This window comes from Drosophila mojavensis, unplaced genomic scaffold (genome assembly GCF_018153725.1).
Source record: "Drosophila mojavensis isolate 15081-1352.22 unplaced genomic scaffold, ASM1815372v1 contig_72, whole genome shotgun sequence".
NCBI lineage: Eukaryota > Metazoa > Arthropoda > Insecta > Diptera > Drosophilidae > Drosophila > Drosophila mojavensis.
The window spans coordinates 1,912,889-2,057,067 of NW_025318897.1; the positions used below are offsets into that span (position 1 = coordinate 1,912,889).

Consider the following 144,179-nt stretch of genomic DNA (forward strand, 5'->3'; position numbering starts at 1 on the left):
AGATGCAAAAGGAGAGCATCAGAACCTTTTAAAAGAGCTACAATATGGTGATGAAAAAAACTATTACAATTTTCGCATGTCAGTCAGTGATTTCAATTTTTTTTTAGAAAAAGTACATTTTTTTTTAGCATTTTCGCGATAACCCTTTTGCTTTTTATTACTTTTAAAGTCTGCTGACGAAATATCCCATAAAACTCAAAAATTCTCGTACAATTCAATTAATTCAATCGTTTTCTCGCGATCCCACATTTTGCTTTGCTTGCTGCAATATTGCGGCTGAAAGCAAACAGCACATGCAAACAAGCAAACAACTGACGCAACCAAGCTAACGGCAAAATTCTGTGTTCAGACGACAAGCAAAAAAAGTTGCCGCAAACAGTTATTGCAAATTTTTTGTTTGCAGCAAAATGTTTGCACTCGTGTTCAAACGTGCAAATTTTAGCAATCAACTTGCTGCAAATTGTTTGCATCATGTGTACCTAGCTTTACATTTGTTTGTTTTAGTTTCGTTAGTTTTGTAATATTCTTATATTTCTAACTTACAAAAACGATGATGTGGCGGTCTTCACTGTTGGTCCGAATTTTATCCTTTTTGGTTATTCCTACTGGGGATCCTGCGACCAGACTCCGTTGAAGTATCCTGTGGGCGGACCGTACAGGCAATCGATGCGCAATCGAACAATTACATTCAAGACTACCTTCAGCGAATTTCACCGACCGTCGAAATCACTTCTTAGAATTGCTGGAGCTCTGGTTGGCGTGTGCAGGAAGTCCGCTAGACGTGGTGTCGGCAAATTTGGCTTATTGGTCCGATCAGCTTGTTATGCCTTATTTGTGTTGCAACAATTCCCATTGGATTTTGTTAAAAATATTTTAAACTATAGCAATTTTTAAGTCTTTTTAAAGGTTTTTTTAATAAAACAAAAATTTTCCTAAATAGAATAGGGTATTTACTTCAACGTACATTTTTTCAAAATTCAATAACCAAAGGAAGAAAAAAAAAATAATAAGAACGTTGCAGTCGGGCAATACCAATTGCAGAATACTCAATCACAGCCCAAACGCTGTCAATCAGAGTATATAATGCAATTTTCAATCAGCGCATGATCCCATTAAAATTGGAAAAAATTTCGATAGCTATTGCTATCATCATTACATTCAAATTACATATATAATTTACACAATTTTGATTTTTATTATATATATATATATATATATATATATATATATATATATATATATATATATATATATATATATATATATATCCATATATTGGATACCGGCTTCAAGCTAACAGCAGCTCAGCGTGATTTTCCTATACATGTGCACACACTCATCGTCTATTCTATGCGTACAGACAGAAGCGCGGCATTTCTCACATTCTTAGAATTTCGATTGATTTCTCGATTTTCTCACCGTTACTGTAGTGTTGTCTGATGACGCTCTCTTATTAAGCTATTTTATTTTAGCAACTGACTGGTCAAGCAAAGCAGTGGTGCGGGTGCTAAGGGCGACACAAGTTATGTTAGAGTAGGGGAGGTTCGAACCTCTTCGATGTTTTTTTTTTTTCATAGTTATTTGGTTTTTTATAAAATAGATATTTTTTTGGGAAGGTGCGAGCTTGAATGAATGGCACTTAATACTTTTCTTTTTCTTAGTCGAATAATTTTATAAGTTTAAATTTGTTTCTTCTTAAATAGCCCTCAAATACATATACGCAAATACATACATATGTATGTATGTATATATATGTAAGTCTGCACGCATAGCATCAAGCATTCCAGCCTTATACACGCGCTCATTTGTATGTGTGTATGTATGTACACAAAAATGCGTACTCTAGCATATTCTAAGAATCTCAGTGGCGATTGATTTGTCTTTGCATTGTTTTTGAATTTCCAGCTGCTGGCTTTTATTTGCTATATGGTGTCATAACAATAATGTGATTTCGTTTTAACTACTGTTGCTCGAAACGACGCGGTGGTGCTGTAGGCAGAAGCGCCGGCGATCTTTATTTTAGTTATTTTGACAAACATGCTTTTTGGCTTGGGTGCGAGTTCAAATTTTTGTTATTTTAGCTTATTTTATATTTATTAAATTGCATAAAAATGTTTCTTTCTGTACTATGAATTAATTAATCTTATTTATATGTACAAATACATAATTAGATAGCTGACGCATATAAATGTCGCAATTCGGGCACTATAAATGCCGATTGTCACGCCCCTAGTGGCCATAGATTTCTCATTTGGGGCCAGTTCCTAGAACGAGCAACCGGTAACCTGAATGCAAAATTGGAATTCTTACGCTCAAAAAATGCGAAAATTACAGGCTATTTTTCGATATGCCCCGCCTCTAAAGAGGCGTAAAAACAATTTTTAGGGCATCGATAGAAGAGGCTACCAGTAACTCAACTATCCAATCCAATCCAATTTGAAGCTTCTAGCTCTTAAACTGTAGAAGATATAAACTTTTGCGGTTTGCTACGCCCCCTATGGGCGGACATATATCTACCATAGCCCGTTGGACTTGGGTGGTCAACCCGCGTATATATACCAAATTTCAGGTTTCTACCATCAATAAATATAAAATATAGCAGAATTAGAAAACTAACTATATTTTCAGGTCCGATTTGCCACGCACGCCCCTAGTAGGCGTAGATATTTAATTTTTTCACTTATCTTTATAGAATTAAAACATCAGCTCACGTGCCATTTCCTATGTTTACAGCTTTAGGAGATACAGTTTTATCTGATTTGCCACGCCCCCAATGGGCGGAGATATATCCGCCATAGCTCGTGATCTTGGGTGGTTGACGCGGAAATTTCAGCTTTCTAGCTCTTCAACTAACATGATTTCTGGTATATCGGAACATGCGTTTTCCGATTTGTCACGCCCCTAGTGGGCGGATCGGGAAAATTTTAACACTTTATAAATCGAAAATATACACGAGTATGACTTCCAAATTTCAAGTGTTTAGCTTCAATAGCGCCGAAATAGACTGCATTCATACGGACGGACGGACAGCAAGACGGACATTGCTTCACTTTCGTGAATGAGTATACAAAAAAAAAACAAGAAACCTCTAGTCGAGACTGCCCGCCTACGAGATCCCCTAAACCCTTCGAGCAACTGATATTTCAATAATTATTTGCACTTTATAACTGGAAAAATGTGTTGTTTACGCAAGCTAAAAGCCTGGACTTAACCCTCGTTTTGATTTTGTGGGCTTATCTGAAGAAGAGGATCGCCCAGAGGCATCCTAAGAATAAAACTGAGCTGAAAACCATTGTTTTGGAGGAATGGCAAAATATTCCAGTGGAATATGTCAGAAACGTGGTCCAATCGACGAATAGACGCTTGGGAGCAGTCATAGATGCCATCGGTGGTCAAAAAAGTATTAGTTTTAACCATAGCTCGCAAATAACTGTTAACACTTTTTCGTTGTCTGCAAAAAAGTGCCTTTCACTGACACAGTCAAAAAAACTCAGACAGAAACTGTTTTTGTCGCGTCTGGCTTAGCTCTCTCGCGCTCTGAGGGAGACAGTTATTTCTGTTTTCGTTTCCTCAAGTCAAACACTGATCGTTTGCTTGAGTTAAATGAAGTAACGGGAAGTTGCGTTTGTATGGGTAATCACGCGCGATTGCTGCGTTCTTTTTGTATGTATGTATGCGTGTATTTACATGCACACGAAGGCAAAAACATTTTCTGCTGAGTTTTTTAGTCAAAGTGTTTTTTGCTGAGAGGCTTTGTGTGAGGGAAAATCGTGTTAGTTTTACGCGACACTCATGTGAGAGCGTCACACGAATGAGTCATCGCATTGCGTCTGAGCGAAACAGATGCTAAAGAAAACAGAGAGAGACGTGTCTGCACAATTTTTTTTGGATATGATGCGAGGAAGAGAATAAACGCTCAACTCTCATTTGCAAGCTCTGGTTTTAACTACAAAGTAGTTAAAACACTATAATGAATTAATTGTTCTAGTTGTGTAAACACTTTCTTGTCAGCTGATTTTTGTTACTTCTTTTGTTTTTTGTTATTTTCTTTTGTTAATGGAAACATATATATTTTTTTTGCTTACTAATATAGTTTATAGTCTAATTTACCTATTTTACAAATAAAAAATTGAATATGCATATTCTTACAGTTTTCATTTCGCTTCAAAGTAAAAAATTAAAATATTTTTCCTGTGTGTAAACACTTTCTTGCCAAACTGCATTTCATAATGATAGTCCCACTACAAGAGAAAATATTCAACTAATAAATTCTCATAATATTGCCCACACTGCGCAGCCTTAGCACTGTGCTGTTAGCAGAGCGCGTGATTATACGTGCGTGTTGATGCGTTTTTATGCTTGTGTGCATAAAAGAATTGCAGAATGCGTAGAATATCAGCTTAGAGTGGTCAAAGTATCTCCTAGTCGAGCTTTGTCGATTAGAGCCTTCTTACTTGTTTATTTAGCGTGATATAAATTTTCGAGACTCAACTGTATAATGGTTTTGTTAAAAGTATAAAACACGCTGAAGGAGGCGTAGTAGACCCCACAAAGTATAGTTCGCGATGTCTGTCTGTCTATCCGCCTAAGTGTAAGAACGCGTCGAATTCGCATATAGAGTTTATTTCTAAAAATCGATAACCTCTCCCGTTATTTTGTTATCGATTAAAAACCTTATCGAAAATCAGAAATATAATCATATCTCCTAGACCCAAAACTTTATAAAATTTTGATTTTTGTTAAGTTCTACCCCCAGCATCCAAATTCACCCGTTTACACCTCATGGCGTTCCCCCCACAACGAAGGAATTGACACCCGATACAAATAAACAAAATTTTGTCCATTTAACTGGGGTGTTAACAACTAAGGAATACACCAATTTTCTTAATATTTCACCATAAATCTTGAGAATTTATTCCACCTATTATGGAAAATCGTCGCAGTGTACTGGTAGAAGGCGTGTTTCAAATTGTATAAACTTTGAGCTTTGACAAATATCCGTATTGTAATATTATTATCACGATCTAAAAGACTAGAGCTTTCTTACTTGTCTATTTTCAATGGGTTGTAGATTTATTCACTGCTCTTTACCATCCATAGTGTCACGGACCTCCTAGTCGGGTACACCGACTAGAGTTTTCTTACTTTTTTTTTTTATAACTGATACAATTATTGTTTGCTTATGTCTGAAACCCTAGTTGGTGGACCTGAAGGACATCTCCATAATGAATATACATAAAAATCTATACTTACCGATTGGCTTAAAACCGCGGCATACGTGGCGATGTTACGTGCTTGAAAAGCATCCCGGACTTTTGATTATACGTAATCCATTTACATCCAGAGGACAGCGTTATTGGATAGCTCGAAGTCTTCGTGATTATCCGCTACCACCCAATATAGTGAACTTGGATACAAAACATTTTCCGTCTAAGACAATAGCTGACTGGTGGGGAGAGTTACATAACTGTACTGACCCAAATGTCATTCACCGTCTTAAGACTGCGATGCGCTGGACCACTTTAGGGTACCATCATAACTGGGATACTAAGATTTACGATAAAACAATCCACACTTTGTTCCCAAGTGATTTAGATAGTTTGTCCCAATATTTTGCTTTTGCTCTAGGTTTTCCGAGTTTTATTCCACAAGCCGCAATTATTAATTACTATCCGATTGGAACTTCTTTATCTGGACACACCGATCACTCCGAGATGAATCACGAAGCACCGCTATTCTCATACAGGTATATATGATGTTTTTAATTGTTTTTTATACCCTGAACCCATTGAAAATGGGAAATCAGGGTATAATGGTTTTGTTGAAATGCATGTAACAGGCAGAAGGAGGCGTGGCAGACCCCACAAAGTATATATATTCTTGATCAGGGCGACGAGCTGCCGAGCTGTCCGTCTGTCTGTCTGTCCGTCTGTCCGTATGTTTGAACGCGTCGATTTCCGAAGATATAAGAGCTAGAGACTTCAATTATTTTTTAAATGACCGTATATACAGCGCAGATGTCGAGTTTGCTTTTAAAATTCGATAAATCATCCCGTTATGTTTTTATCGAATAAAAACATTCAAGTTCAAGTCAGATGCCAGCATTGTTGAATGGTTTTTTTTTTTTTTTTAAATTTGTCAAATATTCAATATAATATGTAGATCATATGCTGAAAGTTTCAATTAATTCCGTTAAATAATAAAAATAATAAAATGTTTGGCCAATTAACAAACGCACGTGCAGCAGCTACAGCAGTATCCTATATGTGTGCACACATGCATTCAAACTTCTTCTAGAACATTCTTTGAATCACATCAGCAGTTAGTTTGGTGTATTTTTGCTAGATGGCGCTGCAGCAGGGAATCTATTTCTGTTTTGCCAACGCTCGACCGAGAAGTCGCGGGCTCGAATCCTGAGCGGTGCAACTGATAGTTTTTTTAAATTTTTTTTAATTGTTTCAAAATATTTTTATATATTATTAAATGAGTTTTGTATTTCATTTATATTTTTAAACACATCGAAATTGATATTTTAGCCATACTAAATGGGCATTTTTATTAGTTTGGTTCAGGGTAGTATCTAGTCGAGCACTCTCGACTAGAGTTTTCTTATTTATTTATTTATTTGGAACTTGTCTTAACATATTTTATGTTAAGACAAGTTACAAATATAGAAACGTAAATTGACTAACTATAAATAAACGGATGGTTCAAGCTCCAGTTGATTTAATCTTTACTACTCTACTCTACTATCTATTTCAGTTTCGGCCAAACTGCTATATTTCTAATAGGTCACCGTTCACTAGAAGAAGAACCTAGTGCTCTGTATCTCAGGAGTGGAGATGTTCTAGTTATGTCAAAGGAATCGCGACTCTGCTATCATGCCGTTCCGCGCATTTTGAAAGCTTTTGAAGATCCTTGGAACAATTTTTTTTCAAATCCTCAAGAAAAGATTGGGGACACATTTACTACTTCAATGAATTTAGCATTATTCGAACAAGTCAATGACGAATTATTTTGGAAGCCGTTTGACCGCTATGTCAGTGATTGTCGCATAAATATTAATATTCGTCAGGTCTACCATTCAGATAATATGTGCTTGTAGCGATTGATTTTTTTTTTTTTTTTTTTGTGTTTTCTTTTATAAATAAAAATACTAATGTTACGAAATACCTCGCTTAAACATGCTATTATGGAATTAATGGATAACAGTTAATGAATTTTAAGTTGTATAATTCTTATTTTTATTTATTTTGTTAATGTCTGCACGTTCGTTTTCGAAAACGATTATTATTTCCATTGAAAAGTCGATTAAGAAACTGTTGACGAGTGGATGAGAAGAACCACAACGTTTGGTTGTATAGTGAGACTGAGTTTATTATTATTCTTAACAGCTAAGTACATAATAGCGTTGCCACTAATATTAGAATTGTCAGATAACCAGAAATGAATCCCGGTTCAAATGGGACATTGACGAGCAAAACTGTAACACGAAATCAATATTGTAACTTCAATATTGTAACTTCCATCTGACCCTAACCGGTTAATTTTTGTTTCATCAGACCATATTAGCCGTATAAACCAAAATTTGGTTGGACCCTAGGCTTTAACCGATGTAATAATGCTTCAGGAGCAATACATGAGCATTCTATAGCACAATTTGGTAAAAGCACTAACCAGAGAACACATAGACTAGATATGTAGAACAAATTTTTCTACAGCAGAAAATGTTAAGTTGACTATACTTCGTATTTGCTCGGCTCGGTCGCTGGAGGTTCGAGCACTGAAAATATTGCACCACAAAGTCAGTGCGCTGCAAACGCTCAAACGAGACGGTCCCATTTTTATATGAAGCGTAGCTATGCGCTATTTGTCCTACTCTCTCTCTCTCTGTCTGTCTTTCTCTCTCTCTATCTCTCTCTGTGGTCTCTCAAATCGCCGAACTCAGCAGCCCACAAAAATAGAAATTTGTTCGCGACGATCCCAGCTCTTTCCTTTTGAGTGAGGGGTATACCTATATCATAAAAGCGTTTGTCAAGCTCATGCAAACAAAATGTAGCGTTTCGATGGATATTCGTGGAAGGGTATGAAAGCGTTGATACGCATAAACAATATAATTTCGCGACGAGCAAGCACACACACACTTGCCGCCTTTGCAAATTGTAAAGCCGAAAATTGGTCATTGATCGGTCTTACGGACTGTCATATCCACTTCATATAGATGTACATATGTACATACATATATATATTATTATACAAATTCATGTTTATAAATGCATAGATCGATAAAATACTGTAATTATATATACATAATTAAAATTAGGTTACACACATTTTCAACCGAAGAGATGATCGTGGTATACTAATAAGTTTATTAAATGCTATGCAATATATCGGGTAGCGGACTATAAAAACATTAATTGGACATAGACATGTCATACTAACTCAAGATGTACTCATTATCAGCGTTTGAAAATGCTACGCTACTCCGTATTTTTTTCGTTTTGCTCTCGCTACCGCTCTTATTTTTGACGAGAGCCGTAGCAGAGCCGTAGCCTAACAATAAAAAGTTTGTGCCCTGTTCTGCTCTCGTAATTTGTTGTGTTAAAATCTGTAGCGATAGAAATAGCACAAAACGAAATGATGCGGTACGCTCTGCAGAAAGCGAAAGCGATAGCTGAAAACAGAGAGCGAGATGAAAACATAGCAAGATGAGAACAGAATTAGATGAGAACATAACGAGATGATAACAGAGCGAGATGAGAGTAAAACAAATTTGCTAGAGCGGTATGAGCAGCAGCAGATCTTTAAATAAGATCGTGTTTTTAATTTAAAAAGCATTTATTGTTACACGAAATTGAAATCGATGATAAAGCAAGTGAGATTTGTGATTCTGTTGCCACTTCTAAAAATTTAAAACATCAACTAGTAGAAGTGAAAATCAACAGAAAAACATTAATTCGGTCATATATTGGCCTTGTAACTGAAGAACAAAAATTGCAGTAAAAACAAAAAAGATCTGCTGCTGCTCATACCGCTCTAGATTGATTAGATAGATTAAGATTGTATGTCTACAAAAGAAATTATTCAACAAATAAATTCTCATAATATTGCCCACACTGCAGCGCAGCCCAAGCGCAGTCGCTGCTAACTGCGCAGTCAGCAGAGCTCGTGATTATACGTGCGTGTGTATGTATGTGTGCATAAAAGAAGTGCAGAATGAGTAGAATATCAGCTTGGAGGGCTCAGGGTATCTCCTAGTCGAGCAGTCTCGACTGGAGCCTTCTTACTTGTTTTTAGTACATTTTGTGCGTTCTTATGTCGATTTTGGCTTAGTGTTTTTGCTAGGGTAGCCTGGGGGTGTCAAAATTTGTATTGATATTAAAGAGGACATCTTCCTTAACACGTGTGCATAAGCCGATGCTCGGAGCTCGGTGGAACTCAAAAGATGTAGACTACTTTAGGTAAAACAAGTAAGAAGGCTCCAGTCGAGACTGCTCGACTAGGAGATACCCTGAACCCTACAATTGATATTCTAATCATTCTGGACTTCTTTTATGCATACATACATACACATGCACGTATAGGCACGCGCTCTGCAAACTGCGCAGCTAGCAGCGGCTGCGCTTGGGCTGCGCTGCAGTGTGGGCAATATTATGATTAATTTATTTGTTAAATAATTTCTTTTGTAGACATACGATCCTAATGAAACTTTTAGAGCGTAATCATATGGCTAAAATGTGTGTACATTCCAAAGCACAAGTCACTAGTACTTGAAATGCGTTTTTTTACAAATTGGGGGCGAAGGGGGCGTGGTATCCAAAATCTGTAAATTACAAAATCTTTGTATCTATTAATTTTATATACAACGCAAATTTGAAGTCTCCAGGTCTAAAAGTGTTCAAATTAAGCTGAAAAAACAATGTCGATTTTTCGATTATTCTCGATAAAAAAGTTATCGGACAAGTTATCGAAAAAATAAAGCAAACTTGTACTGCCTATGGTATACACGAGTATGCATGCCAAATTTCAGCTCTCTAGCTCTTATATCTTCTGAGATCCTTTTGCTCATACGGACGGACGGACGGACGGACAGACGGACAGGGCTATATCGACTCAGCTCGTCGTCCTGATCAAGAATATATATACTTTATGGGGTCTGCGATGATTCCTTCTGCCTGTTACATACTTTTCACAAAACCATTATACCCTGATTTCCCATTTTCAATGGGTTCAGGGTATAAAAAATATCAAACTTAGAGGTTTAGTAAATTTAAACCAGCTTTTTAATGAAACGTCGTATTACTATGATTTCCATAGCTCGCAAATAACTGTTAACACTTTTTCGTTGTCTGCAAATAAAAGTCTTTCACTGACACAGTCAAAAAAACTCAGACAGAAACTGTTTTTGTCGCGTCTGGCTTAGCTCTCTCGCGCTCTGAGGGAGACAGTTATTTCTGTTTTCGTTTCCTCAAATCAAACACTCATCGTTTGCTTGAGTTAAATGAAGCAAACGGTAAGTTGATTTTGTATGGGTAATCACGCGCGATTGCTGCGTTCTTTTTGTATGTATATATGCGTGTATTTACATGCACACGAAGGCAAAAACATTTTCTGCTGAGTTTTTTAGTCAAACTGTCTTTGTGTGAGGGAAAATCGTGTTAGTTTTACGCGACACTCGTGTGAGAGCGAAACAGATGCTAAAGAAAACAGAGAGTGACGCTCAGAGCGAGACGTGTCTGCACAATATTTTTGATTATGATGCGAGGAAGAGAATAAACGAAAAAACGATCAACTCTCATTTGCAAGCTCTGATGGTTTCTTTTATATTATCTTAGAAATATACAAACCGTTAAAACGCAACCAACACGGCAAAAATTGGTGCTTTATTTTTCGTACAATTCAATTGACAAGTGGAACATTTTTCACAAAAAATCGCTGCTTTTTGCAGCCACTTTCCCAAATTTTGAAGGGCTATAACTCCTCTTAAAATTGACCGATTTTCAAAAAATCTTTTAGCTACTATCCCGTAGATCAATTCATTTTCATATGGGATTAACTTTTTTAAAATCACTTCAAGTCACATTTCTGATTTTTGCCACACCGGCAGAGGCGCCACTGTGCAACGATACATTTTGGATTTACAATTTGCACAGGTAACGAACAATTTTCATTTTTTGTGCGCTGCTGCTAATTGAGAGACCATAGAGACCGAGCATAAAGAGGGGGAGAGAGAGTAAGAGGACATAACCGATCTTCATTTGGGAACGTATGCATTTCGTGGCAGCGGTCGCAGCGCACTGATTTTTCCTTACCTTATTTTCACTGATTGAGCCTCAAAAGAACGAGCCGAGCATATACGAAGTTGTCTGGTCTCTTCGGCGCATTTTTTCGTTGTTGAAAAAAATTGTACTACATGTCTAGTCTATGTGTTTTCTGGTTAGTGGCAAAAACGAGCTAGTGAGAGAAAAACAAGCGAGTGAACCAAAACGAACTAGCACTAACCAGAGACCATAGACCTGACCCGTAGTGTAAAGCGTTTTGCACACTTTTTTTTCGAGCTTTGCGTCCCACACAACTTCGTATTTGCTCGGCTCTTCACTTTTAGGTTCGGGCTACGAAAATATACGAAAGCACAATCATTTCGCTTCATGCGCTCGATCGAGATGATCGACTGTTAAGCAAAAGATCTCTCTATGCTCAATGTTTCCCTTACTGGCTCTCTCTCTCTCTCTCTTTCTCGATGCTCTCTGCTCTCTCAAATAAGTATATCTATGTATGCATGTGAGCACAAGCAGCAGCTCACAAAAATTGAAATTTCTTCGCAGGAAGAACCCATGTCATCCCTTCTGAGTGAAGAGTATTCTCTTCAAACTCTTCAAACCGTTTGCCATGCTCGTGCAAAAAGTTTGCGTTTTTGTCATTATTTGTGGGAAGGGTATGAAAGCGTTAGTGCACATAAACAAAATGTTTTCACTACATGTACTATGAGCATTTGTATGCCTGTGTGCGAAGCTCTTGCTGCCTGTAGTATATTTAAAGCCCAGCATTTGCATTTTGTAGATCTTGTGAAGTGCTGACATACATACATATATACACGTTTGATTGTGTGTACGCAGGGGACGCGATGCTCGCATTATATGGGGTATCAGTTGTAGAAGCATTTGTGTGCCTATGTGCCTGAATATGGGCTCGAGAATCGCGTTTATAGTTAAGTAGCTGCTTTTATTTAGATGATCGTGGGCTTCGCTATCAGAATTTATGATTTAGCCCAGTGTGCAAATTGAAATGCGATTTTCGATCCTGCACCTTTTGCACCTGCTTTATACCTGACTAACAAAAGTATCAAGTCAAGTGAATTTTATTAATTGTACATAGAGTTTTTTTTTTTTATATATGTATGTATTGCTTACATTAATAAAAGGCTTGAGCGCATAAATAATGTGCGGGCAGGTTTCAAGTACAATTCAGCCGACTCTAGGGGAAATCCAGCAAAAAAATTAAAATCCACAAAGGTTTTTCCAGTGGCTAAGAAACGCAAATTGCGGAAAATCTCTCATTTGGCGTTATGGCATACCTCATATGGGGTTACACTCATTTTATTTTGGGACCTACTAAGCTTAAGAGCTCTTCATACGTTGTCCCATCCATGCAGAGGAAATTTGTTGAGTGTTCAGGTAAGGATTCATTTAGCTTCCTCAATAATTTTGTGAGGGTGTACTTTTCTAGTTTGACATACAAATGTTTATTCCACATGGTCTCCACGAGATCTGAGAAGATATGAGAGCTAGGTACTTGAAATTTTGCATATGTACTCGTATAAACGAGTTTATCATATTTTTTTCGATAACTCATCCGATTCCCGTTTATCGAGAATAATGGATAAGCTGACTTCGTTTTTTCAACGTAATTTTAAAACTATTAGATCTGTAACATACAGATGTTGATATCACGCCCCCTTCGCCAACCCGTAAAAAAAAGTATTTTAAGTACTAGAGACATGTGTTTTGGAATACGCATAAATTTGAATTTTATTAAAGGTTTTATGGAGACAGGCCCACTCTTCAACAAATAAATTCTCATAATATTCCCCACACTGCAGCCCAAGTGCAGTCGCTGCTAACTGCGCAGTTAGCTAGACGAGCAGTTTCGACTAGATCACTCTTAATTTTTGTATAATCAGAGCTTCTGATTGCCTTGCCTTTAATTGAGCCGTTTTCGATATATATTAACTTTGATAGTATGAAAATTGAAGATTTACCATTTTTATTGTTGCTGAGCTTTAAAAATTTTATAATGGGAAAATGATAATAAATAAGAAGAACAGTTATTTTTATTAATTTTTTGTAAAGTCTATACAATGATTTTGAACTTTCTATCTATTTATCTTATGGATAATGTAATGCAAAGCCACGCCTTATATTTTACCTATTTAAGAGAATAAGTTATTTTCGTTGTGGCCATTTAAAAATATGTTTGAAAAAGTTAGATTACATTTAATAAATTAGATTATATGCATTTGCAAAGTTATTAAGCATAACATATATGTTAATAATCTGCTACTTCTTTATGTGGAAAATAAAATCTGTTTATCTCAGTTAATAGCAATGTTTCCATTATCATTTTCTTTTTTTTTATACATTACCGGCATGCATGAAATTTCACCTGGAAAGAGAAAACGCACGATTGGATGGGTATACTCTGATGCCACCAGTTGATATATTATAGTTTACAGCTAGTTAATTAATTAATTACTATCATAATTTATAGTACTAATAACTAGTGTGTTTGCATCTGTGTATATGTACATTTGAGTATATTGATGTCAAGTTAATGAGTAACTTTAATTTCACATAATACAAATATTACAAATATATCAAGCAACATATGCAAACTTTAAAATCAAATTTAAACTAATATAAGCCTAAAATAATTTTTTTATATGCGAGTATGTATGTGCCATTTGTCGTTATGGGTAGACGTTAATGGGAAGCAACTTGTTGCGATAACGAAGAGTGCTCGTAGTTAGAAAATAAAGAAAAGAAGAAATGTACCTTCATCTTATACCTCTTCTTGTGTAGTAGATAAAATTTGTAAACTGTTGTTTTATTGAACAAGTTGTATCCCGTAACAATAAAATTAAGTTAATAAATATTCAGTTTCACTATTCATATTACAAAAGCGTTGCGCTCATTATCTTTCTCAGGATAGGGGTGAAAGAGGTACGCAAATAAATACAAACTTTCATTAAAATTGGGTATTTGAAATAACTTTTATAATTTTCTAGGTTATCATCGACTTGGCATTACTGGTGACGCGGGTGGTATACCTATCAGGCTTCCTTGTACATTACTGTGGCTTACATTTGTACCAGACGAACTGACCGCTATACCCATACTATTCTCAGTATCTTTTTTGGATGTAGTGGATGAATGTATTAAAGGATCACTTATCATATGTTGTACTGATAAATTCATAGTAGATGGTTGTGTCCCTTTTCCAATTCCAATTGTAGTCAATTGTGTTTGAGGATTTTGCGAAGACGGTGGCACACTTGATGAAGCAATAACATTTACTCCCGATGGCTGCATTCGAAGATGTGTAGCAGAAGGACCTAAATGACCTACCGACGGTGGCGGTATGGGGCTCGGATCCTTACCTCGCAGATGAGCTGCCGATTGGGCTGCGTACATACTTAGGGCTTTCTGACGCTCTTCTGCTTCATGGCGGAAAGCTGCTTCCATTATGGGATTGTATCGCAGAATAGGTGCATAGGGATCCCGATATGGATCAATACCCCACGGAGTCGGTCCAGGTGGACCAAAATGTGTAAGTGGTCCACTGATACCCATTGAAGGTGGCATCATATTACGGGAAATATGTGATGTTGGTGGTGGTAATCCATGTCGACCCGCTACTAAGAAGTTGGCATGGTGATGTGCTGCAGCCACTGCTGCATTTGGTTGAACAGACACCAACGATGAAGGATGATATCGTGGATCTCCGACGTTCGCAGCTGCTGATGCACGCATAAGCAGGGCGTCTTGCTCCTCTTTCGATCGGGAATGTTCTTCTTTAATTCGTATTTCTGTATTCAGCTCACCAATAATACGGTGAGGTGACCGATCTCGAGGTGTGGATGAAGATGAAGCAACTATTGCTTGTTTGTTGCTCTCATTAATGCGTTGTTGCTGTAGCATACGTTCGCGTTCAACTTCTCGACGTTCTATTTCACGTCGCTCGCGCTCTTTGCGTTCACGTTCCCGTTCGCGTTCTCTTTCACGCTCCTGTTGTTCACGTTTTAGTTTGTCCTCTTTATCTTTACGCTCACGCTCTTCACGCTCCCTTCTTTGACGATCGCGCTCGCGCTGCTCTCGTTCACGTATCTCCCGCTCTCGATCTCGTTCTTCGGCTTCACGACGTGCATTCTCAATAAGATCTGATTTTATGGGCCAAACAGTAGGTCCAGCGGTAGCTGCAGGATGATATGGCATTGAGCGTGGTACTGAACCAGTTCTGAAATAATATTTTAATTGTGAAGTACATATAATCAATATTAATAGTTATTTAGTGAATAATATATATATATATATATATATATATATATATGAGCAGTGACGAGCAAAACTGTAACTGAATTCAATGTTGCAACTTTAAGGGTCTGTATTTTTACTTCGACTCTATGGATGTTTAAGATCTTAATTTTATTTTGTTAGTATATTTAGCTGTCTTACCTGAAAATTTTAAAACATTCGGTTGGCTGGAATAATTATGTTTCTTATATATATATAAAAATGTAATGAAAGTCAAATGTTACAGTCTTGCACTTCGGTTATTTTCCAGCAAATATATTTATTAATAATTATTTAATAATTAATGCATAGCTCATTTGACTTTTTAGGTCATTAATGCCATTTATCATAATTTTTGTGTACCGTCGCACCATTTCAGGAGGAATCGCGCCCCAAATGTTCACTTGGAGCCGCGCTTAATTCGCAGACTGTGATTTCACATGTCTCCATATATTTTCAATGATATTCATGTCTGAAGAATACTCTGGACACTTCAGGGACTTGAATCCTTGCGACATTGTCCTTTTTTTGACCAAATTAGACGTGTTTTTTGAGTCATTGTTCTGCATTTTTCAGTAGTAAGACCCATATAATCTTTGTTTGTGCTCCCCTAAGCCAATACCAGGATTGTGCATATGACTTGAAACTGTTAATATGGTAAGATGAAACAATAAACAACCATTTTGTGTCATATGGATAATCTCGGCACTAGCATAGAGGTCCAACAGTCCTGTTTGTTGATTGTAACAGTACAGTAAGGTTTTATGGTTTAGGGGAGCACAAACAAAGATTGTGATTGACCCATGGTTTTAATCGATGGAATAACGTTTCGGGATAATACCTGATCACATTACAAAAGAATTTGGGAGAATTAAATGAAAATATGGGGTTTACTATTGAAAAATGCAGAACAAAAAACAAAAAAACACGTCTAACTTGGTCAAAAAGTGGACAACATGGAAAGGATTCAAGTCCCTGAAGTGTCCAGAGTATTCTTCAGACATGAATATCATTAAAAAATTATGGAAATCGCAGCCTGCGAATTATGGGTGGCTCCAAGTGGAATGATAGAGCTATGTAAGAGGAACAAGTACATTTGGTGCGCGATTCCTCCTGAAATGGTGCGACGGTACACAAAAATTATGATAAATGGCCTTAATGACCTAAAAAGTCAAAAGAGCTATGCATTTAATATTAAATAATTATTAATAAATACATTTGCAGAAAAATGACCGGAGTGCAAAACTGTAACATTTGACTTTCATTACATTTTTTTTCTTATAATTATTCCAGCCAACCGAATGATTTCTAATTTTCAGGTAAGACAGCTAAATATCATACTAACAAAATAAAAAACATTGAATTCGTATTACAGTTTTGCTCGTCACTGCTCATATATACATATATATATATACTCATGATGAAAATAATTAGTACACCCCTTAAAATTAAACTTTTTAAAGTTTAGGTTAGCAAAACATTTTTTCTACTGCCCTAAACATGCAAATTTAAATGCACATTTCTGTATTTCTGTATTAGATATATATTAATAATAATAAGTCTAAAGTAAATAAGTAAATTTGGAAAACAAATTTATTTTTTCAAAAGTTACAAACAAACAAAAATTGAGTTTTTTGTGCTTGACTAAAGTAATAGGTACACTTTACCTTGGTAAACTGTGTTTCATTTTTATACTCATTCACGAAAGTGAATCAGTATATTGGTTTTGTGCTATGTCCGTCTTGCTGTCCGTCCGTCTGTCCGTCTGTCCGTCCGTCCGTCCGTCTATTTCGGCGCTATTGAAGCTAAACACTTGAAATTTGGAACCCATACTCGTGTATATTTTCGATTTATAAAGTGTTAAAATTTTCCCGATCCGCCCACTATGGGCGTGGCAAATCGGAAAAGTTTATATCTCCTAAAGTATAATAGCTAGAAGCTTAAAATTTATATAGTTCAGTTACTGGTAGCCTCCCCTATCGATTCCCCAAAAAATAATTTTTACGCCTCTTTAGGGGCGTGGCATATCGGAAAATACACTGTAATTTTCACTTTTTTTGAGGGTAAGCATTCAAACTTTGCAGTTAGGGTACCGTTATCTCGTTCTAAAAACTGACCAAAAATGAGGTGTCTACGCCCAGTTGGGGCGGGCAAATCGGAAAAACCTGTATATTCTACAGTATTAGAGCGAAACTTAACTACTAAATTGTTGATGGGATGTCATGATTAACAAACACAAGATCAAGAGTGCGATTAAGATGGTTTGAAATAGAGTTCATCTGAAACATAGACAGGTTAAACAATTCATCAAAAAGATAGTGATCAATTGTCGGAATAAAAAAATTTGCATTACAAGTTGAAGACCAAGAAGTGTTCGGAATATTAAAATCACCCAACACAAGAAGACAATCTCTATCATTTACATGTTCATTAACTTGTTTAATACAATTTATGTGGTGAGCATAAACTTGTACATCAGAAGAGGGAGGGATATAAGAACATGTGATGTATAATGAGCACGATGGCAGAGTTAATTTAACCGCTATAATCTCCACATCATAAAGGGACGAAAAGGTAAACAATTCAGAGTGGATAATGGACTTAACCGCAATTAACACCCCACCACCTCTGCGCGACGAACGGTCGAGTCTATAAATAGTGAAATTACTTGAAAGAATTTCACTATTATGAATATTACTGCCATGTTTCAGTGAAAGCGATAATATCATATTGTACACTGAAACTATGCAAGAAAAGACTTTTAAGTTTTGAGTTTAAGCCACGTACATTTTGATAAATCAGGGACAGCTGAGAAGAGGTTTGTAAGTAATTTAGTTTTTTGGTACAACGTTTGATGAAGATTGCACCGAAGGTAAATTTACTGAAATAGGCATCGATCTGTTACGATTTTTGGGTTTAAATTCATGAACAACTACATGAGGTGGCCAGAAATTAGGGTCACAAAGGGTTTTAAAGTGTTCTACAGGCACATTGATTTTGAACGAAGCAATTTCACGCGGTGTCGCAAAACTAAACTTCGATATAAAAACATTAGCCGGAATCTTATTTGAGATAAAAGCCGATACTGCCTCAATGGTAGTGTCAGATGAAAGCCTAGATAAGAAAACTTGCTTTCTAGGAGAGACAACAGATAAGGTAATGCTTTGAGAGGCTGACTTATTGTCACTCTTTGTTTGAGCAACAATAGAAGTAGCATCCAAATTTGGGACAGGGGCTTGAGTTTCAATAGAAGCCTCAATAGGAGAAATAGATATGGGACAAGGTGAAGGAGGATCTAGAGAATTGGGAGCCGACGACAAAACAGAAGCGCAAGGTGAGGGAGGAGCAAGCGAATTAGGTGACGGTACTATTACAGAAGGAGTTACCGACAACAAAGGAGTATCCAATTGAGAGAGGACTTTCAAAGCCGTACTGATTTAAGATTACCTCAGCAGCAGCCATGTCACTGGTCAACTGCATAGAAATCTTCTTCAGTTTTAAAAACTGAGACCTCACAGCACTATACATTTTAGAAAAGTTTATTTGTTTTTCCAAACAAATCGGACAAGACCAGCGTATGCCTCCACTACCAGCTTTAGTAGTAGACATAATCTTGTCATATTCACGCCCAGTAAGACCTGCACACTTAGTATGCATCATGTTATCACACAGCCAGCAACTTATAAATTGCGCTTGTGCAGAATCAACTGTTTGCCTGAAAGTGCAAGCTTTTTTGCAGCAACTCATATTGGCAATCGGGATAGATCACAAAATTACTGAATGTAAACAGAAATGTCACAACAAAGAGAGGTATAAATGTGTTGAGAGCGAGTCCAACAACAAACAGCCGTTACAGAGCGCAACGAAAATATATGTTGAGAGAGCGAGTCAACAACAAAAACAGCCGTTACGGAGCAGATCAAAAGTCCTCAGCGAGAGAGTATACTTGCACACCACAAAAATCAAAGATTCAAGAGAGGCAAATACAACAACCGTAGATAGTGAGAGCAACTTATGCACACACTCACACAAACTTAGAAAGAGTGAACTGGGGAGAGCGCCAACAAATAGAAACACTAAAGCAAAAATGCAAATAATGAAACTAATGAACCGACACTGCACACAAAGCTTCACAAATTAAAAAAGCAAATTATTAAAAACGCAGTGAACAACGGATCAAACCTTGCACAGGATAATATAGATATTTGCTGTATACAACCGAACCGCAATTATGTGAAATTTAATAAAAATAATTAACTAAGAAAACAAGAATAATTGAAGAGCACAATAGTAAACACGTCTGTTAACTCTCACTGAGAACTCTCTATATGTGAATGAGTATTCCGCAGTCGGTAACGCCCGACTGCTACGGTCATACTTGTTTGATTTTCAAATCATACCAAATCATTTGGTATTCTATTTTTGGATTAATATCCTGTATATCCTATTTTATTTTCAAAAAAAATGTTCTATCCAGTTCGACATACACCTAATTATAAGTTGGCAGGTCTCATTCGTAATCTTCCTCCATGTTTCTTGGACACAGTCCCCTATTGGGAGTTTGTTCTCACACTTTTTCTTTACAATCTGCTTTTTCAATTGACTACACACGTTTTCGATTGGATTCAGATTCAGGAGAATGACTGGGCCGAGCGAGAGTGTCCACTTTACTAACCTCAAACCAAGTTTTTACTAATTTAGACGAGGGTCTCGGGCCGCTATCCTGTTGACAAACCCAGCGCAGAGGCATATTTTCCTCAGCATATGGTAGCATTATATTTTCTCATAATGTCAGATATTAGGATAATCAGACGATACAGAAGCACACCATAATGTTTCCACCGCCATGCTTCACTATTTTTTTGTGTAGCGAGGACAAAATTCTTTACCTTTAGGGAGTTTTACATGCCTGGTATAATCATTTCTATAAAGTAGAGCTCGCAAATGAGAGTTCATCGTTTTTTCGTTTATGCTCTGCTTCGCATCATAACCAAAAAAATTGTGCAGACACGTCTCGCTCTGAGCGCCACTCTTTGTTTTCTTTAGAATCTGTTTCGCTCAGACGCAATGCAATGACTCATTCGCGTGACGCTCTCATATGAGTGTCGCGTAAAGACTAACACGATTTTCCCTCACACAAAGACTCTCAGCAAAAAACACTGACTAAAAAACTCAGCAGAAATAGTTTTTGCCTTCCAGTGCATGTAAATACACGCATACATACATACAAAAAGAACGCAGCAATCGCGCGTGATTACCCATACAAACGCAACTTACAGTTTGCTTCATTTAACTCAAGCAAACGATCAGTGTTTGACTTGAGGAAACGAAAACAGAAATAACTGTCTCCCTCAGAGCGCGAGCGAGCTAAGCCAGACGCGACAAAAACAGTTTATGTATGAGTTTTTTTGACTGTGTCAGTGAAGACACTTATTTGCAGACAACGAAAAAGTGTTAACAGTTAATTGCGAGCTATGCTATAAAGGCAAATTTTCGTTTCGTCGTTAAATAGGAAATTACGCCACTTTTTTTGACATTCAGATCCTTCCCAGGTGATGTGGTCTTTAGCAAAATTTTGCATCATCATAAAATTTTTGGTGCACATCAAAGGAACCATATTTTCGAAATGACCTGGTGGCTTAGCCATATGTTGTCATCTCCTAACGGATGCAATGATCTTTGAAGATTTGAAAGGGTCGGAAAGGTTGCAATCCTTATAATGCGTCGGTCCAGTTCTTATGTGGCTTTCGATGAACTTCCACGTGTTCCCTTTTTATTGTGCACCTTTAAAGCATTTTGCACAACGTTAAGAGATCTGTTCATCAGTTTCGCAATTTCACGCAAAGATTTGCCACTCCTAAGGTTTTTAGCAATTCTGCGTTCCTCACTCGAACAATTAATATTTCGACCCATCTACATATGATAGTGATAATTTTTTTTTACTATAAACATCTGTAGGAAGGTTACTTACTATTTTATAACAATAAAAGAAATCTTTCTTATCCTACACTTTTTTTCAGGCTGAAGAAATGGAGTGTACCCATTATTTTCAGTAGGCTCTTTTCAATAGATTGTGACTACTATGAATTTAGGGGGAAATAACATTTTTTTTGGCATGCATCATATTGTCAGATTGCTTTCTTAAAGTTACCATCCAGTTTTTTTTTAAATATCAAAAATTAATTAGTTATGGCAGAATCTTCAACATTATTTAGGTGTACTTATTATTTTCATCATGAGTGTATATATACTGAGTTTAATTGTGCGCGCGTCTATCGTTATTCTGTAGCATACACCGTCCAAAGAATAAAAAAATGGTGCAAAGATCGCGTCATTCAAGCAACCTGAACAACTAAAATACCTACATTCCCATGAAGAATTGTCAGTAAAGAACAAATAAGAAAGCTCTAGTCGAGACCGCTCGACTACGAGAGCCTGAGCCCTTCGATCAATAGCTATTTCAATCATTTTCGCGTCTTTCTGCTTACACAAGACACATACACACACACGCACGCACACACGCACACGCACACACGCATGCACACACACACACATGAACGCACACGAGCACCCACGGCTAAACACGCATGAGCTGTAGTGTGAGCTTGCTTTGAGAACTTAATTGTTTAAAAACTTTTCTTGTGGACATACGATCTTCATGAAATATAACATATGCATGTATTTGCCAAAGCACAAGTCTCTAGTATTTAAAATACGCCTTTTACAAACATAGTGGTGAGGGGGTGTATATAGGGGTGGGGGTAAATTTTGACAAAAAGCGAAATTGTATAAAATGCATTTAAGTATACATTTAAAATTTGAAGACTCTAGCGGCAAAGCTGTAGGAGATATCATTTTCTAACTGATTGTCGATACGGTTTTTTTTATCGATAACAAAAATAACGAAATGAGTTATCGATTTTTTGTGATAAACTCGAATTCCGCGCTGTATATACGGACATTTAAAAAAAGAAGTCTCTAGCACTTATATCTTCTGAAATCGACGCATTCACACATACGGCCAGACGGACAGTCAGACGGACAGACAGACAGACGGACAGAGCCAAATCGACTCAGCTCGTTGCTCTGATCAAGAATATATATACTTCGTGGGGTCTGCCACGCCTCCTTCTGCCTGTTACATACATTTCAACAAAACCATTATACCCCGATTTCCCATTGAAAATGGGTTCAGGGTATAAAGACAATCTCTGACTTAATGGTCCAGATTTGAGAGCTGGACTCATTGCCGAGCATGGAAAACCAGTGTCAATTCAAAAATTCAATCATAAAAGAAGCATGAGTACAATGGTCTAATAGATACGAAAAAGCCATTGTTAACTGACCGTAACCGGGGATAGAGGATATTATTCATCACAGAGTACACCAAATTGGACCAGACTTAGTTATATTACTTGACGAAAGGAAGTTCAACTTGTTAGGAAGAACTGGAAAGACCATGGTGTGGCGAAAACTTCATATAGAGCTGAAAAAAGAATGGTTGAGGCCAACACGATGGAGATTTTGTCAAGGTTTGGGGCTTTATTTCCACCAAGGCACTATAGAAAAAAACCGAAGTTTTGGCATTAATACAATTTTTTATCTTAAAACTTTTTTTTTTATTAATAAATATCTTAACTAAAGTAGAAAGTATTTTTTTTAAACAATTTTTGAGCTGTACTATATAACGTAAGGGTTGAAAGTCAGCTGACCTAAAGTTGCTCTGTCGGAAAAAAAAGCGCAAGTTAAATTGTACAAATTGCAAGTTTAATGCTGCTGTAAATAAAAAGAAAACCACTAACCAGAGAACACATAACCGGACAAGTAGTGTAAAGCGTTTTGCACACTTTTTTTCGGGAGTTATCTCCCAGACCACTTCGTATTTACTCGGCTCTTCACTTTTTGTGTTCGGGCTACGAACATATACGAAAGCACAATCATTTCGCTTCATGCGCTCGACCGAGATGCTCAAATATGTATATGTATGTATGCATGTGAGCACAAGCTTGGAAAGGGGTTCATTTGCTGATAAAGCAAAAAAAGTATATGATAACCTAAACTATAAATTTGAATCCGATGGTTACGAGAATATGGGCAATATGTAAAGAAAAAACTTGACTATATATTTTTAAAAAATTGGAGAAATGTGGAATAAGAGCAACAGAACTAAGTCTAAAGTGGTCGAACAAAAATTCGGATTGGTTTGCGCAGTATGAATGTGTACCACTAAATAAAAAATCTTCATCGTCTACATTAAATCTACATCGAGGACGTCCTAAATTAAGTTTTGTGGAGTGTTCAGAAAGAACCAAGCGTCGACGGATAGCAGAATTAGCAGACCTTGATGTGTCCGCTGCTGATGATTTGCGTTCGGCTTTTAGTCATCCGAATCCGTCGATTTGTCCAGCAAAGGCCTGTGAAGTTGTATTTTTTATAACAGAAGCCGGTTTGACGAAGCATCAATATTTATTACTTAGAAGCTTCGTGAACAGTAAAGTTGATGCTAATTTTCTACCATGCTACGATACTGTTGTGAAGGAAAAAAAACACAGTTATCCTGAAGCAATGACTATTAGCGAAATCCAGGCTTGAAGTTGAGCTCCAAAATTTGTTGGACCATACCGCTTCGAGGATTCTTCAGTTACAAAATGAGGTAATAAATGAAATAGATGAGGCATCAAATTGTTTTTACCTTAATTGGTAAATGGGGTTTCGATGGTAGCTCAGGGCAGAGCGAGTACAAGCAGAAAGTTGAAAATAATAATTTTGAAGAAAGTAACTGGTTTGTCACGTCCTATGTTCCGCTCCAACTTATTACAAAGTCACCAATTGATCCGGAAAACATAATAATTTGGGAAAACCCAACACCATCGTCAACCCGTTACTGTCGTCCTATTAGATTTCAATTTAAAAAAGAATCTGTTGAGTTGACTGTTAATGAAGAAAAATATTTTAAAACGAAAATTCAAAAGCTGATCCCAACTAAATTTGAAACATCATCTAATCAAACAATACATGTTAAACATATCTTGCAACTCACAATGGTTGATGGCAAAGTGTGCAATGCGTTAACGCAAACCTCCTCGGCAAAGTGCTATATTTGCGGCGCAAAACCCACGGATATGAACGATATTAAAAAATGTTTGCAAAAAAAAATTGAAAGAGAACACTTTGAATTTGGATTATCTCCTCTACACGCATATATTCGATTTTTTGAATACTTTCTTCACCTTTCATACAGATTAGAAATCAAACAATGGCAAATCAGATCTTCCGAAGATAAGAAACATTTTCAAAAACGAAAAAAAAAAGATTTAAGAGGAATTTAGAGAAAAATTGGGGCGGATTGTCGATAAACCCAAAACTGGCGGTAGTGGATCTACCAATGACGGAAATACGGCTAGAACGTTTTTTAATAATGCTTTTGTGTCTGCCGAAATAACAGGCATTGATAAATGTCTAATTGAAAACTGTGCTACATTATTGCAAGCCTTGTCCTCAGGATATTCTATAAATGTGGACAGATTTCGAAAATTTGCGTTGGATACAGCAAGAGAACTGATAGAAAAATATAGTTGGTATTACCTCCCCCCGTCAGTCCACAAAATATTAATTCTTGCACCTGATGTCATTGCACATGCATTAGTATCTAAGGACATAAAAATGTACCGACTCAACCACACTCGAAAGATCTCTCGTATAGCAACAAATACAGACTTATTTAATAGATTGTTATTGAGCTCGGATCCTTTCATAAGTGGACAAAGAAAGCTTAAAAACAAAAATAAATCTGTTCTGTTAAAATTCGTTTTTCAATTACTTAATTAATTTTTTTACTTCATATTATTCCATTTTTATAAAAAAAAAAATTATTTTACTATCCGCTTTTAGTCTTTATTCAAAATTCTTCATCATTTAACAGCCTGGGAGGGTCCCGACCTTGTCACAGTATGACAATTGGTTGGTTTATAATTTGTAAGTACTAAATAAATCTAGTTTCAAAATTTCATAATAAAATTCCAACGCAAAGAATTTTGGCCACCATTTCCATATAGCACCGTCCACTGTGCATTGACTGGAAATAGTTTTAAGAGACTCTGTTAGGTATATAAGAACTAGGATTTTAAGCAATAAACATTTCAGTTTCAATCTTGAATTCGGCAAATGTGGAGTTGTTTCATTTAACGCTCTAACAACCATCTCGGTCGAGCGCATGAAGCGAAATGATTGTGCTTTCGTATATTTTCGTAGCCCGAACCCAAAAAGTGAGGAGCCGAGCAAATACGAAGTGGTCTGGGAGATAACTCCCGTAAAAAAGTGTGCAAAACGCTGTACACTACTTGTCCGGTCTATGTGTTCTCTGGTTAGTGAGAAAACCTATGACTTTAAATATGGAAAACATTACTGTTAATATGTACTATAAATTGTCAATTCCAATTTTTAAGTACATTTGTTTCATTGTCTAATTATACCCTGCACCCATTGAAAATGGGAAATCAGGATATAATGGTTTTGTCAAAAGTAGGTAACAGGCGTAACAGAAGGAGGTGTTGCAGACCTCATAAAGTATATATATTCTTGATTGCGCAAAGAGCTGAGTCGATTTAGACCTGTCCGTCTGTCCGTCAGTCCGTCCGTGTGTATGAACGCGTCGATCTCAGAAGATATAAGAGCTATAGAAATGAAATTGTTGTTCCCCTAGGTCCGTGTATACCACGTGCATGTCGAGTTTTGCTTTAAAAATAAAAAGCTAGTCTCCAAATTTGAAATATAGATTTATATTTATACATATTTATTTATTTATACATATAAATGTACTCACATAGAATTTCGAGCTTTGTCCAAATTCAGTGTAACCAGTATACCAGTTAATGGGCATTCAACTTATCTGATCCACTTTTGATGTTTTTGTCTTCAAAACACATAAAACTCTTCAATTTTTCATTATGGAAGGTGGAAGATCTGATATTTCCAATTATAGAGGAATTGCGAAATTATCTGCTATTCCGAAGTTATTTGAAAAAATTATAACATCGGTCTTGCAACATTTTTGGAAATTGATTATTCAACCATCTCAATATGGTTTTGCTCAAAATCGACCAGCGTCCTCTAATTTACTAGAATTTTCTTCTCTTGTCAATGACCGTTTTTCCAAAAAAAAAAAAAAAAAAAAAAAAAAAAAAAAACAATCTGAGGTTATATATACTGACTTCAGTAATGCATTTAACACAGTACATCATCAGATACTTATTCTAAAGCTGGAACGCTTAGAATCTGCACCTAGACTTGTGTCCGGGATTTCATCCTATTTAAAGGGTCTTGCTGAGAACAGCTATTTCTAAACTTTGTTTCGTCTGGTGTACCTCAGGGTAGCCATTTGGGTCCATTACTCTTCCTTTCTTTCCCTTTTTATAAATGTCCGTCCTAGGTGTATCTTTTATCCTACTATATTTATGTATGCGGATGATGTAAAACTTTGCCTTCCATACTCCAGTGCAAATGGGCATCTTCACCTTCAAGATGACCTTAATGCATTTAAACTTTGGTTTGTGGCAAACCAGTTGGACCTAAATTTCTCAAAGTGAATGATAATGACCTTCAGTCGTACTGTTCCTCTAATTGTTGACTATAAAATTAGTAATATTTCCTTACGATGCATCTTTACAGTCAAAGATCTTGGTGATATCTTTGTCTGTAAACTACATTTTAATCTTCATATTACTACCATCATTAATGAAGCCAAAAGTGTGCTTGGCTTTATTGAACGTTGGTCTAAGGAATTTAAATATCCTTTTATTACCAAGCATTTATTTATTTCGCTTGTGCGTCCTATCTTAGAGCATTGCTCAGTTGTATGGTCTCCGCAGCATAAACTGTATCAGGATTGTATCGAATCGGTCCAAAAAGAGTTTCTTCTCTTTGCCTTAAGGGATTTTAGCTGGGACAGTAATTTACGATTACCGTGCTACAATAGTAGCCTTCAGCTAATTGATCTTCCATCGTTAATCAATCGCAGAACAATTTTAGGAATTGATTTTCTGTAAAAATTGATTAGCGGTGATATTGTCATGTCGATCAATTTTCTTGAAAAAAAAAAAAAAAAAAACGATTTACAGCAGGTTGCCAAAAAAAGAGGCCTATGTACCAACGTGGTGAAGAATCGGTAATGCTCTGTCAATAGCCTCTCCAATTTGATATTAATTAATGAAGAAGGATAATTATTTACGTGTCCTGAATGACCACTCATCGAATTCCGGTCAACGGATCATTGGAAAATCGTGTATACTGCAGCAGGACAATGCTCCATGCCACAAGGTCCATATTATAACTGAATTTTCAGGGAATATTGAAGTCAATACATATGATTGGCCACCTTAGAGCTCTGATATCAATATTATAGAGAATGTGTAGGCTTACGCAAAGCTTAGACTTATCAAGAACGCCCAAGGAGACGGATTGCTGAGGTCTGAGGACTTTAGCAGGATTTTTCGATAGAAACATGACAAAATCGATCCCTAGACGCTTGCACATATTAAAGGAGGGTTTAATTCTTAATAATATTTTAGTTACTAAACCCATTGTTAAGTTTTTATCTCACTTTATTTAATAAATATTAATGCCAAAATACTTTTGTCCACCCAAATAATGATAATCCGCCATGCAAATAATTATAGAAAAATAATGAGTTATGTTATCACTGCAATATTTTGGTCACTTATGGCTTTTTATGTTAGATCTCTCTGAAAAATATAACGGGTACCGTTACCTCTCTCAGCACGCAGAAATAAGCGATTAAGGTTTTTGCAATGCGTTGTCAAAATAATCCATTGTATATATATTGCCCTGTCCGTCTGTCCGTCCGCCCGTCCGTATAAGTAAACCGATCTCAGAAGATATGCATACTCGTGTATACCATACGCAGTACAAGTTTATCATATTTTTTTCATAACTCATCCAATAACTTTTTTTCTCGAGAATAATCGAAAAATCGACTTTGTTTTTTCAGCCTAATTTAAACACTTTTAGACCTAGAGACTTCAGATTTACTGTGTATATACAGTTGATCGATATGAAGATTTTGAATTTATAGATTTTGGATTTTTGTAAAGTTTTTATGACCATATTGTCTTCCCAGACCTAAAATAATGTCTAATTAATATTCTGATTTCGTTGCAAATAGACTTACCACTTACCGCTTTCACAAGGTAAGCTTACGCAGCGTTCGAATTAATAGTGGTAAATTTTTTCTTATCTCGTAAATCTACAGTTTGAATAAATTACTGATATTGTTGTTGTTATTGGCAACAGAGCAAAACTTTTGTTTTCATCTTTAAGAGAACAAAATTATCTTTAAGACAACAAAAAAAATTTGTAAGCGTTATCTTTAGTAGCGTTATCTTGACAATATACACTAGTCGACATATGTATTTTGACGAAAACATGTTGTGACTATTAATGCTGGCATTGCTTAGTACCGTTAAATAAATGAGCGAAAACTGTGAGTAAAGCAAAGAGTCTATTAATAGCTCTATGCCAAATTTAAACCTGTTTACCTTTTCCGTCCTCTTTCTGCTTATAATAATGCATGCAAGCATTGAATTTGTGCGTGGCATAAATATTTTGACGAAAGCTTTTTTCAATTGTCAATTCACTTTTGAGCAATTGACAACCAAGTAATTCTTGTATTTAACTTTAATCGATATTATTATTAATAGCTTTAAAAGCTATTAGAATCCAAGGATATTTGTTAACGTTGATATAAAGAAATGAAAGTTATGTTTTGGGTCAAATAGGAGCAAGGACATGTCGCTCATCGAGTCTAATGCAAGCTTAAAACACAGGTCTTTAGTAAGGAATAAGTCCACAAGTCATGAAAGTTCTGGAGAACTGATTTATGGACAGGTAACAGTTTCATGGACTATAACTCATATCAAAAACATTTTTTTTTGCCAAAATGCTCAATGCTCGTAGAGAAAAGGGGTACATGTCATAACGCCCAGTGTCATAAGGCCCATGGGCGCTAAGACACACGTTTTTGCGACATAAAGCCCACGGGCGCAATAACACTTTTAAATGTGAAGTAGCGCCCACTACAAAAGCGAAATAGCGCCCGAGGGCGCTACTGTAAATCTAACTATAGCTTTGAATGTACAGATTCAAGGCCAGATTTGCCATCGCATTGAATCATTGCAACCTATTGAAGATGCCCAGGACAAATTCTTGCAAATATACTTCATGGGCAATATGGAAGAACAACTCAAGACTGCTTTAGAGCGCATGCCAAGTGATGACTATAAAGTTGTAATCAGAGCATATAAATGAACAGTTGGAACACATGAACGCGCATTTAATGCTCCAACAATCGATGAAGTGGCAATCCTGATTGTTGGTGATATTGTGCTTACACGACGCCATACTGGGCAACTACAAAGAATATATGAATCGCACCGTTCATATGGCTCGTTACAATACACGCTGATGTTTTGGCAAGGAGACGATGGATATCACTTTAATATTAAAATGATTAATCCATTGAATGGTAAGATCAATATCATTGTTTTCATTTTAACTTGATATAAGTTAAGACTTTCGACAATCTAAGGAGGCTGGAGAGTCCGGTCAGACATTCAAGGGGAGAGCCTAGCCAGTTGAACAGATTTAGTTCAGTTTATATTCGGACTAGAGAGAGTTTAGACCTATTGTTCCAAATTATATAAAATATATTATTTCATTGAACACAAAGTTGTTATATATTCACAAGAACCCAACACAGCGTCCCCAATCACTAGTACTCTAGTCTGGGAGCGCTTAACTTATATACACTCCCCGAAATTCAATTGAAGGCACCATGTTTTTCTAGATTTTCTATTTCTTTTTGTTATATGTTACTCACAAAATTTTTTTAATATATTTTGTAAACTAGAAACTTATAAAAAACGAAAATTTTCAAAAATAAAGCGCGAAATTCAATTAAAGGCACTTTGATTTTTCATATCACAAAATCGAAAACAAACTTAATTAAAACCCGTAAATATTAATTAATAATGTGTCCAACCCCCAGATTTGTGAATAACTTCAAAAATCCGATCTGGCATCGAATCAATAGTTTTTTAAAACTCGGCTGCTGGTATTTGAGCCCATTTCTGAGAAACCGCTTTTCTAAGGTCTTCCACCGATTGAAATTTTCTTCCTCCAGTATAAACCCGTCTGACAAAGTTTCCCCACGTGTTTTCTATAGAATTTAAATTCGGAGATCGAGCAGGCCATGGCATTATGGTGATATGCATCTCCTGAAACCAGGCTCGACTAGACCTTAAAACATGTATGTCTGCATTATCCTGTTGGAAAATGTCATGCCAGTAATAATTAAAACCATCAGGGCCATCTAAATTAAATTTGTTCTCATCTGAGAAAACCACTTTTTTCCAGTTTTCCGACCAGGACATGTGTTGCTTCCCAAAATGTAGCCTGGCCGCTTTGTGGCCGTTAGATAAAGCCGGCTTTGACTTAATTTTCAACCATTTTAGCCGGTTGCTAGTTGCCAAAACTTGCTGAACACTGCGTTTTGTTATAGGAAGGTCTAATTCCTTAAGAATCTTGGCAGCAGTAGCATTTTTTTTTTTTGAGTCCTGCGCGTATAATAGCGGATGTTCCACGTGGTGACACCTTTTTATTATTGCAATTTTTCCAATTTTTGTTGTAATTTTCTTTCAAATTCACAACATTATTTACAGCAGTTGGCGAGCGATTCAATTTGGATGCAATCCTTCGGTTTGACCAACCCACATCCTTGTATGCAAGGATTTTATCGATTTCTTCACTTGTCAGAGTCACTCCTCCTCCCATTTCAATATAATTTGATAAACACCGACTAAAACTCAACTAAACGTTTACAAATAGTATGTTTAATCAATTTTATAATAAATAACAGAGCTTAAATTCCTCACTGACCTCTTTCCAAGACACAAGACGAAGTGACTTTAATTGAATTTCGTGAAAAACAGCACCAAAAATGAGGAATGTGCATGAAATTTACTCATTGTAACTGCAAATCTAACTGTAAATTTTTTGTGCATGCTAAAAATAGAATACGAAGATCTAGACAAAGTATAGTAGAAAAGAACAAGAACCGTTATACAATTTTACTTTTTCCAGTTTTATCTGCAGAAATGCAGTTGCCTTCAATTGAATTTCGGGGAGTGTATACATTTTATTCTATCAATATTAATATTGTTTTGTATTATTGTATTACGATCATCAAAACCTAAATAAGTTCAGCTAAAAGGTAACACGACATTCTTTGACTGTTAGGCGGTACGAAGTTCGCCGGGTCACCTAGTTAAATATAAAAGACTACTTCTGGAGTCTATTGGAACGCAAAATAACAATTTGGTTAAAGAAAACTAAAGAAGAGGCAATTTCTGAGGACACTTTCCATTGATAAGGGATATGTCCAGTTCAAAATTTTGTTCTTAGTATTACATTCTTGTCAAAGTACTTATGCCATGCCATAAATTTAAATTTAATAAATATCTTTTTAAGTTTCTATGCAAAAATATAAGTGGCATATTCTTATGTTTCTGTTATATATAAATAACAAATGAAAAATAAATAAAAAATTCTGAAGGAAGCCGTTAAATAGTTATGCACAAAGTACGCGAAAAATTTTTCGTCAAAATAATTATGCTAACGACTAGTGTAATGTGTGAAACATTGAGCACTGCACATAAAAAAAAAAAAAAAAAAAAAAACATGCTGTTCGAATTATTAATGGTTGGGACTCGTATATCTGACTAAGATGGTTGCAATGCTATGTTGCGTATATCTCGGCTGATGCTGTGCTAGGCAATGCTCTAATTCTTTTCAAAAACCGAGCTGAAGCATTTGTCTCATGTTGTGTACTTTTAAAATCAAGATCTTAACCGCTTCAAAAATCAACTTCAAATTTATAAAAACGAATCGCAGGCAGCAGTTAGATTGGCAATACCAGATTCTTCGAATTTCAGATTATTCTATGAGCATCACTGCAATTATTACTGAAGATCATTCTGTTATCTCAGTAGTACTGCACGTTGATATTCTTACTGGAGCTGGTCTGCTTTCTTCAAGTGTTTTTACGATGAATAAATTCAGTGTCGGCTGGGGTGGATAATAATCCTAAAAATTTTGTCATTTAGCACAACACAAAAGACTTCACGTGACGTTAATCCCAGCACTAGGCTTGATTTGTTAGTGCATTACTTTTGGAAAGTGACCCTTAGAAACATCCCAGCAAGCATTTGGAAGACTGTTTTAACAGAAATCGTCTTGATGAGTCTTTTTTGAGTTCCCTTGACGATTAAAAAACGATCTAATCTCCTGGGCGATCGAAAGAAGGCTCATAAATGACCCTTCCATATGCTCAAAGTATGATTGCTTTGAAATACAAAAACGAAATGCAAAGAAATCGCCAAATGAGCATGCAGGTGATTAAAATATGATCATTGCTTGGTTTTGCTTTGTTTCTATGCACTCATATTCTGCTTGCTTGGCTGATCCAAATGCGATTCTTATCTGAGCTTAGATCTAAGTTAAACTTCACTTTTTCTTAAGCACATGCCGAAATGTGCAAATTTTCTCATTCGATCGTGAAAGTGCAAGTGAAGTGCAAGTGCGAAGTGCAAACAAATCAATTATTATATCAATTATATCAAATAAAAAGGTGATTATGTCAGTCGAACAATTGCGTCGCGTGGCCAAAAGAGAGGCTTATAAACTATTATTTTTATTAATTAATATTTTCCCTTATAAATGCATATATAAATGCGCGTACAAAGATTTGAATACGGAGCTACAAAAGCATTTTGTCCATGCCAATGACAGGCTGGCAAAGCGTAGGCGTTTAAATTAATATAAAACATACATTGAATCTCTATTACTGTTTTTGTTGTTAGTTTTTGTTTTGAATTTCTATGTTTTGTTTTGTATCTATTTACTTTCTTTAGTTGTTATTTTTTAAGATATTATATATATATTAAATGAAAATTAGATTAATAAAAAAATTATTTTCGTTGCAAATTATTGAAAATTTCATTCAAATATGAGTCAGAAATGATTAAATTAAGACTCTTTTTTGATTAAAAGATGACTCGTGGAAGACACTTTTATTATTAAAAGATGACTCGTAGAAGACACTTTTATGATTTAAAAATTTGCACATTTCGGCATGTGCTTAAGAAAAAGTGAAGTTTAACTTAGATCTAAGCTCAGATAAGAATCGCTTTTGGATCAGCCAAGCAAGCAGAATATGAGTGCATAGAAACAAAGCAAAACCAAGCAATGATCATATTTTAATCACCTGCATGCTCATTTGGCGATTGCTTTGCATTTCGTTTTTGTATTTCAAAGCAATCATACTTTGAGCATATGGAAGGGTCATTTATGAGCCTTCTTTCGATCGCCCAGGAGATTAGATCGTTTTTTAATCGTCAAGGGGACTCAGAAAAAACTCATCAAGACGATTTCTGTTAAAACAGTCTTCCAAATGCTTGTTGGGTTTGTACGATCCAAAAAAAAATAAAAAATAAAATAAATAAATAAACAAGTAAGAAGCTCTAGTCGAGAGTGCTCGACTACGCGATCCCCTGAACCCTTCGAGCAACTGATATTTCAATAATTATTCGCATATACACACATAGACGCACACACACAGTCATACATACGCACGCATAAACAAGCATTGGCTGCAGTGGTGGCTTACTATGGGAACTTAATTGTTTAATAACAATTCATGTGGATGTACTTTTTTCATTAAATTCTCAGATTATGATTATAAGATATATGTATATGCATGCATTTGTCAAAGTATTTGAAATACGCTATTTACAAATTTGTTGGTGAGGGAGTCGATATAGCAGAAGGAATCGTGGCAGATCCCACATAGTATGTATCTTCTTGATCAGGGCGACGAGCTGAGACGATTTAGCCCGTCCGTCCGTTTGTCCGTCCGTATGTATGAACGCGTCGATCTCAGAAGATATAAGAGCTAGAGACATGAAATTTTTACCTATATATATATATATATTTTTCCTAAGTCCGTGTATATCACGCGCATATCGAATTATTCTCCCAAAATCGATAACGGATATTTTGTTATTGATTAAAAACCGTATCGAAAACTAGTTATTTAATTATATCTCGTATATACGTTTAGACATACATCCTCGAAACTTTAAATGTATACTTATATGTATGTATTTTATATAATTTCGAGTTTCGTTGTAATTTAACCCCCACCCCTATATCCACCCCCTCACCATCATACTTTTAAAAGGCGAATTTCACATACTAGAGACCTGTGCTTTGGCACATGTTCATGAGATCATGATCTACAAGTTTCATGGAGATAGTCCATCGACAAGAAAAGTTATTAAATATTTAAGTTCCCATAGTAAGCCCACACTGCAATCCATGCGTGTTTATGCAGAAATACGCGAATATTTATTGAAATATCAATACTTAGATGGGTTCAGAGGATCTCGTAGTCGAGCAGTCTCGACTAGAGCTCTCTTGTTGTTTAATAACTTTTCTTGTGGATGTACTTTTTTCATAAAACAAAATCAATCAAGAATATATATACCTTATGGGGTATGCCAAGCCCCTTCTGCCTGTTACATATTTCTAACAAAACCATCTTATTGCAAATGGGTTCAGGGTTTAAAAAGACTATAGGTCAAATGTACTTTTATCAGAGCCTGTCTTCATATTTTCACGAACTTAATAATTTTAAAGATATGCATGTAGATGTGTAGAAGTAGGATATATAGTATATATTAAAAATTGATAAATGTATGTTTTATATTTTGTCCATACTGCTTTCTTTTTTCAAAAAATAATTTTAATGTTATCAATATAAATATTTGTCACTCCGTCTTTGATCAGTGAGCAACCGACTATAGCGGCTCTTCTACCAATTCGCTAGCGCTCAGACGTTTTGATTTGGGTTATTCCATTCCGGTTAAACTCCATGTAGCAAAGACTTTTCGTGTATGTGTTGGCAGTATGAGAGGACTACGATCATTAAACATAACGTACCTGATCCATGTGTTTGTGGATGTAAAAATCTGTTACTTTTGTTCAAGTAGGAGGAAAACAGTTTTTGTTCATTGATATTTTTGCTCATAGTGTTTTTGTGGTCGCTACTTTCACATTATTATATTCTTCTTCTTCTATTGGTAGATATGTTTCCTGTCATGTAGAGGCATCCCCACCGGGTTAAGATCACACTTTTTGAATGCTATTGCATCCAAAGTAGAGGTGCCAAACTATCGATGGTGGGCCCCGTCGATTGGGGACGATAGTAGTTTCGAAACCATCGATAGCTGTCGATAGTACCATCGATTGTGGTCGATAGTCGCAATAAAAAACTGCGATTCTTAGCCTTCAAAATTTGAGCACTTCAATTTTGTGAAATTCCATTTTAAGATAAAAGCTGAATGGACTTAAAAGCTAAAACCTAAAAACTATTAAGTTATGGTTTTTATTGTAGGGATCGATTTTTGTTGTCTGCAAATAAGTGTCTTTCACACACACAATAAAAAAGACAGAAATTGTTTTTGTCGCGTATGGTTTACCTCGCTCGCGCTCTGAGCGAGACAGTTATTTCAGTTTTCGTTTCACTCAAGTCAAGCACTGATCGTTTGCTTGAGTTAAATGAATTGAAATAATAAATAAGAGGTTAAAGTTTTTGCAATGCGTTGTCATAATACTTTTGTCCTCTATTGTATGTATGTATTTAATACACACGAAGATCATTTCTGTTGAGTTTTTTGCTGAGAGTCTATGTGTAAGCGAAAATCGTATTACTCTTTACGCGACACTCATTTGAGATCGTCACACCAATGAGTCAATCCGAAGCACTTGACCAAAACCGATTCAAAACAAAACAAAGAGAGAGAGGGATTTTGTCTGCACAATCATACCGGTTATGATATGAAGCAGAGCATATTCGAAAAAACCGATCAACCATTATTTGCAAGCTATGATACAAAATTAAGAAAAATTATAATTATTAATCACGCACTTTTGACGATATTATCGTCCACTATCGAGACATTGAACCATCGATCGTTCAGTCGCTCGTTAGTGCCCGACCATCGATAGTGACGACAGTGCCATCGATAGTTTGGCACCTCTAATCGAAAGTAGCCTGATAACAGCCCGAAGATAGCACTTCGGAGGTGTCATCGGAGGTGCTCAAGAACTTTGTAGCGTTTGCATAATAGTTCCACACTGCATTGTAGTTAGCCTATTCAAGTGAGAAATGGCTAGAAATGAACAGTTGACCGTGTCCTTTGATGTATAATTTTCAATGGATCAGGCTAGTGTTGAAAATGTAATTGAATTTAGCATTAACATAAGCTGACATGTAATCCGGTAACCCCATACAAAAAGTGTAACTGACATTTCACACAGTTTATACTGTACTCTATATTAAACCTTTAACCGAACCACAGCGTCTTTACTCCCTCGCTAGCATTTCATTGCCAATATTAACCCAGCACATCCAACATTGGTTATGGGCTCAGGGTAACCGCTATTCAGTTTATTTGTTGCTGAGTGATCAACAGTTAATATCGTGCGCGAATTAACCAAGAGTTGCATGCAAAAAACATGTCGTACCAAATTGAAAAGCTTGAAACTAACTACGGCGTGTAGCATATGGCCATGGAAAGTATATTAGAGATGGCCGACTTATGGAAAGTTGCCTGTCAAAAATATGAAGAACACGATGATGCAGCAGCCGCAAAATTGTACAAGGATTGACAAGGCAAGAGCTTATATAACTTTAAACATGAAGCCCTTTCAGCTAATGCTTATTAAAAATTGCACAAAAGCCGAAGAAATTTGGAAACAACTCAAGAAGTTGCACTTGCCAGTTTACCGATTCAGAAAAAGCAAGCGTATCAGAAGTTGATTCATTAAGCATGCAACAATTCATTTGTTGGAATAATTGAATATAATTCTAAACGACGAGTTAAAGATAATTATGCTATTTTACCTAATGCATGGGAAAGCTTTATTATAAGCAATAGCTACGCGCGATGAGCTGCCGAAATATGATTCTGTAAAAATCAAATTAATAAAATAAGGCACCCGAAAGTCAGAGTAAGTCTATACCCACACACAAGAAAAACCGAAAGAACAGCATTGACAGTTTAACGGAAAGCGACTGTCAGTCAAAGAAAGCGAACGAAAAAAGGTACGACAGAAAGAGACAGAGCAAACAAACAGCAGGTTAATGTACTGCTTTGCTGGAGAGCAGAAAATAAACGTATGTTGCGTAAACAGCGAAGCAAAATCTCATGTGTTGCGATCGCAATATGTTTATAAACTACGCTGAAAAGAAACGCCGATAATGGTGGCTGCAATAGGAATTGGAAACATGAAAATAAAAGTAGCGGACTGCATAATAAATTTACAGAATGTTTTACATGTACCCGAACTCCATATGCATTTTTTCTCAGTGAACGCAGCAGTTAAGTTTGAAAACTCCACAACATTTAAAGGCAAAATCTTGGTTATTAAAAACGAACGAACGAATTGTTAATAAAAGCAAATAAAGAAATAATCTGTATGTGTTCACTCAAAGCACACAAAGCAGCTCAGTGCATTCAACAAGCTCAGTTTCGCCCCCAATGCAATGGCATAATAGACTTGGATATTAAATTTTAAAGATTTACAACAGCTGAACGATTAGCAGCTAGTGCATGGTATTAATGTTGATAACATGCAAGTGCAAATAAATTGTGTTACTTGTAACCAGTTTAAATTGAGTGCATTGCGGTTTAATCAAAAAATTATCGAAGTACAGAGCATATGCTAGAATTAGTGCACACACATGTATGTGGACCGATGAATATCAGATCAATCGGTGGCAATATTTTGTAACATTTATTGACGCTTACTCGCCCAAAATATTTGTCTTTAAATTGAACGCGAAAAACCAAGTTTTTGAAAAATGCAAGATGTTTAAAAGGATTGCGGAATGCCAAACAGGCTTTAGGCAGCGATAATGACAACAAGGAGTTTACAGATTTTTTTAAGGTGAATACACCTTAGCAAAACAGCGTTGCACAGCGTTCCAACCGGACCATAGTATAAATGGCAAACAGTCTACTTACACATGAAAAGCTTGGTGTGTTTTGTGGGCAGAGGCTGTTACAACTGCTGTGTATTTGCGTAACAGATGTCCCACAAAGGCGTTGAATGCAGGCACGCCCTTCGAAATGTGCAATAATCGGAAGTCTTCTGTAAAGTGTTCGGATGACGTGGGTTTGCCCTGGACTAAGACTAAGAGAATTCTGGGCAAAAATAAAGGAGTATAAATATGTACTCAAACACCGCAAAGTCTGTACGATACGGAGAAGCGGATAGTTATTGAAAGGAATAAAACACTTCCATTGGATTCGGCAAATACAAAACCGATGTATACAAACGCTAAACCGGTAGAAGAAACATTTAGCTATATTGCCGTCTACGTCCACGACTTAATCATCGCGTGTCCAAACAAAGAAGACAGCAATGATTAAGAAGCTTGCATCGAAGTTCACGATGCACGATGGAGGCCCCATAGGCAATTTCCTACGGAAATTGAGAAGGACGGTGAACTAAGTTCAATTTCGCAATGCAAGAAATCACCCATCCATAGATTGTTAGAAACATACGGCATTATCTAATGTCGGCAAGTCAGCACACCACTTAATCCTTTTCAAGTTGAATGCAGCAACGATAAATGCAAAAGGTAAATTAAACCCAATATCAGTGGCTACGCGTTCTTCCTAGCTGGCAGTGTATTCTCCTGAACGTCAAAAAAGTAGAGTGTCGTTTCGTTAGGCAGCACAGACGCAGCATACACTGCGTTAAAGATGGCTGCAAAGAAAACACTTGGAAAGATTTTTGAATGAGATCGGTTGGTCAACAGATGTAAAGCCAATAATGATTCGCGGTGACAATATCAGCTCGTACCACATTGCGCAAAATCCAGTGCATCACAAACACATTGCTTGTGAAAATATAGAATCTAAAGAAATAGAGCTTACATATGTAAATACAAACTGTAACGTAGCTAATATTCTGACCAAATGTATACACAAGTCCAAGCATAACTTTTTTGTTGATTGGAGTGTTCGTACGAAAATTTTGTTCGCCGTTTCTGTTTGCATAAAAATACAAATGTTTCTATCTTACGGGTGTTCGTGCGAACATGTTCGACAATGGATTCGAGTGTTCGCACGAACATCATTTCTAGAAATATTTCGTACAGTCAACATGAACCGAAAATTTCTTGATTGTTTTCAAAATGAGCCGGCTTTGTGGCAAAATAAAAGCGAAAACTATCAAAATAAAAAGTTGCGCAACAAATCATGGGACAAATTATAATTAAAATATAAAGTTGTCGAAGAAAACGCCACATTAAAAAATTGTCTGCACGCTGCATACAGGCGGGAACTGGAAAAAAAAGAGGCGCAAAGTCAGTCGGTCTTTTGTTTTAAATAAACATTCATTGCCATTAAGCACGATTTTGTTTTCTTCCGCTGGCATGTTCACAGTCCGAAATTTGTTTTAAAATGATGTTCGCAAACATGTTCGTGAAAATGATCGCATAGTTAGTAGGCAAACTCGGCGAACATGTTTGTGTAACAAATTCGTCTGTGGACTGACATTTCACACAGTTTATACTTTACTCTCTATTAAACCTTTAATCGAACCAAATTATTTATTCGAAATTCTTATGTCAAGAAACAGAATGATTATCACACATCTGGAGGACTTACTTCTTACAGTTACATTAGCTAAAGCAATTTTAATCAGCTCACTTATTTTGGATAGCATTGATATAAAAGAATTGGCAAAAGAGCACACCACAAATATAAATATAGCAGATATCTTGAGAGTATCTAATATTAAGGCTTTCCAAAATACCGAAATGTTGTATTTCCTCATCAAATACCTTAAACCTGTATTAGTTTGTAAGAAAATCATTATTTACCCTGTACAACATAATAATATAATACAAGACTTTGGGGATAACAGCATACTAGCCGGTTGCTCATCGCCGTTCATCGAAGCGACACTGCTGTGAGCACTACGTTCTGCAAGAGACTTCAAGGGACAACCTGTGCGCAGCAACTAATATCTGGTCGACTCGGTCATCTGTCACCAACAACATTAATCGAGAAGGACGTCATAGTCATCAACGACGCCACCATGGAAGTTGAGGACAAGGGTAATAGCCAAACTATCAACGGTACATATTTGGCGGTCTTTGACAACCGTGTACTTCTAAATGGTACAGTTTATGTGAACGGCCGTGGCATCGTAAGAAAGAAGCCTGCGGTATCCATTGCTGCACAATTTGTTGTGACCGGCCACCACCAACAGCTGAGCCTTCCCTTCCTCCACAACCAGAGTCTGAAAAACTGCAACACATGGGCGGCTTGCAATCAGCGCTGATAATAAGACCTTGGACTAGCAGCGTCTTTTTAAGCTTAAATGTTTTGTCATTTTTTCGCTGTAATTTTTATATTTATTTATTTATTTTTTTCAGTCGTAATAGCCGGTGAATGACTGGAAAATATGAACGACAACGGCGGGATAAGCGGATTGTCATATAAGTTTGTATGGGGACCAACCAAGACATCGAATTTTCGGCAACATAACCGGTTGAACGCTTTAAGCGGAGTCGTTATTACCGGATTTCACTGACCCGCCCATTGGCGTGACAAACCGGAGAATAGACTTGCGAGGTCCCGGAAATCATGTTAGTTGAAGAGCTAGGAAGCTGAAATTTGAATGGATTCTCGCGTTGACCACCATCAAAAAGATATATCGGATGTACCTACACCTAATTGGGGCGTGGATGGAAAACGTTGCGATTACGTCTAATTTTGCTATATTTTTAGCTCTATTAGTGCTAGGGACTCCAAATTTTGAATATGTACTGGGGTTGAGCTTAAAATTGTGGTTCATTGGGGCGTGGTAAATCGGGAAAACTGTATTTTCTACGGACTTACAGCTAGAAGCTCAAAATTTACCGACTGTTAGCACCCACTATTGATTTGCACAAATATACTAAATATATATACAAAATGGGGGGACGTGACAGATGGACCGTATCATGCAGTCGATAACGCCGGACTGCAACGTTAATACTTATATAGTTTTGAAGGCAACATACAAATTGATTAACTTTGTATATTTCATGTACACATGACTGGTAATTTATGCACATTTTCGAATATTTAAGGAAACAAGCCTAAACATGAAGAATAAGTCGGCAGTTTTAAGAACATATTGTATTTTAAGATTTAATCATTGACGAGAAATAATACCAGTACCTGCGAATATATTTATAAAATAAACCATAAAATCTCCATACAATGTTTTTCTCTTGCTCTAATTTATGTAGTTTCTGTAGATATCTAATAAACGACTCACAAATTTTGGGAGTATAGAACTTATTATAGTCTTATTCAACTGAAATATACATAACAAGTAAGAAGGCTCCAGTCGAGACGGCTCGACTAGGAGATACCCTGAACCCTCTAAGCTGATATTCTAATCATTCTGCACTTCTTTTATGCACACATGCACATGCATTCACACGCACGCATAAGCCTACGCTCTGCTAACTGCGCAGTAAGCAGCGACTGCGCTTGGGCTGCGCTGCAGTGTGGGCAATATTATGAGAATTAATTTGTTGAATAATTTCTTTTGTAGACATAGGATCTTAATGAAACTTTCAGAACGTATTCATATGGTGAATATGTGTGTACATTTCAAAGCACATTAAATGCTAGTACTTTTTTACAAATTGGGGGCAAAGGGGGCGTGGTATCCAAAATCTGTAAACTACAAAAACTTTGTATCCATTAACTTTATATACAACGCAAATTTGAAGACTCCAGGTCTAAAAGTGTTCAAATTAGGCCAAAAAAACAAAATCAATTTTTCGGATGATTTATCGAAAAAATAAAGCAAACTCGTACTGCGTATGGTACACACGAGTATGCATGCCAAATTTCAGCTCTCTAGCTCTTATAACTTCTGAGATCGACGCACTAATACGGACGGACGGACAGACGGATAGGGCTATATCGACTCAGCTCGTCGCGCTGATCAAGAATATATATACTTTGTGGGGTCTGCCACGCCTCCTTCTGTCCGTTACATACTTTTTCACAAAACCATTATACCCTAATTTCCCATTTTAAATGGGTTCAGGGTATAAAAATTAGTTCACTGTATTACCAAAAGTATAATAAGTATTGCCTATCCCTGCGTCATTAAACTTACAAGCTTAAAACTTATTTAGCCTTTTAAAAGCCTTTAGCTTATACTCAAAATAACGTACATATATGGACATACATGAATAACTATTCAATATGTTCATTATGTTCACGGTTTCAGAGCCCATTAAAAATGGGAATTAAGATACAATGGTTTTGTGAAATGTATATATCAGGCAGAAGGAAACATCTACAATGTATCAATAATGTTTTCGTACAGAAGCAACTATTTCTTTGGGAACGAATAACACATATATATAGCAAGAAACTAAGCAAAGATTAAATACACTTTTATTATCTTATTTATTATCCTTAATTTAAAACAAGTATGAACGTTGCAGTCGAGCGATACCGATTGCAGAAGACTCATTCACAGCCCAAACGCTGTCAACCAGAGTATATAGTGCAATTTTCAAGTCTAGTGCGCAACAAAAAACAGGGCATGATCCCATTAAAATTGGAAAATCATCGATAGCTATTGCTATAATCATTGCATCATTGCATTCAAATTACATACATATATATATATATACATATATATTTATATTCATATATTGGATACCGGCTTCAAGCTAACAGCAGATCAGCGTGATTTTCCTAGGCATGATTTTTCTATGCGTACAGACAGAAGCGCGCTTTTTCTCACATTCTTAGAATTTCGATTGATTTCTGGACTTTCTAGCCGTTACTGTAGTTTTGTCTGATGACGCTCTCTTATTAAGCTATTCTATTTTAGCAACTGCCTGGTCAAGCAAAGCAGTGGTGCGGGTGCTAAAGGCGACGCAAGTAATGTTAGAGTAGGAGGCTCGAACCTCTTCGGTGTTATTTTTTTTCCATACATATTTCGTTATTTATAAAATAGATATTTTATTGGGAAGGTGCGAGCTTGAATGAATGGCACTTAATACTCTTCTTTTTCTTAGTCGAATAATTTTATAAGTTTAAATTTGTTTCTTCTTAAATAACCCTCAAATACATATACGCAAATACATACATATGTATATATGTAAGTCTGCACGCATAGCATCAAGCATTCCAGCCTTATACACGTGCTCATTTGTATGTGTGTATGTATGCACACATAAATGCGTACTCTAGCTTATTCTAAGAATCTCGCTGCGATTGATTTGTCTTTGCACTGTTTTTGAATTTCCAGCCTCTACACTGGCTTTTCTTTGCTATGTGGCGTCATAACAATAATGTGATTTTGTTTTAACTACTGTTGATCGAAATGACGCGGTGGTGCTGTAGGCTGAAGCGCCGGCGATCTTTATTTTAGATATTTTGACATGAACATGCTTTTCGGCTTGGGTGCGAGTTCAAATCCCGCGGAAAACTCGTTTTTGTAAATTGCAAATTTTTTTTGTTATTTTAGCTTTTTTATATTTTATTAATTTTATAAAAATGTTTCCTTCCGTGCTATCAATGCCTATTCACTTCGTGAATGAGTCTAAAAAGGATTATATCTAGATGTTGCTTAGTTTAGTAGTTATAAATAAAAGTTCATAAAAGACAGGTTTTTAGCTCCAATAGTCTTCGTACAGTAAAACTTAATACTTAAAAAATAGTTTTAAAACTAAGAAAAATGTATTTTTTTTTATATTTAATATTTTGTAGGGTAGCCTTTATTCTTTATTACCTCTTTTAGTCGGTTTGGCATTGAAAGGACTAACTTTTCTGTGTAATCTTTATCTATTTTTTCCCCATTCCTCTTTTAAAACTTCAATACGCTTGGGTTTTGACGAATGATGATACTTCTTGATATTTATTCCAACATATGCCAACAATGTTCTATGTGTTTAGGGTCATTGTCTTGTTGGAAAAATAAAACCTAGATAATCCTAGCTTGGCAACACTTGGGACCAATTTTTTTTTTTTTACATTTTAATGTATTTAAGGTGGTCCATCACCCCATCAATTATCTCGAAATTCCCGACACCAGCAGCAGCCTCATACTATAAAGCCACCACCGCCATGCTTTACTGTCTTGAATGTGTGTTTTGGTTGGAGTGCATCTCCGGTTCTTCTCCACACGTGAAGTAAAATTAGTCTATAGGTAAATATTTGCAAGGCATATTTAAGTAATATCTGTCCACTTAACGATTCAACAACAAACAATCGTTATAATTTACGTTTTCTGTATGCACCTAAACTACTAGGAAAGTACGGTGTACGAAGACTTTATAGGAGACTTTATAGAAAACACGTCCTTTAAGATTAATAAATCAGATAAGGAAATTGTATCCAAACTTTGCTTAGTTTCCGACTATACATTTATATTATTCGAAAAAGTTGCGGCTGTACGAAGATAATATTGGTACACTGTATATATTCTTGATCAGGTCGACGAGCTGCGTCGATAGAGCCGAGATCTCAGGAGATATAAGAGCTAGGGAAATTTTGCATGCGTATACCATACACAGTACGAGTTTATATTTTTTCGACAAATTGCCCGATTTATGTTTGATCGAGAATTATCGATAGATCTATTTCGAAATTTTCAAATTTTTGATACCTACCACATGTTAGAGAATTTTCCTATCTTTAATAAAGATTTCTAGTAGAGGCTGATCAAAGATATATCCTGAAGCCTGCGATGGGCTGAAATCAAAATCATTCTATATCCGTATGAAAGCCGAGATCTTTAAAACCACAAAAACTAGAGTCTCAAAATTTAAAATGTATATTTGTTTATGTCATTTGAGATCGTATTGTAATTCCTGGTAATACGCTCCATTACCCCAAATTTAATAACAAAAAAATTTCAAATACTATAAATTTGTTCTTTGGCAAATTGGTTTTATGACGTTCTGGTAGGTAGATAGATGGTAGATTCTGAAAGCCCAACTTAACGATGATTTCTTTAACAAAGAATTGACAAAAAAATATATCGAAGAGCAGTCGCTGCGCAGTCAGTTTGTGTGAAAAAAAGTGAAGAAATACTGAATGTAGCCATGCCGATCTGTACGAACGTGTTGATCTCAGAGCCTATATGAGGTAGTGACTTGAAATTTGTTGTAGGTCGGCATATATACTGCATACTGCATAGCATACTCAGATCTACTTTTTTTTTTTTAATTAATTTTATAGTTTATAGTTTTTTGTTTTTATAGTTTCGAAACAATCAAAAAAACATTATTTCTGCTTTTTATCTCGTATTGTTTAATAGAGTCGATTGAATCGAATTTTCGATGTAAATGTAGTAAACTTTGTAAACTTAGCAAAATTGTATGATAGAGCACCTTGTAATTCAAAATTTTCACGTAAAAAATAGTAAAATTAACTTACCTCCATGTATCCAAATGTCCACTCAACGAAATATCTCGTCCAAAATGTGATAGGCCGGCAAATCCAAATGATCCTACGTACCGACTAAATTGAGAAACAGCTGTACCTGTCAAGTTTTTATAAATAAAAGCATCGCTAAATTAATTGTTTCAGTAAAATCTTACCGATATGACTAGGTGGTGCTCCAATAAAACTTGCAGCTAGTGGTGAGGCTTCAAATGGGGATCTGGCGTACGCCGCAACAGACGTAAGTTCAGACGACCGATGTAAGAGGTGTGGCGATGCTGAATTCAGGCTCAATGACGGCAATGGTTTTATATTGACTGAAGCTGCAGATCCACTTGCCACAACCACGGCTCCACTAGTTGGTAAAGCAGCGCTGTTGTTTCCAGATAAGCCGACGGCCGTGGTGCTGCTCATACTATTAGTGTTATTAGGTACACTAGAAGTTCCTGAGTTACCAATGCTACAATTGTTGCCAAGCGTAGAACCTCCGGCTAGCATGGGCTTTTCTGAATTCTGCTTATTTTGGTGATAGTAAATTTCCCACGCAATGCGGACGTGCATAGCGTTCCAACGTCCTGTTTTCTAATTACGGAAATAGATAAGCCTATTAGCTAAACGTTGATATTTTTATTTTATGAAAATTTTGAAAGGTTAGCTACTGATAAAGCGGATGGTTGGCGACAGGTAAAGTGGCAGCAAGCTTGAAAATATTATGCCAAATTGAACAGGGCGATGATCTGAGTCGATACAGCCCTGTCCGTCTGTCCGTATGAACGCCTAGATCTCAGGAGTTATAAGAGCTAGAGATTTGAATGCATACTTGTGTATACTATACGCAACACGAGGCTATCATATTTTTTCGATAACTCATCCAATTTTTATTTTAAAGAAGAATAATCGATAAATTGATTTTTTTCAGCTTTATTTGAACAGAGGACTTCAGATTTACTGTGTATACACATTTGATAAATTCAAAGATTTTGTAATTTATAAATTTTTGATATGACGCCCCCTTTGCCCCTTTTGTAAAAAACGCGTTTCAAGTGCTAGGGACTTCTGCTTTGGAATGTACACATATTTTAACCATATGATCACATTCTGAAAGCGTTATGAAGATAGTCCTCCTACAAAAATTATTCAACAAGTAAATTCTCATAATATTACCCACACTGCAGCGCAGTCCACGCGCAGTAGCTGCTCATTACGCAGTTAGCAGAGCGCGGGTTTATGCGTGGGTGGAGATGCACGTGTATGTATGTATGCATAAAAGAAATGCTTTCGGCATTTTGGAGCAAATTCTCCTTTAAAAAGGATAGGTACATATTATTGTTCATATTATCATCAATGAAAACTAAGTATACAACTCCCGAACCCGACTTGCAGGCCCAACCATGCAGCAGCCACTGCCATAGCTCATATTTGGTTTTAGGTGCTGAGCTTGGAGCTCAGTATTTGGTGGGCGCCAGGCATATTGCTTCCAATCTGACCCATATATATGCACATGAGTCGAAATTTAATATATTTGCGTCGGATGGGTTCCAATATGATTGCCGCTAAGCAAATACTGAACTCCGAGATCAGCACCTAAAACCAAATATGAGCTATGAAGTGCGTCAATACATAATGAATTTACTGGTTTAGCGGGCATACGATTTCAAAGTTTGAATATGCTGTTGCACGAAATAAGGTGTGAGCCACTGTATGTAGCACGCAGATAAAGGTGTGACACACACAATAAGGAATATAAAATCTTGATCAGGGCGACAAACTGAGTCGAATAAGCTCTGTCCGTTTGTCTGTACGAATGTTTGAACGCGTCGCTCTCAGAAGAAATTTGAGCTAGAGAAATGAAATTTTCCTTTGATAAGTACCAGAGAACTGCAACAAGCCACCGGTACTTAAGGTGCACCGGGTAAATGTTGGGTGATTTGGACACCCGGGTGTTTTCAACCACCGCACAAATGCGTACAATCGTACTTGCCTCACAAAAACATTTGAGTATTTGTGCACACAAGCTGCAAAAGTGAGTAGGTAGTTTTTGCATATGCGTGTGTGGCATATGCCGGCTATTGAGCGTCGAAAAGAGATACACAAAAATTGAGACATACAATGTGTGTGTGTGTCGCCGATGTTGAGGTTACTTTTGTGCACTCCTTCGGTTGAGTTGTTTTTTACGTACTTGTTTACGTACTTGCTGCTGGAAATGCGTGCACAATAGGAACAAATAGAAAACAAAAAACAATATTTAAATCAAAAATAACTTTTTTTACATTCATTTAATATATTAAATAAACATTATAATGCTTCAGTGCATTCATTTAATTATCAAACTAAATATATTAAAGTTTGACATAAGAGAAATATAAACACGATTTATTTTATTTTTAATTTAGGAAGCTAAAAAAGAAGCTAGTGCAAAATCAAAACAACCGTTACTTCAACACACGCACCATGGTGCCTGTAAAGCTAGGTACACACGATGCAAACAATTTGCAGCAAGTTAAAAATAATTTGCAGCAAAAGTTTGCACAAATGTTCACACCAATGCAATTCATCATATGTATATACCAGAGCTCGCAAATGAGAGTTGATCGTTTTTTCGTATATGCTCTGCTTCGCATCATAACCGAAAAAATTGTGCAGACACGATCTCGCTCTGAGCGGCACTCTTTATTTTCTTTAGAATCTGTTTCGGTTAGACACATTGCAATGACTCATTCGTGTGACGCTTTCAAAGTAATGTCGCGTAAAGACTAATACGATTTTCGCTCACACAAAGACTCTCAGCAAAAAACAGTTTGACTAAAAAAATCAACAGAAATGATCTTTGCCTTCGTGTGCATGTAAATACATGCATACATACATACAAAAAGAACGCAACAATCGCGCGTGATTACCCATACAAACGCAACTTACCGTTTGCTTCATTTAACTCAAGCAAACGATCAGTGTTTGACTTGAGGAAACGAAAACAGAAATAACTGTCTCCCTCAGAGCGCGAGCGAGCTAAGCCAGACGCGACAAAAACAGTTTCTGTCTGAGTTTTTTTGATTGTGTCAGTGAAAGACACTTATTTGCAGACAACGAAAAAGTGTTAACAGTTATTTGCGAGCTATGGTATATACACAGTAAGTCTGAAGTCTCCAGTTCTAATAGTATTCTAATGCGGCTGAAAAAACAAAATAAATTTTTCGATTATTATCGACAAAAAAGTTATCGGATGATTTATCGAAAAAATAAAGCAAACTCGTACTGCGTATGGTACACACGAGTATGCATGCCAAATTTCTCTCTAGCTCTTATAAATTCTGAGATCGACGCACTCATACGGACGAACGGACGGACAGACAGACAGGGCCATATCGACTCAGCTCTTTGCGCTGATCAAGAATATATATACTTTGTGGGGTCTGCCACGCCTCCTTCTGCCCGTTACATACATTTAAAAAAAACATTATACTTATTTTAACGGTAATATTCTGTATTCAGACGACAAGCAAAAAAAGTTGCCGCAAACAGTTATTGCAAATTAGTTGCATCGTGTGTACCTAGCTTAAAACCAGAGCTTGCAAATGAGAGTTGAGCGTTTTTTCGTTTATTCTCTTTCTCGCATCATACCCAAAAAAAAATTGTGTAGACACGTCTCTCTCTGAGCGTCACTCTCTTTTTTCTTTAGCATCTGTTTCGCTCAGACGCAATGCGATCACTCATTCGTGTGACGCTCTCACATGAGTGTCGCGTAAAACTAACACGATTTTCCCTCACACAAAGCTTCTCAGCAAAAAACACTTTGACTAACAAACTCAGCAGAAAATGTTTTTGCCTTCGTGTGCATGTAAATACACGCATACATACATACAAAAAGAACGCAGCAATCGCGCGTGATTACCCATACAAACGCAACTTACCTTTACTTCTTTAACTCAAGCAAACGATCAGTGTTTGACTTGAGGAAACGAAAACAGAAACAACTATCTCCCTCAGAGCGCGAGAGAGCTAAGCCAGACGCGACAAAAACACTTTCTGTCTGAGTATTTTTTGCCTGTGTCACTGAAAGACACTTTTTTGCAGACAACGAAAAAGTGTTAACAGTTTTTTGCGAGCTATGCTTAAAACACTTGGGTGACATACATGTGATTTTTCTACTTCTATTTATTGCCCATTGCTTTTTTCCCACTTTCGCTTTTTTCTATGTTCCCTGTAAGTGTAAGTGCGACCGGCAAGCGTTGACGAAAAATACTTGGGTGACAAGCAAAAAGAAAACGGTACATTGTTGTGAGGGACAGCAAGATGTTGCTTGCATGAGTAGCACTCACACAATTTTTTATAAGTGTGTGTATGATTTGTTGAGCCAGTGCTGAGTGACACCGGCACACAAATTTTTGTGGAGTGTGAGTAAGGTGGCAATAATTGCCACACTTGCAGTTCTATGATAAGTACGTATATACATCCCGCTTATCGAGTATGTTTTCAAAACTCGAAATCTTCTGCCTTTATTTTGATATCAATTAAAAACATGATAGAAAAGGAGATATACAATAATATCTCCAATCTCTTCAAAGCTAGTCTCTAAATTTTAAACATAGATTCTTGTATATTTGATAGTTTCCATCTTCGTTATGACCCAGCCCCCTTCACTCCCTCCTTAAACTTGCAAAAGATGTATTTCTTATACTCTATGCAGATAAATATGCAAGACTCACGGTTGATCGCTTTTACTTGACTAAATAAATATATAAAAGATGTATACATCATTTAAATATCTTTCGTTTTTGTGTGCTTACCTTTGGTGCAAATGAAGTTAAATGATTAGGTGGCACAAATGGCGTTGGGCCACCCAAGCCATTGTGCAAAACTCCTGTTGGATTATATCCCGTATAACCAGGGGGAATTCCAATGCTTGCACGATAGAACGGTTGATCGACTGCAGCAATTTTAGGTATATCTTTAAATAACGGTGGAGGAAAAATTTGTGTTGGATTCGGCGGCGTAGCCGGCAATACAGTAGAAGAGGAGGATATTGGAGCTGTAGATAAAAGTTGTGGATGTTGATGCAGGTGCGTATGCTGATGTTGATGATGCAAGTCTTGACGCAAATACGTTGAAGACGACGATGGAGATGGCTGGGATAAGCCAGAACGATCTAAAAATCGACTGTCAAGCTCACGGCGCAATAAGTCAGCCTGATCGTCTATTTAAAGGGAATATAAAATGATAGAATATCACGATTATTTTAATATGCAATAGATTACTATTTTAGACATTCATACTTTTACTTGGTTGGAAGAGAGATTCTGCAGAAAATGGATGTGGTGTAGACGCAACAGCTGTGGAGACAGTTGGTACAGTCGATTGTGTATTACCCACGGTGTTGATAGAAGGCGTCGTGGTTGTTACTGTAGCCATTGCCGCAATAACGGCTGTTGTATAAGACACCAAAGGTATATGAGAAACAGTGCTGTTGATACTACTTGCAACTGAAATGTTCGCAGAAGAAGATGAATTTAATGGTGCATGGGGGGCAGCAAAAAATGTGGTCTGAAAGTTTGCTATAGGAGCATGTCCACTGCTAACAGTTGAATGAACCGCATGAGGTGAAGTAGCATTTCCAGCAACTCGACCTAGTGCTCCTATGACACCTGAGCTTAAAGGAGAGGGAAGTGGTCGAACATTGCCACTAGTAACAGTTGGAATGGATGGCGTACAAGTCATTGCTGTTGGGTGCATAGCTGATTGGCTGAAATTATATTATATATTATGTATCACATAATTTATTACGAAATATCATACCTTAACCAGAGCCCTGCCTTTGTGGTATAGGTGGATATGCCATGACCCGCAACAGGAAAAGCTGAATGTGAAGTTGGTAACGTGGTCGCTGCTAGCGTGGTTGATGAAACAGACACGGCACTGTAGGGTGTCGACGGTACTAAGCCTGAAAATGGTGCACCTATTGCAGTACCTGGTGGTCCGCTTGAAACCGACACAGTATTGCTTGGACGCACAGCTGTACTGCTGAGAGTATACAAAAATTGAAGATATTATAACTAAATATTTTCTTATAAATTAATATATAATATACGCACTTATATATATGTATGGTAAGACAAAAACATGTAAGGCTCTAGTCGAGACTGCTAAACTAGGAGACCTGTTACATACTTTTCACAAAACCATTATACCCATTTCCCATTTTCAATGGGTTTAGGGTATACAAATTTATCTACAAGAAAATTTGCGTAACAACTAAGTGCCAATGAGTGCGTGTGATTATGCTGTGTATGGATCAGAGAAGTGTGAGATGATTGTCATCACCACACGTACTCAGGGTATCTCTTTCATTTATTTTGTATACCCTGAACCCATTGAAAATGGTAATTCAGGGTATAATGGTTTTCTAAAAAGTGTGTAACAGGCAGAAGGAATCATCGCAGACCCCATAGAGTAACGAGCTGAGTCGATATAGCCCTGTCCGTTTGTCCGTCCGTATGAACGCCTAGATCTCAGAAGTTATAAGAGCTAGAGAGAAATTTTGACCGTAGACTCTTGTATATCATACGCAGTACGAGTTTATCATATTTTTTGTTAACTCATTCGATATTTTTTTTATCGAGGATAATCGATAAATACATTTTTTTCAGCCTAATTAAAAAAATTTTACTGTGTATATACATTTCAAGAATACAAAGATTTTGGATACCATGTCCCCTTCGCCGCCGATTTGTAATTAAAGTATTTCAAGTACTAGAGACTTGATCTTTGAAATATACATACATTTGAGCATTATGATCACGTTCTAAGTTTCATGAAGATAGTCCTAGTACAAAAATTATTCAACAAGTAAAATCTCATAATATTGTCAAAGCGCAGTCGCTGCTCATTACGCAGTTAGCAGAGCACATGCTTATGCGTGCATGTGGATGCATGTGTATGTATGTGCACATAAAAGAAATGGAGACTGATTAGAGAGTTCTTTGTATCTCCTAACCGAGCAGTCTCGACTAGTCTTTTTACTTCTTTTTACATTGTTTGTCAGTCAATGTATATTTTACTTCGTTGGAGTTTTTACATGCAAAAACTGTGTTTCGCCCGGAACGCATCGCTGTGGAATTACCGTAGTCTAAAAACTTTAAATTCATATATGTATAAACAATTTTATTGGAAAAGTTTTTACTGTTCTTAGTGGGCGAAACTTTTTTACTTTTTGCGCCATGAAAATTATTATTAAATCACCAGCAGGCAGAAAAGAGTATTTTAGACCCCAACACACTATTGATTATGAAAATGATTTTATATATTTTTGTATAATTTTTTTGCTGAAGTATAAGTATCGGATGGGGCTCAGGGGATTCCTACTGGGTACCCCGAATGTAGTTTATTTTACTCTTTTATGTATGTATACATATTTGATATTATTTCGTTCTTTGCTTTTTATACTGTAGATACTGGGCAAAAATGTATGAAATGATTTTAAAATTAAGGATTGCGAAAACGGGACTAAGGTCATGCGTTCCTAATTTTATATATTATTAAAAATATATAAAGAAAACAATACAATTTAAATGTTGATTAGACATTCTATCGAATCAATAAGTCAATTTTACACCTTACTCATATGTATTTATATAAATATATATATTTATAACATAGAAAAAATATGAATACCTGTAACTTGTATCGCGATCTCTACTGTCAATTTTAGGCGAAAGTATTTTTTGAATCACAGATGATGGCGCAACAGAGGTGTTTATTGAAGGCGATGGCGTCGCTGTTATTAAACTCTGTACAGTAAGGACTGATGCATTACTTGTACTAATCGTTGAAGTGGTAGTACAACGCAAAAGTGACTGTTGGGTTGTCGATGTTGAATGCGCGAACTGTGGATATGAGTTTATTACTTGAGGAACATGGGATTGATATCCAGTTTGAGGAAGAATTGGTGCACAAGGTTGCGTCTGCGAAGTAACAACTGTAATTCCTGCGGAAGTCGATAATTGTGTTGTTGAAATTGGTGGTCCAGGGGTTGAAGTACTAAATGCAGCTGGTAAGAGATGTGACTGTGTCGAATGTAACGAAGGTACGGTCGTTGTTGTTGTTATAGGAATGGTCCCTAATACCTGCGTTGTACTATTGTTGCTAATCATATAGCCTAGTGGTGTTATAGGTCGCAATCCTGCAATGTTATTAGCACTTTGCTGATTCAGTGTTGATGCACTTGTTACTGGCATTTTTAAAGATGTCATTGGCTGCGTCTCCCGACAGTTGCGACTATCCGACCGTTGAGATAAAGATGAGGTATTAGAATTTCCCATTGATATCACTGATGGAAGGTATTGTCCATGAGTTATGTTATTATAGGGTGTATATAAAGTTGAATAATTAGGGAAAGGTGAGCGGTATGGCGTTGCTTGAATTAACATGGGCAACCCTGCACTCGAGTGAGACATCAGTGGGGCTGCCCCATGAAACACCAATGAAGAGCCGGCTGCCCCTACTGAACTAGTTCCTGTACTAACAGATGTTTTCGTTGTGGTAGAGGCCGCCACTACAACGGAACCAACTACCGTATTAGATGGGATGGGCAACACCTTATTTCCTGAATGAGGAGAAACATTCAGTAGACTTTTTCCAGCAGCTATTGACGTTGCAGAACTGACAGATGAGTGACTACAGACGAATCCATTGGCGACTGAAGAAGAAGATGTTGACAAAGAAACATTTACATTCTTCTGCGGCTCTACAGCACCAGCGGTTGTTCTCCCATCAATAATTAGCTGTTGATAATCATTTGAGTTATAGTTTGTTGATAGAACTACATTAGACGTTCGGTCCGCAAATGATCCATGTAATGATGCTATAGTAACGGGAGTTAAAGGGGGACCCAAAGAAATTGTGTCCATTCCATGTGATGTTACAATTTTTTTTGAGCTTAAAGTTGTTCCTTTTGTAGTTGTGCATTGAGTTAGTTCAAGCCCACAATGTGCAGACTCCGAAGCAAGGTACGATTCGCAATCAGAAATGCTTGCGCTTGTTACCTAAGTGATATCCAAAGAATTTTAAAACAGAACTCATATATTACAAAGGTAACTTTACTTACTGGTGTAGAGCATGTGACAGAAGGATGTTTTATGGTATGTGGTACATTATCTGTCCCCGTATTTAAATGTTGGTTATCTCCATTAGGTGTTGCAGGCTTCGACGTTAAGAGTGTTGTTGATATCAAACTTACAGTTTGAATGTTTGTAGATTCGGCTGTAATCTCAATCTCGTTGACCGTTGTACGACATCCATTTGGTGCTGTACCAGGTAAAGTGGTTAACGGAGGACTTGCATCTGGCATTGATAAACCCGTTAAAGTATCGATGTCGCACACATTTACAGTTAAACATCCTGTTCGACTAGTCTGTTGTGGTATACAATTCGTTAAATTAAGTAATTGTTCAGAAGAGTGCATTAAAAACCAAGTCAGTCAGTTTTGGAAATCTGTTCAATTAACATTTTTGACAATATCTGATAACATTAAAAAACAGTATTTAAAAAAACGAAAGCAATAAGTTTAACAAGTAAGAAAACTCTAGTCGAGAGTGCTCGACTAGATACTACCCTGAACCCAACTAATAAAAATGCCCATTTTCGATGTATTTAAAAATATAAATGAAATACAAAACTCACTTAATAAAATATAAAAATATTTTGAAATAATTAAAAAAATTAACATAAGTTGCACCGCTCGGGATTCGAACCCGCGACTTCTCGATCGAGCGTTATGCCGCTAACACACTACGCCACCTCACTCACGCAAAACTCAAATAGATTCACTGCTGCTGCGCCATCTACCAAAACTAAACCAAACTAACAGCTGATGTGATTCAAAGAATGTTCCAGAAGAAGTTTGAATGTATGTGTGCACACGTATACGATGCTGTTGTAGCTGCTGCACGTGCGTTTGTTAATTGGCCAAATATTTGATGATTTTTAATTAATTTTTGACTTAATGGAATTTAATGAAACATATTATATTGAATATTTGAGAAATTTAAAAAAATTATTCACAATTAGCTGTAGTGGCATCTGACTTGAACTTGAATGTTTTTATTCGATAAAAACATAACGGGATGATTTATCGAATTTTAAAAGCAAACTCGACATCCGCGCTGTATATAAAGTCATTTAAAAAAAATTCAAATCTCTAGCTCTTATATCTTCGGAAATCGACGCGTTCAAACATACGGACAGACGGACAGGGCCAAATCGACTCAGCTCGTCACCCTGATCAAGAATATATACACTTTGTGGGGTCTGCCACGCCTCCTTCTTCCTGTTACATACTTTTAACAAAACCATTATACCCTGATTTCCCATTTTCAATGGGTTCAGGGTATATAAATGAAAACTTACAGCTACCTTATTCTACATATTTATATACTATACATACTTATCTTTTTACGGCAACATGATATTTAGCTCCCCAGAATCAATAGTATTCAAAACTAAATCTATAGGCGACACAATTATTTGCCATGTCAATTACGCTACTTAGCGACTACATATCTTTATACCCTGAACCCCTTGACGGGATTACGCATGGGAAATTGAGGTATAATTGTATTGTTATAGGTATGTAACTGGCAGAAAGAGGCGTGGCAGACCGTATAAGATACATATATTCTTGATAAGAGCGACGAGCTGAGTCCTTCTGTCCGTATGTATGAACGCGTCGATCTCAGAAGATATAAAAGCTAGAGACCTAACTATTTTTTAAATGTCCGTATATAAAGCGCGCATATCGTGTATCTCCAAAAATCGATAAACCATCCCGTCATATTGTTATTAATTAAAAACCCTATCGAAAGTCAGCTATAAAATTATATCTCTTACATCTTTAAAACTGGTTTCCAAATTAAATATAGATTCTGATGAATTTTATACAATATCGATTTTTCTTATTTCTTGGATACCGGCTCCAAATTCACCAAACTCCCTAGTGAAGGTCAGATGCCAGTATATCTTATTATGAATGATTTGGAATTTTCTTTCAAATGTCAAATATTCTATAGAATATGTAGATCATATGCTGAAAGTTTCATTAAATTCCCTTAAGTCAATTGACGTTAATAAATTAACCAAATGTCTGGTCAATTAAAAACCGCACGTGCATCAACCACATTTTTCCTGTACGTGTGCACACATACATTCCAACATATTCTTAGAATCACATTGCGATTTAAGTGTTAAAATTCAGAGTCGTTAGTTTAGTTTAGATTTGCTAGATGGCGCTGTAGCAGTGAACGTATTTCAGTTTTGCTACGTCGTTTTGCAACAGTCCAGTGGAGTTCTTACTAAAGGCGAGGCGCACCGCATTAAGTCGTGAGGTCTTGGTTCGAGTTTTAGAGCAAAGTCGATAACGAACCTTGAACCCATTGAAAATATTATGTAGTATGTTGTATGACATATAAGCATATGCTCACAATATTGTAGTGTATACAATATATGATGTTGACATATGCCCGAAATATAAGTAAGAGTATCATGCTCACAACATAGCAAGACTTTGTTGCTTTATTTATATTATAACAGCTATACATAAGTGCCGTAATATGATCTGTCACTTATGTATAGACCGGCCTGCAGCGTGGGATCTGCAACGTAAGCATTGTTACGTTCTTGTCCACGCCGCAGCTTAAACGCTAAAATGTATATGCATATGCATACAAACAAATATATACACACACATACAGCATGCTATATACTCCCATTCTGCCGCTGCTTTTAGCGACAGAATTCTTTATGTAAACTTTATGTATTTTAGGCTAAGACTTTATTTGAATAAAATACGGGGAGCATTAGCTATCCAGTACTCGAATGAAAACGTTGTTTACAATTAAATAGTAAATAGTAAATCAGGGTATAATGGTTTTGTGAAAAGTATATAACAGGCAGAAGGAATCATTCAGCCTGAATTGAACACTTTTAGACCTAGAGACTTCAGATTTAATGTATACTAGCTGGCCCGGCAAACGTTGCATTGCCCCATCCATTATTTCTAGGTAAAAAATTGTTGAAAGCTATGTTGTTCAGGTTGGGATACACTCTGATTAATTTATTAATCGGATTTTCATTCAAGCACATTGTGGTAAACGACATTCTTTGTTTTTTGGTCAGGTGCAAGAACAAATAATGCGGATGGTTTGCCAACACGTGAGCATGCTACGTACAATTGACCATGAGAAAAACACGCATTTTCTAGATTGAGGCCACAAATAGTCAAAGATTGGCCCTGTGATTTGTTGATCGTCATGGCGAAGGCAAGACGAATCGGGAATTGAATTCGTTTAAACTCAAAGGGCATATCTGTTGGGATCATCGGAATCCTAGGAATAAGAACTTCCTCATCTTTAAATTTTCCTTTGAGTATCGACGCGTGAATCACATTGCTCATCAGTTTTCTTATCACCAAACGCGTTCCATTGCACAGTTTTGGTTGGTTTAAATTTCTAAGAATGATAACTACCGAGCCAACCTTCAGTTGTAAATTGTGCGGTGGTAAACCAGGCACATCCAACGAGTTCAAAAATTCAGTTGGATAATTAGTGGCTTCTTCTTCGTTTGTTACACAGTCGATAGATTTGAATGAATACAGAGTACCAACGATTTTATTTTGAATTATAAAATTAAGGTCATCCACCTCTTTATTTATAGCCGCCAAAATTGCTCGCTCACTTAACCATTTAGTATTTTTGTGGAAAGCAATGATATTCGGAAATACTTTGTTGATAAGCTCATCTTTTGATGAGACGAAATTGCAAAAATTTTGAGGATATGAAATCAAGCCACTCGATTCGTCAACAGGAATACAGCTATTACCGATTGTTGGAGCATTAAATGTGCGTTCATGTGTTCCAGCTGGTCTTTTATCTGCTCTGATTACTACTTTATAGTCATCTCTTGGCATGCGCTCTAAAGCAGTTTTGAACAGCTTGACCAATGCATGAAGTTCGTGAAGCATTTGCTGCAAATCTTGGAGAATTGCTCTTTTCATAGCTGTGTTGATTTCTTGACACCGGTCAAGTTGTTCTTCCATATTGCCCATGAAGTATATTTGCAAGAATTTGTGCTGTGCATCTTCAATAGGTTGCAATGATTCAATGGGATGGCAAATCTAGCCTTGAATCTTTAAATTCAAAGCCATAGTTATAGTTAGATTTACAATCACTTTTTACAGAAATCTAACAAACTACATTATTCCAAATTTATTTATTTTTTTTTTACAATCATAGAAAATACAATTTTTATACCCTGAACCCATTTTCAATGGGAAATCAGGGTATAATGGTTTTGTTGAAATGTATGTAACAGGCAGAAGGAGGCGTGGCAGACCCCACAAAGTATATATATTCTTGATCAGGGCGACGAGCTGAGTTGATTTGGCCCTGTCCGTCTGTCCGTATGTATGAACGCGTCGATTTCAGAAGATATAAGAGCTAGAGACTTCAAATTTTTTTAAAGTGTCCGTAATTACAGCGCGCATATCAAGTTTATCATTAAAAATCGATAACTCATCACGATCTTTTTTATCGATAAAAAAACCCTATCGAAAACCAGTTATAAAATTATATCTTCTACACCTTTATTGCTAGAGTCTCCAAATTTTTAATGTATGCTTATATGCAATTTATACAAATTATTATTTATGCAAATTTTTAATGTATGCTTATATGCAATTTATACAATTTCGGTTTTTGTTAAAATTTAACCCCCACCCTTAAATTTACCCCCTCACCATCACTTTTGTAAAAAGCGTATTTCAAATACTAGAGACTTGTGCTTTAGCAATTACATGCATATCCATGTTATAATCATAATCTTCATGAAGATCGTACGTCCACAAAAAAGTTATTAAGCAATTAAGTTCTCATAGTAAGCGCTCACTGCCGCCCATGCGTGTTTATGCGTTTTTTGATTGTGTGTGTATGTGTTTGTGTATGTGTGTGTGTATGTGTGTGTGTGTGTGTATGTGTGTGTGTGTGTGTGTGTGTGTGTGTGTGTGTGTGTGTGTGTGTGCATGTGTGTGTGTGTGTGTGTATGTATGTGTGTGTGTGTGTGTGCGTGTTTCTTGTGTAAGCTGAAAGACGCGAAAAATTATTGAAATAGCTATTACTCCAAGGGTTCAGGGGATCTCGTAGTCGAGTAGTCTCGACTAGAGCTTTCTTACTTGTTTAACGTAAATTACCTTAAATGTCGGATTATATCCGTCTCAAAAGTTTCCGCCCCAAATGAAGTCATTTGGAAACAGGCATTGCATTTTGGAGTGTTCCCTAGAAAATGTCGTGATTCTAGTGTTTCGCCATAAAGCAGGGAACGCAATGGCTCTGGTGGCGGGACCACTAATGGCAATGTCACTTTACAACTAAGGCAGCACAGAACGGGCGTTTCACCAGCAAACTTCAATGCGCCACAATGCTGGCAAAGAACGTCCATTGGACCAATGCAAACTAAACGATTCGAGCTGTAGTCAATGGTGCAATCATATCGAAACGCTGCTTGATTCAGATCAATCCTTGAACCATTTCTTATTGCCGTTTCACGGGCTGCCTCTCTTTGAGAAGCACGAATTAAGGCCTTTCTTTGCTGGGTACTAACGCGGCGCTTTTCTCGGGCGATTTATCGTTTTTCGTCAGATAATTGACTCGCGATATTCCGATTCCTAATTGCATTATGGGTCCGTCGGGAAAGATTAGATCTTCTAGGACGCGTCATTTTTATACCCTGAACCCATTTTCAATGGGAAATCAGGGTATAATGGTTTTGTTGAAATGTATGTAACAGGCAGAAGGAGGCGTGGCAGACCCCATAAAGTATATATATTCTTGATCAGGGCGACGAGCTGAGTTGATTTGGCCCTGTCCGTCTGTCTGTCCGTCTGTCCGTCTGTCCGTCTGTCCGTCCGTCCGTCTGTCCGTCTGTCCGTATGTATGAACGCGTCGATTTCAGAAGATATAAGAGCTAGAGACTTCAAATTTTTTTTTTAAATGTTCGTAATTACAGCGCGCATATCAAGTTTATCATTAAAAATCGATAACTCGTCCCGATATTTTTTTATCGATAAAAAACCTTATCGAAAACCAGTTATAAAATTATATCTTCTACACCTTTATTGCTAGAGTCTCCAAATTTTTAATGTATGCCTATATGCAATTTATACAATTTCGGTTTTTGTTAAAATTTACCCCCCACCTCTAAATTCACCCCCTCACCATCACTTTTGTAAAAAGCGTATTTCAAATACTAGAGACTTGTGCTTTGGCAATTACATGCATATCCATGTCATAATCATAATCTAAAAGTTTCATGATGATCGTACGTCCACAAAAAAGTTATTAAGCAATTAAGTTCTCATAGTAAGCGCTCACTGCCGCCCATGCGTGTTTATGCTTGTGTGTGTGTATATGTATGTAATTGTTTGTGTATGTGTGTGTGTGTGTGTGTGTGTGTGTGTATGTGTATGTATGCCTGTGTGTGCGTGCGCGTGTGTGTGTGTGTGTGCGTGTTTCTTGTGTAAGCTGTAAGACGCGAAAAATTATTGAAATAGCTATTGCTCCAAGGGTTCAGGGGATCTCGTAGTCGAGTAGTCTCGACTAGAGCTTTCTTACTTGTTATCAATAGTAACACTGAATATGCCCTCGCACAAAACCACATAAAACAATCAAGAAATATAAATATAAATAATTTACACAAATTTATGTTTGAGACAAACAAATACCTGAACTTTCAAGATATTTAGCTTCTGTACGCACGCGTATTATTTTTATCAAATGTGCTTTTTTTTATGAATAGTCAGGTTCGCCTGAGGCTGTGCCGTAGACTGACTGACTACATTTGTTTATTTACTTCTATACTATTGTATAATATGAGAGCAGGACCGAAAGCTGTCACTGTTATCAAGCCTACTGAGTATTAATAGAAATTTGAATCTTTAGGGAAAAAACCGCGTTTTTCAAGTATTCGTCAAATTTTTTCAGTATTTTTAAGATCTACTATCCCACTCGTAGCGGAGACAAATCCAACCAATTAAAAACCATGAAAATTGGTCCAGCAGATCTCGAGTTATAAGTGGAGGAGCACTTTTACACAACTGTCTTTTATATATTTAGAAGATAGAAGAAGAAGATAGATATTGGTTTTGTGAAAAGTATGTAACAGGCAGAAGGAATCATTCAGCCTGAATTGAACACTTTTAGACCTAGAGACTTCAGATTTATTTTATATATACATTTGATGAATACAAAGATTTCGGAAATTACAGATTTAGGATACCACGCCCCCTTTGTAAAAAAAAACCGTGTTTTAAGTACTAGAGACTTCTGCTTTGGAATGTACACATACTTTAACCATATTTATTTATTTATTTCTTAAAGCAAAAGAAAACCCTAAACAAAGTACAGGATATAATTTCAATAGTAACACCGACCCGATGGGGGTATTTTATTTGCCAGTCTGGCCAGCTATGCTCACGTCTCACAGCCAAATATGGTCAGTGATACTAATGAAGCTATAAAAAGAAAGTGTTAATAAGAAAACTTAAAAAAAACCGACGACTTGGAAACTATATACTATAAGCAAGTTAATAGTCAGTTTTCTTTAATTTTACAGGCCTTAAAGGCAAGCGAACAATGAGTCGTAGTATTGTCCGCATTAATAGAATCATATAGAGATAGAGCTTTAGATGTTTTCATAAGGGGACTAAACGGTGACCTACCGAGGATGTTAACAGTTAGCAAACCTAAAAATAAAAATATATGTCTCGTGGAATTAATGATTATCAACAAAACAAAAACTGGAAAAATTCTTCATAAATCAGATTTAAGAAAATAGGAAAAAAAAGGAAAATGCACATTTAATTATATTGTAATAATCCTCTTTTAACTTCCTTGACTTCCTAGCACCCTTAGCACATTTAATTATATTGCAATAATCTTTTAGCTTCCTTAACTTCCTTAGCACCCATAGCATCCACAGCATTTTACACGTGGTATATCCCTCCTAGTTTCGATCATTCATGGTACAATGTTGGATGTATTGTCATCCAACACAAATGAATACTAAATGTATGGAACTATGAATGCTTTGAATTAACTTGAAGGTGGATATCGATGGCCCTCTTTATGCTAATTTATGGACTCTGGATAATAAATTTATATTGGATAATTATCATTATATTGGACAATTTATATTGGATGGATATCGTATTGGATAAATATCATTATATTGGGCAATTTATATTGGATAATTATCATTATATTGGACAATTTATATTGGATGAATATCGTTAAAATGGATATATGCACCCTGATCTGCGGGACGCAGATATTTAGATGGGGAAGAGTTAAGACTTTCAACAATCTAAGGAGGCTGGAGAGTCCAGTCAGACATTCAAGGGGAGAACCAAACCAGTTGAACAGATTTAGTTCAGTTTATATTCGGACTAGAGAGAGTTTAGACCTATTGTTCCAAATTATATAAAATATATTATTTCATTGAACACGAAGTTGTTATATATTCACAAGAACCCAACACAGCGTCCCCCAATCACTAGTACTCTAGTACGGGAGCGCTTAACTACTACTATGATAAGACGGTAAATTACTGTCCCATCTAAGGTCTCTTAAAGCAAAGAGAAGAAAATTTTTTTGGGCCGATTCAATACAATCCTGATACAGTTTATGCTGCGGAGACCATACAACTGAGCAATACTCTAAGATAGGACGCACAAGCGAAGTGAACGTTTAATAAAGCCAATCACACAATCATTAATGATGGTAGAAATATGAAGATTAAAGTAAAGTTTACAGTCAAAGAACACACCAAGATCCTTGACTGTAAAGATGCGTCGTAAGGAAATATTGCTAATTTTATAATCAACAAATAGAGGAACGGTACGACTGAAGTTCATTGTCATACACTTTGAGCAATTTAAGTCCAGCTGGTTTACCACACACCAAAGTTTAAATGCATTAATGTCATCTTGAAGGTGATGATGTCCAATTGAACTGGAGTATGGAAGGCAAAGTTTTACATCATCAGCATACATAAATATAGTAGAATACGAGATACAACTAGGAAGGTCATTTATAACAAGTAAGAAAGCTCTAGTCGAGACTGCTCGACTACGAGATCCCCTGAACCCTTGTAGCAATAGATATTACAATAATTTTTCGCGACTTTCAGCTTACACAAGAAACACGCACACACACACACGCACGTACGCACACACAGGCATACATACACACACACACGCATACATACACAAACGCATACACACACACACATACACAAACATACACACACAAGCAACCACGCATAAACACGCATGGGCTGCAGTGTGCGCTTACTATGAGAACTTAATTGTTTAATAACTTTTTTTATGGACGTACGATCTTCATGAAACTTTCAGATTATGATTATAACATATGCATGTAATTGCCAAAGCACAAGTCTCTAGTATTTGAAATACGCTTTTTACAAATGTGAGGGTGAGGGGGTGGATATAGGGGTGGGGGGTAAATTTTAGTCGAGACTGCTCGACTACGAGATCCCCTGAACCCTTGTAGCAATAGATATTACAATAATTTTTCGCGACTTTCAGCTTACACAAGAAACACGCACACACACACACACACGCACGTACGCACACACAGGCATACATACACACACACACGCATACATACACAAACGCATACACACACACATATACACAAACATACACACACAAGCAACCACGCATAAACACGCATGGGCTGCAGTGTGCGCTTACTATGAGAACTTAATTGTTTAATAACTTTTTTTATAGACGTACGATCTTCATGAAACTTTCAGATTATGATTATAACATATGCATGTAATTGCCAAAGCACAAGTCTCTAGTATTTGAAATACGCTTTTTACAAATGTGAGGGTGAGGGGGTGGATATAGGGGTGGGGGGTAAATTTTAACAAAAACCGAAATTGCATAAATTGCATATAAGCATACATTAAAAATTTGCATAAATAATAATTTGTATAAATTGCATATAAGCATACATTAAAAATTTGGAGACTCTAGCAATAAAGGTGTAGAAGATATAATTTTATAACTGGGTTTCGATAAGGGTTTTTATCGATAAAAAAATATCGTGATGAGTTATCGATTTTTAATGATAAACTTGATATGCGCGCTGTAATTACGGACATTTAAAAAAAAATTTGAAGTCTCTAGCTCTTATACCTTCTGAAATCGACGCGTTCATACATACGGACAAACGGACGGACAGGGCCAAATCAACTCAGCTCGTCGCCCTGATCAAGAATATATATACTTTGTGGGGTCTGCCACGCCTCCTTCTGTCTGTTACATACATTTCAACAAAACCATTATACCCTGATTTCCCATTGAAAATGGGTTCAGGGTATAAAAAAGGAAAAAAGCAATGGACCCAAATGGCTACCCTGAGGTACACCAGACGAAACAAAAATAACTTTAGACATAGCTGTTCTCAGCGAGACTCTTTGGGTTCTACCCATTAAATAGGATGAAATCCAAGACACAAGTCTAGGTGAAAATCCTAAGCGTTCAAGCATAAGAATTAGTATGTGATGATGTACTGAGTCAAATGCTTTACTGAAGTCAGTATAAATAATATCAGTTTGCATTTTTTTAGAAAAACTGTCATTAACAAGCGAAGTAAACTCAAGTAAATTAGAGGACGTTGATCGATTTTGAACAAAACCATGTTGAGATGGTTGAATAATCGATTTGCAAAAATGCTGCAAGGCCGATGTTATGATTTTCTCAAATAACTTCGGAATAGCAGATAATTTCGCAATGCCTGTATAATTGGAAATCTCAGATCTTCCACCTTTTTTATATAAGGATAATAATAATGAAAGATTCTTTCCAAATTGAAGGGAACACAAGTATCCAAGGACAAGTTAAACAATTTTTGTAATTGTGACTGAAGAGAAACACTGCACTCTTTAATCACACAACTTGGAATATTATCGGCACCGGGAGAGAAAGATGATTTCAATGTCCTAATGGCTGCAGCCAGAGAGGCTGCATAAACTTTAGGAGTATTTATAGACCCATATTCAGGAAGTGAATATGGATATGAGTTGCTGTAGAGATCAGCAGAAGAATAAGTGGATTGAAAAAAATCAGCAAAAAGATCAGAGGAATCCTGGTCATTGCAAGTTTTTTCACCACCAAGGACAAATGAGGACGGCAAACCAGAAGATTTACGCTTCAAGTTTACAAAAGAGTAAAATTGTTTGGGATCTCGAGCAAACTGACGTTTGCAACGTATGAGATAATTCTCATAACAGCTAGAATTTAAAAGATTGAAGTTTGACTTGGCAATGGAAATTTGGACCAGTCAACACTTGAACCAGACTTTTTATAATTTTTAAAACATTTAGTTTTAATGTTTCTCAAGTTCGAAAGAGTCTTGGTAAACCATGGTGGCTTATTTGAAACTGGCGAATTACGGCAGAGAGGGACACAAACATCCAGAATAGAGTTTAAGGTAGAATAAAAAAACGTAATATCAACCGACTCATATAAAATAGACCAGTTACGATAACAGCGACTAATTTTAGAAGGCATTGGAGTATTAGAGGGAGGAATATCAACAGTTAATAAAACCTCTAAAGTGGGGTGATGCATATCCTCTGGTAAGCAGAAAGGAGTTGATCTCGCGACATTAATGAGCGAATCATGATTAACAAACACAAGATCTAAAGTGCGATTTAGATGGTTTAAAATGGAGTTCATCTGAAACATAGACAGGTTAAACAATTCATCAAAAAGATAGTTATCAATTGTCGAAATAAAGTAATTTGATCACGTTCTGAAAGTTTCATGAAGATAGTCCTACTACAAACATTATTCAGGAAGTAAACTCTCACACTGTAGCGCAGCCCAAGCGCAGTCGCTGCTTACTACGCAGTTAAGAGAACGCGGGCTTATGCGAGGATGGGGATGCATGTGTAAGTGTGTATATATGTGGGCATAAAAGAAATTCAGAATGATTATAATATCAGCTTGGAGGATTCTGGGTATTTCCTAGTCGAGCAGGCTCGACTAGAGCCTTCTTACTTGTTATACCCTGGACCCATTGAAAATGGGAAATCAGGGTATAATGGTTTTGTTGAAATGTATGTAACGGGCAGAAGGAGGTGTGGCAGACCCCACAAAGTATATATATTCTTAATCAGGGCGACGAGCTGAGTCGATTTAGCCCAGTCCGTCTGTCTGTCTGTATGTTTGAATGCGTCGATTTCAGAAAATATAAGAGCTAGAGACTTTTTTTTTCAAATATCCGTATATATACCGCGAATATCGAGTTTATCTTCAAAAATCGACAAACTTTTTCCGTCATTTTGTTATCGATTAAAAACATTATCGAAAATAAGCTATTTAATTATATCTCCAATATCTTTAGAGCTAGAGTCGCCAAATTTTATGTGTAGACCATATGTACTGTATAGAATTTCGATTTTTGTTATAATTCACCTCCCACCCTTATATCCACCCCTTCACCCACACCTTTGTAAAAGGCGTATTTCAAATACTAGTGCTTTGGCAGATATACACACATTAATGTTATCATCACGATCTGAAAGTTTCATGAAGAAAGTACATTCACAAGAAAAATTATCAAATAATGAAGTTCCCACAGTAAGTCAACACTGCAGCAGTAGATATGTCTGTGAGAGTGTGTAGGTTTTGTTTTGCGAAATGAACAAATTTATTAAATTTAAGTGCCAGTATATGAAATATTTTTATTTTTACTAAATTGACAGATATTAAATGACTCTTAAGTTATTTAATTAAGCGCTTTTAAAATGGGCATGTTGTATTCAAGAAATTGTAATGGTGATTGAATAGCGCCGTGAGCATGCTACCACCTTAACCATTAGATCACTGATAGACTTGGTAGCATAGTTGCACATACAATACTTAAGTAGAAGCTGAAATACTTAAGTATTATATGTGCAACTATGCTACCAAGTCTATCAGTGATCTAAAGGTTAAGGTAGTAGCATGGTTGCGGCGCTTATTGTCTGTTGAGTTGCAAGTTCGAGCCTGCGTCCAGGCAGTGCTTATCATTTTTGATATTAAGCGAACTTTTATATATGTACAAGCTGAATAATATTTTTGTTTATTAATTTTCTTTGTAGATATCCTAGCAACTCTACAGCATATGTTCATCAAATCAGAAATAGTTTTTAAAGTATATAATGTTCCCTACTTCAACTAGTAAAAGCGCGTCATGCCATTTGTTTTGGCAAAACACATGTATGTATGTATATATGTATATACTAGAGTGTTGCATGAGTTTTAGAAAAACGGTTTTCGAATTAACAATGCGCGTCATCAGGTTAGCGCCCCCTTACACTCATTTTCTTTTTCTCTTTACCTATTGCACGCATCTACTTAGTTTTGATAACATTATGATCATATGAGATGTCTCTCATACCCACAAAAAAAAAGCGCGAGTGAAAACCCGTTATGTTTTATTTTCTATTCTCATTTATTTTCGCAAAGAATGCGTCATCAGATTAGCGCCCCCAAATGCAAGTGTAATTATCTTGCTTATTTTGGCAATTACACTCACCAAATTTTTTGTGAAGTTCAAAGTATACGATATATTTATAGTATGGGTAAAGAAACAGTTTTATCTTTGGTTGAAAAATCAAAGATTGAGGCACACTTTGAATCTGGACTATGCTACCATAAAATTTCTAAAAAGACAGGAAAAAACAGAAAACTAATTGGCAATTTTTTTAAAAATAAGGAAAAATATGGTAACAAGTAAAAAGACTCTAGTCGAGACTGCTCGACTAGGAGATACCCTGAACCCTCTAATCTGATATTCTAATCAGTTTGCACTTCTTTTCGACACACATACATACACACTCACGTAGTAGAACGCGCTCTGCTAACTGCGCAGCGACTGCTCTTGGGCTGCGCTGTAGTGTGGGCAACATTATAAGAATTTATTTGTTGAATAATTTAATTTCTAGACGTACAATCTTAATTATATGGTGAAAATTATATGGTGTACACTCTAAGCACACGTCTCTAGTACTTGAAATACGCCTTTTACAAAGGTGAGGGTGAGGGGGTGGATATAGGGGTGGGGGGTAAATTACAACAAAAATCTAAATTATATAAATCACATATAAGTCTACATTTAAAATTTGGAAGCTCTAGCTCTAAAGGTGTAGGAGATATAATTAAATAACTAGCTTTCGATAAGGTTTTTAATCGATAATAAAATATCGGGAGTAGTTATCGATATTTAGAGAAAAACTTGATATGCGCGTGATATACACGGACCTAGGAAAAAAATTTCAAGTCTCTAGCTCTTATATCCTCTGAGATCGACGCGTTCATACATACAGACGGACGGACAGACAGACGGACAGGGCCAAATCGACTCAGCTCGTCGCCCTGATCAAGAATATATATACTTTGTGGGGTCTGCAACGCCTCCTTCTTCCTGTTACATACTTTTAACAAAACCATTATACCCTGATTTCCCATTTTCAATGGGTTCAGGGTATAAAAAGTATATAGGCGGCAAAATTCAAGTGATTTTGCAAGCAAATAGAAGAGCATTAGTTCGGGAAGCTTCGAATACCCATGAATCGACTACCAAGATTAGGGATAAGACCGGTGTTAAGACGAGCTTATCAACGGCCAAAGAGTAATAAAGAAATAACAACAAAAAAAGACACCAGTCGTAATGCTGAGAAAAGAAATATGCAATAATTTTAAGAATTATTTTAAGTATGCTAAATATTGTTTAATAACCTACATTTTAATATTTTATTTTTTTAAGTTTTCTTACTAACACTTTCTTTTCATAGCTTCAATAGTATCACTGACCATATTTGGCTGTGAGACGTGGGCATAGCCGGCCGGACTGGCAAATAAAATACCCCCATCGGGTTGGTGTTACTATTGAAATTATATCGTGTACTTTGTATAGGCTTTTTATACCCTGAACCCATTTTCAATGGGAAATCAGGGTATAATGGTTTTGTTGAAATGTATGTAACAGGGAGAAGGAGGCGTGGCAGACCCCACAAAGTATATATATTCTTGATCAGGGTGACGAGCTGAGTTGATTTGGCCCTGTCCGTCTGTCTGTCCGTCTGTCCGTATGTATGAACGCGTCGATTTCAGAAGATATAAGAGCTAGAGACTTCAATTTTTTTTTAAATGTCCGTAATTACACCGCGCATATCAAGTTTATCATTAAAAATCGATAACTCATCTCGATCTTTTTTTATCGATAAAAAACCTTATCGAAACCCAGTTATAAAATTATATCTTCTACACCTTTATTGCTAGAGTCTCCAAATTTTTAATGTATGCTTATATGCAATTTATACAATTTCGGTTTTTGTTAAAATTTACCCCCCATCTCTATATCCACCCCCTCACCCTCACCTTTGTAAAAAGCGTATTTCAAATACTAGAGACTTGTGCTTTGGAAATTACATGCATATTCATGTTATAATCATAATCTAAAAGTTTCATGAAGATCGTACGTCCATAAAAAAAGTTATTAAACAATTAAGTTCTCATAGTAAGCGCACACTGCAGCCCATGCGTGTTTATGCGTGGTTGCTTGTATGTGTATGTGTGTGTGTATGTGTGTGTGTGTATGCGTTTGTGTCTGTATGCGTGTGTGTGAGTATGTGTGTCTGTATGCGTGTGTGTGTATGTATACCTGTGTGTGAGTACGTGCGTGTGTGTGTGTGTGCGTGTTTCTTGTGTAAGCTGAAAGTCGCGAAAAAGTATTGAAATATCTATTGCTCCAAGGGTTCAGGGGATCTCGTAGTCGAGCAGTCTCGACTAGAGCTTTCTTACTTGTTTAAATTAAAATTGACTCTCGTTTTTGTCAATAGCTTTAAGAAAATAAATAAATAAATAAATAAATAACGTGGTCTACCCAATGGCAGCATGTTGTCTTTTCTGATGAGAAAAATTGAATTTGGAAGGAACTGATGGCTATAATTATTATTTCCATGACCTACTCATAGAAGAACTTTATTTGGAGCGGTTGCCAAGCCGCTGCGGCGGGGGGTGGTGTGGCATTGGTGTAGGGTGCAATATCTTATTACGGCACTTGCAAGCTTTAATTTTTGACATCGCGCATGAACGCATAAGACTATAACACGGGGTTTAAAACTGCTGTTCCGCATTTCTAAAACCTTCTGAAAACTGGCATTAGATTTTCCAGCATGATAATGCTCCAATTCAGACCGCTCGATCCCTGAAATCTTAGATTCAGGGCCAAAAAATTGATCTCATGGAGTGGCTAAAAAAGTATATGAGTCCGGAAAGTTAATCGAAGGTATTGAACACGCTTGGTCAACCATATCCTTTCATTATATTGAAATATTTTATAATTCCACTATTCCTAATCAAATTTTTGAAGTAATTTCAAGCAATGGCGGCACTACGCACTACTTATATTACTTAAAAATAATAATAGCTTAATATACAGGTGTTATTTTTGGTCATCAACTTAATTAAATTGAAATTATCACAGGGGGCGCTAATCTGATGACCAAATTTTTGTTACATTTTTTTTGTACATTTTACAAAAAAATTTATTTAAAAATATTCCCTATTATTATAGTAGCCATTTTTTTTTAAATTTTTATTTTAAAGATTAATATATGTAGTACAATATAAAAAAAAATATATAAAATATATAAAAAATTTAAAGATAGAGCTCTGATGGTTTAAGTTTTATTTAACATTGAGGTTGAGTGTAAAGGGGGGACGCTAACCTGATGACGCGCAGTGTATGTATGACTGACAGAGAATCTAAGCCGAAAACGGGTTAAGTGAAATAGTGCGCTCGTATATGACTCAAGGCAAAATATTCAGCGGAGCAAAACAGAATTGAAGGAGTGGGAGTGTGAGTGCGAGAACATGAGTTGATATTTTCGCAAACAGCCTCAAAAATTCTGTGTATACAGAACAGATTCCATTTTTCCTGCACAATTCCTTGTGCACATAGGGGGAGTAGCCATAGGGAGACAGAAAGAGTGAGGGAGAGAGTAACGCAAAATGAGCGCATATTAAAATATAATCATGTATGTTTGAGCACTCGCAGCTCACTGAGTTTGTCAAGCCAAGTAAATACAGAGTAGAAAATGCATGCAAAAACTCGAGTGATTCGCTTGTACGCTTTGGCATCCTTTTCATTCCGTTTTATGGCTTCATTTATTCTCGCTCATTTTATTGAAGGCCGTAAGCTATGACGCCTTGAGCTCACTCCAATATAAGCTCGTTGTGTTAATTAACATGTCTGATCAGTTCAGAGTGACAATAAAAGATATTGTTTAAATTTATCTGAGGAAGCAGGAAGGAAGGAATTAATATATGTGTATGTACCTTTAATGTAAATATTTTAGTATAAATATTTTAGACTGTATAAGTAAATGAAGTTTTAATTTCATTTCGACCTCTAAAAACATATATCGAAATATAAATTTTAGACATAATGAACCCATTGAAAATGGAATATCTGTATATGATGGCTTTGTAAAAAGTATGTAACAGGCAGAAGGAAGCGTTCTAGACCCCACAAAGAATATATATTCTTGATTAGGGCGGCGAGCTGAGTCAATATAGCCCTGTCCGCCCGTCCCTCTGTTCTGTGTGAACGCCGAGATCTCATGTATACTCGTATATGCCATACACAGTACGAGTTTATCATATTTTTTCAGTAACTTATCCGATTCCTGACTCATCGAGAATTATCAATAAAATGATTTTGTTTGTACAGCCTAATTTGAAAAATTTTAGTCTTGGAAATTTCAGATTTAATGTGCACATACATTTGATGAATACGAAGATATTGTAATTTACTGATTTTGGATACCACGCCCCCAATTTCTAAAAAACGTACTGCAAGTAATAGAGACTTGTGCTTCGGAGAATATATAAATTTGAGCATTATGATCATGTTCTGAAAGTTTCATGAAGATAGGAAGAAGAAATCATCGCAGACACCATAAAGTATATATATTCTTGATCAGGTCCGTATGAGCGTCAAGATCTCTTAAGATATACGAGCTAGAACTGAAATTTTGCATGCATAGTCATGTATACCATAACACTAACCAGAGAACACATAGACGGGACACGCAGTGTAAAGGTTTTTGCACTTTTTTTTCGAGCATTGCGACCCACACAGCTTCGCATTCTTCTGACTTAGAAAATATACGAAAGCACAATCCTTTCGCTTTATGTGCTCGACTGAGATGGTTAATCGAGATGGAGATGAACAAAAGATGCCTCTGTGCTCAATTTTTTGTTGTTGCTCTCTCTCTCTCTCTCTCTCTCTCTCTGCGCTTTGCTCTCTAAAATATGTATATGTATCATAGCTCGCAAATAACTGTTAACACTTTTTCGTTGTCTGAAAAAAAGTGTCTTTCACTGACACAGTCAAAAAAACTCAGACAGAAACTGTTTTTGTCGCGTCTGGCTTAGCTCGCTCGCGCTCTGAGGGAGACAGTTATTTCTGTTTTCGTTTCCTCAAGTCAAACACTGATCGTTTGCTTGAGTTAAATGAAGCAAACGGTAAGTTGCGTTTGTATGGGTAATCACGCGCGATTGCTGCGTTCTTTTTGTATGTATGTATGCGTGTATTTACATGCACACGAAGGCAAAAACATTTTCTGCTGAGTTTTTTAGTCAAAGTGTTTTTGCTGAGAAGCTTTGTGTGAGGGAAAATCGTGTTAGTTTTACGCGACACTCATGTGAGAGCGTCACACGAATGAGTCACTGCATTGCGTCTGAGCGAAACAGATGCTAAAGAAAACAGAGAGTGACGCTCAGAGCGAGACGTGTCTGCACAATTTTTTTTGGTTATGATGCAAGGAAGAGAATAAACGAAAAACGATCAACTCTCATTTGCAAGCTCTGATATGTATGTATGCATGTAAGCATGTTGATACTTTAATTATTGACGAGAAATAATACCCGAGCCTGTGAAAATATGTATACAATTAACCATCTCCATACTATGTTTGTTTCTCGCTCTAATTTATGTACTTTATCCTGACGTGCCAGAAATGATACAATTTCGCGAATATACATTTTGAATATAATTCAACTGAAATATCACAAAAAACACTAAACTGTATTATAAAAAGTGTAGTAGGTATTACCTATCCGTCCGTTTGTCATTAAACTCACGAGTTAGCGATTGCATATTAAAAGCCTTTAGATTACACACGGTCACTTGAGGTTTGACTGTTTATACCCTGAACCCATTGAAAATGGGAAATCAAGGTATAACGGTTTGGTTAAGAGTATGTAACAGGCAGAAGGAGGCGTGGCAGACCCCATACAGTATATATATTCTTGATCAGGGCGACGAGATGAGTCGATTTAGCTCTGCTCGCCTGTCCGTCTGTCCGTATGTATAAACGCGTCGATCACAGAAGATATAAGAGGTAGAAATTTTGGAAATTTTGTCTCCAATAATCGATAACTACTCTCAATATTTTGTTATCGATTAAAACCCTTATCAAAATTATATCTGCTAAACATAGGCTACAATTGTCTAAAAATTGAAAATAAATGCTGGAATAGCAAGCTAGATTATAACAACTAGCAGATATGTTTAGAAATTAACATTTTTTCCTTTTTGCTGAAATGCACAATTTTTTATATTCTACTCAGTATTACTGCATATTTTTATCTCTAAATAAAAATGTGTTTGTTTGTGTATTCAATAATAATATGCTAGATCTAGCCTGAAATAGTCTAAGCGGGTAGGACTAGCTGATAGCAAAAATGAAACAAAAGTTTGAACGGTGCTTTATCGTTTCTTTCGTTCGTTGCTTCTTATTATGCAAGCTTTTGTTTATTTTTTTCGATATGTGCTCTTAGCTAGCTAGTTTCGTTCGTACGCGAAGCTTGGGCTTACTCTATTTAAAAACAAGTAAAAAGGCTCTAGTCGAGACTGCTCGACTAGGAGATACCCTGATCCCTCCAATCTGATATTCTAGATGTTCAAGATAATTACAAAAAAACTAAGTGGTTCGCACGCTACAAAAAACCTAAGTCGCTTTTTAAATGAAAAGTTTAACCTCAGATTTTAGCGAAACCTTAAGTGACAATTTTTACAAATAATTTCAAATTATTAGGATTAGGCACATCTTAATAATGTTCTTTATTTGATTCAAAAATGTTTTTTATTTGATTCAAAATTATTTTTTATTTATAGCTAATTATGAATAAGTTCGAATTTCTTAAAAGGTGCCAAGTATTAAAAAAATATGTAGATCATATGTTGAAAGTTTCATTAAATCCCGTTCAGTAAATAGACGTTAATGAATTAACAAAATCTTTGGCTAATTCGCGAACACACGTGCAGTAGCCACAAAAGTTCTTCCATACGTGTCATTTTTGCTACTATGTCTTCGAACAGGGGACTGGCGGTATTATTAAAGGCGATATACCAGAAATCATATTAGTTGAAGAGCTAGAAAGCTGAAACTGGAATGTAGATCCGCATTGACCACTCAAGATCACGAGCTATGGCGAATATATCTCCGCCCATTGGGGGCGTGGCGAATCGGATAAAACTGTATCTCCTAGAGTTTTAAAGCTATAACTATGCCCCAAAAATAATTTTTACGCCTCTTTAGGGGCGTGGCATATCGAAAAGTACCCTGTATTTTCACATTTTTTGAGCGTAACCATTCAAATTTTGCTCGTTTCAAAAACTGACCAAAAATGAGGTGTCTAAATTGGGAAAACCCGCTTTTGCTACAGTATTAAAGCTAAACTTAGCTGCTATATTGCTGATGGGATGTGAATGAGTATTCCGCAGTCGGTAACGCCCGACTGCAAAGTTCTTGTTATTTTTACTAAATTGACAGATATGAAATGACTTTCAAGGTATTAAATAAAACGTTTAAAAAATGGGCAACGATAACGCAATTTTCTTATGCACTATTTACATGTTGTATTCAAAAATTGCAATTGCGGTTCAAAAGTGCTTTTTTATTTAGTTTTTCTACTTTAGCAATTTATATGCAACTGCACTCCTACATCTAACAGTAGTCTAATGGTTGGAGATAGTGACGTGCATGTGTCGTGTGTTATGCGTTGAGCTCCAATCCCGCGGCCGTTTTAATTTTTTTTAAATTTTTTTCTTATATCTCTAGTAACTCTTCATCATCATGGAATTTATTATCTTGAATTAGCAAACACATACATGTGTATATATGCACTAGAGAGCCAGAAAAACGGTGTGTGAATTGATAATACATAGAAGGTAAGTCGAAAACGGTTTGAACGAAACAGTGGGCTTGTGTGTGGGCGTGCTCGTCCTGAAAACATATTCTTAATGTGCATTAAAGATCTGCATTAATGTATTCATTTCCAAAACCATAGTACTGTACAGTAGTAAAATGCGCTTAAAAATACTGTACTCATTCCTTGCTGTACAGTATATTCAACTGTCAAAAAAATTCTGTACAACTTTTACACTAATCAGTGACTGACAGTAGTAGATGTACTCTTTTTAAATGAGTACAATTTTTGTCTCTTTCCCACACGTTGTACACCAAACTTCTATATGAGCATAGTAAATTTGATTGACAACAACTATAAAGATATTTTGAACTGTTCTGCTACTAATGAAAATGATGCAAACGCAATAAATGCGAATGAAAGTGTAAGTTTTTTAAAAATAATATTATATTTGACCTTGTATATTTATAAGAAATGTGTTATTTTATTAAATATTAGTGTTCGTTTCGTCTTCGTATTTTCATAAAGATAGTCCTACTACAAGAGAAATTATTCAACAATTAAATTCTCATGATATTGCCCACACTGCAGTGCAGCCCAAGCGTAGTCGCTGATAACTGCACAGTCAGCAGAGCGCGTGATATACATGCGTGTGGATGCGTGTGTATGCATGTGTGCATAAAGGAAGTGCAGAATGGGAAGAATATCAGCTTGGAGAGCATCTCGTAGTCGAGCAGTCTCGACTGGAGCCTTCTTACTTGTTTGAAATAAATTTGTAATAATTAAAATATCGGCCATCTTTTTCTTGCATATAACATTTTGATTTTTGTACGCCCCCCTTCATAAAAAATATAATAAAAATAATAACTCACTGTACAGTAAGTTTACTGCACATCAAAACAGTGTACAGTGATTTAGTACTGTTCAGAATGAAATTAAGTGAGAACATAAGCTCCCAGCAAGCATTTGGAAGACTGTTTTAACAGAAATCGTCTTGATGAGTCTTTTTTGAGTCCCCTTGACGATTAAAAAACGACAAATCTCCTGGGCGATCGAAAGAAGACTCATAAATGACCCTTCCATATGCTCAAAGTATGATTGCTTTGAAATACAAAAACGAAATGCAAAGCAATCGCCAAATGAGCATGCAGGTGATTAAAATATGATCATTGCTTGGTTTTGCTTTGTTTCTATGCACTCATATTCTGCTTGCTTGGCTGATCCAAAAGCGATTCTTATCTGAGCTTAGATCTAAGTTAAACGGCACTTTTTCTTAAGCACATGCCGAAATGTGCAAATTTTGTCATTCGATCGTGAAAGTGCAATTGAAGTGCAAGTGCGAAGTGCAAATAAATCAATTATTATATCAAATAAAAAGGTGATTATGTCAGTCGAACAATTGCGTCGCGTGGCCAAAATAGATGCTTTTAAACTATTATTTCCTGAAAAGGAAATAATAGAAAAAAACAACAATTCAAATGATCTTTTGGCAAACGAAAGTTTTGATTATAATCATAAGAGTGCTGAAAGTTCAAGCGACAGTGACGGTGAGTGCTACATTGTAACCGTAATAAAAAGTATGTATTATTTTGGAAAATACTTAAAATATTTTTTATTAATTAATATTTTTCCTTTTAGATATTACTAATGAAAAATATAAATGCACAGACAAAGATTTGAATACGGTGCTACAAAAGCATTTTTTCCATGCCAATGACAGGCTGGCGAAGCGTAGGCGTTTAGAGTAATATAAAACATACATGTAAATAATATTGTAAATATTTTTGTTATTATCTACATTAATTCAATTATTTATGTTAAATGTTATGAATTTCTATTACTGTTTTTGTTATTTTTTGCTTTGAATTTCTATGTTTTGTTTTGAATATCTATTTACTTTTTTTTTTTTTTTTGTTATTTTTTAAGATAATATACACTGCGCGTCTGATGGTTAGCGCCCCCCTTTACACTCTACCTAAAAGCTAAATAAAATCTAAACCATCAGAGCTCCATCTGTGAAATTTTTTTACATTATACTCCATTTATTTCTCTTCAAAATACAAAAAGAATGGCTACTGTAACAATAAGGATTATTTTTAAATAATTTTTTTTTGTAAAAGGTACAAAAAACATGTATCAAAAATTTGGTCATCAGATTAGCGCCCCCTGTGATAATTTCAATTTAGTCAAGTTGATGACCAAAAATAACATCTGTATTTTAAGCGATTATTATTTTTATGTAATGTTAGTAGTGCGTAGTGCCGTTTTTTGTTTGAAATTACTTCCAAAATTCGATTAGGAATGGAATTATAAAGTTGTTCAATATTATTCAAGGATATGGTTGACCAAGCGTGTTCAATACCTTCGATTAACTCTGTCTTTGTACTATAATGCTTTCCGGACTTATATACTTTCCTGACCAACCATCCCCAGACGTTTCCAATAATATCAAGGTCGAGTGAGTATGGTGACCACTCCATCAGATTAATTTTTTGGCCCTGAATGCAGGATTTCACGGATCGGGCGGTCTGAATTGGAGCATTATCATGCTGAAAAATCTAATGCCGGTTTTCAGACAGGTTATAGAAATGCGGAACAGCAGTTTTAAACACGATGTTATAGTCCTATGCGTTCATGCGCGAAGTCAAAAATTGAAGCTTGCAAGTGCTGTAGTAAGATATTGATACCTACACCAATGCCACAACACCCCCCCGCCGCAGCGGCTTGGCAACCGCTCCAAATAATGTTCTTCTATGAGTAGGTCATGGATATAATAATTATAGCCATCAGTTCCTTCCAAATTCAATTTTTCTCATCAGGAAAGACAACATGCTGCCATTGGATAGACCACGTCATGTTTGCCCGACCAAAATTAATGCGTATTTCTTTTCTCAGCATATCGACTGGTGTCTTTTTTTTTTACATTCTGTTTCTTTAAGTAATTAACTTTCTTAATTGCTCTTTGGACCGTTGCTAAGCTCGTCTTAACACTGATTTTAACCCTAATCTTGGTGGTTCGTGGGAATTCGAAGCTTCTCGAACTAATGCTCTTCTATTTCCTTCTGAAATCACTTGATTATTGCCGCTTATATAGTTTTTTCCATAGTTTTCCCTATTGGTAAGAAAATTGACACTTAGTTTTCTGTTTTTCCTGTTTTTTCAGCAATTTTATAGTTACATAGTCTAGATTCAAAGTATGCCTCAATCTTTGATTTTCAACCAAAGATAAAGCTGTTTCTTTACCCATACTATAAATATATTGAATACTTTGAGCTTCACAAAAAATTTGGTGAGTGTAATTGCCAAAATAAGCAAGATAATTACAATTGCATTTGGGGGCGCTAATCTGATGACGCGAAGTGTATATATAGTAATGAAAATTATATTAATAAAAAAATTATTTTCGTTGCAAATTATTGAAAATTTCATTCTAATATGAGTCAGAAATTATTAAATTATGACTCGTGGAAGACTCTTTTATGATTAAAAGATGACTCATGGAAGACTCTTTTATGACTCGTGGAAGACTCTTTTATGTTAAAAAAAAGTCATAAGTGACTTATCAAGAATAATCGCGGCTAGGGTACCATTATCTCCCGACAGAACAGTCTTTTATGATCAGAAAATGATCGCAAATATGACTATTTTCAATCGTCGCGCGAATCTTTTAAGTGTGCTCATTTTTATAATAAATGATTCAAAAGCCCTTTTGGGTGCATCCATGCAGATGTGTAATGTGCATCAACGCTTTCACAGCCTTCCCAAAAGTTTATGAAAACGCAAACATTTTCCATGAACATGGCAAACCCTTGAAATGTGTGGTATACTCTTCATTCAGAAGCGCGCGCATCGCATTGATTTTATCGTACCTTATTTTCGGTGCTCGGGCCACAGGCGACCGAGCCGAGCAAATACGAAGTAGAAAATGCAAGATACATATTTAAAACAAGTCGGCTCTAGTCTCGAGACTGCTCAATTAGGAGATTCTAATCATTCAGCATTTCTTTTATGCACACATACATACACATGCATCTGCAAGGACGCATAAGCACTCGCTCTGCTGACTGCGCAGTAAGCAGCGACTGCGCTTGGGCTACGCTGCAGTGTGGGCAATACTATGAGAAATTGCTTGTTGAATAATTTATCTTGTAGTATGACTATCTTCATAAAACTTTCAGCACATAATCAAATTGTTCAAATGTTCAATTAGGCTGAAAAAACAAAATCAATTTTTCGATTATTCTCTATAAAAAGTTATCGAAAAAATATGATAAGCTTGTACTGCGTATGGTATATATGAGTATGCATGCCAAATTTCAAGTAATTAGCTCTTATAACTTCTGAGATCTAGGCGTTCATACGAACGGACGGACGGAGCTCTATCGACTCAGCTCGTCGCCTTGATCAAGAATATATATACTTTATGGGGTCTGCGATGATTCCTTTTTCCCTTTTCACAAAACCATTATGCCCTGATTTCCCATTTTCAATGGGTTCAGGGTATACACAAATATTTAATATTCTCATAGTAAGTTCTTACTGCAGTTCATGCGTGCTTATACGTGCGGGTGTATAACTGTGAATTGATGTACGTATATGTGCATATGTTTTTTCTTGTGTATGCAGAAAAGAAGTGAAAAATTATTGAAATATCAGTTCGTCGAAGAGTTCAGGGGATCCCGTAGTCGAGCACGCTCGACTAGAGCTTTCGTACTTGATTGTATATAAATTTTAACATTTCGGATGTTTTGATGTTCACATTTAACAAAATATTGTAATGTTTCCTTACACTTTGTTAAATTTAAAGAAAGCGGTTCGAAACACATGCTATTTAGCTTCATTCATAGTTAGTTTATGGAAATTATATTTAAGAGATATATTTAACTGTTTCCTAACCTTATAATTTAACCTGAGAGACATTGTAAGCACTACAATTTTTTTGTTTAACTTCCGCTGTAACTATATATATAGTCTGCAAAAGTTAACAGTTTGTTGGTTATCACTTACCTTATTTCCGCCTATAGCTTTATCACACTGAAACAAACATGTACATATATGTATAAAATAATAATACATTTTCGCTTAGAGTAAATACATACGATATTAGTTTCTTGTTTGTTGATATTGCAGTGATTTGAAACCTGCCCAGAAAATACGGTAAAAGTAATTAAAACATATACGTATATTAAACTGTTTGATTACTTACATCAGTAAAACTTTCGTTTGGATCAGTATCCTTGTTAAGTAGAATACTAGCTGCTAAGACCTTTGCTGTTCCAATTGCATAGTCTTCAATTTCTAACTTTAAGCCTTCTGCTACAGTTTCTGCATTGGCATCAGTTTCGCTACTTTCTACATTTTTCAGCTTCTGTTCAAAAGGAACATATTAGAACATTTTTAATCTTTTGCTGGATTGATAACTTACGATAACTTTTGAGCATGTCGACGATGATAACATAGTGCTTAGACGATTGTTCATAGGGGAGGCATCAGTTGATTTTGTCTCTTTCATGTTAATGTATTCCTGTACCTCACTTTTTGGTTGGCTATCATTGTTTATGGTATCTTGTGAAGTACCCCCGGAACTATTTTCATTTCTATTGTCACTTAGCTCTATGTGCGGTACGACTGCGCCAGTAGATAACTTTTCAATGTGCTCCTCCAGAATGCAGCTAACAGTGACAGTATTAACGGTTCCTGCGACAGGCGTATTGCTTATGCTCATTACAGAGTTATTTGATTGGATTACATGGTTTAAGTGTTGACTACTACTAATTTGATTTTCCTTGCTGGTGATCGCAAGCTTTTCTTGTTGCTGTCCATATGGATCTCCTACCCACTTTTCAGCTTCGGTATCGGGTATACTTGACATTGGCATATTGTAAATCCTATTGCTATTGTTATTTGTTGAATTATTGTTAGTGCTGATGGTGTTAGCCGTAGCCACAATTGTACCTCCACTACCAACATTAACACTGCGATGTTGGTGGTGATTAGATTCTTTTAAATTATTGTTGCTTGCACTTGACAAATTGGAAGGATTTGTGGTACGCAATGGGTGAGGCTGGCCAGTATCAATAATCTTTGGCATTTTCATTTCCTCTATGCTATATGTGCACGTAAGTTCCTCTAAAGCCGAAAGTCGCTTTTCCTTACGCTTTTGTCCTAGCTTAATGGCAAACTATTTACAAATATTAATATTAGAAAAATGTTAAAAATGATAAAAGAATCAGCTAACAGTATATATGTCTTACCTCTAGATCTTCATACGTTTTGAACTCTAATATGGCAAATCCGTCAATAATCTCCTCCTCTAGGACAGGAGACCTAGGCAGTTTGCGACGAACTGGAGGTGGCGGTCTTGGTGGAGGCTTATCGCGCGGAAGAAGTAATGTTGATGACGACGATGTTGAAAGAAGATCTTCATCTAGTGATTCACCTTCGCTATCACTTGGAGTTGCCATCAGACCAGAATTGCATTCAGGAGAATGTGGTGGATTCAATAGCAATGATGCAATGCTGTCCGTAGGTGGTAGCAAATTGTTGCTACCGTTACTACTGCTAGTAAAGTTGCCATTGGAGTTATTGCTATCTTCTCCCATACTACCAGCACTATTGAGGTGATATAACATGCTATTGCCAGGACCCAATGAGCTGCTGCTACCTATCAATATGGTAGGCGCAGTTATAGAACCAATCATACCAGTATTGCTACTGCCAGTAGCAGCGTTTATCCCAAGGCCAACACCCACACCTACAGATCCTCCAATCAAAGTGCCACTTAACGCACTTAAACTGCATCGATTATCGCGCTCTGCCTGCAGGCGCTGGGCTCGTTCACGCCGACGTTTCTGTTGGCGTTGCTGTTTTGTGATTAGACTCAGTTGCTGGCAACTATTGGAGATGCTGCTATTGGCGTGGCCGTTTGCAGTTGCTACTAAAGCAGTTTGAACAGGAGTACATGTTACTGTTGAAGCTGATGATGTTGTCGAGTGGTCTATTGTAGAAGTAATTACTGTTGTGGTTGCCGCTGCTACAATTGATAATTCAGTGTCTGAGTCAAAATCACTTGCACATGGTGCAGGTGCTAGTTGTGCTGGTCCTGTCTGGCCTGAAGAACTATGGGGTGGTGGTGTTGAAGTTGCCCTTATCCCTGCGCTTGAAAAAGAAGCCGGAGCAGGTAGCAAACAGCTCAATAAAGCAGCATCTGAGGACGATTCAGTGACATTTAAATTAGATTTCGGTGGAGGTAGGCTTAAGCCCACAGATGATGTGTTTGATATTGCTAACGTTGCAAGTGCTGAAGTATTGGGAATGTCAACTGGCGCTGGAACACTACTTAGTGGGCTCGCTTCATTTTGCTTTTTATTTTTATTGACACTCACGTCAGCGGAGGGTACAGGAAGAATTTCTTCAACTGATCCTCGCTGTGTTAAAAGATCCACTGACTCCTGTAGCACGTTGCCTTCCGCAAGCGAATTTATTACCGGATTAGCAGTTTGGTTTGTAGTAGTTACATCCATGTCCAATACGTAGTTTTCGCTGTTTTTTTTTTCTTCTAATTTTTGGTAGGATTGTCACTTCTGCTGCACTAATAACTTTCGATTAAACTTTAACTGTTGCGGGTGCAATTAAATTGGTAATCATTCAAAATGAAATCCACGAGGGTGTCCAACGCTGTCATCATATCATGGAATAAATACGCGCTTTCTGTTGCATGGCGAATTTCTGTTGCATGGCGAATTTAAGAAATGATTTTGTTTTTTTTTTTTTTTTTTTTTTTTTTTTTTTTTTTTATATAAGGAAATTCACATTTAGTTTATCCCATTTTCAACACTTGAACCACAAGAGCTGACCGTTTTTTTCTTTAGACAAAAAAAATTAAATAATAATAATAATAATATATATATATATATATATATATATATATATATATATTATATATATATATATATATATATATATATATATATATATATAGTAATCAGTTATGTTGTTAGATGGATAATTCGATAAATATATGTTCTGATTACTATTCACCTACACATTCGACTTGTTACAAACCAAAATTGTGTATTTTGTTACCCTAAATGAAAATTTTGGGGTCCATACATATCCATAACATAAATTTCAATCATTTCCTTTAAACGTGTTTTCTCATTTTTGCACGAGTTGTCTGACTCACATATTTGGGACTACAGGATGTTTTATTCCTTTTTCGTTTTAATTGTAATTCCTTATTCTCTGCTGTCGGCTACAAAAGTGCTCGCGCGCAGCTTGTCCCGTATGTACATATGTATATGAAAGATGTTGTATACAATGAATCTGTAGCAATAGCTATCTCGCTTGCACTTGTCTTTAATGCACTTAAAATTGCGTGATTCCTACGCGTTGAGTACGCAGCAACAGCTACAGAGCCGCACACATCAATACATATAACATACTATTTGTTAAATGTTTGAATTATACAAAATCTTTTATTATGGCATTAGCCATATTCTTTCTTGCATTTATCACTTCACTACTTTAAAATGTATTCACTCTTATGTATTTTAAATAGTGTATTACAACCATTTGATAATTCTAAAACTTTCTGCCAAAAAATCGAACAAGAAAACAGTGAAATAATATTATCGATTTCGGTATTTATTGTTACTCGATTAATCGTTTTCTACTATATTGTAATCAAAAATAGTATGGCAACATAACAGCAATTTAGAACAAACGAATATGATATTTTAACTTGAGAACAATAAGTTACTTAATTAGGTACATACACTGCACTATTAGCGATTTTCCGTGATAGGCGGCATAAAATCCAAAAATTTATGGTGAAATATTAAGAAAATTTTTGTATTCCTGAGTTGTCAACACTCCAATTAGATGGAAATTTTTTTTGTGAATTTTGGGTGTCAATTCTTTCATTGTGGGAACGCCTCAAAGCACTAACCACAGAACACATAGACCGGACAAGTAGTGTAAAGCGTTTAGCGTTAGCATTAGTTCCCAGACCACTTCGTATTTGCTCGGCTCCTCACTTTTAGGGTCGGGCTACGAAAATATGGGAACACAAAATCATTTCGCTTCATGCGCTCGGCCGAGATGGTCGACTGTTGAACAAAAGATCCCTCTGCGCTGACTGTTTCCCTTGCTCTCTCTCTCTCTCTCTCTCTGCTCTCTGCTCTCTCAAATATGTATATGTATGTATGCATGTGAGCACAAGCAGCAGCTCGCGAAAACTGAAATTTCGACGCAGCAAGAACCCATGTCTTCCCTTCTGAGTGAAGAGTATTCCGAACTCTTCAAGCCGTTTGCCATGCGTTTTCGTTATTATTTGTGGGAAGGGTGCGAAAGCGTTGGTGCTCATAATGAAAATGTTTTCGTGTGTGTGCGTTCGCGCGTGTGTGTGTGTGTGTGTGTGTGTGTGTGTCTGTGTGTGCGTGTGTGCGTGTTTCTTGTGTAAGCAGAAAGACGCGAAAAATTATTGAAATAGCTATTGCTCGAAGGGTTCAGGGGAGCTTTCTTACTTGTTTTTATACCCTGAACCCATTTTCAATGGGAAATCAGGGTATAATGGGTTTGTTGAAATGTATGTAACAGGCAGAAGGAGGCGTGGCAGACCCCACAAAGTATATATATTCTTGATCAGGGCGACGAGCTGTGCTCGACTAGATACTACCCTGAACCCAACTAATAAAAATGCCCATTTAGTATGGCTAAAATTTCAATTTCGATATATTTAAAAATATAAATGAAATACAAAACTCACTTAATAAATTATAAAAATATTTTGAAGCAATTAAAAAAATTAACAATCAGTTGCTCGCTTGGGGTTTGGACCCAAATGAATGCGTCACGCCCCTACTTACTAGACCACCTCACTTTTGCAAGCTGCGCTGGCAAAATGGAATTAGGTTCACTGCTGCAGCGCCATCTAGCAAAACTAAACCAAACCAACAGCTGATGTGATTCAAACAATGTTCCAGAAGAAGTTTGAATGTATGGGTGCACACGTATACGATACTATTGTAGCTGCTGCAAGTGCGTTTGTAAATTGGCCAAATATTTGATTATTTTTAATTAATTTATGACTTAATGGAGTTGTTGAAACTTTCAGCATATGATCTACATATTATATTGAAATTTTGAGAAATTAAAAAAAATGAAAAATCATTCCAAATTAGCTACAGTGGTCAGAAAGTCGGATTTTTTGGCATAAAGTCCAATTTTAAAGTTAGAGCCTTGAAATTTGGTACATATTTTTTCTAAATTTTTATAGAATTTCGGATTTTTTTTTTTTTAATTGGCCCATGTCTTCACCCTCCTGCCCTAGTACATTAAAAAATTTTATTAAATATTTTTTTTTTTTAAATAAATTTTTTTATTCTTCCTCGTTGTCTAAAATAATGTTATATTGCTCTTCACAGTCAGATTCGGGATCTAAATTAGAATCCGAATCTGAATTTTCGGGTCGGCGGAGATACTGCCTTTAGAAGATATATGACATCTTGTGGAAGATTTTTCTTTTTAATTCGATTTTGTCTTTTATTCAGACATATGCTTGATATAAGCGGATCTGATGAATCCATTGCTCTATAAAACACATCAGCCATGGTGTTTAGTCGGCTATTTTTTCTTGCATGTGATTTTCTGTCACTTTTGTAATATTTGTTCCGAGCTTGTGAAGCATTTTCGCCTAAACATCCAACCGGAACTAAAGATGAGTTCATAATTTGCCAGCCGTGTACTAATATTTTTTGGACAGTCGGAGACATTGGGTACCAAGGATATATACTTAAGTACATTGAAAATGTGCTCTTACAAAATTCCTTAAGTTGTCAACATCTGTAGAAGGGTTTGATCAAAGTTTGTTACTGATGAAAACAAACGGGTATTAGAGAAGGCTCTTCTAGCTGTGTTTCCGTCATTACTATTGCCACTACCGTTTTGCTTGGGCATGTTTATATGGAGACCCATTTGTTTCCACATCATGTCTTGAATATTCTTTTTTCGAGACATAACTTCAATTTTGTCAGCCTGCTTAATATGCCACTTTCGAATTTCGAGCCTATATGACACATTTAGGACGAATTCAAAAAAACGAATCCAGGCATGCAATGGACTCGCGCCGTATTGAAGACTTTCAGGTCTTGGTGCAAAGTTTCCTGAATAAAAATCTGTAGTTTCCAGAAGCTCTGTTGCCTTAAATCTTTGCAACATTCGATTGCACTGCGGCAAATATTTTTTGACGTGATTCACAAAAATCCTGATTTTTTCAGTAAATATATCCACCTGAGCAGCACTGAGATCAGATTTGTTTACTTTTCCCATTACCCATATGATAAGTGCACTATCATCGCGCTTGTTGTTGTCCCAAACTTCCAGCAACGTTAAGCGCCGAAACTCATATTTGGCTGCAACATGTCAATTTATTCAAAAAGGAACAAAAAGGGGCAGAGGAAACTTATTAATTCCGAATATATAAACATTAATCTTGAACATGTGGTTTTTAGTTGCGCGCTCAAGCGCGCTCAGAACAAGTAATACACCACGAAACACGGCTCTATTTGTTAAATTTCACCTGTAAAAAGACACCAACAACAATTGCACATACACAGCTAAACATTCGATATCTTGACAAACTAACACTGAACATTAATATTAAATACCTGTGCTTTTACTTTCCATGATTAAAATATTCTTTTTCTTTAAACAATCACGCTCAAAACAATGACAAAGCTTAATAAATTTTAACGTTGCATACCGATAATTTAAGCTTGCATTGAAACAGCTGACTTTAGTTGCGCGTTAAATTTAAATGACTAATTTGAAAAAATTTTTAAAAACGTTTTTTTCTTATCTAATGTGTCTATAATCAAAAAATAAGTTAAATTTTCAGTTATGAATACATAAAAAAAATGACTTTATGCCAAAATATCAGACTTTTTGACCACAGTGCAGTGGCATCTGACTTGAACTTGAATGTTTTTATTCGATAAAAACATAACGGGATGATTTATCGAATATTAAAAGCAAACTCGACATCTGCGCTGTATATACGGTCATTTAAAAAAAATTGAAGTCTCTAGCTCTTATATCTTCGGAAATCGACGCGTTCAAACATACGGACAGACGGTCAGACGGACGGACGCACAGACGGACAAACAGACAGACGGACAGACAGACAGACGGACAGGGCCAAATCAACTCAGCTCGTCGCCCTCATCAAGAATATATATACTTTGTGGGGTCTGCCACGCCTCCTTCTGTCTGTTACATACATTTCAGCAAAACCATTATACCTTGATTTCCCATTGAAAATGGGTTCAGGGTATAAAAACAAGTAAGAAAGCTCCCCTGAACCCTTCGAGCAATAGCTATAGCTACACAAGAAACACGCACACACGCACTTACACACACACACACACACACAGAGAGTTGCGAGTTGCGTTTTCGTGGAGTACGGTCGACGTCATCGTGATCCATCGTGGACAATGGCTTGATCTGTGTTTTTCCCTGTGAAAGTGGAAAGAACTGTAGACAACGTGGTTGCTGTGGGCGCAACGCACCCAGCGACGGCAAAAATTATCAAAGACTTATTGCGCGGCGGTCTCGCGGAGGGGGGCAATAGCGTCACTGTTTTTGGCGTCAGGGCTTTCCTCTTTCCCTTTCTTTTTTTAAGCGCGAAAAGATTTGTCACATTAGGCGTCACATTTGTGCAAATAATAAAAAATCAATCAGTAGTGCTGGTAATTGCAGCGGACAATCAGCTGCTCACTAACTTTGGTGAGTTGCTAAGTCTCAGCAAAGACAGCAACCTAGCTGCTGGTGTGAGGTAGCAGGTATTAAAAGTAGTGCATACTTTCGGGCTCTCGCTGTAGTTAAGTTGAGTTTAAGTTACTGCGGTCTCTAAACTCAAATTATATTAGTAGGCAGTGCCCACTACAGGCTTCACGCCGTGGTAGTCGGAGCAATATGGAGGCCATGATGGAGGAGGAGCTGCAAGCTTTCGCGCGCCGTTCCTCGTTGCAGCGATCACCGCAGCAACAACAGAGGGCGTTGCCGCAGCCGTCGACTTGTAATCAGTCTCCAGTGGCTGAGTGCCAGGCACCCAAGTCTTTAAAAGAAGCGTTAGCCCAAATAGGAGTTACGCTAGAGGGCTTGACTGCCTTATTTGGGGGTCAGCGGCATATTAATGCCCTAATGAGAGAGGAGCTGGCTAGGCTGGTCAGTCTCCACAAGACGGCCGAAGCGTTCTGCAACCGACCGGTCAAAGACTGCGAGGTGCAGACCACGCTGGTCAAGAAAGTAGCTGAGAAGGCTAAAACAGCGAGCGTTAGTGCTACAACAGGTAGTAATACGCCCAAGCGGTCGAGGGAAGTTGCCACTGAGCAGAGGAAAACTCCCTCGAAAATGCCGAGGCACAATAAAAGCGCAGCAAATCCAATAGAGCCAATGGCTCTACGGGCTGCAGCCGATGAAACCAACCAGGCAGGTCGACAGACGAGTTCGAACAGCTAGACGGTTGTTAAGGGACGCAAGCCGCTGCAAAAACGTTCCAGAAGTGACGCCATCGCGGTTTCAGGTGCAGGTGGTTGCAGCTATGCGGACATGCTTCGCGTAGTCAAGAGCGACCCAAATTTAAAGCATCTGAGCGGCGACGTCCAAGGTATTAGGAAGACAGCTGAGGGGGTCCTTTTGTTGCAACTGAGTAGGAAGCCGTAGCATAGCGCTGAGGCTCTGCACGAAGCTGTAGGCAAAGCCTTGGGTGACCGAGCGGTAGTTAAAACACTTACTGAATCGGCTCAAATTGAGATTCGTGACCTAGATGAGTTAGCAAGCAAAGAGGGAAAGCTAAAACTCTGCTCGAGCTGTCCACGCCCCTGGATCCGAGTCTGCTGATCAGGGCTCAACGAGCACTGAAATTGTTTTAGTCACAGAGGAAGAAATCATAGTAACTCTCCGGGGTCTCCCAAATCGTGCGCTAAAGCTAGCCCTCGCCTTGCACCCAAGTACGTTCGCTGAATTATTCAACGAATGTCTAATTCAAGAGACGTTCCCGGCAAAATGGAAAGTCCAGAACCTGGTGTTGCTACCCAAGGCCGGCAAACCGCCAGATGAGCCATCTTCATACAGACCGATCTGTCTCTTAGACACCATGGGAAAGGTGTTTGAGAAACTGATCTGCTCTAGACTGGAGACTGCGATTACTAGCGCCGGAGGCCTGTCACCAAATTAATTTGGATTCCGGAAGGCCCGGTCAACAACGGATGCGCTAAACAAAGTTGTTGGTCTGGCCACTTCCGCCATCCATGGCACAAGATGGAAGCATGGGACGAAGCAATACTGCATTATTGCGACCCTGGACGTAAAGAATGCCTTCAATACAGCTAGTTGGGATATGATACTGAATGCGCTGTCACAATATAATATCCCTAAATATCTTAAAGAAACAATAAAGAACTACTTCAGAGAAAGAACACTGGTATACAATACGAGTGAGGGTCCCCAAACTCATACAGTGTCAGCTGGAGTACTCCAAGGCTCAGTGCTGGGGCCTCTCCTATGGAATATCATGTACGACGGCGTACTACGCTTGGAACTACCAGCAGGTGCGCACACCATCGGCTTTGCTGATGATGTAGCTGTCGTAGCCATAGGAAAGGAGCTCAAAGATACAGAGGATATGTGCAGCGAAAGTATCAATCGCATACGTAGCTGGTTGACTGGAGCTGGGCTCGAGCTAGCGGCACACAAAACTGAAGTTGTCCTAGTCAGCAGTCGCAAAAGAGTGGAAACTGCCAATATAAAGATCGAGCTACAGCCGGGGCATTTGCGCGATCTACAGACTGAGCGCAATCAGAGTCTGATGCGCTTTCAGGACTATCTCCGATGACGCGGCGCTCGTCATAGCTGGTATGGTACCACTGGAGTACTTGGTCGCCGAAGCCGTGGAGCGGAATTCGCACGCGCCTGCGCGTCTCAACGCTATCAGGGCGAACAGCATTGCACGATGGCAAAGAAAGTGGAATAGCTCATCTAAAGGGCGGTGGACGCACAAGCTCATCCCGGAGCTCGAACCATGGGTTAACCGCAAACACGGCGAGGTTAACTTCTATCTTTCGCAGATCCTCTCGGGCCATGGATGCTTTCGGAGCTACTTGAAGCGCTTTGGTCACGAGGAAACTGACGAGTGCCCCTGGTGCGAGCGAAGGCATGTGGAAGACGTCAACCACATTCTTTTCGAATGTGGACGGTTCCTGGAGGAGAGGCGTCGTCTGGAAGAGGCAGTGGGCCGCTCCATCAGAGCGGACAACATTGTCAACGCCATGCTGGAATGAATGCTGGAGTGCTGATGATGGAGCTCCGCAGAGTCGAGCGAATGAGAAGACGAGCTGTCCCAGGCTAAGGTAGCGCACAGTGCTTGCGAAGCAATGCTTTACGGCCGTCCCGCAAGCATCGCGCACTATCCTAGCCAACACACAACTTGCAACTTGTATTAAGATTGTCAATAAACGAATATAAAAAAAAACACATACACACACACACGCGCGCACGCACACACACGCATACACACAGACACACACATATGAGACGCGAGTTGCGTTTTCGGGGAGTGCGGTCGATGTTACTGTGATCCATCGTTGAATATAGCTTGTTCCGAGTTTTTCCCTGCGAAAGTGGAAATATTTTAAGAAAACGTGTATGCTGTGGGCGCAACGTACCCAGTGACCTCGAAAACTACCAGATACTTACTGCGCGGCGGTTCGCGGAGTACCCCGGTGGTAGAATTCAGTGGTGCAAGAGAGGGGAGCAATAGCGTCATTGTTTTGGCGTCAGGGCTTTTCTCTTTCCTTTTCTTTTTCAAGCGCGAAAAGTTTTATCACTAGGCGTCACACTTGAGCAAATAATAGAAATCAGGTGCATTCACTCTAACAGCTGTTAGTATTGCTGGAAATTGCAGCGAACAATCAGCTGCTCACTAACTTTGGTGAGTTGCTAAGTCTTAGCAAAGACAGCAATCTAACGTCTGGAGTGAAGACGCAGTTATTAAAAGTAGTGCATACTCTCGGGCCCTTGCTGTAGTTAAGGAGAGCTTAAGTTACTGCGGTCTGTAAACTCAAATTATATTAGTAGCCATTGCCCACTACAGGCTTCATGTCGTGGTAGTCGGAGCAAAAAATGGATGCCAGGATGGAGGACGAGCTGCAAGCTTTCGCGCATCGTTCTTCGTTGCAGCTATCACCGCAGCAACAACAGAGGGCGCTGCCGCAGCCGTCGACCTTTAATCAGTCCCCAGTGGCTGAGTGCCAAGCACCCAACTCACTAAAAGAAACGTTAGCCCAAATAGGAGTTACTCTAGAGGGCTTGACTGCCTTATTTGGGGGTCAGCGGCATATTAATGCTCTAATGAGAGAGGAGCTGGCTAAGCTGGTCAATCTCCATAAGACGGCCGAAAAGCTCTGCAATCGATCGGTTAAAAACTGCGAGGTACAGACCATGCCGATCCAGAAAGTAGTGGAGAAAGCGAGAGTTAGTGCTATTGCGATCTCAGATAGCAATACGCCCAAGCGGTCGAGGGAAGTTGCCACCGATCAGAGGAAAACTCCCTCAAAAAAGCAGAGGCCCAATAAATGCGCGAAACCAGAACAAATGGCTCTACGGGCTACAGCTGAAAATTCAAATCAGACAGGTCAACAGACAAACTCGAACAGCTGGACAGTCGTTAAAGGACGAAAGCCTATGCAAAAACGACCCAGAAGTGACGCAAGAAGACAGCTAAGGGGGACCTTTTGTTGTAATTGAGTAGGAAGCCGGAGCATAGCGCTGAGGCTCTACACGAAGCTGTAGGCAAGGTCTTAGGCGACCGAGCGGTAGTTACAACACTTACTGAATCGGCTCAAATTGAGATTCGTGACCTAGATGAGTTAGCGAGCAAAGAAGAGATCTTGGAGGCCATTAGGGTGGAGTTGAAGGATAGCTCACTCCCCATTGAGGTTATCAAATCGCTTCGACCAGCCTTTGGTGAACAGCAAATAGCTACGATTCCTCTCCCAATTGGGAAAGCCAAAACTATGCTCGAGCTGTCCAAAATAAGAATAGGATGGGTAGTATGCCGTATCCGAGACGTGGACCAGCCTAAACGCTATTTCAAGTGCCTCGACTATGAACATATTGCAGCCAACTGCGGCAGCGACTGTGACCTAAAGGGTGCCTGTTTCAGGTGTGGAGAGATGGGTCACAGTACAAAAGCATGCACCAAGCCACCTAAATGTAGCCTCTGCGTCCGGAAAGGCGAAAAGAGAACGGACCACTCAGCAGGCAGCTTTAAGTGCCCATCCTACCGTGAAGCTGCGCGTAAAATGAAATGTTAAGGTTCCTCCAGCTTAACTTAAATCACTGTGTTGCTGCCCAAGATCTTCTAGAGCAGACCATAAGGACCTCCTGCCATAGGACATGGTCAACAGACGCCAATGGTAATACTGTGTTGTGGGTATGTGGCAACTCAACGAATGTACTTTCGGATGTTATTCATTCAATGGGTTCGTACGTGGCCGATATGGTAACTTAAGGCTCTACAGCTGCTACCTGGCCCCCAGTATGCAGCTCAGTGAATTCACAACGATGCTTGACGAGCTTGCCGAGGATGCTAGGGATCGGAAGGCCATTATAGCAGGAGATTTTAACTTATGGGCGTTAGAATGGGGTAGCCATACAACAAATGCCATAGGCTGTATCCTACTGGAGATCTTCGCAGCACTTGATGTTGCACTGCTCAACACTGGCCACGAGTTCACCTTCAGTCGGGCTGGATACGGATCTGTTATTGACATTACTTTTGTCACTTCATCCCTCTTCCGGGAAGCAACATGGAGCCATTGCGATAGCTATATAGGCAGCGATCACACGGCACTCCTGTTCACAATAGGTGAGCCACCTGCCAGGGCGCCAGCCTTGTGGAGGGAATCGTATCGGCTGAATACTTTTGATCCCGCGGCCTTTTCAGAGGCCATACAGTCTCTGGGCACAATTGGTAATGCTGAGGCCAGAGCATGCCAAATGGTGGCCCAAATTAAGAGTGCCTGCAATAGGAGCATGTTACGTCGCAAGCAGTTCACGCGACAACATGAGCCTACGTATTGGTGGAATACGCAAATAGGTGACATTCGACGCAAATGCATCCAGGCGAGATGAAACTATCAACGGGTTCGCGGTAGGTCTACGTTTTTTGAGAAACAAAGCTTACCAGGCAGTTGGAAGACAGTTGAAGAAGGCCATTCGGGCAAGCAAACGAGAATGCTTCTTAGAGTTGTGTGACTCAGCCGAATATGACCCCTGGGGCAGAGCATACAAGACAGTAGTTAAAAGACTATACGCAGGTAAACAACCTACGGATCGCTTGGAGCTTAAATCGATTGTGGAAACGCTCTTCCCAGAAAGATGAAGCTCCATTCATGCCCCTGGGTCGGTGTCTACTGATCAGGGCTCAACGAGCACTCAAATTGTTTTAGTTACAGACGAAGAAATCTTAGTAGCTCTCAGAGGTCTTAGATCTAACACAGCTCCAGGGCCGGACGGGATCCCAAATCGTGCGCTAAAGCTAGCCCTCGCCTTGCACCTTAGTACGTTTGCCGAATTATTCAACGAATGCTTACTACAAGAGACGTTCCCTACAAAATGGAATACCCAGAGCTTGGTATTGCTACCCAAGGCTGGCAAACCACCAGATGAGCCATCTTCGTATAGACCAATCTATCTCTTAGACACCATGGGAAAGGTGTTTGAGAAACTGATTGGCTCTAGACTGGTTTCCGGAAGGCTCGGTCAACAACAGATGCGCTAGAAAAAGTTGCTGGCCTGGCAACTTCCGCCATCTAAGGCACCAGATGGAGGCACGGGACGAAGCAATACTGCATCATCGCGACTCTGGACGTTAAGAATGCCTTTAACACAGCTAGTTGGGATATGATACAGGATGCGCACAATATAATATCCCTAAATATCTAAAAGAGATAATAAAGAGCTACTTCAGAGGAAGAACACTGGTATACAATACGAGTGAGGGTCCCCAAACTCATAAAGTGTCAGCTGGAGTACCCCAAGGCTCAGTGCTGGGGCCTTTCCAATGGAATATTATGTACGACGGCGTATTGCGCTTGGAACTTCCAGCAGGTGCGCTCACCATTGGCTTTGCTGATGATGTAGCTGTCGTCGCCATAGGCAAGGAGCTTAAAGATACAGAGGATATGTGCAGTGAAAGTATCAATCGGATACGAAACTGTTTGACAGGAGCTAGGCTCGAGCTAGCGGCACACAAAACCGAAGTCGTCTTAGTAAGCAGTCGCAAAAGAGTGGAAGCTGCCAATGTAAAGATCGGCAGCGTCATCATTGCGTCAAAGAGGGCGATAAAGTATCTTGGCGTCACGATAGACACAAGATTAACTTTCCTCGAGCACCTAGAATATGTGCATAAAAAGGCAGTTGATTCTTGTAGAGCTCTCTCAAGAATTATGCTTAACACGTGGGGACCAAAACAGCAAGAGCGATGGCAACGACTTAGTCGCCGAAGTCGTGGAACGGAATGCACACGAGCCTCTACGACGCAACGATATCAGAGCAAACAGCATTGCACGATGGCAAAGAAGGTGGAGCAGCTCAACTAAAGGGCGGTGGACACATACTCTCATCCCAGAGCTTGAGCCATGGGTAAACCGCAAACACGTCGAGGCTAATTTTTATCTTTCACAGATTCTTTCGGGACATGGGTGCTTTCGGAGCTACTTAAAGCGCTTTGGCCACAAAGAAACCGACGAATGCTCTTGGTGCGGACGAGGTCAGGTGGAGGACGCCAGCCACGTCTTATTCGAATGTGGACGCTTCTTAGAGGAGAGGCGTTGTCTGAAAGAAGCAGTGGGTCGCTCCCTTAGAGCGGACAACATGGTCAACGTTATGCTGGAATCGGAGGCAGCTTGGAAACTTATAACCACTTTCGCGGCCACAATTATGATGGAGCTTCGCAGAATCGAGCGTAGACGAGCTGTCCCAGGCTAAGGGAGTGTAAAGTGCTTGCGAAGCAATGGCTTACGGCCGTCCCGCAAGCATGGTGCGCTATCCTTAGCCACCTAAACACATAATGTATTATTGTATCTTTATTATATAAGTAAAGTTGTAAATAAACGAATATAAAAAAACACACGCATACACACACACACACATACGGACATTTAATTTAAATTTATAAATTATATATAAATTAAAATTTAAAATTTGAGGTCTCTAGCTCTTATATCTTCTGATATCGGCCAAATCGACTCAGCTCGCCCTGATCAATATGTATATGTATATGTATATACTTTGTGGGGTCTGCCACGCCTCCTTCTGCCTGTTACACACATTTCAACAAAACCATTATACCCTGATTTCCCATTGAAAATGGGTTCAGGGTGTAAAAATGTGTGTTAAAATTTTCTATTTGTTATTGTTGAAAAGAAGCAAAAGTCACAAACACAAATGCAAAGCTGAGAACATGCATTAGTCAGCTAGACGATTCTACAATATGTTCTATGTTTCTAGATGTCTCTGTCTTTTGGGTTGTTGGTGCTTATGCTTTGCTCTTCAGGTTAGTTGCGTTGCAACGACGAGTGCGTACGGGCACTAACCACAGAACACATAGACCGGACAAGTAGTGTAAAGCGTTTTACACACTTTTTTCAGAAGTTATCTCCCAGACTACTTCGTATTTGCTCGGCTCTTCACTTTTAGGTTTGGGCTACGAAAATATACGAAAGCACAATCATTTCGCTTCGCTCGCTCGACCGAGATAGTTAAATATTGAGCAAAAGAATCCACTATGCTAAATTTTTTCTTGCTCTCTCTCTGCTCTCTGCTCTCTCAAATATGTATATGTATGTATGCATGTGAGCACAAGCAGCAGCTCACGAAAATTGAAATTTCGTCGCGTTAGACTCCCGTTTCTTCCCTTCTGTGTGAAGAGTATACCTAACTTTGAATCGCATCGTTTGCCATGCTCATGCGAAATATTTGCGTTTTCGTTATTATTTGTGGGAAGGGTATGAAAGCGTTGGTGCGCATAATGAAAATTCGCGACGAGCATGCACACACACACTGTCTCTTGCTACATGTACTATGAGCATTTGTATGCCTGTGTGTGAAGCTCTGGCTGCCTGTAGCAATTTTGAAGACCAGCATTTGCATTTGGTCGATCTTCTGAAGTGCTCACATACATACATATGTATGTATATACATTTGATTGTGTGTACGCATGGGAGGCGCTGCTCACAATTATGGTATATAACTTGTATAAGCACTTGTATGCCTGTGTGCCTTTACATGTGCGTGTGTGTATGCCTGGGAGATGAACATTGGCGTGTGCCTCCCTCAACTTAGAATGGTGTGAACGATTTTGGGTTTTAATTGAAGAGGCTCGCTTAAATTTATGTAGCTGACTAACTAAAGTAACTAGTGCACTTCCCATTACTTTTATAGGTATTTTTTATACCCTGAACCCATTTTCAATGGGAAATCAGGGTATAATGGTTTTGTTGAAATATATGTAACAGGCAGAAGGAGGCGTGGCAGACCCCACAAAGTATATATATTCTTGATCAGGGCGACGAGCTGAGTCGATTAAGCCCTGTCCGTCTGTCTGTCTGTCCGTCTGTCCGTATGTTTGAATGCGTCGATTTCCGAAGATATAAGAACTAGAGACTTCAATTTTTTTTTAAATGACCGTATATACAGCGCGGACGTTGAGTTTGCTTTTAAAATTTTATCGAGTAAAAACATTCAAGTTCAAGTCAGATGCCACTATAGCTGGTTGTGAATGATTTTTCATTTTTTTAAATTTCTCAAATATTCAATATAATATGTAGATCATATGCTGAAAGTTTCATTAAATTCCGTTCAGTCAAAAATTAATTAAAAATCATCAAATATTTGGCCAATTAACAAACGCACGTGCAGCAGCTACAACAGCATCGTATGCGTGTGCACACATACATTCAAACTTCTTCTAGAACATTCTTTGAATCGCATCAGCTGTTAGTTTCGTTTAGTTTTGGTAGATGGCGCTGCAGCAGTGAATCAATTCGAGTTTTGCCAGCGAAGCTTTTCGAAGAGAGGTGGCGTAGTGTGTTAGCGGCATGACGCTCGATCGAGAAGTCGCGGTTTGAAGCCCGATCGGTGCAACTGATGTTAATTTTTTTAATTGTTTCAAAATATTTTTATATTTTCATAAATGAGTTTTCTATTTAATTTATATTTTTAAATACACCGAAATTGAAATTTTAGCCATACTAAATGTGCGTATTTAAAAGTTTGGATATACTAGCATATTCTTAGAATCACATCAGCAGTTAGTTTGGTTTAGTTTTGGTAGATGGCGCTGCAGCAGTGAATCTATTCGAGTTTTGCCAGCGAAGCTTTTAGAAGTGAGGTGGCGTAGTGTGTTAGCGGCATGACGCTCGATCGAGAAGTCGCGGTTGCTTCAAAATATTTTTATATTTTCATAAATGAGTTTTCAATTTAATTTATATTTTTAAATACATCGAACTTGAAATTTTAGCCATAGTAAATGGGCATTTCTATTAATTGGGTTCAGGGTAATATCTAGTCGAGCACTCTCGACTAGAGTTTTCTTACTTGTTTTAATGGTTTTCATACCATGAACCCATTTTCAATGGGAAATCAGGGTATAATGGTTTTGTTGAAATGTATGTAACAGGCAGAAGGAGGCGTGGCAGACCCCACAAAGTATATATATTCTTGATCAGGGCGACGAGCTGAGTCGATTTGGCCGTGTCCGTCTGTCTGTCCGTCCGTCCGTCTGTCCGTCCGTCCGTCTGTCCGTCTGTCCGTATGTATGAACGCGTCGATTTCCGAAGATATAAGAGCTAGAGACTTCAAATTTTTTTAAAATGTCCGTAATTACAGCGCGCATATCAAGTTTATCATTAAAAATCGATAACTCATCCCGATCTTTTTTTATCGATAAAAAACCTTATCGAAAACCAGTTATAAAATGATATCTTCTACACCTTTATTGCTAGAGTCTCCAAATTTTGAATGTATGCTTATATGCAATTTATACAATTTCGGTTTTTGTTAAAATGTACCCCCACCTCTAAATTCCCCCCCTCACCCTCACTTTTGTAAAAAGCGTATTTCCAATACTAGAGACTTGTGCTTTGGCAATTACATGCATATTCATGTTATAATCATAATCTGAAAGTTTCATGAAGATCGTACGTCCATAGTCCAAAGTTATTTAACAATTAAGTTCTCATAGTAAGCGCACACTGCAGCCCATGCGTGTTTATGCGTGGGTGCTTGTGTGTGTATGTGTTTGTGTATGTGTGTGTATGTGAGTGTGTGTATGCGTTTGTGTCTTTTTTTAATTATTTTTTTTTTATATTCATTTATTGACAAAATTAAACAAATTGCAAGTTGCGTGGTGGCTAGGATAGCGCGCGGTGCTTGCGGGACGGCCGTAAAGTATTGCTTCGCAAGCACTATGCGCTACCTTAGCCTGGGACAGCTCGTCTTCTCAGTCGCTCGACTCTGCGGAGCTCCATCATCACTGTGGCCGCGATGGTGCTTGTTAGTTCCCAAGCTTCCTCCGATTCCAGCATGGCGTTGACTAAGTTGTCCGCTCTGATGGAGCGGCCCACTGCCTCTTCCAGACGACGCCTCTCCTCCAGGAACCGTCCACATTCGAAAAGAATGTGGTTGGCGTCTTCCACATGCCCTCGCTCGCACCAGGGGCACTCGTCAGATTCCTCGTGGCCAAAGCGCTTCAAATAGCTCCGAAAGCATCCATGACCCGAGAGGATCTGCGTAAGGTAGAAGTTAACCTCGCCATGTTTGCGGTTAACCCATGGTTCAAGCTCCGGGATGAGCTTGTGCGTCCACCGCCCTTTAGCTGAGCTATTCCACCTTCTTTGCCATCGTGCGATGCTGTTCGCCCTGACAGCATTGAGTCGCGTAGGCCCGTGCGAATCCCGCTCCACGGCTTCGGCGACCAAATACTCCAGTGGCACCATACCGGCTATGACGAGCGCCGCGTCATCGGAGATAGTCCTGAAAGCGCAGCTGACTCTGATTGCGCTCAGCCAGTAGATCACGCAAATGCCTCGGCTGTAGCTCGGCGTTGCCATCGCTCTTGCCCATATTGGCGCAGCATAGAGGATGACAGACCTAATGACGCTCATTAAGAGGAGACGTCGTTGCTGTTTAGGTCCCCGCGTGTTAAGCATGATTCTCGAGAGAGCTCTACAAGAATCAGCTGCCTTTTTATGCACATATTCTAAGTGCTCGCGGAAAGTTAATCTTGTGTCTATCATGACACCAAGATATCTTATCGCCCTCTTTGACGCAATGGTGACGCTGCCGATCTTTATATTGGCAGTTTCCACTCTTTTGCGACTGCTGACCAGTACAACTTCGGTCTTGTGTGCCGCTAGCTCGAGCCCAGCTCCTGTCAACCAGCTTCGTATGCGATTGATACTTTCGCTGCACATATCCTCTGTATCTTTGAGCTCCTTTCCTATGGCTACGACAGCTACATCATCAGCAAAGCCAATGGTGTGCGCGCCTGCTGGTAGTTCCAAGCGCAGTACGCCGTCGTACATGATGTTCCAAATTGGTTTGGTGACAGGCCTCCGGCGCTTGCAATCGCAGTCTCCAGCCTAGAGCAGATCAGTTTCTCAAACACCTTTCCCATGGTGTCTAAGAGACAGATCGGTCTGTACGAAGATGGCTCATCTGGTGGTTTGCCAGCCTTGGGTAGCAATACCAGATTCTGGGCTTTCCATTTTGCCGGGAACGTCTCTTGGATCAGGCATTCGTTAAATAATTCGGCAAACGTACTTGGGTGCAAGGCGAGGGCTAGCTTTAGCGCACGATTTGGGATCCCGTCCGGCCCTGGAGCTGTGTTGGTTCTAAGACCTCGGAGAACTACTGATATTTCTTCCTCTGTAACTAAAACAATTTCAGCAATTTCAGTGCTCGTTGAGCCCTGATCAGCAGACTCGGACTCAGGGGCGTGAATGGAGCTTAAACTTCCTGGAAAGAGTGTTTCCACAATCGATTTAAGCTCCAGACGATCCGTAGGTTGCACCTGTCTACCTGCGTATAGTCTTTTAACTACTATCTTATATGCCCTGCCCCAAGGGTCATATTCGGCTGAGTCGCACAACTGTAAAAAACATTCTCTTTTGCTTGCCCGAATGGCCTTCTTCAGCTGTCTTCTAGCGGCCTGGTAAGCGAACTGTTTCTCAAAAAACGTTGACCTACCGCGAGCCCGTTGGTAGCTTCTTCTCGCCTGGATGCATTTGCGACGAATGTCACCTATTTGCGTATTCCACCAATACGTAGGCTCATGTTGTCGCGTGAACTGCTTGCGGCGTAACATGCTGCTATTGCAGGCACTCTGTATTTGGGCTACCATTTGGCATGCTCTGGCCTCAGCATTACCAATTGTACCCAGAGACTGAATGGCCTCTGAAAAGACCGCGGGATCAAAAGTATCTAGCCGATACGACTCCCTCCACAATGTTGACGCCCTGGCAGGTGGCTCACCTATTGTGAACAGAAGTGCCGTATGATCGCTGCCTGTATAGCTATCGCAATGGCTCCATGTTGCTCCCCGAAAGAGGGATGAAGTGACAAAAGTAATGTCGATAACAGACCCGTATCCCGCCCGACTGAAGGTGTACTCATGGCCAGTGTTGAGCAGTGCAACATCTAGTGTCGCGAAGATCTCCAGTAGGATACGACCTCTGGCATTTGTTGTGGGGCTACCCCATTCTAGCGCCCAGGAGTTAAAATCTCCAGCTATAATGGCCTTCCGACCCCTAGCATCCTCGGCAAGCTCGTCGAGCACCGTCGTGAATTCACTGAGCTGCATGCTGGGGGCCAGATAGCAACTGTAGAGCCATAAGCTACCATATCGGCCACGTACGAACCCATTGAATGACTTAACATTCGAAAGTACGTTCGTTGAGTTGCCGCATACCCACAACGCAGCTTTGCCATTAACGTCTGTTGACCATGTCCTAGGGCAGCTGGTTCTACAGTGGTGAGGCTCACTGAGAAAAGCTACATATATACATTTTTCCCTAATAGTCTGCTCTAGAAGATCTTGGGCAGCAACACAATGATTTAAGTTAAGCTGCAAAAACCTTAACATTTCATTTTACGAGCAGCTTCACGGTAAGATGGGCACTTGAAGCTGCCTGCTGAATGGTCCGTCTGCTTTTCACCTTTCCGGATGCAGAGGCTACATTTTGGTGGCTTGGTGCATGCTTTGGCACTGTGACCCATCTCTCCACACCTGAAACAGGCGCCCTTTAAGTCACAGTCGCCCTTTAAGTCACAGTCGCTGCCGCAGTTTGCTGCCATATGACCGTAATCGAGGCACTTGAAACAGCGTTTAGGCTGCTCCACGGCTCGGATACGGCAAACTACCCATCCTATTCTAATTTTGGACAGCTCGAGCAGAGTTTTAGCTTTCCCAATTGGAAGAGCAACCGTAGCTCTTTGCTGTCCACCAAAAGCTGGCCGAAGCGATTTGATAGCCTCAATGGGGAGTGAGCTATCCTTCAACTCCACCCTAATTGCCTCCAAGATCTCCTCTTTGGTCGCTAACTCATCTAGATCGCGAATCTCAACTTGGGCCGATTCGGTAAGTGTTTTAACTACCGCTCGGTCTCCCAAGGCCTTGCCTACAGCTTCGTGCAGAGCCTCAGCGCTATGCTCCGGCTTCCTACTCAGTTGCAATAAGAGGTCCCTCTTAGCTGTCTTCCTAATGCCTTGAACGTCGCTGCTCAGATGCTTCAAATTTGGGTCGCTTTTAACTACACGGAGCATGTCCGCATAGCTGCAACCCCCTACGCCTGAAATCGCAATCGCGTCAGTCCTGGGACGTTTTTGCATAGGCTTTCGCCCTTTAACGACTGTCCAGCTGCTCTGGTTTGTCTGTCGAGCGGCCTGGTTTGAAGTTTCAGCTGCAGCCCGTAGAGCCATTGGTTCTTTTGGGTTCGCTGCCCTTCTATTGGGCCTCGGCTTTTTTGAGGGAGTTTTCCTCTGTTCGGAGGCAACTTCCCTCGGCCGCTTGGGAGTATTGCTACCTTGAGTGACGTGGTCTGCACCTCACAGTTTTTAACCGAACGGTTGCAGAACGCTTCGGCCGTCTTGTGAAGGCTGACCAGCCTAGCCAGCTCCTCTCTCATTAAGGCATTTATATGCCGCTGACCCCCAAATAAGGCAGACAAACCCTCTAGTGTAGCTCCTATTTGAGCTAACGCTTCTTTTAGTGACTTGGGTGCCTGGCACTCAGCCACTGGAGCCTGATTAGAAGTCGACGGCTGCGCCAACGCCCTCTGTTGTTGCTGCGGCGATCGCTGCAACGAGGAACGACGCGCAAAAGCTTGCAGCTCGTCCTCCATCATGGCATCCATTTCTGCTCCGACTACCACGGCGTGAAGCCTGTAGTGGGCAAGGCTACTAATATAATCTGAGTTTACAACCCGCAGTAACTTAAACTCAACTTGACTACAGCGAGAGCCCGAAAGTATGCACTACTTTTAATAACTGCTACTTCACTCCAGCAGCTAGGTTGCTGTCTTTGCTAAGGCTTAGCAACTCACCAACGTTAGTGAGCAGCTGATTGCCCGATGCAATTTCCAGCACTACTAACAGCTGTTAGAGTGAATGCACCTGATTTTTATTATTGCGCAAGTGTGACGCCTAAAGTAACAAAATTTACGCGCCCACAAAAGACAAGGAAAGGAAGAAGCCCTGACGCCAAAACAATGACGCTATCGCCCCCCCTCTCTTGCACCGCCGAATTATACCGCTTGGGAATTCCACGAACCGCCGCGCAGTAAGTCTCTGGTAGTTTTTTGAGGTCGCTGGGTACGCCGCGCCCACAGCAAACACGTTGACTTCAGTTCTTTCCACTTTCACAGGGGAAAACACAGTTCAAGCTATTGTCTACGATGGATCACGATGACATCGACCGCACTCCGTGAAAACGCAACGCGTTTGTGTCTGTATGCGTGTGTGTGCATGTATGCCTGTGTGTGCGTACGTGCGTGTGTGTGTGTGTGTGTGTGTGTGCGTGTTTCTTGTGTAAGCTGAAAGACGCGAAAAATTATTGAAATATCTCTTGCTCCAAGGGTTCAGGGGATCTCGTAGTCGAGCAGTCTCGACTAGAGCTTTCTTACTTGTTATACCCTGAACCCATTTTCAATGGGAAATCAGGGTATAATGGTTTTGTTGAAATGTATGTAACAGGCAGAAGGAGGCGTGGCAGACCCCACAAAGTATATATATTCTTGATCAGGGCGACGAGCTGAGTTGATTTGGCCCTGTCCGTCTGTCTGTCCGTCTGTCCGTCTGTCCGTCCGTCCGTCTGTCCGTCTGTCCGTATGTATGAACGCGTCGATTTCAGAAAATATAAGAGCTAGAGACTTCAAATTTTTTTTTTAAATGTTCGTAATTACAGCGCGCATATCAAGTTTATCATTAAAAATCGATAACTCATCCCGATCTTTTTTTATCGATAAAAAACCTTATCGAAAACCAGTTATAAAATTATATCTTCTACACCTTTATTGCTAGAGTCTCCAAATTTTGAATATATTGTAGTATGCATACATATTGAATGTCAATTGAAACTAGAGTACTTAAAGAGTACGCACTGTAACACTTTGTTGCTGTGTTGATGTAAACATAAACCCGGTCTTTAACCCGTGGCCGAAATATGGGTCGGTCGTCGCTCTCCCAGAATATGCAATTGTCAGCATTCTGCTGAGACGCGCCGACCACTTGACAGAACTCAAGTGTATGCATATGCACAATCGCCCCAGCTCAAGAGAGAGCATAAATATACTTATAACATATACACATATGACATACATAAATAAAACATACATAACAGTCTCTCTGCTGCCCAAAACCTTATGTTCCGCGGCGACGAGACTTAGGCTTATTTAGAACCTAAGTAGAATGTTTAAGGTCAGATACAACTGAGCGTTGGAAGCGGCAACACTGCTGCCTCCCCTATGCTTTAAATAAAATAAATAACAAAATAAAGGAAGTGCATTTTAAACTTTACATGGCGACCGTGACTATGGAATCCTGCTAACCCGATGATCACCACTGCAACTCGTTTTCAACAAGGATCCAGCAACAACAACAAACATCATCATATCTTCGAAGAGCTACTGGGATCCAGCAACAACAACAAACATCATCATATCTTCGAAGAGCTACTGGGACGTTCGATGAACTGATGAACTGGATTTTAAACTGAGTGAGTAGAGTGGACATGGCCAATAAGAGAGGCGGTGTAAAAAACAAAATAAAGAAACGAGTAGCTAGCCTAAATTGGCAGCTATACACTCAGCAACCACCACCAGCCTGGTCAACGGCTCAAAAGCTACAAGCTGAGCTTGACTATTTAAAAGAATACTTAAAAAACTCAAAATCAGAGCCATGTTCCACTCTCTCACACATTCAGAATACACTAAATACTAAAAAAGAAAAAACTCAACCCCCAGCAGAAAAGCCAATACAATACAGCCTGTGCGATGACCAGCACCGGCGACGCCTGAGCTCATAGGCCCCGGACAACAGCAGCAGCAACAACGAAAACAGCAGCAGCAACAACGAAAAAAGCAGCAGCAACAACGAAAACAGCAGCAGAAACAACGAAAACAGCAGCAGCAACAACGACAACAGCAGCAGCAACGAAAGACAGCAGCAGCAGCAACAAACTGGGGACCGACAGCGTTACAAAGAACGCCCACCAACAATTTTTTTAATAAGTTTAAAAATGCACTGCGCTGCATAAACATTACTTATAATATATAATTGTCAAAATTGAGCGGAAACATTTCTGCCCGATTAGAAGTATAGCCTGTAACGCTATACGACCCAATAGGTAGAGAACTGTAAAAATTTTTATTAATGAACGACAACAGAATAAGTAAATCTGTTGAAAATATATGTAACGTAAAACACTTTAGTAATATACATACAAAATCTACAAAAATGGGGTTAGTAGATTTAAAATCTGTAGATTCTACAGCAAATGTTATAAATAAAGTAGAATCAAATAATATAGACTTACAATTAATTAAGATACTATTGATAATAATTGTAGTAATAATGAGCGCAAATTGTATTTACAAATTATACGAACTACACAACAAATGTTTAAAGAAAAAATATATGAGCCAAGCAAACGACTTGGACAAAATATAAATATATAAATAACAAAAAAGCGCAATATATTTAAGATTGTAGCAAAGACAATGAACAAAGATAAATAAAATAAAAATAAATTGCAAATATCAATATATGAAATTGCTAATATACAAATTTTTACACAAAGTATGGCTAGACTGAGGACAATTAAAGAAATAAATAAAGTAGAGAATCATTTCATGTACGCAAATAATGGAATGGAATGATTTATACAAAGAGCTAAATAACATAAAAGTTGACTTTGACAAATCATATAAGTCACTCACGCAAAACAGGCCGATTCAAAAAACTACAGTTACAAAACATGTAGAAATATTAATAAACTGCTTTAATGAAGCACGTATACTAATACATGGCCAGAGAGAGAAATTAAATCAGATTCATTGGTCTCAAGTATCAAAATTCTTGATCAGACTACGATCTAATTTAATATCTATTAAAGTAAAATACAATTTAGATATTTCGATACCAACCATACTTAACACTTCTTTATCGATTGAAAAACCACAATCAACAGAAGAAAGTAACACTGACCAGATAGAGTCAGAAGAACTAAACACAGATCTTAAGATAGAAGAACAGGATCTAAATAACCTTACTATTCCCGCTATTTTGATGCCAGATCAAAATAATTTTTCAGATTCTGATACTTCTTCAAATAACAATAACAAAATGGCACAAACAAATATCGAATTCATAAGTACGGCAACTAAGCTTATACCAGCTTTTGATGGTAAAGCTGAAAATTTGCAAAGTTTTGTAGATGCACTACAAATATTGAATTTGATAAAAGGCGAACACGAAGAATTAGCAATTTCGATAATAAAATCAAGGCTAAAAGGTGTCGCTAGAAATTTACTGGAAAATGAAACGTCTATACCTGAAATCATTTCCAAATTAAAAACCAACGTAAAAGGCGAAACTGTACAGGTGTTATCAGCAAAACTGATGAACTTACAGCAACGCAACAAAACTGCTAACCAATACACACAAGAGGTTGAGCAGATGACCAAAATGTTAGAAGGTGCATACATAAAAGATGGCTTATCTCTAGAGTTAGCCAGAAGCTACTCTACTCAGCATGCTGTCAAAGCCATGACTGCAAACTGCACAATAGATAAGGTAAAACTTATCATGCAGGCGGGCACCTTCAACAATATGAATGAGGCCGTCTCAAAATTTGTTAATTGTTGCACAGAGGCAACCGGGCAGCAAAACTCTGTCCTATATTACAATAATAATTCACAGCGCGGCGGAAACCGCGGACGCGGAAATTATAGAGGTAGTTTTCGCGGTCGCAACAATAACAATTACAATAACAATAATTATAATAATAACAATTATAATAATAATGGACGAGGCCAATATAGAGGAAACTCAAGAGGCCGTGGCAACTCGAATAGAGGCCACAACAATAATAACCAAAGCAATATAAGAGTTACCAATAACACCTCGGGAAACTCGAATCCCCCTTTAAATGCTCAACAGTAGAAACAGCAAGGGTTCATACAATTAATCTCAGTCAGAATATATTTGTATCATTCAACCATGTGCCTACAGGAAAAGAAATTGTCTTTTTAGTAGACACAGGTGCAGACATTTCAGTAGTTAAAGAAAATTTTGATGTCTTTCATGACATACAAAGCAATTATATTATAGACATAAAAGGAATAAGTAATGAAGTGACCAAATCCAAGGGGTTAACTTCTATTGAGATACAGACCACTAAATACATAATCAAACACGATTTTCATATCGTAGATCTACAATTCGCTATTCCTTGTGATGGCATATTAGGAATCGATTTTATAAAAAAATACAACTGTAAATTAGACTTCAAGCCTTCTGCAGATTGGCTTATACTTAGACCCAATAACCTAAAATTTCCAATTTATGTTCCAATAACATACAGTTCTGGCAACAACTCAATACTTCTGCCAGCGAGATCCCAAGTTATTAGAAAAATCAATCTAAATTCAATAGAAGACAGTGTATTGATTCCAAATCAAGAAATTCAGCATGGTATTTACATAGCCAATACCATAGCAACATCTAAGAACGCTTTTGTTAGACTACTAAATACAACAAATAAAGATCAAGTAATCAATACAAGTAATTTATCGTTTGACTCACTTTCAAACTACGAAATAGTAAAAACTAATAGTGAAAATAGAGAGCAATCTGTATTATCTCAACTAAAGAAAAACTTTCCTCCACTATTCAAATCGCAGCTTTCAAACTTATGCGCCCAATATAGTGATATATTTGGATTGGAATCCGAACCAATCAGCACAAATAATTTTTATAAACAAAAACTGAGATTAAAAGATGATGAACCAGTCTACACAAAAAACTACAGAAGCCCACACAGTCATGTTGAAGAAATACAAAAACAAGTCGGAAAATTGATAAAAGACGGAATTGTTGAACAATCAGTATCTGAATATAATAGCCCATTATTACTTGTACCTAAAAAATCAACCCCAGGCTCAGATCAAAAGAAATGGCGATTGGTAATTGACTATCGTCAAATTAATAAAAAATTACTGTCCGATAAATTTCCACTCCCAAGAATTGATGATATTTTGGACCAACTTGGTCGAGCAAAATACTTTTCATGCCTTGACTTAATGTCAGGATTTCATCAAATTGAACTCGAAGAAAGTTCAAGAGATATAACGTCATTTTCAACGAGCAATGGCTCGTATCGCTTCACGAGATTACCGTTTGGTCTAAAAATAGCGCCTAATTCATTTCAAAGAATGATGACTATAGCATTCTCTGGATTAGAACCTTCACAAGCATTTCTTTATATGGATGACTTAATAGTTATAGGTTGTTCCGAAAAACATATGCTTAAAAACTTAACAGACGTTTTTGAGAAATGTAGGAAATACAATCTAAAGTTACATCCAGAAAAATGTTCATTTTTTATGCATGAGGTGACTTTTCTTGGTCATAGATGCACAGATAAAGGAATACTTCCAGATGACAAGAAATATGACGTCATCATGAATTACCCAGTCCCGCACAATGCGGATAGCGCAAGACGTTTTGTAGCCTTTTGCAATTATTATAGACGATTCATTAAAAATTTCGCCGAATATTCCCGGCACATAACAAGATTATGTAAAAAGAATGTTCCTTTTGAATGGACAGAGGAGTGCCAAAATGCATTCCAATATTTAAAAACAAAACTCATGGAACCTACTTTACTACAATATCCAGATTTCAGCAAGGAATTCTGTATAATAACTGATGCAAGTAAGCAAGCGTGTGGAGCGGTTTTAACTCAAAACCATAACGGAATCCAACTTCCCATTGCATACGCGTCAAGAGCTTTTAGTAAAGGAGAGAGTAATAAATGTACAACTGAGCAGGAATTAGCTGCAATACACTGGGCAATATTACATTTTCGACCATATATTTATGGAAAACACTTTACGATCAAAACAGATCACAGACCTTTAATATATCTGTTCTCAATGATCAATCCGAGTTCTAAACTGACACGTATGAGGCTAGAGTTAGAAGAGTACGATTTTACAGTCGAATATTTAAAGGGAAAAGATAATCATGTAGCTGATGCGTTATCAAGAATAACCATTAAAGATCTACAAAATATTACAGGAAATATAATGAAAGTCACTACGAGATATCAAAATAGACAGAAAATCCGCGCGGATAAGAAAGAAATAGAATTGCCTAGGCAATCTATAGAAAAAGCTTCAAAGCCCAACGTATATGAAGTCATAAACAATGACGAAGTACGTAAAGTAGTGACCTTGCATGTAAGGAATACTCTATGTTTATTTAAACATGGTAGGAAGATTACTGCAAGATATGATGTTAGCGATTTATATACCAATGGAATCCTAGACCTAGGTCAATTTTTCCAAAGGCTTGAAATGCAAGCCGGTATAAACAAAATCAGCCAACTCAAAATGGCACCGTGGGAAAATATCTTTGAACATGTTTCAATAGATAATTTTAAACAAATGGGCAATAAAATATTGAATACGTTAAGAGTAGCGCTACTCAACCCGGTGACCCTTATAGAAAAACAAAAAGAGAAAGAAGCTATACTGTCTAAATTCCATGACGATCCAATACAAGGAGGTCATACCGGCATTGCAAAAACCTTGGCCAAGGTCAAAAGACATTATTTTTGGAAAGGTATGACTCGAAATATTACTGAATACATACGAAAATGTCAAAAATGCCAATTAGCTAAAATAACAAAGCACAATAAGACTCCATTGATAGTAATTGATACGCCAATAAACTTACTACCAAAATCAGAAAATGGCAACGAATATGCAATCACTCTAATATGTGACCTAACTAAATATTTAGTTGTCATACCAGTTCGAAATAAGAACGCGAACACTGTCGCTAAAGCAATTTTTGAATCATTTATTCTAAAGTACGGTCCAATGAAGACGTTCATTACGGATATGGGAACAGAATATAAGAATTCAATTATAAATGATCTATGCAAATATTTAAAAATTGAAAATATAACTTCTACCGCACACCACCACCAGACAGTCGGAACAATAGAACGCAGTCATAGAACTTTCAATGAATACATACGCTCTTACATATCGGTTGATAAAACTGATTGGGACGTATGGCTTCAATACTTCGTTTTCTGTTTCAACACTACACCCTCAATGGCACATAATTACTGTCCATATGAGTTAGTGTTTGGTAAAACAAGTAATTTACCAAAACAATTTAATAGTATAGCTAATATAGAAACCATATACAATATAGATGACTATGCTAAAGAAAGTAAATATAGATTAGAAGTAGCATATAAAAGAGCAAGAATAATGTTAGAAAAAAATAAGGAAAATAATAAGATATTATATGATCAGAAAGCAAACAACATAGATATATCAGTAGGAGATAAAGTCTTGTTAAGGAATGAAACAGGTCATAAGTTAGATTATAAATATACTGGTCCGTATAAAGTATCGGAAATAGAAGATAAAAATAACGTTATAATAACAAGTAATAAAAACAAAAAACAAAAAGTACATAAGGATAGGTTAAAAATGTTTATTTCATAATTGTGTTTAGTATGGCCATGCTAAAACAAAAGCACTATTTTAAATTTGAATATTATTTGTAATTTCATATAAAAAAAAAAAAAAAAAAAAAAAAAAAAAAAAAAAAAAAAAAAAAAAAAAAAAAATAAAAAAAAAAAAAAAAAAAAAAAAAAAAAAAAAAAAAAAAACTATTCATTTGTTACTTAAAAACTAATTTCTTAAGCACATCGTATAAAATAACTCCATAATATTACGTTATTTTTCAAAAGGAGGGAGATGTAGTATGCATACATATTGAATGTCAATTGAAACTAGAGTACTTAAAGAGTACGCACTGTAACACTTTGTTGCTGTGTTGATGTAAACATAAACCCGGTCTTTAACCCGTGGCCGAAATATGGGTCGGTCGTCGCTCTCCCAGAATATGCAATTGTCAGCTGTAAGGTGGCCTTTTTGCCCACCTTACATTTTTGGCATTATAGCGGTCGAGGTTACTGAAATTTGTAGTGAGTAAGTTAGCATTAAGATATATTTGTAGTGAGTAAGTTAGTAGTAAGATATATTTGTAGTGAGTAGGTTGGTAGTAGGCCATATTTTGTAGCAAGTAAGTTGGTTAGTAGGTTATATTTCGTAGTATGTAAGATAGTGAATGGAAAAAGAAATGAATTGGATTATAGTCGTTAAGTTTATATTTGAATTATCGATTGTTTTGTTAGATAAGTAAGTAGATAAAGGTATCATAGTCGTTAGCTTTAGATAGTAAGCAAAATTCAAATGAGTGGGCGGGCACGCGATCAGCAATGCAACCATGCAGCTCGAAAGCTCGCGGTGGTGAATTGCATTGCTGGTCGCGTGGTGAAATCTGCAGAGCGCAAGGAAAGGCTTGAAAGCTGCGCGCAGATTTTAATTAGTTTTGAGCGCTCAACGCGAACGGTCGATGTCGAAGAAAATAATAAGCGGATAGGCGAGGGGTAGGAAACGCGAGGTAATATGGAATAAAAATGTTAACGTATTTAGAAATGATTGTGTTCTCATTCGTAGTTGATTTGGTAATAATAACCCACTAATAATCTTAACATTACTAACCGGTGGTTAGCACGAGGGCAATCCTGTGCGCCAGACGGCCAAAACTCTGGCACACAAAACCGCGTGGTCTGGAGTGAACGCCGGCGTCAACGCTGGGCGTTCCTCGATCTGCGGTCCACCAGTTGTAGTAGAATAGCCCCACTAACACCCCGCAATATGCCTTTGTAGCCCCGACCCCAGCAATCTAGAGTGCGCTTGATCGCGCCACTCGATCGCTGCAGCCATCCCACGTGCAAGCGTGTGCGGGCGTGGTCGGCGAGTTCGGGCTGCGCGGCCATTTAATACGTAATAACTCCCCCATCCTCTCCCATTTCTCTAACTCGTAGTCCCGTAGTAATTTACAAATGTCTTGTAAGTTGTGGCCCTGGGCAGACTGAAGCTCTGACCCCGGCTGGAAAATTCGAACTTTACACAGCATTCTGCTGAGACGCGCCGACCACTTGACAGAACTCAAGTGTATGCATATGCACAATCCGATGCTTTGGCGCCTCTTCTCTTGTCTGCTCTCTCTTTTCCCTTTTGTTTGTTTAAGCAATCTAAGTCTCTTTCCGAGGATTCACCAACATCACCTACCAAGTCCTGAATGTCTTGTCTCTAATGATTCTGTTAAACATCAATTCCGACGGGGCTGCTCCTGTGGTCCCATGCGATGTGACGTTGTACATCATGACGAAGTTTTGAATCTCTTGTTTATAGTCTTTCCCTTTCGACCACGCGATTTTTAGGCGTTTTACTAAAGACCTGTTCATATTTTCTACTTCGCCATTCGCCTGTGGCCAATATGGTGGAGTCGTTATTTGGGTAATACCGTTGTTCCGGCAAAAATCTTGAAATTCGAGACTTGCGAATTGCCGACCGTTGTTGGTTCTCAGCGTTCGTGGTATTCCCAAACGAGGAAATATCTCCTGCATTTGTTCGATTAATACTTTCGAAGAGATAGTTTTAATAAATTTAAATTCCATGTATCTGGAAAAGTAGTCGATTAACACCAGTACATGGTCGTTGCTTGGCAAAGGGCCCAGTAAGTCGGATGCGACACATTGCCAAGGGCCAGCTGGGAACGCATGTCGATCCATTGGTGCTGGTTTATTCGCCAACGATACGGAGATGCAATCTCTACAGGCCTTGACAAAACTTTCTGCTTCTCGGTCGTAGTCTCCGTTTCATAGCAGATTCGCCCGGATGACCCTCGTGGGCTAGCTCGAGCACTTGAGATCGTAGCATTGTTGGTATGACTATTTTGGTTCCGTGTAAAAGTACATTGCCAACTGCCGATAGCTCCCATCGGAATGGATAATATGGACTGGATGCGTTTGCCTCCCATGAGTTGGTGCTAAGGCAGGTCATTGTATCAATTATTTCCTCGTCCTGCATACTTTTGTCCATGATTTCCGATATGGTTAGTGACTTTGGTACCCCTTTTTCTACAATTTGAAGGATATTCTGCTCATCTTGCCAATCAAAAGCTTCCGCTTTAGTTATTTGGCAAAGACGCGACACGGAATCTGCGATATTTTCTTTTCCGGCTTTATAAATGACTCGAAATCGGTAAGACTGCAGACATAGCAACCAGCGTTCGATCCGTGCCGGTGGTTTCGAAGTTGGTTTGAAGATGGATTCTAAAGGCTTGTGGTCTGTTACCAGATCAAATTCCAGTCTCGCTAAGTAGCGTAGTAAGCCAAACTTTCTTTCTCCGTTTGTGAATATCTTTTCTCCACGTCAGTTAGGCTTTTACTGGGGAACGATACGATATGATGCACGTTGCTGTCATCAATCTGCACTAGAACGGCTCCCAATGCCACCGGGCTTGCATCGGCTATGAGACACGTACGAAAATTTTTATTAAAATATGACAGATTTGTTACTTCGACGACTTGCTTCTTCAAGATATCGAAAGCTCGTTGTTCCTTGACGCTCCATTCGAATGTGGTGTTTGCCTTTATTAATCTTCTCAATGGCTCAGTCGTGTTGGCTAGATCTGGTATAAATTTCCCAACGTATGTTACGAGACCTAGAAAACTTCTTGTCTCCTCCTTAGTTTTCGGGGCCCGGAAGCCTGCGATCACTTTTACCTTCTCTGGATCCGCTTCAATACCATGGTCCGACAGAATGTGACCTAGGAATTTGAGTTTATTAGTTTTATACACACATTTCTGTTCGTTCAGCACCACGTTGTGGGCATCAAAGATTTTCAGAACTGCTTTCAGTGCCTTGTCGTGCTCCTCCTCGTTTTTGCCAAAAACGATGACATCGTCAATATAGTTAAGAGCATTTGAACAGCCTACTAGCAATTCTTCCAGCCGCCTCTGGAATATTTCTGGGGCCGAGTTAACCCCAAAGAATAATCTTTTGTAACGAAATAGTCCCTTGTGTGTAATAAATGTAGTGATCTGCCGACTCGATTCGTCGAGCTCCAATTGGTGATAGGCATTTCTCAGATCCAGCCTAGAAAAGTATTTTGCCTCTCGAAGCTTGGTCATAAACATGTCGAATGTTGGCAGTGGGTGATTCTCTCTTGAGATGGCTAGATTCGCTCTTCGCATATCCAGACATAGCCTTATTTCTCCGTTCCCTTTAAATGCAGCTACCACTGGCGAAATCCATGGGCTCGGTCCACGAACTGGTTCTATGATATCTTGCTGCACCGCCTGGTTTATCCTTTCTGCGATTTGGTCCTCTAACGCAGTCGGGAATCTGCGCATTGGCTGCTGCACTGGTCTCACATTGTGGTCAATGGCCAGTCTCACAGGTGATGCTTTCCATTTGGGAAAACATGTGTGAGCTTCCACTCTATTTACGTTTAAGCCAAGTTTTAGGACGTTGAGTTGCACGGCTGTGTCTCGACCCGGTAACGATTGTCTCCCATTTTCGATTACATAAAATGTGGCAATAATTTCTGGTCTTTCTTGAACTCTAATCGGGGCTTCAAAGACGTTAACCACTCTCAGCGTCTCGTCCGACGCATAAGCTTTGAACTGGGTAGCCGAAGTGGTGCGAATATTAAACACCGTCGCCTGTTTACGATTCAATCGCAGCCAATCGCCGTGGCTTATCAGATTGTACCGCGATCCTGAGTCAATGATCATCTGCAGGTGGGATCCCCCAACTAGGCATGACACGGTTTCTTCTCCTCCTGGCTCGCTAATCACTTTAAAACAGTTTGACCAACCCTGGCCGCCCTGACTTTTAGTCTCTTCCTCATCGATGGCGTGCACGTGGGACTGCGAGGTTCGCGGTCGCTTGCGTTGATACTCATATGGTGTGCTACGCTGCCTCTTTAATGTGGTTTTGCACATACGAGCATAATGTCCGAACCGGGAACACTTATTACATTTCGATTTCCTTGCCGGGCATGCCATATTCCGTTCATCATGGTCTTCTGCTCCACACCGGCCACACACGACACTTACTTTGTCTTGTCTCCTTGACTGAACCGCGATTTTCTTTACAATCTTGGTATCCGGCTGGATCAGCATTGCCTCTGACTGCTGGTTCACTTGTTCTTCAATGGTGCACATATTTATTATCTCCTCCAGCTTCAGCTCCGATTCCAGTAGCTTCTTTTTAAACGTGGCCTTAGCCCAGGCATCAATTATTTTATCCGCAATGCAGATCTCCTGGATTTCAATCTTGGTTGTTCCGAACGAGCACTTGCTGGCTTGTTGTCTTAGACGCAACAAGAACTCGGTGAAGCACTCACCTTGGCGAGGCGTCATGTTGCGAAACATGTGTCTCTCGAAAACTGCGTTACGTTGCGGTGAAAAGTATTCATTCAGTTTGTCCACCAGTGGAGTAAATACGTCATTTCCGATGTTCGCATCGTATGGCACCAACGCGCCTAGCAGACTGTACACTACCTCTTGCAGCTGTGGTCCCCTAGATGGAGTAATTTGTTTCGCTTTTTGACTACTGACGAAATTTCTTCTGTGCCTACGTAGATATTAAATGACCGTAGCCACTTCTCCCACTCATTGCGCCACAACGATTTTTCTATGCTCGCGCACAGAAATGGTATAATTTCTGTCATTCTACCGATCTGTTTTAGCTTGCACTTTTTATACCCTGAACCCATTGAAAATGGGAAATCAGGGTATAATGGTTTTGTGAAAAGTATGTAACAGGCAGAAGGAATCATCTCAGACCCCATAAAGTATATATATTCTTGATCAGGACGACGAGCTGAGTCGATATTGCCCTGTCCGTCTGTCCGTCCGTCCGTCCGTCCGTCCGTCCATCCGTCCGTATGAGCAAAAGGATCTCAGAAGATATAAGAGCTAAAGAGCTGAAATTTGGCATGCATACTCGTGTATACCATAGGCAGTACGAATTTGCTTTTTTTTTCGATAACTTGTCCGATAACTTTTTTTATCGAGAAGAATCGAAAAATCGACATTGTTTTTTGAGCTTAATTTGAACACTTTTAGACCTGGAGACTTCAAATTTGCGTTGTATATAAAGTTAATGGATACAAAGATTTTGTAATTTACAGATTTTGGACACCACGCCCTCTTCGCCACCAATTTGTAAAAAACGCATTTCAAGTACTAGAGACTTGTGCTTTGGAATGTACACACATTTTAGCCATATGATTACGCTCATTAGGATCGTATGTCTACAAAAGAAATTATTCAACAAATAAATTCTCATAATATTGCCCACACTGCAGTGCAGCCCAAGCGCAGCCGCTGCTAGCTGCGCAGTTTGCCGAGCGCGTGCTTATACGTGCATGTGTATGTATGTGTGCATAAAAGAGGTCCAGAATGATTAGAATATCAGTTTGGAGGGTTCAGGGTATCTCCTAGTCGAGCAGTCTCGACTGGAGCCTTCTTACTTTTTTTTTTTTTTTTGTTTATTGGCGGTGCTCTGTGGAGTGCTGGATGGGTAGATTCGTGTTTAACCTCACTTTTTTTTCAATTGGTAGGCCGCGTTTTCTTTATGTTCTCTTTCTTCTTTTTATACCCTGAACCCATTTTCAATGGGAAATCAGGGTATAATGGTTTTGTTGAAATGTATGTAACAGGCAGAAGGAGGCGTGGCAGACCCCACAAAGTATATATATTCTTGATCAGGGCGACGAGCTGAGTTGATTTGGCCCTGTCCGTCTGTCTGTCCGTCTGTCCGTCCGTCCGTCTGTCCGTATGTATGAACGCGTCGATTTCAGAAGATATAAGAGCTAGAGACTTCAAATTTTTTTTTAAATGTTCGTAATTACAGCGCGCATATCAAGTTTATCATTAAAAATCGATAACTCATCCCGATCTTTTTTATCGATAAAAAACCTTATCGAAAACCAGTTATAAAATTATATCTTCTACACCTTTATTGCTAGAGTCTCCAAATTTTTAATATATGCCTATATGCAATTTATACAATTTCGGTTTTTGTTAAAATTTACCCCCACCCTTAAATTCACCCCCTCACCATCACTTTTGTAAAAAGCGTATTTCAAATACTAGAGACTTGTGCTTTGGCAATTACATGCATATCCATGTCATAATCATAATCTGAAAGTTTCATGATGATCGTACGTCCACAAAAAAGTTATTAAGCAATTAAGTTCTCATAGTAAGCGCTCACTGCCGCCCATGCGTGTTTATGCTTGTATGTGTATATGTATGTAATTGTTTGTGTATATGTGTGTGTGTGTATGTATGTGTGTGTATGTATGCCTGTGTGTGCGTGCGTGCGTGCGCGTGTGTGTGTGTGTGTGTGTGCGTGTTTCTTGTGTAAGCTGTAAGACGCGAAAAATTATTGAAATAGCTATTACTCCAAGGGTTCAGGGGATCTCGTAGTCGAGTAGTCTCGACTAGAGCTTTCTTACTTGTTATACCCTGAACCCATTGAAAATGGGAAATCAGGGGTATAATGGTTTTGTTAAAAGTATGTAACAGGCAGAAGGAGGCGTGGCAGACCCCACAAAGTGTATATATTCTTGATCAGGGCGACGAGCTAAGTCGATTTGGCCCTGTCCGTCTGTCTGTCCGTCCGTCCGTCCGTCCGTCCGTCCGTATGTATAAACGCGTCGATTTCAGAAGATATAAGAGCTAGAGACTTGAAATTTTTTTCCTAGGTCCGTGTATATCACGCGCATATCAAGTTTTTCTTTATATATCGATAACTACTCCCGATATTTTATTATCGATCAAAAACCTTATCGATAGCTAGTTATTTAACTATATCTCCTACACCTTAAGAGCTAGAGCTTGCAAATTTTAAATGTAGACTTATATGTATTTTATATAATTTCGATTTTTGTTGTAATTTACCCCCCACCCCTATATCCACCCCCTCACCCTCACCTTTGTAAAAGGCGTATTTCAAGTACTAGAGACATGTGCTTTGGAATGTACATACACTTTCACCATATAATTACGCCCTGAAACTTTCATTAAGATTGTACGTATAGAAATTAAATTATTCAACAAATAAATTCTTATAATGTTACTACACTACAGCGCAGCCCAAGCGCAGTTAGCAGAGCGCATTCCAATACGTGTGTGTGTATGTATGTGTGTCGAAAAGAAGTGCAGACTGATTAGAATATCAGATTAGAGGGTTCAGGGTATCTCCTAGTCGAGCAGTTTCGACTAGAGTCTTCTTACTTGTTTTTATACCCTGAACCCATTGAAAATGGGAAATCAGGGTATAATGGTTTTGTTAAAAGTATGTAACAGGCAGAAGGAGGCGTGGCAGACCCCACAAAGTATATATATTCTTGATCAGGGCGACGAGCTGAGTCGATTTGGCCCTGTCCGTCTGTCTGTCCGTCCGTCCGTCCGTCCGTCCGTCCGTCTGTCCGTCTGTCCGTCTGTCCGTATGTATGAACGCGTCGATTTCAGAAAATATAAGAGCTAGAGACTTCAAATTTTTTTTTTAAATGTTCGTAATTATAGCGCGCATATCAAGTTTATCATTAAAAATCGATAACTCATCCCGATCTTTTTTTATCGATAAAAAACCTTATCGAAAACCAGTTATAAAATTATATCTTCTACACCTTTATTGCTAGAGTCTCCAAATTTTTAATGTATGCCTATATGCAATTTATACAATTTCGGTTTTTTGTTAAAATTTACCCCCACCTCTAAATTCACCCCCTCACCCTCACTTTTGTAAAAAGCGTATTTCAAATACTAGAGACTTGTGCTTTAGCAATTACATGCATATCCATGTCATAATCATAATCTGAAAGTTTCATGATGATCGTACGTCCACAAAAAAAGTTATTAAGCAATTAAGTTCTCATAGTAAGCGCTCACTGCCACCCATGCGTGTTTTTGATCTGATAAAAGATTACGAAGCTAAGGACATTTATAATGCATGTATAAACCCGTGTTTGCCCGGGTTTAAATAAACACAGTTATTGGTTAGTTAATTTGCAAAGTAATATTTATTTATTCACGCGTCGTTTACAATGATCAGCCACGCTCGCTGGAAGGAAGAAATAGAAGTAGCAAAAGGAACAAAAGTAACAACAATAGTAAAGCTCGCATACGAAAGCTCATTCCGTGGCTTGTGCCGCGGAGCTTTCTGTGAGTGGATCGTCTTCCACAGAAAGCTCTCTTGGTACGGGTCTCCACAATGCATATGAAACAGGGTTATTTTACAAATGTTTGCCAGATCGTACATATTGCTTTAGAAACGAGAAATGTCAAATGCACTTTTCCAATGGATTATCGACACAATAAGAAGGCCTGGATGACGATGGATATATTTAACAAATGGCTTCAGATGTTAAATAACAGCATGGCAGCTAAAAACCGAAACATATTGTTATTTATGGATAATTGTACGGCCCATAAAAGATCGCCTCCTCTTAGTCATTTAAAAATGGAGTTTTTGCCAGCCAACCCCACTTCCAAGCTACAGCACCTGGACATGGGCATTATAAAAGATTTTAAATCATTATACCGTAAGGAAATGGTTATTAATTTGCTAAACAGCATTGAAGAAACAAGTAAGAAGACTAGTCGAGACTGCTCGACTAGGAGATACCCTGAACCCTCTAATTTCGACACACATACATACACACGCACGTATTAGAACGCGCTCTGCTCACTGCGCAGTAAGCAGCAACTGCGCTTGGGCTGCGCTGTAGTGTGGGCAACATTATAACAATTTATTTGTTGAATAATTTAATTTCTAATGAAACTTTCAGAGCATAATCATATGGTGAAAATGTATGTACATTCCAAAGCACACGTCTCTAGTACTTGAAATACGGCTTTTACGAAGGTGAGGGTGAGGGGGTGGATATAGGGATGGGGGGTAAATTTTGATAAAAACCGAAATGATATAAAATACATATAAGTCCACATTTAAATTTGGAAGCTCTAGCTCTAAAGGTGTAGGAGATATAATTAAATAACTAGCTTTCGATAAGGTTTTTGATCGATACTAAAATATCGGGAGTAGTTATCGATATATAAAGAAAAACTTGATATGCGCTAGGCGCGTTGGTGCCATACGATGCGAACATCGGAAATGACGTATTTACTCCACTGGTGGACAAACTGAATGAATACTTTTCACCGCAACGTAACGCAGTTTTCGAGAGACACATGTTTCGCAGCATGACGCCTCGTCAAGGTGAGTGCTTTGCCGAGTTCTTGTTGCGTCTAAGACAACAAGCCAGCAAGTGCTCGTTCGGAACAACCAAGATTGAAATCCAGGAGATCTGCATTGCGGATAAAATAATTGATGCCTGGGCTAAGGCCACGTTTAAAAAGAAGCTACTGGAATCGGAGCTGAAGCTGGAGGAGATAATAAATATGTGCACCATTGAAGAACAAGTGAACCAGCAGTCAGAGGCAATGCTGATCCAGCCGGATACCAAGATTGTAAAGAAAATCGCGGTTCAGTCAAGGAGACAAGACAAAGTAAGTGTCGTGTGTGGCCGGTGTGGAGCAGAAGACCATGATGAACGGAATATGGCATGCCCGGCAAGGAAATCGAAATGTAATAAGTGTTCCCGGTTCGGACATTATGCTCGTATGTGCAAAACCACATTAAAGAGGCAGCGTAGCACACCATATGAGTATCAACGCAAGCGACCGCGAACCTCGCAGTCCCACGTGCACGCCATCGATGAGGAAGAGACTAAAAGTCAGGGCGGCCAGGGTTGGTCAAACTGTTTTAAAGTGATTAGCGAGCCAGGAGGAGAAGAAACCGTGTCATGCCTAGTTGGGGGATCCCACCTGCAGATGATCATTGACTCAGGATCGCGGTACAATCTGATAAGCCACGGCGATTGGCTGCGATTGAATCGTAAACAGGCGACGGTGTTTAATATTCGCACCACTTCGGCTACCCAGTTCAAAGCTTATGCGTCGGACGAGACGCTGAGAGTGGTTAACGTCTTTGAAGCCCCGATTAGAGTTCAAGAAAGACCAGAAATTATTGCCACATGGATGGAGTAATTTGTTTCGCTTTTTGACTACTGACGAAATTTCTTCTGTGCCTACGTAGATATTAAATGACCGTAGCCACTTCTCCCACTCATTGCGCCACAACGATTTTTCTATGCTCGCGCACAGAAATGGTATAATTTCTGTCATTCTACCGATCTGTTTTAGCTTGCACTTTTTATACCCTGAACCCATTGAAAATGGGAAATCAGGGTATAATGGTTTTGTGAAAAGTATGTAACAGGCAGAAGGAATCATCTCAGACCCCATAAAGTATATATATTCTTGATCAGGACGACGAGCTGAGTCGATATTGCCCTGTCCGTCTGTCCGTCCGTCCGTCCGTCCGTCCGTCCATCCGTCCGTATGAGCAAAAGGATCTCAGAAGATATAAGAGCTAAAGAGCTGAAATTTGGCATGCATACTCGTGTATACCATAGGCAGTACGAATTTGCTTTTTTTTCGATAACTTGTCCGATAACTTTTTTTATCGAGAAGAATCGAAAAATCGACATTGTTTTTTGAGCTTAATTTGAACACTTTTAGACCTGGAGACTTCAAATTTGCGTTGTATATAAAGTTAATAGATACAATGATTTTGTAATTTACAGATTTTGGATACCACGCCCCCTTCGCCCCCAATTTGTAAAAAACGCATTTCAAGTACTAGAGACTTGTGCTTTGGAATGTACACACATTTTAGCCATATGATTACGCTCATTAGGATCGTATGTCTACAAATGAAATTATTCAACAAATAAATTCTCATAATATTGCCCACACTGCAGTGCAGCCCAAGCGCAGCCGCTGCTAGCTGCGCAGTTTGCCGAGCGCGTGTGCATAAAAGAGGTCCAGAATGATTAGAATATCAGTTTGGAGGGTTCAGGGTATCTCCTAGTCGAGCAGTCTCGACTGGAGCCTTCTTACTTGTTTTTTTTTTTTGTTTATTGGCGGTGCTCTGTGGAGTGCTGGATGGGTAGATTCGTGTTTAACCTCACTTTTTTTTCAATTGGTAGGCCGCGTTTTCTTTATGTTCTCTTTCTTCTTTTTATACCCTGAACCCATTTTCAATGGGAAATCAGGGTATAATGGTTTTGTTGAAATGTATGTAACAGGCAGAAGGAGGCGTGGCAGACCCCACAAAGTATATATATTCTTGATCAGGGCGACGAGCTGAGTTGATTTGGCCCTGTCCGTCTGTCTGTCCGTCTGTCCGTCCGTCCGTCTGTCCGTATGTATGAACGCGTCGATTTCAGAAGATATAAGAGCTAGAGACTTCAAATTTTTTTTTAAATGTTCGTAATTACAGCGCGCATATCAAGTTTATCATTAAAAATCGATAACTCATCCCGATCTTTTTTTATCGATAAAAAACCTTATCGAAAACCAGTTATAAAATTATATCTTCTACACCTTTATTGCTAGAGTCTCCAAATTTTTAATATATGCCTATATGCAATTTATACAATTTCGGTTTTTGTTAAAATTTACCCCCCACCCTTAAATTCACCCCCTCACCATCACTTTTGTAAAAAGCGTATTTCAAATACTAGAGACTTGTGCTTTGGCAATTACATGCATATCCATGTCATAATCATAATCTGAAAGTTTCATGATGATCGTACGTCCACAAAAAAGTTATTAAGCAATTAAGTTCTCATAGTAAGCGCTCACTGCCGCCCATGCGTGTTTATGCTTGTATGTGTATATGTATGTAATTGTTTGTGTATATGTGTGTGTGTGTATGTATGTGTGTGTATGTATGCCTGTGTGTGCGTGCGTGCGTGCGCGTGTGTGTGTGTGTGTGTGTGCGTGTTTCTTGTGTAAGCTGTAAGACGCGAAAAATTATTGAAATAGCTATTACTCCAAGGGTTCAGGGGATCTCGTAGTCGAGTAGTCTCGACTAGAGCTTTCTTACTTGTTATACCCTGAACCCATTGAAAATGGGAAATCAGGGTATAATGGTTTTGTTAAAAGTATGTAACAGGCAGAAGGAGGCGTGGCAGACCCCACAAAGTGTATATATTCTTGATCAGGGCGACGAGCTAAGTCGATTTGGCCCTGTCCGTCTGTCTGTCCGTCCGTCCGTCCGTCCGTCCGTCCGTATGTATGAACGCGTCGATTTCAGAAGATATAAGAGCTAGAGACTTGAAATTTTTTTCCTAGGTCCGTGTATATCACGCGCATATCAAGTTTTTCTTTATATATCGATAACTACTCCCGATATTTTATTATCGATCAAAAACCTTATCGATAGCTAGTTATTTAACTATATCTCCTACACCTTAAGAGCTAGAGCTTGCAAATTTTAAATGTAGACTTATATGTATTTTATATAATTTCGATTTTTGTTGTAATTTACCCCCCACCCCTATATCCACCCCCTCACCCTCACCTTTGTAAAAGGCGTATTTCAAGTACTAGAGACATGTGCTTTGGAATGTACATACACTTTCACCATATAATTACGCCCTGAAACTTTCATTAAGATTGTACGTATAGAAATTAAATTATTCAACAAATAAATTCTTATAATGTTACTACACTACAGCGCAGCCCAAGCGCAGTTAGCAGAGCGCATTCCAATACGTGTGTGTGTATGTATGTGTGTCGAAAAGAAGTGCAGACTGATTAGAATATCAGATTAGAGGGTTCAGGGTATCTCCTAGTCGAGCAGTTTCGACTAGAGTCTTCTTACTTGTTTTTATACCCTGAACCCATTGAAAATGGGAAATCAGGGTATAATGGTTTTGTTAAAAGTATGTAACAGGCAGAAGGAGGCGTGGCAGACCCCACATTATGCTCGTATGTGCAAAACCACATTAAAGAGGCAGCGTAGCACACCATATGAGTATCAACGCAAGCGACCGCGAACCTCGCAGTCCCACGTGCACGCCATCGATGAGGAAGAGACTAAAAGTCAGGGCGGCCAGGGTTGGTCAAACTGTTTTAAAGTGATTAGCGAGCCAGGAGGAGAAGAAACCGTGTCATGCCTAGTTGGGGGATCCCACCTGCAGATGATCATTGACTCAGGATCGCGGTACAATCTGATAAGCCACGGCGATTGGCTGCGATTGAATCGTAAACAGGCGACGGTGTTTAATATTCGCACCACTTCGGCTACCCAGTTCAAAGCTTATGCGTCGGACGAGACGCTGAGAGTGGTTAACGTCTTTGAAGCCCCGATTAGAGTTCAAGAAAGACCAGAAATTATTGCCACATTTTATGTAATCGAAAATGGGAGACAATCGTTACCGGGTCGAGACACAGCCGTGCAACTCAACGTCCTAAAACTTGGCTTAAACGTAAATAGAGTGGAAGCTCACACATGTTTTCCCAAATGGAAAGCATCACCTGTGAGACTGGCCATTGACCACAATGTGAGACCAGTGCAGCAGCCAATGCGCAGATTCCCGACTGCGTTAGAGGATCAAACCGCAGAAAGGATAAACCAGGCGGTGCAGCAAGATATCATAGAACCAGTTCGTGGACCGAGCCCATGGATTTCGCCAGTGGTAGTTGCATTTAAAGGGAACGGAGAAATAAGGCTATGTCTGGATATGCGAAGAGCGAATCTAGCCATCTCAAGAGAGAATCACCCACTGCCAACATTCGACATGTTTATGACCAAGCTTCGAGAGGCAAAATACTTTTCTAGGCTGGATCTGAGAAATGCCTATCACCAATTGGAGCTCGACGAATCGAGTCGGCAGATCACTACATTTATTACACACAAGGGACTATTTCGTTACAAAAGATTATTCTTTGGGGTTAACTCGGCCCCAGAAATATTCCAGAGGCGGCTGGAAGAATTGCTAGCAGGCTGTTCAAATGCTCTTAACTATATTGACGATGTCATCGTATTTGGCAAAAACGAGGAGGAGCACGACAAGGCACTAAAAGCAGTTCTGAAAATCTTTGATGCCCACAACGTGGTGCTGAATGAACAGAAATGTGTGTATAAAACTAATAAACTCAAATTCCTAGGTCACATTCTGTCGGACCATGGTATTGAAGCGGATCCAGAGAAGGTAAAAGTGATCGCAGGCTTCCGGGCCCCGAAAACTAAGGAGGAGACAAGAAGTTTTCTAGGTCTCGTAACATACGTTGGGAAATTTATACCAGATCTAGCCAACACGACTGAGCCATTGAGAAGATTAATAAAGGCAAACACCACATTCGAATGGAGCGTCAAGGAACAACGAGCTTTCGATATCTTGAAGAAGCAAGTCGTCGAGGTAACAAATCTGTCATATTTTAATAAAAATTTTCGTACGTGTCTCATAGCCGATGCAAGCCCGGTGGCATTGGGAGCCGTTCTAGTGCAGATTGATGACAGCAACGTGCATCATATCGTATCGTTCCCCAGTAAAAGCCTAACTGACGTGGAGAAAAGATATTCACAAACGGAGAAAGAAAGTTTGGCTTACTACGCTACTTAGCGAGACTGGAATTTGATCTGGTAACAGACCACAAGCCTTTAGAATCCATCTTCAAACCAACTTCGAAACCACCGGCACGGATCGAACGCTGGTTGCTACGTCTGCAGTCTTACCGATTTCGAGTCATTTATAAAGCCGGAAAAGAAAATATCGCAGATTCCGTGTCGCGTCTTTGCCAAATAACTAAAGCGGAAGCTTTTGATTGGCAAGATGAGCAGAATATCCTTCAAATTGTAGAAAAAGGGGTACCAAAGTCACTAACCATATCGGAAATCATGGACAAAAGTATGCAGGACGAGGAAATAATTGATACAATGACCTGCTTTAGCACCAACTCATGGGAGGCAAACGCATCCAGTCCATATTATCCATTCCGATGGGAGCTATCGGCAGTTGGCAATGTACTTTTACGCGGAACCAAAATAGTCATACCAACAATGCTACGATCTCAAGTGCTCGAGCTAGCCCACGAGGGTCATCCGGGCGAATCTGCTATGAAACGGAGATTACGATCAAAGGTGTGGTGGCCAAGGATCGACCGAGAAGCAGAAAGTTTTGTCAAGGCCTGTAGAGATTGCATCTCCGTATCGTTGGCGAATAAACCAGCACCAATGGATCGACATGCGTTCCCAGCTGGCCCTTGGCAATGTATCGCATCCGACTTACTGGGCCCTTTGCCAAGCAACGACCATGTACTGGTGTTAATCGACTACTTTTCCAGATACATGGAATTTAAATCTATTAAAACTATCTCTTCGAAAGTATTAATCGAACAAATGCAGGAGATATTTCCTCGTTTGGGAATATCACGAACGCTGAGAACCAACAACGGTCGGCAATTCGCAAGTCTCGAATTTCAAGATTTTTGCCGGAACAACGGTATTACCCAAATAACGACTCCACCATATTGGCCACAGGCGAATGGCGAAGTAGAAAATATGAACAGGTCTTTAGTAAAACGCCTAAAAATCGCGTGGTCGAAAGGGAAAGACTATAAACAAGAGATTCAAAACTTCGTCATGATGTACAACGTCACATCGCATGGGACCACAGGAGCAGCCCCGTCGGAATTGATGTTTAACAGAATCATTAGAGACAAGACATTCAGGACTTGGTAGGTGATGTTGGTGAATCCTCGGAAAGAGACTTAGATTGCTTAAACAAACGAAAGGGAAAAGAGAGAGCAGACAAGAGAAGAGGCGCCAAAGCATCGGATATCCAGCCCGGCGACAAAATCGTGCTGAAGAATGTCCTGTGCCCACATAAACTGACACCCACGTTCGATACAACCGAGTACGTGGTGATCAACAGAAAGGGGAATATAGTTCAAGTGCAAGGAGGAGGAAAAACACTAACAAGGGATGTGAGTCATTTAAAAAAGATTACAGTTACAGGTACTCATGGAGCTGCAGCGACAACCGATAGTGTCCAGAACACAGTCACACATAGGCAAACGCCTCAAGTACCGGAAACTGGAGCCGGCGCGCAGGACAATGGGTTGAAGATGAAGCTGAAAAATATTGGAGGGATGTGGAGACCCGTACCAAGAGAGCTTTCTGTGGAAGACGATCCACTCACAGAAAGCTCCGCGGCACAAGCCACGGAATGAGCTTTCGTATGCGAGCTTTACTATTGTTGTTACTTTTGTTCCTTTTGCTACTTCTATTTCTTCCTTCCAGCGAGCGTGGCTGATCATTGTAAACGACGCGTGAATAAATAAATATTACTTTGCAAATTAACTAACCAATAACTGTGTTTATTTAAACCCGGGCAAACACGGGTTTATACATGCATTATAAATGTCCTTAGCTTCGTAATCTTTTATCAGATCAAAAACACGCATGGGTGGCAGTGAGCGCTTACTATGAGAACTTAATTGCTTAATAACTTTTTTTGTGGACGTACGATCATCATGAAACTTTCAGATTATGATTATGACATGGATATGCATGTAATTGCTAAAGCACAAGTCTCTAGTATTTGAAATACGCTTTTTACAAAAGTGAGGGTGAGGGGGTGAATTTAGAGGTGGGGGTAAATTTTAACAAAAAACCGAAATTGTATAAATTGCATATAGGCATACATTAAAAATTTGGAGACTCTAGCAATAAAGGTGTAGAAGATATAATTTTATAACTGGTTTTCGATAAGGTTTTTTATCGATAAAAAAAGATCGGGATGAGTTATCGATTTTTAATGATAAACTTGATATGCGCGCTATAATTACGAACATTTAAAAAAAAATTTGAAGTCTCTAGCTCTTATATTTTCTGAAATCGACGCGTTCATACATACGGACAGACGGACAGACGGACGGACGGACGGACGGACGGACGGACAGACAGACGGACAGGGCCAAATCGACTCAGCTCGTCGCCCTGATCAAGAATATATATACTTTGTGGGGTCTGCCACGCCTCCTTCTGCCTGTTACATACTTTTAACAAAACCATTATACCCTGATTTCCCATTTTCAATGGGTTCAGGGTATAAAAACAAGTAAGAAGACTCTAGTCGAAACTGCTCGACTAGGAGATACCCTGAACCCTCTAATCTGATATTCTAATCAGTCTGCACTTCTTTTCGACACACATACATTGTAAGGTAGTAAATTTTAGCCGGGGACAGACTCAGTCTGCCCAGGGTGTACTCACAAGAAATTTATTTGAATCGTGTGACACCAGGGGGAGATGTTTAGTAATATGACCGGGAACAGGGAAAGAGGGGGGGAAAATTCACTATGAGAACCGCCACTCACGTGCACCGCTTGCTTTGTAATCCAGCCTTACACTCGCCGTCGCCTCGCCGCCATCCGATCCTCTGCTAGCTCCGCCGTCGCCTCTCTTAATGAAAACTCTTCTTCGTTTTATTTGTTTTCCACTAAGTCGCTTTATTTTTCACTTTTTGCGTAACTTAACCGCACTTAAAGATAACGTAACTTTCACAATTTAGTCTTAGCTTTTTCCTTCATCCGACGGCTTCCACTGCTCGATCCCGACTCGTCATCCGACTAACTCTCGCTTTTTTTCTCTCGTTCGCCCAAAGCGCTCGGCGTCGGCGACGCAACTCCTCGCTCAAACTCTCCACGCAGGGTTGTGTCACCGATCGCCGATAAATCATCAGCGCTTTGGGCGGCCTTTTCAAATGCAAATTTAAATGCAAACTAATACTACTTAATTCACTAACTTAATCTCTAATTAGAGATCTAGATCTTATCAAACTAAACTTAAAAGAAAATCTATGACTCTAATTTAACATAAGCAACTTATTCTATAACCAAAATTCCAGTTTAATACTTCATTCTTTTCTCGCTGATTACTTCGACCAAACTAAAAAACTACAACTTCAACTTGACAATCATCGTGAGGCGGTGATCGGCGAGCCGCCTCACACCCCCCCCTCTCACTTAATAAGGAGACGACCACGTCTCCTGTGGCCGCCACGCAATTACTCCCTCGCAGCCAGAATCCCGAATCTAGTGCGGCTGTGTCGGCGATCCCTGATGAAGCTCCTTTTCCTCCAATTGACTCGCAGATTGGCCTTCATCAGTCGGTGGAAGACCTCCTTTCGATTCGCCGCATGTTGCTGCACCTTTGCGACGCCGATCATAACGATGTCGTTCCGATATGTGAAAGCTCGCTGCTCCATATCCGGTGTTATGAACATGTCCAGCGCTCTCCATAGGCTCCATGGCACCGCGAATGCTGTACATTCCCCGTTGTCCGCCGCCAGGGGGATCTGGTAGCATCCGCTTTTCAAGTCCAGGATAGATGTATACGGCGCACGTCGTAACCTCTCGAGGATGTGGTTGATCCTTGGAACGGGGTAGTCGTCCGGGATCGAGTTGGCATTTAGCTGTCGGTAGTCCGCACATACGCGCCGATTTCCACTCTTCTTCTTGACTAATACGATGGGCGCGCTTTGCGAACTCCGCGATGGCTCGATAGCCCCAGCCCGGATCCAGTCGTCTACCTGTTCATCAATCACGCCTTTCATGGCCGGATTCTTGGGATAATGCCTTCGTTTATCATCCCGCATCCCTATGCCATGCTCGGTTACACTCGACATTCTTTCCAGTCCCCCAAGAAACGCCAACTTCGGCCCCGGAAACTCCTTCCGCTTGTCCTCTAGATCCTCCGGCCACCCTGTGTCGCCGGGGGAAGATTCCGCATTCTCTTCGTCCTCTTCGCGACCTCCTGGCCCTTGCGGTGGCGGACCACCTTGACTTTCACCATCGTCATCCGCTCTCAGTGCTTCTCGCGCCTCCCGCGCCGCTGGGCTACTCTGAAGCTTGCCCACCATCTCCAATTCCTTCGCTCTTGCTGTTAGCGGGGAGCCCTTTTGCTCGCCCCGCACCTCCGCTGAACGTCCCACGTCGTCTAGGAAAATATCCGATTTCCTCCGCTTTCCGTTGTCTACTAGGCTCTGCGGCGACGGGCTACCTCGAACTTCGCCAACGTCGTCCGCCTTTAATAATTTTCGCGCTTCCCGCGTTGCCGGGCTACTCCGAAATTCGCCCACCATCTCCAATTCCTCCAACTTAGTTTCTGGGAGACGCTCCTCGGGCCCTTCCTCCAGATCCTTCGTTCTCGCTAGCTGAGGGCACTCTTTGAGTTCTTCCATCAGCGTATTGCGATATCTCTTGATCGACCGGGCGGCCGACTCGCCATCATTCGACCGGCAATCCTCCGCCCGCTGTAGCCGCGCCCTCCTTTCGCGTCGGGGACCAACACGACGCCTCGGGGCCTCTCTTCCATTCCTGTCCACGAGTTTTTGGTCGAGCAAGCGATTCCGGATCTCCAGACCAATCGCTCTCTATCGACACCCATTGCCCGCGTATCAGGGACGTCTTTCCGTTCACCTCCTCTTGCATCCTCATCGTCCTCCCCTCCTCCGCCGTAAGGGGACTCCTCGTCTTGTCCTCGCTGTCTAGGTGGCGCCACCCCGCTCTTGTGCAGGGTGCCTCAGTCTGCTTCCCGCGTTGCTCTGATTGCAACGTCCCTCTGTGCTCCTGTCTCGTCGTCCGCAGCGTTGACAGCCGATCACTCGCGCGTCGCGTTGCCTCTGGCGACGTCGCTACATGATCCGCGGCCTGCCCTTCAAGCCAGGAGTCCCGTGCCTCTGTGCCGGACGGGTTGCCTTGCCTGCCCTCCACCGGCCTCGACCCGGCAGTCTTCGCCGCAATCCTCTCTTCCCGCTCTTTCCGCTGCCCTTGCACCTCTCCGGTTCCGCTCCGTTCCCTTATCCACCAAATCAAATTTATCATACCCTTTTCCTTCATTTTCCTGATCTCTCTATTTTCCTTTTGTCTTTATCTTGTTCTATTTCTCTTTATTTTACTTTTCTTTATTTCATCTTAATCTATTTGTCTTTATATACTTTCTCGCATTTAATCTTATTCAACATCATCTTGTTTTACCTTCTCGCATTTGATCTTCTATTTTTTTTTATACCCTGAACCCATTGAAAATGGGAAATCAGGGTATAATGGTTTTGTGAAAAGTATGTAACAGGCAGAAGGAGGCGTGGCAGACCCCACAAAGTATATATATTCTTGATCAGGGCGACGAGCTGAGTCGATTTGGCCCTGTCCGTCTGTCTGTCCGTCCGTCCGTCCGTCCGTCCGTCCGTCTGTCCGTCTGTCCGTATGTATGAACGCGTCGATTTCAGAAAATATAAGAGCTAGAGACTTCAAATTTTTTTTTAAATGTTCGTAATTATAGCACGCATATCAAGTTTATCATTAAAAATCGATAACTCATCCCGATCTTTTTTTATCGATAAAAACCTTATCGAAAACCAGTTATAAAATTATATCTTCTACACCTTTATTGCTAGAGTCTCCAAATTTTTAATGTATGCCTATATGCAATTTATACAATTTCGGTTTTTTGTTAAAATTTACCCCCCACCTCTAAATTCACCCCCTCACCCTCACTTTTGTAAAAAGCGTATTTCAAATACTAGAGACTTGTGCTTTAGCAATTACATGCATATCCATGTCATAATCATAATCTGAAAGTTTCATGATGATCGTACGTCCACAAAAAAAGTTATTAAGCAATTAAGTTCTCATAGTAAGCGCTCACTGCCACCCATGCGTGTTTTTGATCTGATAAAAGATTACGAAGCTAAGGACATTTATAATGCATGTATAAACCCGTGTTTGCCCGGGTTTAAATAAACACAGTTATTGGTTAGTTAATTTGCAAAGTAATATTTATTTATTCACGCGTCGTTTACAATGATCAGCCACGCTCGCTGGAAGGAAGAAATAGATGTAGCAAAAGGAACAAAAGTAACAACAATAGTAAACCTCGCATACGAAAGCTCATTCCGTGGCTTGTGCCGCGGAGCTTTCTGTGAGTGGATCGTCTTCCACAGAAAGCTCTCTTGGTACGGGTCTCCACATCCCTCCAATATTTTTCAGCTTCATCTTCAACCCATTGTCCTGCGCGCCGGCTCCAGTTTCCGGTACTTGAGGCGTTTGCCTATGTGTGACTGTGTTCTGGACACTATCGGTTGTCGCTGCAGCTCCATGAGTACCTGTAACTGTAATCTTTTTTAAATGACTCACATCCCTTGTTAGTGTTTTTCCTCCTCCTTGCACTTGAACTATATTCCCCTTTCTGTTGATCACCACGTACTCGGTTGTATCGAACGTGGGTGTCAGTTTATGTGGGCACAGGACATTCTTCAGCCGGATTTTGTCGCCGGGCTGGATATCCGATGCTTTGACGCCTCTTCTCTTGTCTGCTCTCTCTTTTCCCTTTTGTTTGTTTAAGCAATCTAAGTCTCTTTCCGAGGATTCACCAACATCACCTACCAAGTCCTGAATGTCTTGTCTCTAATGATTCTGTTAAACATCAATTCCGACGGGGCTGCTCCTGTGGTCCCATGCGATGTGACGTTGTACATCATGACGAAGTTTTGAATCTCTTGTTTATAGTCTTTCCCTTTCGACCACGCGATTTTTAGGCGTTTTACTAAAGACCTGTTCATATTTTCTACTTCGCCATTCGCCTGTGGCCAATATGGTGGAGTCGTTATTTGGGTAATACCGTTGTTCCGGCAAAAATCTTGAAATTCGAGACTTGCGAATTGCCGACCGTTGTTGGTTCTCAGCGTTCGTGGTATTCCCAAACGAGGAAATATCTCCTGCATTTGTTCGATTAATACTTTCGAAGAGATAGTTTTAATAGATTTAAATTCCATGTATCTGGAAAAGTAGTCGATTAACACCAGTACATGGTCGTTGCTTGGCAAAGGGCCCAGTAAGTCGGATGCGATACATTTCCAAGGGCCAGCTGGGAACGCATGTCGATCCATTGGTGCTGGTTTATTCGCCAACGATACGGAGATGCAATCTTTACAGGCCTTGACAAAACTTTCTGCTTCTCGGTCGATCCTTGGCCACCACACCTTTGATCGTAATCTCCGTTTCATAGCAGATTCGCCCGGATGACCCTCGTGGGCTAGCTCGAGCACTTGAGATCGTAGCATTGTTGGTATGACTATTTTGGTTCCGCGTAAAAGTACATTGCCAACTGCCGATAGCTCCCATCGGAATGGATAATATGGACTGGATGCGTTTGCCTCCCATGAGTTGGTGCTAAGGCAGGTCATTGTATCAATTATTTCCTCGTCCTGCATACTTTTGTCCATGATTTCCGATATGGTTAGTGACTTTGGTACCCCTTTTTCTACAATTTGAAGGATATTCTGCTCATCTTGCCAATCAAAAGCTTCCGCTTTAGTTATTTGGCAAAGACGCGACACGGAATCTGCGATATTTTCTTTTCCGGCTTTATAAATGACTCGAAATCGGTAAGACTGCAGACGTAGCAACCAGCGTTCGATCCGTGCCGGTGGTTTCGAAGTTGGTTTGAAGATGGATTCTAAAGGCTTGTGGTCTGTTACCAGATCAAATTCCAGTCTCGCTAAGTAGCGTAGTAAGCCAAACTTTCTTTCTCCGTTTGTGAATATCTTTTCTCCACGTCAGTTAGGCTTTTACTGGGGAACGATACGATATGATGCACGGCTATGAGACACGTACGAAAATTTTTATTAAAATATGACAGATTTGTTACCTCGACGACTTGCTTCTTCAAGATATCGAAAGCTCGTTGTTCCTTGACGCTCCATTCGAATGTGGTGTTTGCCTTTATTAATCTTCTCAATGGCTCAGTCGTGTTGGCTAGATCTGGTATAAATTTCCCAACGTATGTTACGAGACCTAGAAAACTTCTTGTCTCCTCCTTAGTTTTCGGGGCCCGGAAGCCTGCGATCACTTTTACCTTCTCTGGATCCGCTTCAATACCATGGTCCGACAGAATGTGACCTAGGAATTTGAGTTTATTAGTTTTATACACACATTTCTGTTCATTCAGCACCACGTTGTGGGCATCAAAGATTTTCAGAACTGCTTTTAGTGCCTTGTCGTGCTCCTCCTCGTTTTTGCCAAATACGATGACATCGTCAATATAGTTAAGAGCATTTGAACAGCCTGCTAGCAATTCTTCCAGCCGCCTCTGGAATATTTCTGGGGCCGAGTTAACCCCAAAGAATAATCTTTTGTAACGAAATAGTCCCTTGTGTGTAATAAATGTAGTGATCTGCCGACTCGATTCGTCGAGCTCCAATTGGTGATAGGCATTTCTCAGATCCAGCCTAGAAAAGTATTTTGCCTCTCGAAGCTTGGTCATAAACATGTCGAATGTTGGCAGTGGGTGATTCTCTCTTGAGATGGCTAGATTCGCTCTTCGCATATCCAGACATAGCCTTATTTCTCCGTTCCCTTTAAATGCAACTACCACTGGCGAAATCCATGGGCTCGGTCCACGAACTGGTTCTATGATATCTTGCTGCACCGCCTGGTTTATCCTTTCTGCGATTTGGTCCTCTAACGCAGTCGGGAATCTGCGCATTGGCTGCTGCACTGGTCTCACATTGTGGTCAATGGCCAGTCTCACAGGTGATGCTTTCCATTTGGGAAAACATGTGTGAGCTTCCACTCTATTTACGTTTAAGCCAAGTTTTAGGACGTTGAGTTGCACGGCTGTGTCTCGACCCGGTAACGATTGTCTCCCATTTTCGATTACATAAATGTGGCAATAATTTCTGGTCTTTCTTGAACTCTAATCGGGGCTTCAAAGACGTTAACCACTCTCAGCGTCTCGTCCGACGCATAAGCTTTGAACTGGGTAGCCGAAGTGGTGCGAATATTAAACACCGTCGCCTGTTTACGATTCAATCGCAGCCAATCGCCGTGGCTTATCAGATTGTACCGCGATCCTGAGTCAATGATCATCTGCAGGTGGGATCCCCCAACTAGGCATGACACGGTTTCTTCTCCTCCTGGCTCGCTAATCACTTTAAAACAGTTTGACCAACCCTGGCCGCCCTGACTTTTAGTCTCTTCCTCATCGATGGCGTGCACGTGGGACTGCGAGGTTCGCGGTCGCTTGCGTTGATACTCATATGGTGTGCTACGCTGCCTCTTTAATGTGGTTTTGCACATACGAGCATAATGTCCGAACCGGGAACACTTATTACATTTCGATTTCCTTGCCGGGCATGCCATATTCCGTTCATCATGGTCTTCTGCTCCACACCGGCCACACACGACACTTACTTTGTCTTGTCTCCTTGACTGAACCGCGATTTTCTTTACAATCTTGGTATCCGGCTGGATCAGCATTGCCTCTGACTGCTGGTTCACTTATTCTTCAATGGTGCACATATTTATTATCTCCTCCAGCTTCAGCTCCGATTCCAGTAGCTTCTTTTTATGCTTGAACCCATTTTCAATGGGAAATCAGGGTATAATGGTTTTGTTGAAATGTATGTAACAGGCAGAAGGAGGCGTGGCAGACCCCACAAAGTATATATATTCTTGATCAGGGCGACGAGCTGAGTTGATTTGGCCCTGTCCGTCTGTCTGTCCGTCTGTCCGTCTGTCCGTCCGTCCGTCTGTCCGTCTGTCCGTATGTATGAACGCGTCGATTTCAGAAGATATAAGAGCTAGAGACTTCAAATTTTTTTTTAAATGTTCGTAATTACAGCGCGCATATCAAGTTTATCATTAAAAATCGATAACTCATCCCGATCTTTTTTTATCGATAAAAAACCTTATCGAAAACCAGTTATAAAATTATATCTTCTACACCTTTATTGCTAGAGTCTCCAAAATTTTAATGTATGCCTATATGCAATTTATACCATTTCGGTTTTTGTTAAAATTTACCCCCACCCTTAAATTCACCCCCTCACCCACACTTTTGTAAAAAGCGTATTTCAAATACTAGAGACTTGTGCTTTGGCAATTACATGCATATCCATGTCATAATCATAATCTGAAAGTTTCATGAAGATCGTACGTCCACAAAAAAGTTATTAAGCAATTAAGTTCTCATAGTAAGCGCTCACTGCCGCCCATGCGTGTTTATGCTTGTGTGTGTGTATATGTATGTAATTGTTTGTGTATGTGTGTGTGTGTATGTGTGTATGTATGTGTGTGTATGTATGCCTGTGTGTGCGTGCGTGTGTGTGTGTGTGTGTGCGTGTTTCTTGTGTAAGCTGAAAGACGCGAAAAATTATTGAAATAGCTATTACTCCAAGGGTTCTTACTTGTTAAACGTGGCCTTAGCCCAGGCATCAATTATTTTATCCGCAATGCAGATCTCCTGGATTTCAATCTTGGTTGTTCCGAACGAGCACTTGCTGGCTTGTTGTCTTAGACGCAACAAGAACTCGGCAAAGCACTCACCTTGACGAGGCGTCATGCTGCGAAACATGTGTCTCTCGAAAACTGCGTTACGTTGCGGTGAAAAGTATTCATTCAGTTTGTCCACCAGTGGAGTAAATACGTCATTTCCGATGTTCGCATCGTATGGCACCAACGCGCCTAGCAGACTGTACACTACCTCTTGCAGCTGTGGTCCCCTAGATGGAGTAATTTGTTTCGCTTTTTGACTACTGACGAAATTTCTTCTGTGCCTACGTAGATATTAAATGACCGTAGCCACTTCTCCCACTCATTGCGCCACAACGATTTTTCTATGCTCGCGCACAGAAATGGTATAATTTCTGTCATTCTACCGATTTGTTTTAGCTTGCACTTTTTATACCCTGAACCCATTGAAAATGGGAAATCAGGGTATAATGGTTTTGTGAAAAGTATGTAACAGGCAGAAGGAATCATCTCAGACCCCATAAAGTATATATATTCTTGATCAGGACGACGAGCTGAGTCGATATTGCCCTGTCCATCTGTCCGTCCGTCCGTCCGTCCGTCCGTCCGTATGAGCAAAAGGATCTCAGAAGACATAAGAGGTAAAGAGCGGAAATTTGGCATGCATACTCGTGTATACCATAGGCAGTACGAATTTGCTTTTTTTTTCGATAACTTGTCCGATAACTTTTTTATCGAGAAGAATCGAAAAATCGACATGTTTTTTTGAGCTTAATTTGAACACTTTTAGACCTGGAGACTTCAAATTTGCGTTGTATATAAAGTTAATAGATACAAAGATTTTGTAATTTACAGATTTTGGATACCACGCCCTCTTCGCCACCAATTTGTAAAAAACGCATTTCAAGTACTAGAGACTTGTGCTTTGGAATGTACACACATTTTAGCCATATGATTACGCTCATTAGGATCGTATGTCTACAAAAGAAATTATTCAACAAATAAATTCTCATAATATTGCCCACACTGCAGTGCAGCCCAAGCGCAGCCGCTGCTAGCTGCGCAGTTTGCCGAGCGCGTGCTTATACGTGCATGTGTATGTATGTCTGCATAAAAGAGGTCCAGAATGATGATCGAGCAGTCTCGACTGGAGCCTTCTTACTTGTTTTATTTTTTTTTATTGTTAATTTTTTTTTTTTTTTAGTTTCTTTTCTTCTCTTTGTGACTTATCTTATACAATTTTGCTTACATTTACCATCTTATCTCATTTCATTTCATTTCCTCTTAACTTCTTAATCTAATCTTTGTTCACTTATTCTAGCTTTATTTTGTTTTCTTTATTTCCTCTTAAACTGTTTCGCTATTCTCTTTTGTTTCTCTTTACTTTGTCTTAATCTATTTAATTTTCTTTCACTTTCTTTGTTCCATCTTAACTTTATTTTCCGTTAGTTTAACATACTTTATTTCATACTCATTACCTTACTTTTACTTATCTTGATTAATTTCTTTCGCTACCTTTACTTAACTTTCTTCGTTACTTCACGCCATCTTCATTATCGAATCTTGCCCTTCTTCACTTCCTACTTGTTTCACCTCTCTTCACTTTACACTTGCTAGATTTTGCCTCGTTCTCTTTGCTTTGCCTACCCACTTCTTGAATTCATACTACTTCACCCTGCTTTACTCCGATCTGCTCCGCCTTGTTTATTCGTTATATATCATTTTTTTTTATACCCTGAACCCATTGAAAATGGGAAATCAGGGTATAATGGTTTTGTTAAGAGTATGTAACAGGCAGAAGGAGGCGTGGCAGACCCCACAAAGCATATATATTCTTGATCAGGGCGACGAGCTGAGTCGATTTGGCCCTGTCCGTCTGTCTGTCCGTCCGTCTGTCTGTCCGTCCGTCCGTCCGTCCGTCCGTATGTATGAACGCGTCGATCTCAGAAGATATAAGAGCTAGAGACTTGAAATTTTTTTTCCTAGGTCCGTGTATATCACGCGCATATCAAGTTTTTCTCTATATATCGATAACTACTCATGATATTTTATTATCGATTAAAAACCTTATTGAAAGCTAGTTATTTAATTATATCTCCTACACCTTTAAAGCTAGAGCTTCCAAATTTTAAATGTAGACTTATATGTATTTTATATAATTTCGATTTTTGTTGTAATTTACCCCCCACCCCTATATTCACCCCCTCACCATCACCTTTGTAAAAGGCGTATTAAAAGTACTAGAGACGTGTGCTTTAGAATGTGCACACATTTTTACCATATGATTACGTTTTAAAAGTTTCATTAAGATTGTACATCTAGAAATTAAATTATTCAACAAATAAATTCTTATAATGTTCCATACACTGCAGCGCAGCCCAAGCGCAGTCGCTGCTTACTGCGCAGTTAGCAGAGCGCGTTCTAATACGTGCGTGTGTATGTATGTGTGCCGAAAAAAAGCGCAGAGTGATTAGAATATCAGATTAGAGGGTTCAGGGTATTTCCTAGTCGAGCAGTCTCGACTAGAGTCTTCTTACTTGTTTTTATTTTTTTTTTATTATATTCTATTTTATTTTATTTTATTTTATTTTATTTTATTTTATTTTATTTTATTTTATTTTATTTTATTTTATTTTATTTTATTTTATTTTATTTTATTTTATTTTATTTTATTTTATTTTATTTTATTTTATTTTATTTTATTTTATTTTATTTTATTTTATTTTATTTTATTTTATTTTATTTTATTTTATTTTATTTTATTTTATTTTATTTTATTTTATTTTATTTTATTTTATTTTATTTTATTTTATTTTATTTTATTTTATTTTATTTTATTTTATTTTATTTTATTTTATTTTATTTTATTTTATTTTATTTTATTTTATTTTATTTTATTTTATTTTTTATTTTATTTTATTTTATTTTATTTTATTTTATTTTTTATTTTATTTTATTTTATTTTATTTTATTTTATTTTTATTTTATTTTATTTTATTTTATTTTATTTTATTTTATTTTATTTTAGTTTATTTTATTTTATTTGGTTTTATTTGATTTTATTTTATTTTATTTTATTTTATTTTATTTTATTTTATTTTATTTTATTTTATTTTATTTTATTTTATTTTATTTTATTTTATTTTATTTTATTTTATTTTATTTTATTTTATTTTATTTTATTTTATTTTATTTTATTTTATTTTATTTTATTTTATTTGATATGCCCTAGGTAGGGTATCACGAAATGATGCAACGGGCGAACAAACTATAGCAGTCGAACTGCATAGTGGGCCCCAGCCCACCAAAACCGGACGAATCTCAGTGCAACGCGTTTTCATACCCACATGTCGAATATGCCCTACGTAGGGTGCAGCGAGCCCACGCAACGGACAAACGGCCAAAAGTTGACCCTCACCTCTCTCTCTCATTCGCCTATACGCTCATGCACGCTCACATGACCATGTTTTCGCCTTGGTATCCGCCGCACTCGTCCCACTGTGCGCTCAGATTTTATGGCCCTCGCGCCGTTAAGCCGCTCTCTGGCCGAACGGTTAATCCAACGCACACCAATCTGCGTAAATATATGTCCACTTTTGTTCGTGCATATGCATGCGCCTACGCCCGCATACTCATATACACCAATGCTCATGTGTTTATACTCACTTCTTCTCGCATATTGTTTATGCACATATGTGCACACCAATCTTCAAATATATATATACATATATATATATATATATATATATACCCCAATAATCGAGTTTATGTATTTGCGCTATTACTTACACTTCTTTATATACTTCTGCTCGCCTATATGCGTGCCCTTATCCCCGCATATATATGCGTATTCCCATACTTGCATGTAACCATGCGCTCGCTCTCATATATATACGTACACCTATACTCATTTATATATGTACACGCATTTATTCTCTTTGCATATATGCGCAATAATTCACTCCCGTCTTCATGCATCTCTACATACGCGTTCACTTGTTCACTTTCCTATTCACTTTCCTTCTCACTCGCATACTTACATACTTGCATACATACGTACATGTGCAGCCATCTATTCACATATGCGCGCTCATTTGATCGTTTTCTATTCCGGCTAACCCACGCTACAATTTCGGCGCGCTTTTGGTACAGCACGCGCCACAAATTTAGAATTCGCGAACTCTGGAATGTTCGCGACTTCTCGACCAGGCTACGGGAGGGTTTTATATGTTAAAATTTCGCAACTTTCGACCTCTAACTGTCGGCCATTAGACGCACCGCTCTGTGTCCCTGCTCGGGCGCCACTTGTAAGGAAGTAAATTTTAGCCGGGGACAGACTCAGTCTGCCCAGGGTGTACTCACAAGAAATTTATTTGAATCGTGAGTCACCAGGGGGGGGATGTTTAGTAATATGACCGGGAACAGGGAAAGAGGGGGGAAAATTCACTATGAGAACCGCCACTCACGTGCACCGCTTGCTTTGTAATCCAGCCTTACACTCGCCGTCGCCTCGCCGCCATCCGATCCTCTGCTAGCTCCGCCGTCGCCTCTCTTAATGAAAACTCTTCTTCGTTTTATTTGTTTTCCACTAAGTCGCTTTATTTTTCACTTTTTGCCTAACTTAACCGCACTTAAAGATAACGTAACTTTCACAATTTAGTCTTAGCTTTTTCCTTCATCCGACGGCTTCCACTGCTCGATCCCGACTCGTCATCCGACGACCCTTGCGCGTAACCCCGACTAACTCTCGCTTTTCTTCTCTCGTTCGCCCAAAGCGCTCGGCGTCGTCGACGCAACTCCTCGCTCAAACTCTCCACGCAGGGTTGTGTCACCGATCGCTTTGGGCGGCCTTTTCAAATGCAAATTTAAATGCAAACTAATACTACTTAATTCACTAACTTAATCTCTAATTACTACGTCTAGATCTTATCAAACTAAACTTAAAAGAAAATCTATGACTCTAATTTAACATAAGCAACTTATTCTATAACCAAAATTCCAGTTTAATACTTCATCCTTTTCTCGCTGATTACTTCGACCAAACTAAACAAGTAAGAAGACTCTAGTCGAGACTGCTCGACTAGGAGATACCCTGAACCCTCTAATCTGATATTCTAATCAGTCTGCACTTCTTTTCGACACACATACATACACACACACGTATTGGAATGCGCTCTGCTAACTGCGCTTGGGCTGCGCTGTAGTGTAGGTAACATTATAAGAATTTATTTGTTGAATAATTTAATTTCTATACGTACAATCTTAATGAAAGTTTCAGGGCGTAATTATATGGTGAAAATGTATGTACATTCCAAAGCACATGTCTCTAGTACTTGAAATACGCCTTTTACAAAGGTGATGGTGAGGGGGTGGATATAGGAGTGGGGGGTAAATTACAACAAAAATCGAAAATACATAAAATACATATAAGTCTACATTTAAAATTTGCAAACTCTAGCTCTAAAGGTGTAGGAGATATAATTAAATAACTAGCTTTCGATAAGGTTTTTGATCGATAATAAAATATCGGGAGTAGTTATCGATATATAAAGAAAAACTTGATATGCGCGTGATATACACGGACCTAGGAAAAAATTGCAAGTCTCTAGCTCTTATATCTTCTGAAATCGACGCGTTCATACATACGGACGGACGGACGGACAGACAGACGGACAGGGCCAAATCGACTTAGCTCGTCGCCCTGATCAAGAATATATATACTTTGTGGGGTCTGCCACGCCTCCTTCTGCCTGTTACATACTTTTAACAAAACCATTATACCCTGATTTCCCATTTTCAATAGGTTCAGGGTATAACAAGTAAGAAGACTCTAGTCGAGACTGCTCGACTAGGAGATACCCTGAACCCTCTAATCTGATATTCTAATCAGTCTGCACTTCTTTTCGACACACATACATACACACACACGTATTAGAATGCGCTCTGCTAACTGCGCTTGGGCTGCGCTGTAGTGTAGTAACATTATAAGAATTTATTTGTTGAATAATTTAATTTCTATACGTACAATCTTAATGAAAGTTTCAGGGCGTAATTATATGGTGAAAATGTATGTACATTCCAAAGCAATTGTCTCTAGTACTTGAAATACGCCTTTTACAAAGGTGAGGGTGAGGGGGTGGATATAGGTGTGGGGGGTAAATTACAACAAAAATCGAAATTATATAAAATACATATAAGTCTACATTTAAAATTTGGAAGCTCTAGCTCTAAAGGTATAGGAGATATAATTAAATAACTAGCTTTCGATAAGGTTTTTAATCGATAATAAAATATCGGGAGTAGTTATCGATATAAAAAGAAAAACTTGATATGCGCGTATTATACACGGACCTAGGAAAAAAAATTTCAAGTCTCTAGCTCTTATATCTTCTGAAATCGACGCGTTCATACATACGGACGGACGGACGGACGGACGGACGGACGGACGGACGGACGGACGGACAGACAGACGGACAGGGCCAAATCGACTTAGCTCGTCGCCCTGATCAAGAATATATATACTTTGTGGGGTCTGCCACGCCTCCTTCTGCCTGTTACATACTTTTAACAAAACCATTATACCCTGATTTCCCATTTTCAATGGGTTCAGGGTATAAAAACTACAACTTCAACTTGACAATCATCGTGAGGCGGTGATCGGCGAGCCG

At 38.7% G+C, this 144,179-nt stretch overlaps 3 protein-coding genes and 2 long non-coding RNA genes across 11 annotated transcripts; 3 read left to right on the plus strand and 2 right to left on the minus strand.

Moving 5' to 3' along the window:
* Positions 1-2,922: 2,922 nt before the first annotated feature.
* Positions 2,923-7,170, plus strand: LOC26528236 (nucleic acid dioxygenase ALKBH1). Its single transcript, XM_044009379.1, has 3 exons — positions 2,923-2,955; positions 5,629-5,746; positions 6,763-7,170. The coding sequence occupies exons 2-3, from the start codon at positions 5,715-5,717 to the stop codon at positions 7,103-7,105; spliced, it is 375 nt and encodes a 124-aa protein (XP_043865314.1). The 5' UTR covers positions 2,923-2,955; positions 5,629-5,714; the 3' UTR covers positions 7,106-7,170.
* Positions 7,171-13,315: 6,145 nt separating this feature from the next.
* Positions 13,316-85,154, minus strand: LOC6586713 (mucin-5AC). 7 transcript variants are annotated; one of them, XM_044009377.1, is made up of 14 exons: positions 84,718-85,154; positions 82,787-83,739; positions 81,958-82,713; positions 81,739-81,900; positions 81,632-81,673; positions 81,540-81,566; positions 55,293-55,598; positions 53,861-55,230; positions 51,986-52,210; positions 51,466-51,932; positions 50,980-51,386; positions 46,354-46,777; positions 46,190-46,295; positions 13,316-15,516 (listed from the first exon to the last, which is right to left on the minus strand). In XM_044009377.1, exons 2-14 carry the CDS (start codon positions 83,231-83,233, stop codon positions 14,292-14,294), a joined length of 5,964 nt encoding a protein of 1,987 aa, XP_043865312.1. In that variant the 5' UTR covers positions 83,234-83,739; positions 84,718-85,154; the 3' UTR covers positions 13,316-14,291. The 7 variants fall into 7 exon arrangements, with proteins under 7 accessions (XP_043865312.1, XP_015015771.1, XP_043865311.1 ...); XM_015160285.3 differs by having other exon boundaries at positions 82,787-84,260; XM_044009376.1 differs by having other exon boundaries at positions 82,787-84,397.
* LOC122757413 lies at positions 35,859-41,986 on the plus strand. Its single transcript, XR_006357445.1, has 2 exons — positions 35,859-40,839; positions 41,161-41,986. It is a non-coding gene; the product is annotated as an uncharacterized LOC122757413 (long non-coding RNA).
* LOC122757412 lies at positions 63,063-63,409 on the plus strand. Its single transcript, XR_006357444.1, has 2 exons — positions 63,063-63,100; positions 63,176-63,409. It is a non-coding gene; the product is annotated as an uncharacterized LOC122757412 (long non-coding RNA).
* Positions 85,155-114,085: 28,931 nt separating the features above from the next.
* LOC122757418 (uncharacterized protein K02A2.6-like) lies at positions 114,086-116,685 on the minus strand. Its single transcript, XM_044009382.1, has 3 exons — positions 116,380-116,685; positions 114,705-116,244; positions 114,086-114,393 (listed from the first exon to the last, which is right to left on the minus strand). Exons 1-3 carry the CDS (start codon positions 116,683-116,685, stop codon positions 114,086-114,088), a joined length of 2,154 nt encoding a protein of 717 aa, XP_043865317.1.
* Between the last annotated feature and the right edge of the window lie 27,494 nt (positions 116,686-144,179).

Coding starts and splice junctions, on each gene's coding strand:
- LOC26528236 (XM_044009379.1), top strand. CDS start 5,715: ATGAATCACGAAGCACCGCTATTCTCATACAG. Junction 5,747..6,762: donor GCACCGCTATTCTCATACAG/GTATATATGATG, acceptor TATCTATTTCAG/TTTCGGCCAAACTGCTATAT.
- LOC122757418 (XM_044009382.1), bottom strand. CDS start 116,685: ATGACGCCTCGCCAAGGTGAGTGCTTCACCGAGTTCTTGTTGCGTCTA. Junction 116,245..116,379: donor AGTCAAGGAGACAAGACAAA/GTAAGTGTCGTG, acceptor ACCACATTAAAG/AGGCAGCGTAGCACACCATA. Junction 114,394..114,704: donor TCATATCGTATCGTTCCCCA/GTAAAAGCCTAA, acceptor TTCAAATTGTAG/AAAAAGGGGTACCAAAGTCA.
- LOC6586713 (XM_015160285.3), bottom strand. CDS start 84,055: ATGGATGTAACTACTACAAACCAAACTGCTAATCCGGTAATAAATTCG. Junction 82,714..82,786: donor AAACGTATGAAGATCTAGAG/GTAAGACATATA, acceptor ATTTGTAAATAG/TTTGCCATTAAGCTAGGACA. Junction 46,778..50,979: donor TAACTTCATTTGCACCAAAG/GTAAGCACACAA, acceptor TTCCGTAATTAG/AAAACAGGACGTTGGAACGC.